Source organism: Bufo gargarizans, chromosome 9 (genome assembly GCF_014858855.1).
Source record: "Bufo gargarizans isolate SCDJY-AF-19 chromosome 9, ASM1485885v1, whole genome shotgun sequence".
NCBI lineage: Eukaryota > Metazoa > Chordata > Amphibia > Anura > Bufonidae > Bufo > Bufo gargarizans.
Window position 1 is genome coordinate 181,653,553 of NC_058088.1, and position 144,179 is coordinate 181,797,731.

At 47.2% G+C, this 144,179-nt stretch overlaps 6 protein-coding genes across 6 annotated transcripts; 4 read left to right on the forward strand and 2 right to left on the reverse strand.

Annotated features, from left to right (window-relative positions):
• Positions 1-12,976: 12,976 nt before the first annotated feature.
• On the reverse strand, positions 12,977-41,534 carry PMPCA (peptidase, mitochondrial processing subunit alpha). Its single transcript, XM_044305633.1, is given in 14 exon segments — positions 12,977-13,691; positions 15,771-15,915; positions 16,377-16,439; positions 27,685-27,775; positions 29,979-30,097; positions 30,181-30,273; positions 32,553-32,816; positions 33,430-33,530; positions 35,638-35,732; positions 36,869-36,951; positions 37,066-37,145; positions 40,086-40,143; positions 40,145-40,289; positions 41,406-41,534. Coding segments are annotated over 14 exon segments (1,554 nt in total). The 5' UTR covers positions 41,453-41,534; the 3' UTR covers positions 12,977-13,521.
• Positions 41,535-41,655: 121 nt separating this feature from the next.
• ENTR1 (endosome associated trafficking regulator 1) lies at positions 41,656-53,200 on the forward strand. The gene is given in 9 exon segments (XM_044305634.1): positions 41,656-41,793; positions 43,754-43,866; positions 44,981-45,158; positions 45,160-45,374; positions 45,620-45,693; positions 48,487-48,598; positions 48,797-48,859; positions 49,260-49,399; positions 49,473-53,200. Coding segments are annotated over 9 exon segments (1,050 nt in total). The 5' UTR covers positions 41,656-41,732; the 3' UTR covers positions 49,567-53,200.
• A 1,922-nt stretch (positions 53,201-55,122) lies between these two features.
• Positions 55,123-91,918, reverse strand: USP20 (ubiquitin specific peptidase 20). Its single transcript, XM_044305672.1, has 25 exons — positions 91,818-91,918; positions 81,140-81,320; positions 80,909-80,962; positions 80,764-80,826; positions 80,542-80,679; positions 80,362-80,458; positions 77,275-77,344; positions 76,080-76,193; positions 74,783-74,861; positions 73,898-74,249; positions 72,822-72,959; positions 70,947-71,059; positions 70,484-70,656; positions 70,109-70,203; positions 69,833-69,866; positions 67,789-67,834; positions 67,531-67,711; positions 65,701-65,827; positions 65,424-65,593; positions 63,206-63,287; positions 62,273-62,381; positions 60,145-60,247; positions 58,330-58,401; positions 57,679-57,850; positions 55,123-56,062 (listed from the first exon to the last, which is right to left on the reverse strand). The coding sequence occupies exons 2-24, from the start codon at positions 81,218-81,220 to the stop codon at positions 57,690-57,692; spliced, it is 2,652 nt and encodes an 883-aa protein (XP_044161607.1). The 5' UTR covers positions 81,221-81,320; positions 91,818-91,918; the 3' UTR covers positions 55,123-56,062; positions 57,679-57,689.
• A 33-nt stretch (positions 91,919-91,951) lies between these two features.
• On the forward strand, positions 91,952-100,942 carry C9H9orf78 (chromosome 9 C9orf78 homolog). Its single transcript, XM_044305671.1, is given in 10 exon segments — positions 91,952-92,123; positions 95,047-95,106; positions 95,530-95,581; positions 97,488-97,558; positions 97,640-97,717; positions 98,493-98,512; positions 98,515-98,689; positions 98,770-98,906; positions 99,347-99,445; positions 100,561-100,942. Coding segments are annotated over 10 exon segments (870 nt in total). The 5' UTR covers positions 91,952-92,037; the 3' UTR covers positions 100,653-100,942.
• Positions 100,943-119,975: 19,033 nt separating this feature from the next.
• LOC122919583 (torsin-1A-like) lies at positions 119,976-131,860 on the forward strand. Its single transcript, XM_044268680.1, has 5 exons — positions 119,976-120,203; positions 121,518-121,771; positions 124,248-124,423; positions 124,935-125,062; positions 131,540-131,860. Exons 1-5 carry the CDS (start codon positions 120,047-120,049, stop codon positions 131,776-131,778), a joined length of 954 nt encoding a protein of 317 aa, XP_044124615.1. The 5' UTR covers positions 119,976-120,046; the 3' UTR covers positions 131,779-131,860.
• Positions 131,861-133,678: 1,818 nt separating this feature from the next.
• On the forward strand, positions 133,679-140,434 carry LOC122919582 (torsin-1A-like). Its single transcript, XM_044268679.1, has 5 exons — positions 133,679-133,928; positions 135,068-135,321; positions 136,789-136,964; positions 137,480-137,607; positions 140,128-140,434. The coding sequence occupies exons 1-5, from the start codon at positions 133,694-133,696 to the stop codon at positions 140,367-140,369; spliced, it is 1,035 nt and encodes a 344-aa protein (XP_044124614.1). The 5' UTR covers positions 133,679-133,693; the 3' UTR covers positions 140,370-140,434.
• Positions 140,435-144,179: the final 3,745 nt, after the last annotated feature.

Here is a 144,179-nt window from a genome sequence, read left to right on the forward strand (position 1 = left end):
GGTATTTCATTGCTGCTGACATTTTAACTTTTTTGGGTATTAATCGAAATTTAACGAAATTTTTGCAAAAAAAAAAATGCAATTTTTCAGTTGTAAATTTTTTTTTAAAAAACGACATCCATATATACATTTTTCTCAAAATTTATTGTTCTACATGTCTTTGATAAAAAAAAATTAAAAAAAGTTTGGGTAAAAGTTATAGCGTTTACAAACTATGGTACAAAAATGTGAATTTCCGCTTTTTGAAGCAGCTCTGACTTTCTGAGCACCTGTCATGTTTCCTGAGGTTCTACAATGCCCAGACAGTAGAAAAACCCCACAAATAACCCCATTTCGGAAAGTAGACACCCTAAGGTATTCGCTGATGGGCATAGTGAGTTCATAGAACTTTTTATTTTTTGTCACAAGTTAGCAGAAAATGAATTTTTTTTATTTTATTTTTTTTCCTTACAAAGTCTCATATTCCACTAACTTGTGACAAAAAATAAAAACTTCCATGAACTCACTATGCCCATCATGAAATACCGTGGGGTAGTTATACTGCCCTGGCATTTTAGGGGCCCAAATGCGTGCAAAGTAGTTTGAAATCAAAATGTTTAAAAAATGGCCTGTGAAATCCGAAAGATGCTCTTTGGAATGTGGGCCCCTTTGCCCACCTAGGCTGCAAAAAAGTGTCACACATCTGGTATCGCCGTACTCAGGAGAAGTTGGGGAATGTGTTTTGGGGTGTCATTTTACATATACCCATGCTGGGTGAGAGAAATATCTTGGTCAAATGCCAACTTTGTATAAAAAAAAATGGGAAAAGTTGTCTTTTGCCGAGATATTTATCTCACCCAGCATGGGTATATGTAAAATGACACCCCAAAACACATTCCCCAACTTCTCCTGAGTACGGCGATACCAGATGTGTGACACTTTTTTGCAGCCTAGGTGGGCAAAGGGGCCCACATTCCAAAGAGCACCTTTCGGATTTCACAGGCCATTTTTTTACAGATTTGGATTTCAAACTACTTTGCACGCATTTAGGCCCCTAAAATGCCAGGGCAGTATAACTACGCCACAAGTGACCCCATTTTGGAAAGAAGACACCCCAAGGTATTTCGTGATGGGCATAGTGAGTTCATGGAAGTTTTTATTTTTTGTCACAAGTTAGTGGAATATGAGACTTTGTAAGAAAAAATAAAATAAAAAATCAATCATCATTTTCCACTAACTTGTGACAAAAATTAGAAAAATTATATGAACTCGCCATGCCCCTCACTGAATACCTTGGGGTGTCTTCTTTCCAAAATGGGGTCACTTGTGGGGTAGTTATACTGCCCTGGCATTTTAGGGGCCCAAATGCGTGCAAAGTAGTTTGAAATCAAAATGTTTAAAAAATGGCCTGTGAAATCCGAAAGATGCTCTTTGGAATGTGGGCCCCTTTGCCCACCTAGGCTGCAAAAAAGTGTCACACATCTGGTATCGCCGTACTCAGGAGAAGTTGGGGAATGTGTTTTGGGGTGTCATTTTACATATACCCATGCTGGGTGAGATAAATATCTCGGCAAAAGACAACTTTTCCCATTTTTTTTTATACAAAGTTGGCATTTGACCAAGATATTTCTCTCACCCAGCATGGGTATATGTAAAATGACACCCCAAAACACATTGCCCAACTTCTCCTGAGTACGGCAATACCACATGTGACACTTTTTTGCAGCCTAGATGCGCAAAGGTGCCCAAATTCCTTTTAGGAGGGCATTTTTAGACATTTGGATCCCAGACTTCTTCTCACGCTTTAGGGCCCCTAAAAAGCCAGGGCAGTATAAATACCCCACATGTGACCTCATTTTGGAAAGAAGACACCCCAAGGTATTCAATGAGGGGCATGGCGAGTTCATAGAATTTTTTTTTTTTTGGCACAAGATAGCGGAAATTTATTATTTATTTATTTTCTCACAAAGTCTCCCTTTCCGCTAACTTGGGACAAAAATTTAAATCTTTCATGGACTCAATATGCCCCTCACGGAATACCTTGGGGTGTCTTCTTTCCGAAATGGGGTCACATGTGGGGTATTTATACTGCCCTGGCATTTTAGGGGCCCTAAAGCGTGAGAAGAAGTCTGGAATATAAATGTCTAAAAATTTTTTACGCATTTGGATTCCGTGAGGGGTATGGCGAGTTCATGTGAGATTTTATTTTTTGACACAAGTTAGTGGAATATGAGACTTAGTAAGAAAAAACAAAAACAAAAAATCAATTTTCACTAACTTGTGCCAAAAAAATGTCTAAATGGCGCCTTACAGGGGGGTAATCACCCCAAATAGACTCCCTGATCACCCCCTGTGATTGATCACCCCCCTGTAAGGCTCCATTCAGAGGTCCGCATGTGTTTCGCGGATCTGATCCATGGATCCGTAAAACACATACGGACGTCTGAATGGCGCCTAACAGGGGGGTGATCAATGACAGGGGGTGATCAGGGAGTCTATATGGGGTGATCACCCCCCTGTTAGGCTCCATTCAGACGTCCGTATGTGTTTTGCGGATCCGATCCGTGGATCCGTAAAACACATACGGACGTCTGAATGGCGCCTAACAGGGGGGTTATCAGGGAGTCTATATGGGGTGATCAGGGGTTAATAAGTGAGGGGGGGGGGGGGGTGTAGTGTAGTGCGGTGCTACTTTACTGAGCTGTCTGTGTCCTCTGGTGGTCGATCCAAGCAAAAGGGACCACCAGAGGACCAGGTAGCAGGTATATTAGACGCTGTTATCAAAACAGCATCTAATATTCCTGTTAGGGGTTAAAAAAATTAAATAAAAAATAAAATAAAATAAATCGCATCTACAGCCTGCCAGTGAATAGTCACCGCTTGCAGGCTGTAGATACACTCTCTTGCCTTCCGATCCTGTGAACGCGCGCGCCAGTGTGCGCGCGTTCACAGGAAGTCTCGCAATATGACGCGTAGATGCGTGACTGTGCCTGGGACAGCCGGATCGCGATCCTGCGTTAGGCGGTCCGGAGGCGGTTAAAGGGCTTCTGTCACCCCACTAAACAGTTTTTTTTTTTTTTGTGTACTTATAATCCCTATACTGCGATTTATCCATACATAATGTGATTCATCATTTTGGTTCAGTAGATTTTGCTAAAAACGTACTTTTATAATATGTAAATTACCTGTCTACCAGCAAGTAGGGCGGCTACTTGCTGGTAGCAGCCGCATCCTCCTATCATAGTGACGCCCCCTCCGCATGTTGATTGACAGGGCCAGGGAACGGGATCGTTCTCTGCTGGCCCTGTTTGATTCAAAATCTCGCGCCTGAGCCGTACCTGTCTTCAATCGGCGCAGGCGCACTGAGAGGCGGCCGCTCCATCCTCAATGCGCCTGCGCCGGGTGTAGATGCTGGTAGACGATCCCGTTCCCTGGCCCTGTCAATGAACATGCGGAGGGGGCGTCATTATGATAGGAGGATGCGGCTGCTACAAGCAAGTAGCCGTCCTACTTGCTGGTAGAGAGGTCATTTACATATTATAAAAGTCAGGTTTTTAGCAAAATCTACTGAACCAAAATGATGAATAACATTATGTATGGATAAATCGCAGTATAGGGATTATAAGTACACAAAAAAAAAAAAAAAAAAACAGTTTAGTGGGGTGACAGAAGCCCTTTAAGGACTTTTGCAACTCTGACCAGTGTCACTTTAAGTGCTGAGAACTTTAAAACGCTTTGACTTATCGAGGCCATTTATAAAAAAAAAAAATACCAAAAATTTGTAAAAAATTGCAAATTTCCAAGTTTCAATTTCTCTACTTCTATAATACATAGTAATACCTCCAAAAATAGTTATTACTTTACATTCCCCATATGTCTACTTCATGTTTGGATCAATTTGGGAATGATATTTTATTTTTGGGGGATGTTACAAGGCTTAGAAGTTTAGAAGAAAATCTTGAAATTTTTCAGAAATTTTCAAAAACCCACTTTTTAGGGACCAGTTCAGGTCTGAAGTCACTTTGTGAGGCTTACATAATAGGAACCACCCAAAAATGACCCCATTCTAGAAACTACACCCCTCAAGGTATTCAAAACTGATTTTACAAACGTTGTTAACCCTTTGGGTGTTGCACAAGAGTTATTGGCTAATTTTCCAGTAACAAAGCAAGGGTTAACAGCCAAACAAAATGCTATATTTATTGCCCCGATTCAGTAGTTTGCAGAAACACCCCAAATGTGGCCGTAAACTACTGTACGGGCACACGGCAGGGCGTAGAGTGAAAGGTGCGCCGTATGGTTTTTGGAAGGCAGATTTTGCTGGACAGTTTTTTTGACACCATGTCCCATTTGAAGCCCCCCTGATGCACCCCTAGAGTAGAAACTCCATAAATGTGACCCCATCTAAGAAACTACACCCCTCAAGGTATTCAAAACTGATTTTACAAACTTTGTTAACCCTTTAGGTGTTGCACAAGATTGTAGAGATACAATTTCAAAATTTCACTTTTTTGGCAGATTTTCCATTTAATATTTTTTTTCTAGTTACAAAGCAAGGGTTAACAGCCAAACAAAACTCATTATTTATGGCCCTGATTCTGTAGTTTACAGAAACACCCCATATGTGGTCGTAAACTGCTGTATGGGCACACGGCAGGGCGCAGAAGGAAAGGAATGCCATACGTTTTTTGGACGGCAGATTTTGCTGGACAGTTTTTTTGACACCATGTCCCATTTGAAGCCCCCCTGATGCACCCCTAGAGTAGAAACTCCAAAAAAGTGACCCCATTTTAGAAACTACGGGATAGGGTGGAAGTTTTGTTGGTACTAGTTTAGGGTACATATGATTTTTGGTTGCTCTATATTACACTTTTTGTGAGGCGAGGTAACAAGAAATAGCTTTTTTGGCACATTTTTTTTTGTTATTTACAACATTCATCTGAAAGGTTAGATCATGTGGTATTTTTATAGAGAAGGTTGTCACGGACGTGGCGATACCTAATAATATGTATACAATTTTATTTAAGTTTTACACAATGATTTCATTTTTGAAACAAAAATCATGTTTTAGTGTTTCCATAGTCTAAGAGCCATAGTTTTTTCAGTTTTTGGGCGATTATCTTGGGTAGGGTATGATTTTTGCAGGATGAGATGACGGTTAGATTGGTGCTATTTTGGCGTACATGCGACTTTTTTGATCAGTTTTATTACCTTTTTTGGGAAGTAAGGTGGGCAAAATTTCAATTTCCTCATAGTTATTTTTTTTTATGGCGTTCACCGTGCGGGGAAAGTAACATGGCCGTTCTATAGATCAGGTCGTTACAGACGCGGCGATACCTAATATGTGTAGAGTATTTTATTTTTTTAATTTGTATTCAGTGATAAATGTTTTTTTTTATCTTGACTTTTTTCTTTTTTTTTTTTTTTGACCCAGACCCACTTGGTTCTTGGAGATCCAGTCTGATGTCTGTATAATACAGTACACTATATAGTGCATTGTACTGTATTTCACTCACACTTAGTCTGAACAGATCTATGCCTTTAGCACAGATCTGTTCAGCACCATGGACAGCAAGAGGCCTGAGAAGGCGTCCTGTTGCCATGGGAACCTTCCCCGTCTGCCACAACTGAGCAGACGGGGAAGGAGGGGGGTTCCCTCCCTCTGTGACCCCCATCCTGTCTGGGGGCTGCAAAGGCACAGCAGCCCGCCGATGGGAGAGGGAGCTCCCCGACTGTTAACCCTTTCCATACAGCGGTCCGAGTGTCAGCAATGTGCTCTGGTATAACCACTGGACACCAATGAATATTCAAGAGGAATTGAATTTATTGGTCCCGCACCGCCTGCAACCCCTCCCCCCCCCCCCCCCCCTGCACCACGCGCTCATTCAGGGGTGCAGGGGGGGGGGTATTTTTTATTTTATTTTGGGCATTTAAAAGTGCCCCCCCGGCGTTGTGACAGGATGCCCGCTAAATGATTTCAGCACGCATCCTGTTCCGATTAACCCCCGCAGCACCGCAATATCATTTTAAACTCATGACCTACCGGTACGTCATGCGTCCCTAAGGGGTTAAGACTCATTTTCAGTAAGGCTAAAACATTTCTGTGCATGCCCTGCCCATAAGCACAAACTATGCCCCAATAAGATGGCCAAAGTGCCCAAATTAATAGGTCCAAAACTGTCAGCCGTAAAAATTATATCTGCTTGGAGCCACCACAAGGGGGAGCTCACTACAGAAAAATGAATACAGGTCATTGAAAACAATGGAAATGCATATGGAGCAGGCGTCCCCTTGTGGCAGCTGCAAGAAGCCATGACAGAATTCCTTTTTGCTCTGCCGTCATGGGTTAGAATCTCACCCAGGGCCACATCTGCATGGAGTTTCTGCCCATACTGCAAAAAACATACCGATAGGTTAATCTGCAATTCAGACTATGAGCCCCAGTGGAGACGGGGACCAATGAGTGATGTACAGTGCTAAGGGATATGTTGGTCCTACATAAAGGGAATAACAATCAGTTTCGGGACCCCCATGATCCGGGAGGTGTACACGATTATATAATATTACGTCTCTTACCGTGTAATTTATATGCTGCATCCTCCACACCGGAGCAAGATGAACGGATACATGGTCAGAAAACTGTCATTGCGGAGATGTTACTTGCAGATTTCCAGTGTGACTGTGAGCTGCCACCCAGGATCCAGCAGCGGGGAGCAGACCGCGACATGACAGGTATGTGCGGGGGAGGGGAGAGCAATGCCCCACATCAAAGACATGTTCTGAGTTTACATACATTTCCGTTAAAGGGGTTGTCCGAGTTATAAAAAAAAATATATAGCACTGAAAATCTGATGGGCAGCAATATATAACTAAGCTAAGCAAGTTTTATGCAAAAAAAAAAAATATTAATATATAGATTTCCTCATTTCCCTGGTTCTTTTCTGGCCCTTTGTTTACATGCAATAAAAACAATCTCTGCCCCTCCCCCTGCTCTGCTAAGGGAGTGAATACAAGAGCTGCCCTGAGTGACATCTCTGCCTGCTGGGAGACTCTGCAGCATGTTGTATGTGTAGGACTACAAGTCCCAGCTGTATAATGACACTGCTAAGGGAGTGGATACAAGAGCTGCCCTAAGTGCTAGGAGAAAACAGCAACTTGTAAATGTAGAACTACAAGTCCCAGCTGCTAATACACACAGTATCTTCCCCTTACCTTCTTGTGCAATGCTCTCTCTAGTCCTTCAGCTCCTGTGCCCAGAATTGTCACTGCTGCAGCTACCCAGTCTGTGCAGCTGAAAGGGTTAAGAATCCTAGGAGAGAGCAGACAGCCCGGTGTTCTGCCAGATCTCTATAGCTTGCTAAAAGTCAATACCGGAAGTGACGCGGCCGCACAGGAATCTGCTGGAGGAGGGTGTGCACGGCGCTGTGCAAGCGCACATCCACTGGCTTACCAAAGAATCATTGCAGCGCTGCGATAGAAGTACTTCGTGCACCGCGCGTGCGCACTTAGAGGTATAGAGATTTTGCAGCGCAAAATGTTGCATCAGATGTCCCTACCCCTGAGTGCGCAGGCGCCCACAAATCATCAGTTGCAGTTCATCCTTACCGCAGAGCTGAGTGCTGGATACCGATATCACCAGTCGCCTGCGCAGTCCGGGGTAGGGAGATCTGATGCAACATTTTTCGCTGCAAAATCTCTATATTTCCTAAGTGCGCACGCGCAGTGCACGAAGTACTTCCATTCACATTGCCGTATGAGGGCCTGTTTTTTGCGGGAAGAGTTGTACTTTCTAATGACACCATTTACTGTTGCATATGATGTAATGGGAAACTGGAAATAAAAATCCAGATGGGGTGGAATTGGGGAAGGGGAGAAATTCCACCAGTTTTATGGGTTTTGTTTTTACGAGGTTCCCTATGCGGTACAGCTGACCTGTGCCCCTAATTCACCAGGTAAGTGCCATTACAGCAATACCACATTTATATAGTTTTTCTTGTGTTTTAATAATAAAACAAACTAGCTGTGTGGGGGTTAATTTTTTTTTGCAAGAAAATCTGTAGTTTTTATTAGTACTATGTTGGAATGTGTATGACTATTACTTTCAATTCCAATTCTTGGGAGGTGAAGCAACAAGAAAAAATAAAGAAAAAAAAGGAGTTATCGGCCATTTTTATATTTTTTGTTATGCCGTTTTGGGATAAATATTTTAAGATTTTAATAGTATGGGTATTTTGGGATGCAGTGATTCCGATGTTTATTTTTTTTTTTATCTCTTAACTTTTATTCTGGAAAGAGGGAGTGAATTGAATTTTTTAAACTTTTTTTTAGGCCCCCTAACGTCCAGGTTTTCAGCTCTCAGATGCCATCCATGGTCATCTATGACCATGGCATCTGAGGGGTTGAATGTCTGTGATCGGCGTTACAACCAATCGCAGACATTAGCCCCAGGTGTCTGCTGCTTAAAACAGTAGAAATCCAACAGCTATGACACCCGTGAGCAGGCGCCATTTTTGAAGACCGGACTAATTATATATATATAGCAGCTCTCTACATACACTTCAATGCGAGCAAAATGGGCCAGCTGTTTCTACAACTGTCATAGTAGTGAAAGGAGAGAGCACGGCCACCCGTGCATTCATTCTTCGCCTGGATTTGGCAGCCAGCAACCCTACCACTAGGCAAGATGGTACAATGAACCCCCATTCTAGAGGTAGGTGCATGAAGCAGAAGCAGCGCCATTTTCATGCATGCATCTGCCATTGCACTTCTGCCGAGCTAAAATGAATGGGTATGAGCTGCAATACCCCACATAGCCCACAGACAAGAGTGGCGCTGTTTCTGGAATAAGATCCAACTTTTTTTTTTTTTTTACAGCATACAACTCCTTTCAGATAAGGATACCGTGTTTACCACTAGTGTGAACATCGCCTTCCCTAATACATCGCTTCCTCTGTAATTACAGCTACGATACTTGTGTCTCCGGTGAAGATGAGAAAAACATGGCTGCTTTCTTTCCCCTTAAACAGCACCACACCTGTCCACAGGTTGTATATGGTATTACAGCTCAACCCCTGGACTGGCGCTGTTTTTAGAAGATAGCAGCCATGTTTTTCTATCCCTGGACACCCCTATTTTGAGAAGTCATAAATACTTAGGACATGTCTTTTCACAGAGGTCTGACTTGTGGTGGTCTTCTGTTACTCCTCCTGCAAAAATGTGTGCATTGACAAGTGCACTTTACTGCTCTCTAGTCCTGTGCGTTGTATGCGGATGTGACTGCCTCTGCGTGTCCTCTAACAGCCCTATGACTATTCCTAGGGGTTGTGGACCCAGCCCGGTATTACAGGTCAGTTGTCTCCATCTTTCTGTGTTTCTAGTTTTTTCCCTTGCTAAAGCTAAAAAGTGGACATTTTGAGTGTTACAGGCAAAGCATGCGTCACAGCATTCATCTATTGGTGACACGTATTGCAAGGTGTTCCAGACAACTTGCAATTCTGTTAAACAGCCACAAGATGTCACCGTCATCCCTCATACACTATGGCATCTACTGATGTAGGCACTGCCACTATATTCCTCTGTATGGGACTGCTGGAAATGTATTTTATTCTGCTCACTTATATAGCAGGGCTTTACAGACACTGTCATCACTTGCTGGAGCTCACAATCAAAGTCCCCCGTCAGTATGGCTGTGGAGTGTAGGAGGAAACCAATGCCAACACAGGGAGACACACAAACGCCATGCAGATGTGGTCTTTAGTCGGATTTAAAACCTGGGACCCCAGCACCAGTGCTAACCACTGAGCCACTCATCCCAATGCTCTTCTTCCAACAGTCATAGAGATGAACTGAGCGGTAGTGTACCTGCTGCTCCATTCACAGGGCCCCCCTTTTGATGATTAATGGATGTCCCAGACGTCTGACTCCCACCGGTCTAATACCCCTTTTATCATGTAGAGAAAGTCAATACAAGGCACTTACTAATGTATTGCGATTGTCCATATTGCTTCCTTTGCTGGGTGGATTCATTTCCAGGGGTCACGACCACCCTGCAATCCAGCAGTGGTGGTCGTGCTTGCAAGAAAAAGTGGCAGCCTCTCTGGTGGCCGGGACCGTGGGAGTGAGCATAGGCTGGCAAGTTTTTCTATAGTGTGCAAGCACGACCACCGATGCTGTATTTCAGGGTGGTCGTAAACCCCTGGAAATGAGCAGTGTATAATGTGATGGAAAAATTAATCCAGCCAGCAAAGGAAGCAATATGGAGAATCACATTACATTAGTAAGAGCCTTGTATTAACTTTCTCTACCTGATGAATGCCATTTGCTGAAGGGAGAGCACCCCTTTAGGCCTCATGCACAGGACCGTGCCGTTTTTTGCGGTCTGCAAAAAACAGAAGCTGCTTGTGTGCCTTCTGCAATTTGCGGCACATTGTAGAAATGCCTATTGTTGTCCGCAAAACGGACAAGAATAGGACATATTTTTTAATTTTTTTTTGCGGGGCCACGGAACGGAGCAACGGAGTGCTGTCCGCATCTTTTGTGGCCCCATTGAAGTGAATAGGTCCGCATCCGAGCCGCCAAAACTGCGACTCTGATGCGGACCTGAACAACGGTCGTGTGCCTGAGGCCTTAAGACTTTATTTAGCCTCCGCAGCAGCTCAGAGGAATACTTTGGGTTACATACAACACAGAGCCGTCCTGTAAGGCGGCAGATAATAATCATGTCTGGGTACACACCAGGTTGGTTCACAAGTAGGTTTTAATTAGAAAATATTAACTGTAGACAGGTTCATTTTAAAAGGGAGTGTGTCACCAGGAAATTCTCCATAACCCGGGCACAATGCCCTGTAGGGCTAGCTCCGCTGCAGGTAGTGATACCTTTCATTTAGCGATTTGTTTCTTCATTCTCGAGAAAAGTGCTGTTCATCCATATGCAAATTAGCCGTTAAGTGCACCGAGCTCCTGGGTGCACCCCCTGCTTCTCACTCTCCTTCCTGATTGACAGGGACATGTTCCTGCATCGTCAGCTCGTCAGGCCCCATCAATCAAAAAGGCTGGGAGGTGGAGCAAGGGTGCACAGGGTAGCGTGGGCCCGCCTTCAGGGCACTTACCTGCTCATTTGCATATGGATTAAAAAGTAGTTTCTTCCAGAATGAAGCAACAGATCTGTAAGGCTACTGTCACACTGGCGTTTTGGCTTTCCGTTAGTGAGATCCGTTCAGGGCTCTCATACGCGGTCCGAAACGGATCAGTTTTGCCCTAATGCATCCTGAATGGAAAAGGATCCGCTCAGAATGCATCCGTTTTCCTCTGTTCCAGTGCAAGCGTTTTGGAGTCCGTCTGACGAAACTGAGCCAAACGGATCCAACCTGGCACACAATGTAAGTCAATGGGGACGGATCCGTTTTCTATGACACAATAGAAAACGGATCCGTCCTCCATTGACTTTCAATGGTGTTCAAGTTGTCTTGGCTATGTTAAAGATAATACAACCATCTGCATCAGTTTGTATTATCTGAACGAATGAGTCTGTGCAGATCCACGACAGATCCGCACCAAACGCGAGTGTGAAAGTAGCTTTACCCTGGGTTCACACCTGAGCGTTTTACAGCGCGTTCCTACGCGCTGTAAAACGCACAACAGGCAAGAACCAAATGATTCCCTATGGGAATGGTTCTCACCTGGGCGTTTTACAGCGCGTACGATCGCGCTGTAAAACACCCGACGCTCAAACAAGTGCTTGAGCTTTTTTTTGGGCGTTTGTCGCGCGTTCCCGCACATAGATATTCGGGAACGCGCGACAATGTGTGCACGCCTGTCTCCGTATGCGCGATTGTAAACACCCGTACAATCGCGCATACAGAGCGCTCGTTTCAGAACGCTCAGGTGTGAACCCCCTGTAAGTGAAATGTATCATGATGTTCAGCAGAGAGCCCTACAAGGCATTCAGAACGGTTTAGCTGTGGATTTCCTGGGGACAGGTTCCCTTTCAGCATGATGCACAACTCCTCAACATCCGCACTACCCACTGACATGTACCATAACGCCAATGCTGGAAACCAGTGTCTCTCCCGCTATTGGGAAACTACAACTCCTAGCATGCAGGAAGATGTTGTTCCCCAGCAGTCGGAGACCCCGGCGGCTGTGGCCGGATGCTGTAATACTGTCCTTGTAATGGCACAATGTGCAGTCTTGTCTCTCCCAGAACAAAACTAACGAGCCTTATATAATGTAACCGGGTAATTGTAACACGTACCTGCAGTCTAGACACGGGAGACCAATCACACGACCCATGAGAAGGCAGCTGATGGGTGTATTAGTTCCTAATGACATCACTGAGCCGTTAGACGTGATGCAGACTGGATGTGAGCACACAAAATATCTGAAAGTTTCACTGCAACGTTATCAAATTTCGTCTTGAAAGTCATGGCGGGGTTAAAGGATCATAAAAACATGGCTTCAAGGGGTCTTCCAAAAACAGCGCTACACCTGTCCCCAGGTTGCATTTGGTATTGCAGCTAAGCCCCATTAACTTTGACACAGCTGATCTGCAATACCAGATACAAACTATGGCCAGGAGCGGAAAGCAGCCATGTTTTTCTAGTCCTGGATGGGACATTCACCCTTTGCTAGAAAGAGGCAGGGCGGCCCCTTTTCAGCTTTTAAAGGGAACCTGTCACCAGGATTTTGTGTATAGAGCTGAGGACATGGGTTGCTAGATGGCCGCTAGCACATCCGCAATACCCAGTCACCATAGCTCTGTGTGCTTTTATTGTGTATAAAAAACGATTTGATACATATGCAAATTACCCTGAGATGAGTCCTGTACGTGAGATGAGTCAGAGCTTGAAAATATGACTTCTCTGGTCACACAAGTAAGATATGACTTATGTTAATTTGCATATGTATCAAATCGTTTTTTTTTCACAATAAAAGCACACAGAGCTATGGGGACTGGGTATTGCGGATGTGCTAGCGGCCATCTAGCAGCCCATGTCCTCAGCTCTATACACAAAATCCTGGTGACGGGTTCCCCTTAAGATGAATATAGATTGGTGAAATTGTATTCCTCAAAGATAAGCGGCGTCATGGTGATCTAGCAGCAGCTTATCTTCTATGCACCAGTAAATATACATTACGGACTTATCCCCTTCCGTCAGGTGGGGTAGGACTTCTCTGCCATTCCTTACAATGCAGCACAGACAAAGAAGTGACCACCCCTGTGATGGCGGCCATATTGGCTAAGGAAAATATTAACCAGGAGAGGAAATGTCAGAATTCTATTCACTGGTGAGTTTGTATTACTGTTAGGAGAGGGCGGCATATACGCAATACAATTTCTGGTAATTTCTTAGCAGAGGACCCCTTTACATTGACAGAAATACCAGCATAAGAGACTGAGGATCCTTCCTGGCTCCGACTCCCCCACTGAAACCTCTCTCAGCCAAATAAGTTACTTCATCGCTGATGAAAAGACGAGACGCGCCGCGGGGTGCAGCACCGTCCCCTCGGACAGTTTCACATTGCTTTTACATAGGGCGTATTCTATCGAAAGAGTCTGTAGGATCGCGGCAGTCGTCCGTCCTTACTGGAAAGTGCAGCCTGAATCTGATCGTAATCCGGTAACTCTGAGAGATCCCCCAGTGCGGCCACTGCAGGCTTACTCCTCAGCATTTTGGTGGCCACTCTCTTTATGTCACTGGCCTTCACCTTGCCTGGAAGAATAAGGAGATAGAAAGAGGGTTTTAAGACACGTCCACGCAAGTCTCCTCCGCCCAGCTCAGCAAGCACAGCGCCGCACATTGTATAGTGGCTGTGCTCGGTATTGCAGCTCAGGCTCCTTCACTGAGCTGCTTCTAGGCCAAGTGATCAATGAATGAGACGTAACATGACCTAGGAAGAGGCCGCAGGGTTCACCAGAGCTCCACAACCCATTCATACAGCTGATCGGCAGGAGCGCCGATCTGATATCGATGGCCTATCTTGAGGAAAATCCTAGAGAACCCCCTTTAGGGCTTGGACTACATAGCGACCTTGGCTGCGAAACCCATCGCACAACCATAAATCCCAAACTGATGGGGTTTTTTTTTTTTTGCAATTTTGGGGCCGCGGCAACTTGTGAGCCACGCTGCCACCCCATTCAGTTCAATGGCTGCCCACTGCCCAGCAATCTTTGGTTGTGTCCTGGGCACTGCGGCCAAGATTGCCATGTAGCCCTAGTCTAAACCTATGAGGGCAACGTCAATCAGTCAGATTTCAACATGCTTGAGCCCTTGTTGCCCCATGACAGGAAGAGCTGCCATTAGTCCTCAAGCATGCTGAAATCCGACTGATCGACGTTGCCCTCAAATGCTTTAGGCTAGGGCTACAGTGCCCATCACACAACCAAAGATTGCTGGGCAGCCAGTGAACTGAATGGTGTGGCAGCACGGCTCACAAGTTGCCGAGGCCCCAAAATTGCAAAAGACCCTAGTTTAGTGGCCAAGATTGCCATGTAGCCTTATCCTAAAGCAGGGATGCTCAACCTGCGGATCTCCAGATGTTGTAAAACTACAACTCCCACCATGCCCTGCTGTAGGCCGATGGCTGTAGCTTGCCGGGGCATGCTAGGAGTTGTAGTTCTGCAACAGCTGGAGGGCGACAGATTGGGCATCCCTGGCCTAAAGCATATGAGGGCAACGTCAATGAGTCAGTTTTCCACATGCTTGAGCCCTTGTTGCCTTATGAGAGAAGGAGCTGCCACTAGTGCACGATAGCTGCTCATCTCATCTTGACTGATCAGAGCCGGTATGTTTATGGGGGAGTCTAGAGATGGTTGTCACATGGGCGTCAACTATCCTAAGTGTATAGGCAGCAAACTCCTCCAGTGTCAGGGATTCCATGTTCTAGAACCCCCACACGTGAAGGTGGCCATACACTCATTCGGCTCACAGCTCTCTCCTGACACACGCCGGTTATCTGAGCGTTCTCTCAGCTTCTCTCTTGATAAAAGGATTGGGCAACTTGAAATTCAATTTTCCCGACCATTTTTTCCCCCATGGCCTCTGCTGAACAAATGTCGGCTGAATATCTAAAGGCCCCTGTACACAAGGTAGCATTCCTTCCTCGTCAGTGTTGGAGAAAGCTGTATTAACATGCAGCGATCTCCTCTACGGTATAATAATGCTAGCATTCATCCCCATACAGAATCGTGGTTTGCCAGCAGCAGAGGCTGTTTAGAAGGAACAATCTACTGACGGCAAATTATGATTTGGGTGACCGCATGAAAGATCCAATTACCCCATGAAAGAGCTTTTCGGGCAAGCCGAGGTACCTTTACACAGGCAGTACGAACTGTCCGTACGTACGCCTATTGGCGATAATCTGCCCGATATTAACACAAGATGGTTGGCTGGTCCTGCTGAATTTAGTCTAATGTATATCTCCAAAAACAGCCCCACAGCTGTAATACCACAAGCTGTGGACAGGTGTGGAGCTGATTTTGGAAGAAAGCAGCCATTTTATTCTAGTCCTGGACAATCCCTTTAAGGGCTCATGCACACGAACGAGTGGTGCATTGGGGACCACAAACTGCGGTCCCCAATGCACGGGCACTGTTTGTGTGGCCTACGGTGCGCACATGGCCGGTGCCCGTATATTGCGGACCCGCTGTTTGCATGAGCCCTAACACTGCAATAGCACTAGAATCTCAAGCAGGTTAGGCCATGCAGGGCTCCCCACACAAATTCTAGTTCTATCTTAATAGGTTCCATTCAATGGGTAAAACTAAACTTCTTCTATTACAGGATACTCACTGATGAGAGAACACAGTTCATGAGGGAGCTTCCTCTTCCCTGTGGCCAGAACTTGTCTCCCTACATCTTCAAAGATGACCGGTCTGGACTCCAGGTTCATCATCAGCATGGACATCAGCTGGGTCTTTGCCCGATCGAGTTCAATCTGAATAAATGGGAACAGATCTCTCAGAGCAGGAAAGGGCTGCATTGCATATAATGACATGAAGAGTCAGGCTAGTTTCACACTAGCGGCTGTGAAGTCCCGCAGGCTGTTGCGGCAGGGTGAACAGCCTGTCGGATACATCCTCCTGCTACTTCACGTGTGTCCCCGGACTGCCGCTCCATCCCCATTGACTATAATGGGGGTGGAGTTCTGGCGGCAGTACTTTTAGTCCAGCTGCCTCTCACCGTGCGCTGCCGCCGGAACTCTGCCCCAATATAGTCTAATGGGGGACAGAGCGGCAGTTTGGGGGCACACGTGAACTAGCAGCAGGGCGGATCCGACAGGCTGTTCACCCGCCGAAACAGCCTGCCGGACTCTCCTGCAACTAGTGTGAATGTACCGTTACTCCACTATATGATGATTTCAGCCACCATCAACAGAATATACAATGTGCTACTGACCTCCCCTACTGATCCAGCCATCAGGGTGAACTCCCGGGTGATGATTTCAACCATTTCTCTCACCTGTAAAGTAAAAGTTTTGGAAATGTTAGAAATCTATGTTAAATAAATAAAAAAGTCAAAGAAGGCACAGCCTCAAGGCAATGGACACCTCTGCTGCAGCGATCTCCGCGCTGCGTCTCCTGCTATCACCTTTAAACCTTTTTTGCTAAGACATTAAATGCGGACATCACTGGAGAAAAGGAGATTTTGTATAACTTACCAGTTAAATCTCTTTCTCGCTCTTCCTTGGGGGACACAGACCTTGGGTATAGCTCAGCTCCCTAGGAGGCGTGACACTAAGTAAAACTGTTAAGCCCCTCCTCCATCAGCTATACCCTCAGCCTGGAGATAGAGGCTACCAGTTGCGTGTCCAAGTAGTGAAAGGATAACAACCAATAACGGAAACAACCAGCCAGCAACCCAACGGGGCGCCAGACCATAACCCTGTAACCAAACACAGAAGGGTGGGTGCTGTGTCCCCCAAGGAAGAGCGAGAAAGAGATTTAACTGGTAAGTTATACAAAAATCTCCTTTTCTCGCCCATTTTCCTTGGGGGACACAGACCTTGGGACGTTCAAGAGCAGTCCAAGAAGGGAGGGACCACAAACCCAAGGCGGAACACCACCAGAGCATCAGGAAACCGCTGCCTGCAAAACCAGGCGGCCCAAAGCAGCATCCGCTGATGCATGCGTATGCACCCTATAGAACTTTGTGAAAGTGTGCAGAGAGGACCAAGTGGCTGCTTTGCACAACTGTTCAGCCGAGGCCCGATGCCTCTGCGCCCAGGAAGCTCCGACTGCTCTGGTGGAATGAGCAGTGACGCCGAAAGGCGGAGGTCTGCCCTTGGCTCGATAAGCCTCAGACACCGCCAGTTTAATGAAACGGGCAATAGCCACCTTGGAGACCGCCAACCCTTTGCGCGAACCCTCCGGAACCACAAACAGGGAGTCCGTGCGCCGAAAGGACCCGGTGACCTCCAAGTAAATCCTCAACGCCCTGACCACATCCAGACGGTGCAGTTCCCGTTCTCTGGGGTGGGAAGGAGAGGGACAGAGCGACGGAAGGACGATGTCCTCATTGATGTGAAAGGCGGAGACCACCTTTGGCAGGAAAGTCGGGACAGGCCGAAGCACAACCTTATCCTGGTGGAAGATCAGGAAAGGTTCGGAGCAAGAAAGAGCCGCTAACTCCGACACCCGTCGGAGAGACGTGACGGCCACAAGAAAGATGACCTTGCAGGACAGAAGGCGAAGGGAGACCTCCCGTAAAGGCTCGAAGGGGGCTGATTGGAGCGACGAGAGCACCACATTCAGGTCCCAGGAAGGAACTGGAGGGCGGTACGGCGGAACAGAGTGAGCCACCCCTTGTAAAAAGGTCTTAATTGGCCCTAGAGGGGCCAGGGGACGCTGGAGAAGAATAGACAGCGCCGAAATCTGACCCTTCAGAGAACTGAGGCACAGCCCCAGGTCCAGACCCGACTGGAGGAAGGACAGGATTGTGGGAAGAGAAAACCGGAGAGGTGGGATGCTCCGGGACTCACAGAACCCCAGATAGGACCTCCAAACCCGATAGTAGATCCTAGAGGATACGGGCTTACGAGCCCGGATCATGGTGCGGACTACGTCCGCGGAGAAACCCCGTCGCGTTAAGACGGCGGTCTCAATAGCCACGCCGTCAAACGTAGCGAGCCTAAATGCTCGTGGAAGATCGGTCCCTGAGAGAGAAGGTCTTCCCTGGAGGGCAGTGGCCACGGTGCGTCTGCCAACAGCAACATTAGGTCGGCGTACCAAGACCGGCGGGGCCAATCCGGGGCGATTAGAATCGCGGGGACGCCCTCTGCCGCGATCCTCCGAAGAACCCGTGGCAGGAGGGGAAAAGGAGGAAAGACGTACAGAAGGGAGAATTCGCGCCACGGAAGGACGAGCGCGTCGGCGCCGTATGCCTTCGGGTCCCGTGCCCTGGCCAGGTATAGGGGGACCTTGTGGTTGAATTTGGAGGCCATGAGGTCCACGTCGGGGCGACCCCAGCGAAGACAAAGGGCTTCGAACACCTCTGGGTGCAGGGACCATTCTCCCGGGTCGATGGTGGACCGGCTGAGGAAATCCGCCGCCCAGTTGTCCACCCCCGGGATGTAAATCGCAGATAAGGCCGGCACGTGCGTCTCCGCCCAGAGGAGAATGAGGGTCACCTCTTGCATCGCTGCAGCGCTGCGAGTGCCTCCCTGATGGTTTATGTATGCCACAGCCGTGGCATTGTCCGATTGGATCCGAACAGGGTGGCCCCTCAGCAGATGGGTCCAGTGTCTGAGGGACAGAAGAATCGCCCTCAGTTCCAGAATATTGATTGGAAGTCTGGACTCCGATAGAGACCAAACGCCCTGGACGGACCGGGGAGGGAAAACCCCCCCCCCCACCCCCGTAAGCTGGCATCTGTGGTAATCACCAGCCAGTTCAGTGGAAGGAAGGACTTCCCCCTTAGAGGGATATGCAACCACCAGCCGAGGGAAGCCCGAGCCAGGGGAGGCAGAAGAAAGGTCCTGTCCAGACTCCTCGGTGATTTGTCCCAGGCCGACAGAATTGCCCTCTGAAAGGTGCGGGATCGGAATTGTGCGAACGGCACCGCTTCGAAACAGGCAACCATCTTTCCCAACAACCGCATGCTGGATCTGAGGGAAGGGCGGTGATGACGGAGGAGACTGCGAACCGACCCGCGAAGGGCCAGACGCTTGTCCGACGGAAGGCGGACCTCCGCCAACTCTGTATCCAGGAGCATCCCCAGGAAGATCAGCCGTCTGGAGGGGGTAAGGGAAGATTTGGGGTGGTTGATAATCCAACCGAACCGCGTCAGGGTCTCCAGAGTGAGTTCCACACTGCGGGATGTCTGAGAGAAGGAGGGTGCCTTGACCAGGATGTCGTCCAAGTATGGGAGAAGAAAAACACTTCTTGAACGTAGAAGGGCCAAGACAGGGGCCAGGACCTTGGTGAACACTCGAGGAGCCGTCGCCAGACCAAAGGGAAGGGCGACGAATTGGAAGTGATCGTCCCCCACCGCGAAGCGCAGGAAGCGGTGATGACATGGAGCAACCGGAACGTGGAGGTATGCATCCTGAATGTCGATTGAGGCCATGAAATCCCCTCTTTCCAGGGAGGCCACTGCGGACCTGAGAGACTCCATCCGGAATCTCTGCAGTCGGAGAAAACGGTTCAGGCGTTTTAGGTCCAAGATCGGACGCACTGAGCCTTCCTTCTTGGGAACCACAAAGAGGTTCGAGTAGAACCCCCTGAACCTTTCCGTCGGAGGCACGGGGGCGACGACACCCTTGTCCATTAGAGAGTGAATGGCCGCGAAGAAGGCGGCCACTCGTACGGGATCTCGCGGAGGACGGGATCGGAAGAAACGGTCTGGCGGAATGGACGCAAATTCGATTTTGTATCCGCAAGATACAATCTCGAGCGCCCATGCGTCTGAGATGTGGGCCCGCCATACGTTCCTGAATAGGAGAAGGCGGCCCCCCACCCGGGTGGGTGGGGGCGCACCTTCAGGCAGAGGGCTGCTGGCCTGTGGGAGCCCGTGCAGGCTGGGACTTGCGCCAGGTAGGTTGCGTCCGAAAAAAACGGCTTCTTGCGTCTATCCTGGGCTGGGCCAGAGGAAGAAGAACTGGCCGCGGGTCTAGACCCGGTGGGCTTGCGAAAGGACCGAAAACGGGACGAACCAGCGCGACCACGGGGGGCGCCCATTGGCCTGGACTGGGGGAGGTGAGTACTCTTCCCACCCGTGGCCTCTGATATAAGTTCGTCCAGACGGGTTCCGAACAGGCGGGAACCCGTGAATGGTAGGCCGGCCAAAGAGCGTTTGGAAGCGGCGTCCGCCGCCCAAACCTTCAGCCAGAGTTCCCTCCTGACAGAAACTGCCAGGGCAGAGGAACGGGCAATGAGGGCACCCGCATCAAGGGAGGCCTCACAGACGAATTTTCCGGCCTGAACAATTAGTTGGGCTAAGGAACGGAGGTCCTGAACAGGGACGTCCGACCCTAACTCCCGTTCCAGTTGCAAACCCCATTCAGAGACCGCTTTGCCAACCCAGGCGGAGGCAAAGACCGGTCTAAGGGCCGAACCAGAGGCAGTAAATATGGCCTTGGAGAGGGATTCCGTACGACGGTCCTCAACAGACTGGAGGGAAGATCCGTCCTGTACAGGAATAGTAGTGCTTTTGGACAGGCGAGCCACGGGAGGATCAACCTTAGGCGGGGATGTCCACGTGGTCACAGAATCCGCTGGAAAGGGATAACAAATGTCCAGCTTTTTGGGTGTAATAAAGCGGACGTTAGGCCGAGTCCAAGCCTTGGATACCACAGAAGAAAAATCAGCGTGTATGGGAAAAACCTTGGAGGCCTGTTTGGGGCGGAGAAAGGACACGCCGGCCTGTTCAGAGCTGGGGGGGTCATCGTGTAGCTGAAAGGTATCACGGATGCTAGTGACAAGATGCCCCACCGCGGACGCCAATTTGGACGGAAGCTCTGAGTCCATGTCCACGTCCGAATCCGCCAGTTCTCCCTCAGAAAGCGTATCCCTTTGAGAGGATAGACTTGACTGAGCTCGCACGCATGGCGGAGAGAGCGAAGCATCTGGAGAAGATGTGCGCTCAACCCTTGAACGTTTCTGAGTATGCCGGGCCCTGGAAGATTCGCTGGGAGGCAGGGAACCAGTGGGGGCGGCAGAAACGGTAGTCCCAGCGGGTGCGACAGGGATTGTGGCAGCCTGCGGGAGAGGCGGTCTATCCACGAGACGGCCCACTACGTGTGTAAGGCTTTCCACCGCCTGAGACAGAGACCTAGCCCAGTCAGGGGGTTCAGAGGCACCGGGGGGCGCAGCGGGAAGCGGGCCCTGCACCGGGGCCTGACATGCAAGGCAATGCGGCTCAGATTGCCCACGCGGAAAAAGTTCCTTACAGGCGGTACAGGCATGGTACCAGGGTTTGGGGGCACCTGTGGGATCTGACATGCTGAAGTGTGGTTGTACTCTAATATAGAGACCACAAAGGGTTATAGCAGCTATGACCAGGAGGGTTAGGAGAGGGTTAACTGTCCTACCAGTGCCTCAGAAGAACGTCAGGAGATGGCCCAGATCAGCAGCAGCAGAGAAGCAGTGAACAGCAGTGAGCAGCAGAGAGCGCCCACAGAAGCCGAGCGATGTACACAGGAGGTTAGAGTCCCCCACCGTGTCCCAGCTTCCTGTCAGGAGTGAGGAAGCGCGGGAAACCTCAGCAGAAAGCACGGGGAACAAGCTCCGCCCCCTCCAGCGCTTGAAATGTCTCCTGTGAAGGAGAACGTAGCTCCGCCCCCAAAATGACGCGCGCGTAAGCCCCGCCCCCTGCCGGGACCGCTAAGCCCCGCCCCCCGTTCTCGGCGGGAAGGGGGAGAGAGAGAAGAGAAAAATGGAGTCAGCCCCGAATGAGGGGGAGGGGGGGGGAGAAAGATAGCAGCGTGGGGGGGAACGGCGTGGGGGTGCTGAGGATGCTGCTGTGCTGCATTGTCCTGCAGATGAGCGCTCAGAATGAGCGACCACGGGTGCCCCCCTTACCCAGAGGGGTAGATGCTGCAGATAGGGACGGGGTATGGGCTGGAATAGCCATCTCACCGTCCGACGTCTTCACCCTCAGTCCTTTCCAGCAGGGTCGCCCCTTCAGCCACTGGCACCGCAGTGGCAGGAAGCTGGAAGAGGGGCTTGGCGTGCGGGCGACCCCCTAGCTGGCGGGATGTAGGGGAGCCATTGCTGCCCAGATCCTCCTATTGCTTCTGTGGGGGAGGCAGCAGTGCAGATAAGTTGGCACTGGCGCAGCTCAACCCCGGGAGAGCAGAGAGGTCTAATGCGTCTCTGGTATCCCTAGGAAAAAATAAAATAACAAAATTAGAAGAAAAAGTAAAAATAACAAGGAGAAAACAGCCCTGCAGTAGCAGGGAGTGTCTTGCCTCCTTGGACACTAAGCTAAAACTGGTAGCCTCTATCTCCAGGCTGAGGGTATAGCTGATGGAGGAGGGGCTTAACAGTTTTACTTAGTGTCACGCCTCCTAGGGAGCTGAGCTATACCCAAGGTCTGTGTCCCCCAAGGAAAATGGGCGAGAAAGTTTTTTTTTTCCACCATCCAAAAACCATCCAACTTTAACCCTGGGTTCACACCTGAGCGTTTTACAGCGCGTTCCTACACGCTGTAAAACGCTCAACAAGGAGAAACCAATGCTTCCCTATGGGAATGGTTCTCACCTGGGCGTTTTACAGCTCGTACGATCGCGCTGTAAAACGCCCGACGCTCAAAAAAGTTCTTGAGCTTCTTTGGGGCGTTTTGTCGCGCGTTCCCGTACATAGACTTTCGGGAACGCGCGACAATGGGCGTTCGCTTGTCTCTGTATGCGCGATTGTAAACTCCGGTATAATCGCGCATACAGAGCGCTCCATCGCGAACGCTCAGGTGTGAACCCAGCGTAAAGGTATTCTAGTAAGACGTTCTCCCCCATCTATGGGATAGAGAATGATTGTTGTTAGATCCGTAGGTCTAACTGTTTGGACCTCCACCAAGAGAATGGGGGTCCCATGTCCCTTGTTTGAATGAAGTGACGGTAAAGCATATGCACCACTGCTCGGTTCAAAGTCCGAGACTGCCGAAGACGGCAAACGTACGGCACTCAGCTACCTTCAGCAGTCCCATAGAGATGAATACAGTGGCAGTGTGTGTACGTGTCCATTCAAATATGGGAAAACAGGACCGCTTCTTCGTGAACAGTGGGATCCTAGTGGTCAGACCCCGTCAATCCACTAGTAGACAGGGGACAACCTGTTATCCCCTCACCCATGCGAGAATAAACTATAAGATAAATAATTTAGATGGGGGGGGGAGACAACAACTTGTAGCACTTTTCTCCCAAAGGCTGCATCTGAGTCAAGATGCAGTCTGCAATGTCTATATATAAAAAAAAAAAAAAAAAAAAAAAAAAAAAAAAAAAAAAAAAAAAAAAAAAAAAAGGGGTACACCGAGAGCTCCATGTAGCAGCTCTGCATACCTGGGCCAGAGAAGCATCCGCCCAAGAGGCCGCCACAGTTCTGGTGGAATGAGCCCTGAACCCCGAAGGAGGAGTCAGGCTAAGGGAAAAATAAGCCAAGGAGATAGAATCCTTCACCCATCTAGCTATAACACTAGTAGAGACTTTGCGACCTCTAGCTCTACCCAAAAACTGAATGAGGAGATTCTCATCTGTTCTCCAAGATGATGTAGTCTAAGTAAAAAACTAAACACCTTCTGACATCCAGGCAATGGAATCTTTCTTCCAACAGATTGGTTGGATTTGGACAGAAGGAGGGTACAATCACATCCGGAGACCACCTTAGGATGGAATCGGTCTAATAATCACCTCGTCCTCTAAAATGGTAGTATACGAAGGGAAGGAAGAGAAAGCCTGAATTTCTGAAACCCGTCTAGCAGAGGTTATAGCTAAAAGAAAGGCCATTTTGAAAGTAAGCATTTTAATAGAAATCTCAGTTAATGGTTCAAACGGCTTTTGTGATAGGGCCAAAAGGACAGTATTCAAATCCCAGGGGGGAGACAAGGGTCTTAAAAAAGGGTGCATTCTTGATGCTGACGACAAGAATCTTTTAATCCATGGATGATCTGCTAATCTGGAATCAAAGAAATAACTTAAAGCAGCTACCTGGACTTTTAATGTAGATGCTTTAAGATTCCTGTCTAGCCCTGCTTGCAAAAACTCTAGGATCTTTGGTATTTCAGGAGACTTAAAAGGGGTCTGGGCTATGTCCTAAGAAGGCTGAAAAAAAAACATTCCAAACTTCGTTATATTTTCTTGAGGTAACCAGCTTCCTACTCTTCAGCATAGTGGAGACTAAATCCCCTTCTAGACCAAACTTCCCTTTCAAAATCCACACCAAAAGATGGAGAGTTTCCAGGCTGGGATGGACTAGCGGACCCTGGTAAAGAAGATCCTCCTTCAACGGAAGGGTCCACGGAGGCTCTACTGCCATCATTAGCAGACTGGAGTACCAGGACCTCTTTGGCCACATTGGAGCTATCAGGATAACAGAGCCCCCCTCTCTTTCCATTTTCTTTAATACCTGGGGAATAAGGCAAAATGGAGGGAAGGCATACCCTAATTCCTGGCTCCAGTCCTGTGCGAACCCGTCTATTGCTAACGGGCCGTCCAAATGGTTGAGGGGGAAGAACCTCTCTAATTTTCTGTTGGCTCTTGAGGCAAAAAGGTCCACTGTGGGAAGACCGTACCTCTGGACTATTGTTTTAAGGAGACTCGACTTAGGAAGTCTACTATGATGTTTTCCTTCCCCTGCTGACAGAAAAAGCCTTCTCTCCTCTGGTATATAAAAGATCTTCTGGCATAGAAGTAAAAGGGAAGGGACTCTCGTTCCCCCTTGACGGTTTATGTAGGCCACTGCTGTAGAATTGTCGGAATAGAAGACAATATTCCAGTGTTTTACCTCTGGTATAGCCAACTTTAGTGCCATCTCTACTGCCTTTATCTCCTTAAAAATTGGAGGATGCTTTCCTCGTGTTCAAGTCCCATCTCCCCTGCCAGCACCTGTTCTCGGCGTGGGCCCCCCAACCCCAAGGGCTGGCGTCTGTGGTAATTATAGTTAGGTCTAGAAAGGTCCATGGAACCCCTGCGGATAGATTGTCCGGAATTGTCCACCACAACAGGGAGAGTCTTCTCTATAAAGAAAGGTGGAAACTCTGATCCAAGGAATAAGGGGAGCCGTCCCATGATTTTAGGATGTTTGCCTAAAGCTCTCTGGAGTGGACCTGTGCATAAGGTACTGCTGCAATAGCTGATGTCATCTGCCCGAGTGCCGCCATTGCTTCCCTGAAAGCACACTGGTCAGAAAGGAAGACTGACCATACTTGTTCCTCGGAGGCGGAAGAAAACTTCTTTGCAGACGGAAGTCCAGCTGAATTCCTAAGAAAATGCAAACTTGAGAAGGAATCGGGTATGATTTTTTTTCCAGTTTCCATCCTAGATTTTTCAAAGTGGAGCAAAAGGAATTTTATATCTTTTTCTAGTTCCTCTTTTGACTGAGAGACTATTAAATAATCGACCAGATAGGGAACTAGCGTAATTCCAGACAGTCTCACAAAAGCCGCTACTTCTGCTACTACTTTGGTAAAGACTCTGGGAGCCTGAGGAACCCCAAAGGGCAGCGCTCTGTATTGGAGATGCAGCAACTCTCCCTGGACCCAGACTGCTGTTCTTAAAAACTTTTGGGAGGAAGCATGGATTGGAACATGGTAATCTGCATCTTCCAGATCCAAGCTTGCCACCCAGCAATCCTGGAAGAGGAGATCTACAGTTGATTTTATCGTCTCCATACAAAATTATTTGTAGACCAGGGATTTGTTTAATTTTTTTAGATTTAAAATCACTGTAAAATGTTCCATTTGGTTTTTTCACCAAAAATAGGAGGGGAATAAAACCCTTTGCCCCTCTCTGTTTTGGGAACCAGGCAAACTACCCCTTTGTCCAAGAGTGAGAAAACGTTTAACTCCAAAGCATTTCTTCTTTCCGGATTTTGGGACACGCTGTCTGGGCAAAAAAATATGGTGGATGAGAAAGGAATTCCAGCCGGAATCAGTTTTCTATAAACACTAAGGGTCCATTCACACGTCCATAATTTGGGTCCGCATTCGTGGACCCATTCACTTTCAAAATTATTTAGGAGGATAAATCTCACCAATAGTAGTCAAGTTTACCCACTCCTCAGGACCAATACCGGGCTTGTGGGCCTGGAGGGCTCCAGGGGGTCGGCGCGTCCTACATCACCTGGTTCCGTCATGCTGGTGGAAACCCAGATCCTGCACAGCACTGTGTGCACACAAGGCTGGCTGCCTTCTCCTGCTGCCAATTTATTAAACGCACCACGGCTCCTTTTAACCCCTAGGCCTAAAAATACCTAATCCAACGCATGAGGATGCCCACACCTCTTCCGGCCCGGCGCCCGGAAATGACATCAATGACTTGGAAAAGGCCATCCCGGCGTGCATGCGCAGAACGCAAGAGAAGAGTGCACCGCCATATTGGAAGCGGGACGCCGGGCACCCTGCTGCAATGGACCGGGAGCCGCCTGAACACGGCCACAGCGGCTCCCCCAATAAAGCTTGGGAGGAGGCAGGAAGAAGAGCAGGTTCGGGCAGCGGCTCCCAAGGAGACGGACGCCGCCAGGGATAGGTCCCTTTACAGTATAGTAGACCCGGACCTCCCCAGCCTCCCGAAGTGAGAACCAAAGCAACGGTAGTAGCTAGAGCTCCTCACGTACCTCCTAAATATTGATGGCTTATCCTGAGGACAGGCCATTAATTTTAAAGCCTACCCTTTTAAAGTGGTGGCCTTAGAATGACGAGTTATCACCTATATGCAGGATAGGTGATTAATGTCCAAACACTGGTCCTCCTGTCTGACTGAAGCCGTAGTCGAGCTTGCATGCTGCTAGTCCATTCAAACTATAGGATTGCTGGAGATAGCCACATGCCAGACACTTACCACCTATCCTATTAGTTATCATTCGTGGACAATCCATTTAAAAGGGTGACAAAACTTTAGTGATGCATCAAATGTTGTGATCGGTGGGGGTCCGAGTGCTGAGACCCCCACCCACTGCTAGAATGAGGAGAGAGAAATGCTTGCTTAAAGAACGCTCTGTCCTTGCTGCAGGAGACAGAAGTGTTATGGGCCCATAGTATTTTTATGAAATCTGTCTCACTTCATCTTCTCTATGAAAGTGCTTCTCTCCTCATTCTAGTGATCTGTGGGGGACTCCGCACTCAGACCCCCCCCCCCCCCCCCCCCCGACCTTTGCTAAGTCACTATGAAAATCAAAGGTTTTGTCAAAGCCCAGTGATCCTGTAAGCGTCTAGGGCAGTGATGGCTAACTTCCGGCACTCCAGCCGTGGTGATACTACGACTCCCAGCATGCTCTACTCATTTCTGTGGAATTCTGAGAACAACCAAGCAAGTGTGCATCTTGGGAGTTGTAGTTTTACCACAGCTGGAGTGCTGGAGGTTAGCCATCACTGATCTAGGGCACAGTCTCAATCTCCTGCAACTGGGAAACCACCATTTCCAGTATGTCCAATAGCACATGCCTGAACAGGGCACACCAGGAACTGTTGTTCCACAGCAGCAGATGTATTGTGGTTGTGAAGACGGTAGACTTGCGACGAGTATAGAGTCCCTTTAAATGCTCTCCCTTGGGCTCACCTGGCGAGGGTCTGCACTGGCATGTATACAGAGAAGTCCAGTGTCTTCATAACTGTGGTGGTAGGAGGTTGCATTATACATCCAGTGGTGCCTGCATAGAAAAAGACATAAGCTGCATCATCTATCTGCATCATATGCCCTTTCAATATCTTATGCAAGGGTTCACATATACAGTCGTGGCCAAAAGTTTTGACAATTACATAAATATTGGAAAAGTTGCTGCTTAAGTTTATATAATAGCAGTTTGCATATACTCCAGAATGTTCTGAAGAGTGATCAGATGAATTGCATAGTCCTTCTTTGCCATGAAAATTAACTTAATCCCCAAAAAACTTTCCACTGCATTTCATTGCTGTCATTAAAGGACCTGCTGAGATCATTTCAGTAATCGTCTTGTTAAGGCTGCTTTCACACTAGCGTTCGGGTTTCCGTTCGTGAGCTCCGTTTGAAGGAGCTCACGAGCGGACCCGAACGCAGCCGTCCAGCCCTGATGCAGTCTGAATGGAGGCGGATCCGCTCAGACTGCATCAGTCTGGCGGCGTTCAGCCTCCGCTCCGCTCGCCTCCGCACGGACAGGCGGACAGCTGAACGCTGCTTGCAGCGTTCGGGTGTCCGCCTGGCCGTGCGGAGGCGTGCGGATCCGTCCAGACTTACAATGTAAGTCAATGGGGACGGATCCGTTTGAAGATGCCACAATGTGGCTCAATCTTCAAGCGGATCCGTCCCCCATTGACTTTACATTGAAAGTCTGGACGGATCCGTCCCAGGCTATTTTCACACTTAGCTTTTTTTAGCTAATATAATGCAGACGGATCCGTTCTGAACGGAGCCTCCGTCTGCATTATTATGGGCGGATCCGTTCAGAACGGATCCGCCCGAACGCTAGTGTGAAAGTAGCCTTACGCAGGTGAGAATGTTGACGAGCACAAGGCTGGAGATCATTATGTCAGGCTGATTGGGTTAAAATGGCAGACTTGACCTGTTAAAAGGAGGGTGATGCTTGAAATCATTGTTCTTCCATTGTTAACCATGGTGACCTGCAAAGAAACGCGTGCAGCCATCATTGCGTTGCATAAAAATGGCTTCACAGGCAAGGATATTGTGGCTACTAAGATTGCACCTCAATCAACAATTTATAGGATCATCAAGAACTTCAAGGAAAGAGGTTCAATTCTTGTTAAGAAGGCTTCAGGGCGTCCAAGAAAGTCCAGCAAGCGCCAGGATCGTCTCCTAAAGAGGATTCAGCTGCGGGATCGGAGTGCCACCAGTGCAGAGCTTGCTCAGGAATGGCAGCAGACAGGTGTAAGCGCATCTGCACGCACAGTGAGGCGAAGACTTTTGGAAGATGGCCTGGTGTCAAGAAGGGCAGCAAAGAAGCCACTTCTCTCCAAAAAAAACATCAGGGGCAGATTGATCTTCTGCAGAAAATATGGTGAATGGACTGCTGAGGACTGGGGCAAAGTCATATTCTCCGATGAAGCCTCTTTCCGATTGGGGCATCAGGAGAAAGGCTTGTCCGGAGAAGAAAAGGTGAGCGCTACCATCAGTCCTGTGTCATGCCAACAGTAAAGCATCCTGAGACCATTCATGTGTGGGGTTGCTTCTCATCCAAGGGAGTGGGCTCACTCACAATTTTGCCCAAAAACACAGCCATGAATAAAGAATGGAACCAAAACACCCTCCAACAGCAACTTCTTCCAACAATCCAACAACAGTTTGGTGAAGAACAATGCATTATGGAGCACCGTGCCATAAGGCAAAAGTTATAACTAAGTGGCTCGGGGACCAAAACGTTGACATTTTGGGTCCATGGCCTGGAAACTCCCCAGATCTTAATCCCATTGAGAACTTGTGGTCAATCCTCAAGAGGCGGGTGGACAAACAAAAACCCACTAATTCTGACAAACTCCAAGAAGTGATTATGAAAGAATGGGTTGTATCAGTCAGGAATTGGCCCAGAAGGTGATTGAGAGCATGCGCAGTGGAATTGCAGAGGTCCTGAAAAAGAAGGGCCAACACTGCAAATACTGACTCTCTGCATAAATGTGTCGATAAAAGCCTTTGAAACGTATGAAGTGCGTGTAATTATATTTCACTACATCACAGAAACAACTGAAACAAAGATCTAAAAGCAGTTTAGCAGCAAACTTTGTGAAAACTAATATTTGTGTCATTCTCAAAACTTTTGGCCACGACTGTACATCAGATCAGGATCTGTTCTCTAGTTGAAATGGCTGCCCCTAGTATATGGCAGGTCTACTGGTATGATGGATGAAAAGATGTTTGGGCCTCACCTGTTGAGCACATTAAGGTATAGTCTGGTGAACATGCCTTTCCCCGGTCCCCCAGCAGAGAAGGAGCCTCCGCCACCCATCATCATGTTCAGTACAGCGAAGGGGATGAAATCATCTTCCTGTCGGAGGACACAGGATGGGATTAGTGATGCCATCTCAGACACTTTACATCACCGATACATAATGAAAGGAGGAAAATTACCAGAAAAGAGCAACTCTCCAGACCGATCATGATGTGCGAGAGCTCAGGGATGGGGGTGGGCCCCAGGCTGACATCAGACATGTCCTTCTCGACCTGTGAAGCAGATGAAGACGATCAGACCCAGATTATAACATTTCACTAATAAAAAAAGAAAATAAAAAAAAGAAAAATCACTATTATTTGCACTGAGTTCTCTGCAATTGCTGCACACATGGTCCAAAAAAAAGCGTTAGGTCTCCATTAGGCTCCATTTACACGTCCGCAACGTGTTTTCCGGATCCACAAAACACAGACAGCGGCAATGTGTTCTCCGCATTTTGTGGACTGCACATTGCCAACACTATAGAATATAGGACATGTTCTATTTTTTTTCAAGAACGGAATTGCGGACCCAGAAGTGCGGGTCCGCAATTCCGTGTCCGGGCAGCCCCATAGGAATGAATAGGTCCGCAATTCCGTTCTGCAAAATGCGGAAAGAAATTGCGGACGTGTGAATGGACCCTAAAGCATGCTATCTCGCCATGGAGCAGCATGCAACTACATTACACTCAACCCGTCAGAGCATATTCACACACGTCTGCCTCATTTATCTGAATGGGACTTGCATAAATCCACTTAGGCCTCGTTCACACTTCAGTGTTTGGTCAGTGATTTCCATCAGTGATTTGTGAGCCAAAACCAGGTGCAGCTCTAAACATAGAACAGGAGCAGATCTTTCCCTTCTACCTAATGTCTATGGAGGCTCCACTTCTGGTTTTGGCTCACAAATCACTGATGGAAATCACTGACCAAACACTGAAGTGTGAACTAGGCCTTACTCTCCACCAAAGAAAAAAAAACATTTAGATGAAGGAGTCCTTTTTGGATTCAGAAATTTCAGCAACAGATCTGCTTGTGTAAATTAACCCTTAGAAGGGCTGTATGAGATTAGAAAAACGGGTCATATAAAGAGAGTCTGTCACTAGGAGATTCAGTTAGACCAGGTACAATGCCTTGTAGGGTTAGCAGGATAAAGGGTGCACAAGACCGTTGGGCCAGCCTTCAGTGCACTTTACGTCTAATTTGCATATTAATAAATCAAGGGATCATTACATTCAGCTGAGCTAGCCCTACAAGGCCTTGTGCGACTCAAAACAAAAAGCAAGGACTGGCGTGGCACCTGTTCCGGAAAATACATGCTTTTTATTCTAGTTTATCCAATCCCTTTGACTTTAGACTCCATTCACACGGCTGCAAATGGGTCCGCATCCATTCCGCAATTTTGCAGAACGGGTGCAGACCCATTCATTCTCTATGGGGACGGAATGGATGCGGACAACACACAGTGTGCTGTCTGCATTTGCGGAGCGCGGCCCGATCTTTGGGTCCGCAGCTCCGCAAAAGATAGAACATGTCCTAATCTTGTCCGCAGCTGCGGACAAGAAAAGGCATTTCTATAGGGGGTGCCGGCCGGGTGTGTTGCGGATCCGCATTTGGCGGGTCCGCAACACACCACGGACGTGTGAATGGAGCCCTAAAGGGGATGTCCAGGATTAGAAAAACAAAGTCTCCTTTCTTCCTAAATTACACATGTCCATAGGTTGTATCTGGTATTGCTGCTCAGCACCACTGAAGTGCATAGGACTGAAAGGCAATACCACAAACATCCTGTGAACGAGTGTGGTCCTGCTTTCGGAAGAAAGGAGGTATGTTTACTTTAAAAAGGTACGATCTGATCAGATCAACCTCTTTTACTAAGAAAATTGACCTGGCGATCGTCAGATATGATCTGAAGAAGTTTCAGTCTGCCATTAGGAATGAGCGAACCCGAACTTGGTTTTCGGGTGGGTTAGGGAACGGAATTCTTAGACGGAATGCAAAACAGAAGCCTTTAAGAGGCATTCCGTTTTGATCCGTCATAACAGAAGTCTATGGCCGAGCATAACAGATCCATCTGGTTTCTGTTATGTAGGACTTTGTTTTGCGTCTTGCATAACGGAAACCAGACGGATCCATTATGCTTGGAATTATTATGATGGATAAAAACAGAATGCCTCTTAAAGGCTTCCATTTTGCATTCCGTCTACGAATTCCGTTATATTCTGTTTTCCTAACCCACCGAAAAACCGAACCGAAGTTCGGGTTCGCTCATCCCTACCTGCTACACATTCGCCAAATAGCAGCCACTACAGGTGAAACTCAGTATTACATGTCCAACATTGGGCGCCATGTAATTCATGAGAACTGAGCCAGCCACAGTAGGAGCCACTTTGTCAGCAGCTCCATGCTCCACCATAATAAGACATACGGACAGGTGTTGCCTTCATGGAACCTATAATGGCTGAATAGCTGCTCCTCCATAGACATAATTTCACCCCATAACTCAATGTTACCTTAACTATCCCTCCTGTGTACTGAGCAATGGACCTGTCGATGCTCCTCGGCTTCCCCGACTCCCACACGGGCTTCACATCCTGCAGGTACTTCTTAGAGCACTCCAGCAGCTGGTCGTGTTCAATCCCCACACCCGCCAGGACCATCCTGTCCGGGGTGTAGTAGTTGTGCATATAAGAGTGTAGTGTATTCTTATCAATCTTATCAATGTTCTCCATGGGGCAGAATCTGGGGAGGCCCACTGTGTTACCCCGGAAAGCGGCCTGAAGACAAATAAAAATAAAAATAATAAGTCAGTCATTCTTCAACTCTTAAAAGGTTGTCCAAAATAAGGAAAAAAATAAATAATGTATATTCCAGAAACAGCGCCACATCTGTCTGCAGTCTGTGTCTGGTATTGCAGCTCATCTGCATTCAGTTGAATCTGGCTGAGCTGCAATACCATAATCGGCCCACGGAGGCACTGGTTCTGGCAAAAAAAAAGCTATTTTTCCAATCCTGGACAAGCCCTTTAGGCCGCATTCAAATCTCCATTTTGGAGATCCGCCTGCCTGATCTGGCACACATGCTGGCAACGGTTTTTGTCCGGCCAAAACCCAGCATTTATGCCGGAAGTTGGCCTGATCACAGCCGGACCTCATTACAGCAAATGGGGGTCCGGTGGTGAAGTAGAGGATGTGCCGAAACGGCCTGTCGGATCTCCCAGAAGAAGATGCGAGTGTGGCTTTAATAGACATCCCTCACCAGTATAGTGTGAATGTCTCAAATAAAGCTCAGGATCTCCTTTCCATTAGGTCCTGTAAATACCCAGAATGAATTGCTGCAAAAGAGGAAGCAGCAACGTAGTATGTGGTATATATCGTCAGTACCACTTACTGCATGGATCATCTCCGTCAGCAACGGCTCCGGATCTGGCCTCATGTTCAGGTCCTCCAATTCAAAGCGGACAGCCATACGGGTCATCTCCAGCTCTTCATCTGCAACAGAGGAACTCTTGTCAGCAGTGTCACATGCTATCGGTTACCCCACTACAACCCCAAGTGTTGCGGCGAGGCGTCCACTTTGATCTGGTCACTTTCCTATAGCATCTTATGAACTCCTAACGACCCATCTGGGAGAGAGAATATTTGATATCTATATCCAGTACTTTACACTGCAGGGGCAATAATGACCTCCGATCGAGCCGGTCATGAGTCGATTAGTGCATTGGCTTTAGGGTATATTCATACGACGGCCATGTGACTAGCCTCAGACTTGGTCACATTGGTTACTGTGAATGAGGCCTTACACTGGCCGATGCATCACTACGATCATTCATCCCTCATACAGCCTGCATATTGTCGGCCATTTACAATATAATGACTTTTCCAGCTGCATAAAAAGACCCGACTGGCCGACAAACTACCCCATCCTTCACTAATGTCCTTGTCAGTGAAAGGGTTAAAGAGCGGCGAATTTTAGACATAACTATTACCAGAATCATTCTCTTTATAAAACTGATCGGAGCGCCACCCATGCCCTGCTCCAAAGTATACAAGAATATTGGAGGGGTCATGAAAACGTTTGCAATCATTTTGTTGCTGCTGCGCAAGATCTTAGTTGAAGTGTATACAGCTCCAATGCAGACCCATGTGTCTCCATGACTACAGATTACAAGAGAGACTCTGTGCAACCGCACATATTACATAGGTACAATTTCTGCATTGAGGACTGGCATCGGGTGTGTATTAGTGGTTGCACCCCTGTCCTGGATCAACCTCTGGGGCAGTATAATATTACATTATAGGGCACTTACAGGGTTTTTCTGGGATAGTTAGAACCTTAGGCCATCAATATCAGACAAGTGGGGTTCCGACACCCGGCATTCTCGCCAACTGCAACGGAGCAGCCAATGTGCGGTGGATGAAATTGGTTGCTGCAACACTAGTCCCATTCACTGTAATGGGAGCTGCAGTAACCGGCTGTGTCCACTACATAATGGCGGTGTAATACTGGTACCAGAGTTACTGCTAAACAGTTGAATGGCGCGATTGTGGGTTGCATAGCGCTTGGGTTGAGTGCTTTGTTGCTTAGATCAGTCGATATACCTGTACAGTCTCCTTAAAAGAGGCAGTGAAGCATGTCCCAGCTTCCTCCTGTTCACCTGAATGGGACGAGCTGCTATACCCTGTACTGTCCTTACTATGCAGGAAGACAGTCCTATGCCCACAACGCCCTTCAAACGGCTGATCGACATGCCGAGAGTTGGACCCCCACACAGATTTGATAACAATGGCGTATCCTGGGGATGGGATATATCACTAATAAACTCACAGAAAACCCTTTTAAGAGGTGCATTTCCCTAACATCCTTGTACATGGACTTACAATCTGGCCAATTATCGGGGATCAGCGTTTATAGAAATGCGCAGTCCTGATAACTGGCCTGTGTAAAAGGTGCCGGCGACCACCCAATGAACAAGCAAACGCTCATTCAGTGGATGATGGTGTCTTTCAGGCTGACACCACAAAACAGTGAGGGACAATTATCAAGACAGGTGTTCCCCTATGCCACTCTTGGTCCCCTGTACGCTGGGGCGACAGATTCCTGCCATGTACTTCAGCTATAACGTCCGCAGTTTCTGGTGCAAGTTATAGTAAAGCTGCTGGGCCATGCAAAGCCCCGTCCCTTCAGAAAAGTGTCAAGAAGCTTGAAGAGTCTCAAATTATGGAGCACACATTACCTGACCTGTGCCATAATTTGCAACGTATTCACGCCAGTGTAAACAGGTTAATAGATGTCTGTCACCGTTTCTGTGGAGCAGACCGGCCTGAGTCAACAGGGATCTGCTGCCCAAAAACAAAGACTGCACGGGGACCAGCAATAGCTGTAGAGAAGAGAAGATCGCTGCATGTCAATGTCTTCTCCGCTGACAACCAGGTAATTATCGGGAACATTCTGTTTGCTTCTGATAATTGCCTGAAACACCGGTCTGTGTTAACGGATTATAAAGGGAGGGTGACAATAGGTGAGAACACCTTACAAAAAAGAATAAGCAGAGCTTTGAAAGGCGCAATGAACTGTAAACAGAAGAAACATTTTTACCTGACAACCGGGGCTGCAGAACCACTTCTGACAACAGGCTGACCACATTGTCCAGGCCTTTAGCATCTGCAGACACGGCATACATTGTGGTGTCCCTGGAACAAGGAGATAATATACACGTCATTTTCCTGCACAAGCACCACTTCTGATCCCCCCCCCCACTTTAAGAGCTAAAGCCTGTATTACACCGCCCGATTTTCGGGCCTGATAATCGCTAACAAGTGTTCACATGAATTCTCGTAGCGATCATCTTGTAATGTAATACTGCCGCCGATTGCCCGATGAATGAGCTCGATCATCAGGCAATCCAAATCTTTTGACATGATAAAAAATTATTGTTTGCAGGCGGCAGATCGTGCTGTCTAATAATGACCTGCCGCTGGCAAATCACTATACAGCATGGGGACGAGTGAAGGCTGCGGAGGAGCTCAGTGCATGTAATAGCAGCGGTCTACACCACTAGCTAGCAGGCGATTGCCGCGAGGGAAGGCTTCCCTCCCCACAATAGTCTGCCACATCAGGCTTTCTAATACAAGCTGCAATATCAGATTAAAGGGCTTCTGTCACCCCCAAAACACAATATTTTTTGGGGGGGGCTTGTTAAAATCCTTATTTAATGACTATTCCCTATATAGGGCTCTTACCTTTGTCTGTTGGTTCATTTCCTTAAAAATCGATCTTTTAAAATATGCAAATCACTTCACTACCAGCAAGTAGGGTGTCTACTTGCTGGTAGCCGCTGCAAAAAACCGCCCCCTCCTCCTGTTGATTGACAGGGCCAGCGATCGCTCTCCTCCTCCGGCTGGCCCTGTCAGCATTTCACCGAAAGAGAAGTCGTCATCGGCACAGGCGCACTGAGGGAGTGCTGAGGAGGCGAGCCTCCTTCTCTCAGAGCACCTGCGCCAAATAAAGACAGGCGCGGGATTTGAAATGCTGACAGGGACAGCCGGAGGAGGCGAGAGATCGCTGGCCCTGTCAATCAACAGGAGGAGGGGGCGTTTTTTTGCAGCGGCTACCAGCAAGTAGACACCCTACTTGCTGGTAGTGAAGTGATTAGCATATTTTAAAAGATCAATTTTTAAGGAAACGAACCAACAGACAAAAGGTAAGAGCCCTATATAGGGAATAGTCATTAAATAAGGATTTTAACAAGCCCAAGGACAAAGCTGGGAACTGCAGCTCTGTCCTAGTCACTTGACTAAATACACCACAGAGGAGACCCTAGCCTTACCTGGAGGTCTGACAATCACAGATCCCGCCGTGTTTTTCTAGCGTCAAGAGAATCTCATCCTTACTGCCATACCGTGCTGTGGACTACAGGGGGAACACAGACAGCGTGTCACACAGCGCACATTTACAAGAAACCCTTGTGCATACCAACTACATGTGCACTCAAATATGAGACCTGACAGTAAAAGTTCTACTTACAGAGAAGGCGAGCTTCTCCAGAAAGTGAGAGATGCCGCTGAGGTATTTGGTTTCATGTCTGGAGCCCGAATTGATGAGGACTGTAAAAAAAATATATGTATACTGGTTACCTACAAGTGAAGCCTTCCCACTCTTGTCACCTACATGTCCGGCTTAAAGCAACATTTTATACATTACACAGAATAAATCTACATAAAAAAGTGGAATTATTTTTTATATACATCACATGTATTATACTCCAGAGCTGCATTCATAATTCTGCAGGCTTCAGAGGTGAAATCTCCCAGGATTGCTTGCTGACAGCATAAAGCTCGCTCTGGTGATCCGCGTTCTACTGAACACTTTATAGTAATCTGATGTAAGAGAAGCTAAAGCTGTCCATACACATTAGATACACGTCTGTCGCACCTGTGGACTCCGACGGGACTGGCCGACCATCTTCTTTGTATGGGGTCCTCCTGACTCTACCCAGACTTCCGGTATCAGGTCAGATAAGGCTGGGCGGCTGGATTTAACCACTCGATCCTTTAGTTATCAGGTTGATAAGAGAAGTCTGGCAATGGCTTCCTCTCCCTACTGAGAACACATGCATACTCGGCCAAGCCAGCATGTCTGTAAAGGTCTCGGGGGTGACCCTGCCAGCCAGCAGCTTTTCTTTTGTGTATGGCCGGCCTCACTCCCCCCCCCCTCTATTACAGGGACAGCTCGACTGTTAGGCCCCTTTCACACGAGCGAGTTTTCCACGCAGGGTGCAATGCGTGACGTGAATCCATAGCACCCGCACCGAATCCTGACCCATTCATTTCAATTTGTCTGTGCACATGAGTGGTTTTTTTCACGCATCAGTTCTGCGTTGCGTGAAAAAAGTGAATGGGGCTTAAGTGAAAAACGCATTGCATCCAAAAGCCAGGAGATGGTTGCTAGGAGATGTTGTTTGTAAACCTTCAGTTTTTTTTATCACGCTCGTGAAAAACACATTAAGGCCTCATGCACACAACCGTTGTTCTGGTCTGCATCGGAGCCGCCGTTTTTGCGGCTCTGGTTCGGACCTATTCACTTCAATGGGGCCGCAAATTGTGGAAGGCACACGGGCAGCTTCCGTGTTTTGCGAATCCGCAATTTGCGTACCGCAAAAAACTGAGGCTGCCCGTGTACATTGAGGCCTAAAACGGATTGCACCCGCGCGGAAAACACTGACTGAAATTGCTTGAAAATAGTGCTCGTTTCACTGAATGCACCCTGAATGCATCCGGACCTAATCCGCATTGTTCGTGTGACAGAGGCCTTAGAGGGGTGTCTGACAACAAGGTTGTTGTCAGCTTCCAGTGGCAACCAGCAGAACTATGTAGGCAGCTCTGGAGTATAATGCGAGACAAAGTTACCCAAACTTTCATGTAGATTATAACTGTGTTTTTAATGAAGATTCAGCTGTTGATTTCCCCCATTGCAATCAGACAAAATCCATAGCAAATGGGGTATGCTGCAAACAGCTACAAACTACAGGCAGAGAGCCGACACTCCATCACGTCTCAGGGATGTGGAGCCTGTGGCCTCCAAACTTCTGTAGAGGCAGGAAAAGGAGCCAATTAAAGGGGCCTTGCAGGAATTTAGTATTGATGACTAGAGGTTAGCGAATTGATTTGTATTAATCGAATTCATCAATCGGCCTCCTTAAGCAGAGCGGAGCTAGCCCTGCTGCTCAACCCCCCTCCCCGCTGATTGACAGGGCCAGATCTCTCGTCTGACCTGTTGATCATGCACTTGCCCTTTTGCTCCCGAGTAGCGGTGCAAGTGCAAAGGATCTGCTGCTGCCACCTAAGCAGCGCAGAAGCCGACTGTGCATGGCGCCGCTTCACTTCCAGTATGAATCAATTTAATCACTAGCGATGACATATCCTAATATCTGACTAGCGTAGGGCTTACTATTGACACCCTCACTGATCAGTTGTTGGAAGGGGTCGTATGACATCACATCCATCTGTCACACGGACTTTGTGCACCTCAGTCCCATTCAAGTGAATAGGATTAAAGGAGTTGTCCACTTTTTTACTATTGATGACTTATCCTCAGGATAGCTCATCAGCATCAGATCGTGGGGGTCTGACACCCGGCACCCCCGCTGATCAACTGTCTGAAGAAAAGGCAGCGCTCGTACTCAGTCCTATCCACTTGAATAGACCGAGACGTCCCATAGAAGTGAATGGGGACGCCATACTTGTAATTACACCTGCTCACCACTGCAATTGCTGCGGGGAGCAGGTAAACAGAGCAGAGAAAGCAGAGCTCGTATGAGAGCTGCCTTCACTTCAAACAGCTGATCGACTACCGCCGATCTAATATTGATGACCTATCATAAGGATAGGTCAACAATCGTTAAAAGTGGACAACTCATTAATTTCTATGGGAGTTCCGGAGATAGCCAAGCGCTGTACTCTGCCATCCCTGAAACTCCCATAGAAATTAGTGGAGCAGTAACGCGTATGCCTGACCGGCCACTCTGTTCATCTCAGGGGGCTCCATGGGGCCCAGCGGTAGGATTCCCACTGATCTAAAAGTTATGCCCTATCTTGTGTACAGTGGATGACTTAAAGGGGTATTCCCATCTTAGACAATGGGGGCATATCGCTAGGACCCACACCTATAATCGAGAATGGAGCGGGGAGCGCTGTGGCTGGAGGACCCCAGATTTCCCGATGTCCGTCCACCACCAAGCGCTAATCCCGCCTCTCCCATAGAACTGAATGTGCGGCCCACGCTCATATAAGACAATGGGGGCATATCCTAGCGATATGCCCCCATTGTCCGAGATGCGAAAACCCCTTTAATATAACCGGAATACCCCCTTAAAAATAAACTCCAGACAAAATTGAGAGTATGTTATACCTAGTGCAGGGCTTGAGAGGGCGGAGTGCGACACATTCTCTCCTTGGCTCTTGTATTCCTGTGTGTTAAGCCCCGCCCCTCCAGGGCCTCCACTAGGGATAACACACAAGTTTAGCCCAGAATGTTGTTCTACTTACGCCCAACTGTACAGAACTGTCCAAATTTGTTCTGAGAAGCCACCCGCAACCCGTTCTCCTAGGGTGGTGACCTTAGTCTCATACTTCTCCTGTCCATCCACTCTTGCAAACACTGGCTTGGGCACCCCGGGTAAGGGAGCGGTAAGTGGTATACTGGGGTAGGTGGTGCCGCTGCTGAACCTCCTGTAGGCAGGCAGCCCGAACCTGGAACACAAAGCAGATAAAACTGAATATAGCGCATGGGTTCAAGGGCAGCATCCTCTACTGTGCTGGCAATTTGCTGCAATGTTTCAGTGCAGGTAAAATGTTTAGCTCAGAAAGAATTGTCTAGACAAGCAGCAAACCCTCAGCTATGAGAATGATCTTAACAAGAAAGTGGCAGCAAGCAGAGATCTTAACACAGTGAGGAACAGAAACACAAAGTATATAGGAAGGTTGCTGAATGCTTCATTAAACGCAAGTTGGTCTTTATGCGCATTAAAGTAGGAACCCACTTTTTAAAGTCTCCTTCAGGAGGTGTACAGTGCATGTGATAGGAGGAGGTGTCGGTGCCCATGGGGTCCCCTATATGTAGAAGCTATAGGTGCCCAGGGCATGCTCCACTCCCCCATCCCAAATCCAGAGTGCTGATCTATACGGCACCGAGTCCTGATTATAGCCAGGGCTTGGTGAAGGGGACCCTATAGTCTTTCTTCCCCATACGAGAAAGCATGATAGGTGGGAGGCCGTGTTACTGATTTTGCATTGGGGCTATAAGTTAAGCTTCTGATCACAGCACCCAATTGCAATAGCTCTGCCGGCTGTCAGCTGATGGAATCGTGGCTCTCGTTTACATCCAGCTATTGAAATCCTGCCCTGATTGAGTCCAATGAATGTGTCGTTACCGCGAGCTGGGTCAGCAGGACTAGATCCAGCCTCTGGATGCAATCAGATATGCTTTCATTCACTGACAGCTAGCACCGATTTTGCAAATGCTGAGAAGTTGGAACATAAAAGGGGATAGTTATTGAACTCCAAGCAGCAGGAGGGGTCCGACAGTGAAGTCCAGGTAGGTGGCCACATTCACCTACAGTCCAGGCATTGGGGGAACAGCTACTCAAGCAATTTTCCTATAAACCGGTCTTGTATAGTTGCAAAACTTCAACTTTCAGCATACTGGGAGTTGTAGTTTTGCAGATGGCCACTGTATGATATAGAAGCTGGGGGGCAGCCCCCTCCACACAGTATCATGTCACCACGTGACTCCAGCCCCCTCCCTCCACGTAGAAGCCACTGTCCGCTTGTCTGTCACGATAAGTGTCCTCTGCGACCCCCACTTACCTCCGTATCCCGACCCACGCTCGACATCTCGTCATATTCGCCGCCATCTTTACACTCTCAGCCCTGACCTCCCCGGGACCTGTCACAGCGGCTCACTTCCTGCTTCCTGTCCTGCCTCAGAGACGTCACTTCCTGGGCGGAGCTTTGCAACGGTCAGCTGAGGCTGGGGCTCCCAGTGTGCGCCCGGTGACTCTCTGCTGCCCCCTGCCGTTGTGTCATCCCCTGCAGCTGCTCCAGCTGTACGGTGCATGCCAGGGCGGGCTGAGGACTATGAGCTGCCCGTGCGGTGCCCTCTGACCGCCGGAGGTGCCAGGGCTACTCTCTGCCATGTCAGGATTCCCCAGGCAACCCCCAGGGAAGAAGGGGAAGACTCTGATCATCCAGGATGGTGAGTGTAGGGTGGTGCTGGGGAGGGGCACACTCTGACATGAGCTGCCCCTGGTGTGCCCACCTTAAAGGGCTACTCCCTCCAACCACTTATTTACCTTTTAAACCTGGCACCACTGGTACTTGGGATCCTCGGGCACGTCGTAGCCTATAGTGCCCACATTGGCGACGTCACAAACGTCAAGACCTCACCCTTGTGGCCAGTGATTGGCGCTGTGGTCACCTGTCCGTAGACGAGCTACCGTCACCTTGCCATGGCAACAGTATTTGGTGGGCACCGCAGTATCGGCGGGGACAGTGCCATATTTCTTGGTAGCAGCTGGGTGCCCACCTCCTACGTCAACCCTGAGGATATGAGTGCCAGTCTATGCTCCTGGCAGTGATCCCTTCACTATGGGAGTTATGGAGTGAGCAGGACCATATATCCAGTGGCTATGACTTAAAAATGATGACTGTTCCTTTAAATTTTAGGCAAATGTGATTAAAAATGGATACATTGTTCACAAGTGTTACAATGTATCAAGTCTGACATCATGTGACTAAGAAGCCCCTTTCCTGTATTATAGAGTAAGTCAGGATGTCTTTGGGGGCCGCCATTAGACATGAAGTAACAAGAAGCTTGTGGGCGCTATGGCAGACCCCCAGCTCTACCCGGTCTGCACTTTAGGCCTCATGCACACAACAGGTGGAAGGGAGAACGTCCGCAGAGCGGTCTCTACATTAAGGTGGGAGGGGGGGGGGGGCTGTCCATAGGGTGGTCTCTACAATAAGGTGGAAGGGAGAACGACCACAGGGTGGTCTCTAAAATAAGGTGGAAGGGGGGGCGGTCTCTACAATAGGGTGGAAGGGAGAACGACCACAGGGTGGTCTCTACAGTAAGGTGGTAGGAAGAATGTCCCTGGGCAGTCTCTACAATAAGGTGGCAGGGAGGACATCCGCAGGACGGTCTCTACATTTAGGTGGGAGGGGGGGTGTCCACAGGGTGGTCTCTACAATAAGGTGGAAGGGGGGGCGGTCTCTACAATAAGGTGGAAGGGGGGGCGGTCTCTACAATAAGGTGGAAGGGAGAACGTCCACAGGGCGGTCTCTACAATAAGGTGGAAGGGAGAACGTCCACAGGGTGGTCTCTACAGTAAGGTGGAAGGGAGAACGTCCACAGGGTGGTCTCTACAGTAAGGTGGAAGGGAGAACGTCAACAGGGTGGTCTCTACAATAAGGTGGCAGGGAGGACATCCACGGGGCAGTCTCTACAGTAAGGTGGGAGGGGGGGTTTCCAAAGGGTGGTCTCTACAATAAGGTGGAAGGGGGGGCGGTCTCTACAATAAGGTGGAAGGTAGAACGTCCACAGGGCGGTCTCTACAGTAAAGTGGTGGGGGGGTGTCCACTGTGTGGTCTCTACAGTAGGGCGGGAGGGGGGGGGTGTCCACAGGGCAGTCTCTACAGTAAGGCGGGAGGGGGGGTCCACAGGGTGGTCTCTACAATAAGGTGGATAGGAGGATGTCCACAGGGCGGTCTCTACAATAAAGTGGAAGGGAGGATGTCCACAGGGTGGTCTCTATAATAAGGAGGACGTCCACATGGCGGTCTCTACAGTAAGGCGGGAGGGGGGGTGTTCACAGGGTGATCTCTACGATAAGGTGGATAGGAGGATGTCCACAGGGCGGTCTCTACAGGAAGGTGGTGGGGGGGTGTCCACAGGGTGGTCTCTACAATAAGGTGGATGGGAGGATGTCCACAGGGTGGTCTCTATAATAAGGAGGACGTCCACAGAGCGGTCTCTACAGTAAGGCGGGAGGGGGGGTGTCCACAGGGTGGTCTCTACAATAAGGTGGAAGGGGGGGGGGGACGTGCATAGGGCTGTCTCTACAGTAAGATAGAAGGGAGGACGTCTGTATCATTGGTCATGTGCTGTGATCTCCGCTGTGGGTCTTCTGTGACACGTCTTCTCCTGTGTTTTGCAGATCCTGATGAAGATGATCCTGATGAAGGGAACCCGTTTTCTTTCAAAGAATTTGTGAAAGGCAAAACCAGTATCTTGCCGACGGGAAGGAACGGAGAAGGGGATTTCTCCATTGTGAGTAACATTAGGCTGGTGAATTGAAAGGGGTTGAGAGATAAGACACCTTTTAAATTGTGGCCCCTGAGGTGACCGGGTCCCGTCCCTACACTTCTGGTAAATAGATGGTATCACTGCAGGGGATGAATAGTCATCCTTGTGTTGCAAGAGTTTATCTGAACAGGAGCTGCTTGTTCGGCTTATAGAGGGGGCCCCGAGCATATGTGCAGGGGTTGAGACCAACCTGTCAAGGGAAACCTCCCCTATCTGATCCGCACAAGATGCAACAGGTTTGTCTTACAACAACCACCAATTTCCAACTACCCTACTAGGATATGGATGCCATAGGACGGGGGAGGGGATCAGTCCCCCTGGTCGGGATCCCTTTCTAAGTCAAAGGCACTCACTAAAGCCTCACTTTATCTGGAGCTCAACAATCGACTGTTGTCCCGTGTCCTTAATGGGGTATTCCCACCTGATACTTTGGTAGACCATCACTAGGATATGCCAAAAGATAGGTGGGGGTCCTACGCCTGAGACCCCCACCGATCACGAGAACAAAAAAAAAAAGAAGCTTTTCTACAGGATTGTCGTGTCCATGTTTCTCCATGGACATCACATGAACCCTGTTGGAGATGCTGTAGTGTGTTTAAAGGGGTTCTGTGATATTATATATATATATTATAATTTTTTTATTTATTTTTTCTTATAACGATGACCTATCTTCTGAATAGGTCTTCAGTATCTGATCTTGGGTGGGGGGGTCCAACAACCCCCACCAATCATCTGTTTGACAAGGCAACGGCACTGCTCTTGCAGCCCTAGGCCAGTGACCTCGCATTCCTAGGCCTAGGCACAGCTCAGTCCCATTCAAGTGAATGGGCCTGAGCTGCAATACCAAGTACAGCCACTATCCAATGGACGGCGCTGTGCTTGGTAAACTGTGAGGAGGCTGCTGCGCTTACGTGGTCTCCTCAAACAGCTGATCAGCAGGGGTCCTGGGTATCATCAGTATAAATAAGTTGGAAAACCCCTTTAATTTTGACTCTCTTTGAGGAGTCATTTACTGACATTTGCACTATGATATCACTTTCAGCACCAAGAACCTTCCATTAATTTCTCTTCTCCTTAGGAGACTAAACATGGTACCACAGTCCTCCCCGAATCCCGGGACAAGTTCTCCTCAAACTCAAAGTACCAGGAAACGTTTTTTAAGGACCCCACTGTGGACAATGATCTCCTGGATGAAGATGACTATGATGAGGAGGAGGAGGACTGGAGCGGAAGCTATCACCCATCGGTGGTAGAGCAGACTCTGCATGTCGGCACATCTCCTGACAGCATATATAACGAGTCTTCCGCATACAGCGACATCTCAGGGGACGATCAGTTTCCGATATGGCGTCTGCCGGGAGGTCCCCCTCCTGCTGCCGATGGTTACACCAATCCAGAGCCGCCCATCACACCGGCGAAGAACCCCGCATGACACCGCGCTCTTCCAGAGCAAGCAGATGAGCTACGAGGAGGTACGAGGCGCATACCGTGACACTTCACATAAATCTGCCTCACTGTGATCACCCGAATAATCAAACCAATTCTTTGTAGCAAACCCCCAGCTGTGGGAAGGATTAGGTCGGCGCAGGTTTTTAGCCAGATATATTTCCATTCACTGACAGTAAGAAGAGATCTTAAAAATGCTGAAAGAATATTAGAAAATTGCAAGACTTCTCCTTCAGAACTATTTTCTTGACGTTTTGTGCTTGTATTTCAGGTCTTGGAAGAAAATAACAGCCTGAGAAGAAAAATCCAAGAAATGCACAAAGTGAACGAGTCCCAGTCGGAAAAGTCAGTATCATTGGTGCAGGTTTGATTGACTTTATTTCCCTCCCACTTTCTGGTGATAATAAAGGGGTCTTCCTACCACGGGAATTTATGTTGGATTTCCCAGATAGTCCATAAAGGATGGGATCCCACTTATTGAAAGCATTTAGTCCCTTGTATCAAACAAAGCGGATGATGGTGCCCGAAAAAGAGACGAGAATATAGAGCGGGCGGCGATACGTCATCACTCTCTGATGGCGGGCTACTGCGACCCCAACAACCCGGAGAATAAAGGGGCCACAGTGCTGCCTTAGGCCCCTTTCAGACGAGCATCAGACTCGCAGCATAGGTATGCGGCAGCTACCGTCCTGACCTCCCAGCACTGACAGGGTCACATAGCATTATATTGACACGCTGCGGCAGCTACCGTCCTGACCTCCCAGCACTGACAGGGTCACATAGCATTATATTGACACGCTGCGGCAGCTACCGTCCTGACCTCCCAGCACCGACAGGGTCACATAGCATTATATTGACACGCTGCGGCAGTTACCATCCTGACCTCCCAGCACCGACAGGGTCACATAGCATTATATTGACACGCTGCGGCAGTTACCATCCTGACCTCCCAGCACCGACAGGGTCACATAGCATTATATTGACACGCTGCGGCAGCTACCGTCCTGACCTCCCAGCACCGACAGGGTCACATAGCATTAAATTGACACGCTGCGGCAGCTACCGTCCTGACCTCCCAGCACCGACAGGGTCACATAGCATTAAATTGACACGCTGCGGCAGCTACCGTCCTGACCTCCCAGCACTGACAGGGTCACATAGCATTATACTGACACGCTGCGGCAGCTACCGTCCTGACCTCCCAGCACTGACAGGGTCACATAGCATTATACTGACACGCTGCGGCAGCTACGGTCCTGACCTCCCAGCACCGACAGGGTCACATAGCATTATATTGACACGCTGCGGCAGCTACCGTCCTGACCTCCCAGCACCGACAGGGTCACATAGCATTAAATTGACACGCTGCGGCAGCTACCGTCCCGACCTCCCAGCACCGACAGGGTCACATAGCATTATATTGACACGCTGCGGCAGCTACCGTCCTGACCTCCCAGCACCGACAGGGTCACATAGCATTAAATTGACACGCTGCGGCAGCTACCGTCCTGACCTCCCAGCACTGACAGGGTCACATAGCATTATACTGACACGCTGCGGCAGCTACCGTCCTGACCTCCCAGCACTGACAGGGTCACATAGCATTATACTGACACGCTGCGGCAGCTACGGTCCTGACCTCCCAGCACTGACAGGGTCACATAGCATTATACTGACACGCTGCGGAAGCTACCGTCCTGACCTCCCAGCACCGACAGGGTCACATAGCATTATACTGACACGCTGCGGCAGCTACCGTCCCGACCTCCCAGCACCGACAGGGTCACATAGCATTATATTGACACGCTGCGGCAGCTACCGTCCTGACCTCCCAGCACTGACAGGGTCACATAGCATTATACTGACACGCTGCGGCAGCTACCGTCCCGACCTCCCAGCACCGACAGGGTCACATAGCATTATATTGACACGCTGCGGCAGCTACCGTCCCGACCTCCCAGCACCGACAGGGTCACATAGCATTATATTGACACGCTGCGGCAGCTACCGTCCTGACCTCCCAGCACTGACAGGGTCACATAGCATTATACTGACACGCTGCGGCAGCTACCGTCCTGACCTCCCAGCACTGACAGGGTCACATAGCATTATATTGACACGCTGCGGCAGCTACCGTCCTGACCTCCCAGCACCGACAGGGTCACATAGCATTATACTGACACGCTGCGGCAGCTACCGTCCCGACCTCCCAGCACTGACAGGGTCACATAGCATTATACTGACACGCTGCGGCAGCTACCGTCCTGACCTCCCAGCACCGACAGGGTCACATAGCATTATACTGACACGCTGCGGCAGCTACCGTCCCGACCTCCCAGCACCGACAGGGTCACATAGCATTATACTGACACGCTGCGGCAGCTACCGTCCCGACCTCCCAGCACCGACAGGGTCACATAGCATTATATTGACACGCTGCGGCAGCTACCGTCCTGACCTCCCAGCACTGACAGGGTCACATAGCATTATACTGACACGCTGCAGCAGCTACCATCCCGACCTCCCAGCACTGACAGGGTCACATAGCATTATACTGACACGCTGCGGCAGCTACCGTCCTGACCTCCCAGCACCGACAGGGTCACATAGCATTATATTGATTCATGAGGCTATGTAACCCTTAGAGGTCTGGAATGTATTGGATAACACTGACAGCAATACATTCAATATAATGCTATGCGACCGCCAGTACTGGGAGGTCAGGACGGGAGCTGCCGCATACTCACGCTGCGAGTCTGATGCGTGGAACTCGCTCGTCTGAAAGGGGCCTTAGCAAGAAGTGAATGGAGCTGTGCTGCAGTTCTCTACACAGTAGGTGGCACCACTGTGCAAGGATAGACTGAAGGACCTTTTCGTTCTCGGGGTCAGTGGGGGTCCCACAGAAACGTTATGGCGTAAGCTGAAATTACACATCCCGGAAGTGGAAGCAAATCTAATTTTCCCATCTCTGACCTGCTGTGTCATTCGAGTGAATGATGTTGCAGCAGGAAATTGCTTAGAATGCAATTCCCTATGTGGATCCATATCAGAGCTGGGGTTGTCCACGATATTACTACTGATGGCTGACCCTCAGAAGATCGGTGGGGTTCTGTATGAACAAGATTCTAATTATTTTAGGGTCAAATATTTCGAGCGAGAACTGGAAAAAAAAATCCTGGAGGAGCAGAAGGAGGCACAAGACCTGGAGTCCATGGTGCAGCAAGTGGAGGCGAACCTGCAGATGATGACGGTCAGTGCCACCCCAGGAGATGTATACGTATAATGGACAGGTGGCCACGTTCTTTATAGGACTGATTGGTAGGGATGCGCTGCCTGACAACCGCCTGTACAGGACTGGTTGTCAGGCGGTGTATTTCTAGCACCCACTCAGAGTTTGATTTAGGAGGATTCTCGTTCTATGTCCTGATTACCGGCTTTTCTGTTGTAGAAAAGAGCTGCCAAAGCCGAGAGCCACGTGACGAAACTCAAGCAGGAGGTGACTCTTCTCCAGGTGCGTAAGAGCCGTAATTCTGCAAATAGTTGTAAGTCGTTTGCTTACGAATCTAATATTTTCCTAGGAAAAGTCATCACTTTGTGATTGTGGAGCGTCCAACGTCTGGGATCCCCACCGATCCCGACAAAGGGAAGGTGGCACTGCCGTAGCACTGTGTACTCTTCTTCTAAGGGTGGGCTTCTAGAAGCATAGACTAGTTGATATGGACAACTTTCCCATCATACACCCTTTGCAAAACTACCACTCTCAATAGGCCTTGACAGCTGTCTGCTGCCAGGGCCTGCTGGGAGTGGTAGTTCTGCACTAGTTAGAGACCACTGCCAGTTATAGTAGTGCAGCCTAGCCTCAGTCACCCCCAGATGTCGGCCATAATGCCAGTCACACTTCTGTCCTTCAGATCCAGCTAAATACCTACAAGGCGGAGAATGAAGCTTTGCGGCGGGGGGAAACGGCTGGGATGAACGCGGTGAAACAGAACGCCAGCTTAGCCCTGGAGAACCTGCACAAGGCTGTGAGCGGAGCGCAGACTTCCATCAAGTAAGCAGGGTTCGGGTAATTGGGGTCCGCGACTCGTTCTGTCCCCATGTAACCTGCCGTGCTTTTACCATAGGCAGCTGGTGTCCGGAGCGGAGGCGCTGACCCTCGTCGCTGAGCTGCTGAGATCCATTGACAAAATAGCAGAAGTTCACGACGATGGATCATAAAGACGACTACTACTTCATAATGGAACTTGCCAAATAGTGGGGGGAAAAAAAGACTCCGCCATGACGGTCGCTTCCATGTGTTGAGGAAAGGAATCTTTTGGTGGGTCTTTTCCCCCTTATACAGCGCCACCCTTATCTAGTAATGCAGCTTCAGGAAAGGAAAAAAGGAGGCTGCAATACCAAACACAGGCTGTGAAGAAGGGTGGCGCTGTTTGGGAAAAATAAAGCCCACTCGTTGCTCTAAAGTTAGACCATAGGGAGGGTGGTCTAACGTATCACCGGGAACTAGTGACGCTACTATGTAGTGAGGTCATCTGTTCCTAGTAAGCATAGGCTTCTGCATCATCAAAAGCAATATCACGCTATTGGCTGCCCCCACTATACACCCTATAGAAAAAACCCGCCAGTCCGACAGACCGTCTTCCAATGAGAGGCCAGTCCATGACTATGGCAGGACCAGCCAACCACCTGATATGTAAGGGGGTGCCCGAATCTCCCCCAATGGCCAATATCAGGGTAAGCCCGATGGTTTGCTCTCACTGGAGAGAAGCAGCCACCAGAGGTGTCTGACAGCTGCTTATTCCCTAATCCCATTAAAGGGCATCTGTCAGCAGATTTGTACCCAAGAAACTGGCTGTTTTAATAAATACAAATGAGCCTGTAGGTGCAATGGGGGCGTTGCCGTTACTCCTAGAGGCTCTGCTCTATCTGCAACTGCCGCGCCCGCTGCACAGACAGTAAAAACATCATCACGCCTGGACCTGTCAATCAAAGTGCAGAGGGCGCAGCAGTTGCAGAGAAAGCTGAGCCTCTAGGTGTAACGGTAACGCCCCCGTTGCTCCTAGAGGCTCATTTGCATATATTAAGACATCATTTTTCTCAGCAGTGCGGGCACATAGGAACATGGGACCAACACAGATGCCTTCAGCTGCCAACAGGTCAGCCAGTTTCATAGGTACAAAACTGCTGACGGCATTCCTGTGTTCTTAAACGGTATCTGTCAGCTGCATGTGTATGACGGGGGGGAGGGGACAGCTCTCTAAGATGTATGGCACGCTTCTACTGATTCCAATATAGCAGGGATGCTCAATCCACCTGCGGCCCTCCAGCTGTTGCAAAACTACAACTCCCAGCATACCCTAGTAGCTGTAGGATGTCCAGGCATACTGGGAGTTGTGGTTTTGGAACAGCTGGAGGGCCGCAGGTTGAGCATCCCTGCTATATAGGCATCTCAATACAGAGACTGATGGATGATTTACTGCCTTATATTTATATACTGTCCCGGGTTAAAGGGGTTGTCCGACCCAAAAGACACTTACCTAGTCCCAACGCCGCTGAGGCTCAGCTGTCACATACCGCGACCAGTGAACGGCCGCAGCGGCGCACATGACCATGAATGGGACGTCACACTTCCGGTCCGTAGGGGGATGGGAGGCTTCATGTTGGAACAGAGTGGCGGTGACTAGGTGTCTTCCCTGGCCCTGATTAGGGGTCAGACAACCCCTTTAATGTTCTTTCTTTGGGATAGGTGGCATTGGTGAAGTCGGAGGAATGAAGGATAGACAGTGCGCTCTCCATGATTATCCTGGTACAGCAGCGCCTTTTGTACATGTGGCTGCATCTGGTACTGCAGTACAACCTACAGCCATGCGGATAAGTATAGGCCATCGATGTATATTCCTGGAAAACCCCTTTAAGGCCTGTAGTCCTATATATAGGTGACCAAATACTGCACTATTCTTGCTGCCACTATCTATGGCGTCTACTCGCCGCACACTTATCCTACTTGCAAGATGTGAAGCACTTTACACTACAACCCCCTGCACCAGCGCGTGAGGCACGATTGTTCTCTCTACACAAGACATCTGCGGCTGTTGGGAAACTACAACTCCCAGCATGCCCTGACAGCCTGCAGAATACTGCTTTACACTATGGGTCTAGCACTGTGAGTTAACATGTAAGATATATTTTTATCTAAATTATATATTTTAGCTTTTTTATCATTTCACTTGTACTAAACATAAAACCAGTTTAATTCCTATTATTTTCTATAAGAATAACCAGCTGAATTAATATATATGATTAATAAGACAATTGTGCTGTGGCGTGGTGAGGCTAAATCAATACAGGGAGCTTTACAACATCACAGCGGAGGGTTTGCTACATTTGTATCCAGTCTGGGCTGTAAATGAGATGTTCCGATTCAATGAAAGCAAGCAGAGATGTAAAGAATGAGCCAGTATTCGCAATAGTATAGTCCGTATAGAAGAAGACATTGCTGTGATCTCCTAGTGCAGCCGACTATAGCTATTGCAAAACCACAACTCCCACCAGGCATGGTGGGAGTTGTAGTTTTCCAACAGCTGGCGAGCTACAGGTTGGAGAACATTGCCCTAGCAGGGGTGGGCTACCTGCAGCACTCCCAACTGTTGTGAAACTACAACTCCCAGCATGCATACTTGCTCTGCTCTTCTTAGAACACTCCTAGAAATAAATGGAGCATGCTGGGTATTGTAGTTTCACAACAGCTGGAGTGCCGCAGGTTGCCCACCCCGTCATGGATGAGACTCTAAAATGGCTGCCTCTTAAAGGGGCTGTCTCGTCTAAGGTATTGGTGGCATATAGCTATGGTACGCCACCAGTGTCGGATAGGTGCAGGTCTCACCTATCTCTAGAAAGGAGCCCCCAAGGTGATCGCATTGACGCGTCCGTCCTCTGTTCATTTCTATAGGAGGCCATTTCCATAAGTTGAATGGAGAGGTGGCCGCCGTTGCACAGTGCGCCTCTCCGCTCATTTCTATGGGACTTCCGAATATAGCCAATCGCATTTGCTCAGCTATTTTCAGAACTCCCACAGTGGTGAATGGAGAGCATCCTACGCATGCGCAGTGTTCTTTCTGTTCACTCGAGGGCGACGGTCAAGAGATAGGTGCCATATCTGACCATGGTGGCATATCCTAGCAATATGCCACCAATGTGTGAGGTGACACATGTCTATATGTGAGCCCTCTGTCATTCTGCTCGGCTGCCTCAGGTTGGTCAGCACCCGCATACTGCTGAGGAATCCGAGAGAGATGGCCAGCCTGTCTTCATCATCACTGCCTCTTTCCATTCACAGTATACAGGGGCTGCCAGGAAGAGCAGTCATAGGGATGTAATCTCTCGATTCCCTGAGTAGCTCCTGTGGATGTCCTATTGTGGTATATGCAGTTCCCTAATCTATTCCCCTATAGGTCTAGCCACTTATTTAAACTATGCAGTGTTATGAAATCCAGCGTTCTCCCGATCCTGCATTTTCTGATCGCCCCAATGATATTCGCATTCTTCGCTCACGATGATAGAAACTATTTGTATTTTCTGAATTGTACTGGGATATTGTAAGCCAAGATCAGTCGTCCTGATGCCAGCCCGCAGCGGTGGAACCACAGGTCCCAGGATATTCTCGGGTAAGCAGCAGGGCTCCTGATCTGCGCTATTTTGTTTTTATACTCCTGAATAAATGATTATTTGACCTTTTATTATTTAAGGTGAGTCGGCAGCGTGTGGTGTGTGTCTTTAAGACCTTTTATATTCCGTGTTAGTTGCAGGTTATAGAGCAGGAGGAGCCGAGTGATTTAGTACTTTCTGCTCGATCTGGGCTCATGAGTCCAGTGGGTGGAGTCGATCACTATTAAGACCGCCCACTGGACTCCTAAATCCAAACGTAGATTCAGATTTAAATTACAAGTTTCACCAAATCTTTTCCCATAAAACTATATCATCGACCTGCTCAGCTCCTCCTGCTCTATACCATGCGGTCCAGGGGGTGATCTGTGCAACAGATTCACTAAGGACTATAATCCAGATGGCTCCTCTTAGGCCTCATGCACGCGGCCGTTGTTTTGGTCTGCATCCAAGCCGCAGTTTTTGCGGCTTGGATGCAGACCCATTTACTTTAATGGGGCCGCAAAAGATGCAGATGCTCCGTTCCGTGGTCTGCAAAAAAAAAATATAACCTGTCCTATATCAATGGCTGTCCGTGCCGTTCCGCAAATTGTGGAATGCACACGGCCGCCATCCAAGTTTTGCAGATCCGCAATACACACAACGGTCGTGTGCATGAGGCCTTATAAGAAAGAAGCCATGGAAAGCATACTCTAAGGGTCCATTCACACGTCCGTTGTTTCTTTCCTGATCTGTTCCGTTTTTTGCGGAACAGATCTGGACCCATTCATTTTCTATGGGTCCTGAAAAAATTCGGACAGCACAATGTCTGATTTTTTTTTTTCAGGACCCATTGAAAATAAATGGGTCCAGATCTGTTCCGCAAAAAACGGAACAGATCAGGAAAGAAACAACGGACGTGTGAATGGACCCTAAACCTCTGCTGTGCAGGTATCGCTGAATGAATGGACCTCTGTGCTCTGACGGGCAGTAGCCTTCATAAGCAGTCCATTCACACAGTACAGGAGGGTTCTCCAGGAATAAGGAGTTTTGAGCAAGTGGGCACAGCTTGCCTCTGGCAGAAGATTCATACTTACCTGCTCCCTGCCACTGCTGTGTCCATGTTATGGTCCCCGCAGTGTTTGCATCCAGTGCAGCATGGTCATGGTCACTTGCACCACTGCGGCCTATGACCGGAATCGGTGGTGACTTACTGCTTGTGGCCGCTTCACCCCTGATGCCAGTCATTGACTGCAGAGGAGCATGTAGCCATAACCCTGCTGCTCGGGATGTCAACCGTGTGGGGAGCGGAACGTGAACCCAGCAGAGGCAGGGAGCAGGTAAGTATGAATCGTCTTCTTAGACAGGCAGGCATTTGCTAAAAGCTCGTTATTCCCGCAGAACCCCTTTAAAGAGCACCTGTCGGCAGGATCAACTCCATGAAACCATTCATACGGGCTGGTGGGGACTGATCCTGCTGATTAAGGGGGGATCTGCCAGCAGTTTTGTACCTATGAAACTGGTTGACCCATTGCATGTTCACTTGGCAGCTGAAGGCATCTGTGTTGGTCCAATGTTCATATGTGTCCGCATTGTGGAGAAAAATAATGTTTTAAGATATGCAAATGAGCCTCTAGGAGCAACGGGGGCGTCATCATTACACCTAGAGGCTCTGCTCTCTCTGCACTTTGATTGACAGGGCCAGACATGATGTTTAGTTTTCACTTCCTGTCATTCAAATTGCAGAGGTCGTAGCAGCTGCAGAGAGAGCAGAGCCTCTAGGTGTAATGGTAACGCCCCTGTTGCATATCTTAAAGCAGGCATGCTCAACCTGCGGCCCTCCAGCTGTTGTAAAACTACAACTCCCACAATGCCCTGCTGTAAGCTAGCTGTAGGCTGTTCGGGCATGCTGGATATTGTAGTTTTACAACAGCTGGCGGGCCGCAGGTTGAGCATGCCTGTCCTTAAAGCAATGCGGGCACATATGAACATGGGACCAACACAGATGCCTTCAGCTGCCAACAGGTCAGCCAGTTCCATAGGTACAAAAGTCTGCTGACAGATGCCCTTTACATTGATGCCTGTCGTGTGAAAGCTGAGGTGCATGGAGGGACATGGCAGCACTGAAAAGCTTTCTGGACTATTAAAATTCCTGTTTGCGGATGTCGAATAATCCATAAAATCACGCAGTCTGCCCCATGCCGTCTGGTGGCGATCATTACGTTGCTGTATGTGTTATACTCGCGTTTCGTCAACCTGAAAAATGAATCCACAGCAGCGATTGATTTTTGTTAGGTTTCCATTTATTATATTTCTCCCGGCCCAAGCTGTGTAATACTGTCTCTGTACAGAAGGTATTACTGGAACACAGCAGCATGCACATCACAGTGTGGAGAGGCAGGAGGCAGATCGGATAAAGCTGCAGGAGGGTAGACTACGTCATCTAGAAGGAATGAGTCAGGGCCTGAAACAAGGCCCCCCGCTGCTTACACACCCATCATCTGCAACTTGTTGGCCGCTGTGAAACTACAATGCCCAGCATGCCCCAGGTTGCAGACCACCGCTGTCCTACATAACAGGTCTGCAAAGTGCACCGTCCTGCAGCTGTGACTGCTGATTGAACCCGTGCTGGCACGGCTGCCCATAGAAACAACGAGTGCGGTGAGAGTGCACATGATGGTTTATTACAGGGCAGCACTAGTAGTGAGACCAGCTGGCCGCGGGGCAAGGCTATGCCTACTCCATCGCCAGGCTACACCCTGCTGTAAACCGCCGCCGTCCCCTCCAGCCTAAGGATCTGCATACATAGCTTATTACATCGGTGAGTGTCGGCTTTTACATTGACCCATAATTTAGTTAACTAACGACCTGGGAAGTTAATATGTTTTAAATAGCTTTTTCATATTTTTTTTATATCATCATAGGCGATTTACTATCTGCAACATACGTTCCCAAGGATGCTAAGGATAAAACACAGTGTCCGTGCACGCGGCTCATCCGAAAGTGCTTCTAGAAGTGCGGTAACCTGGCGTAGTAGTCAACGCCACCACTAGGGGTCGACATTCAAGTGGGCCTGCATGGGGGGAAAAAAATAAGTGTTACGGGGTTTATTTCAAGAGACGCTGCCATGATGATAAATAGGGAGACCAGTGTGGGACCCTGATAGTTATACTGGTGGGGACAATTACACTAGAGACCACCAGCAGGACAGCCCCCCACAGGTGGAGAAGCACCCACCTGCCTCCAGATTGACAGGGATGGAAATTTAACCCTTTATTTTTATTTTTTTCAAGCAGCTAAGTGGCTGAGAGGGATCAGCAGCCTCTGGCACTCCAGCTGTTCTCAAACTTCAACTCCAAGAATGGTTCATTCACTTCCATAGAAGTTAAAAGAACAGCCAAGCATGTTTGCATGCTGGGAGCTGTAGTGCCGAAGGGTGCTGATCCCTGCAATAGAACCAGGTAGTGCTTTCTTTTCATCCCGAGGGAATTGCAGCCACTAGTCTAGCTCTAGAGCAGGGATGGCCAACCTGCGCCTCTCCAGCTGTTGTAAATCTACAACTCCCACCATGCCCAGCTGTAGGGCAGGGATGCTCAACTTGCGGCCCCTCCAGCTGTTGTAAAACTACAACTCCCACCATGCCCAGCTGTAGGCCAGGGATGCTCAACCTGCGGCCCCTCCAGCTGTTGTAAAACTACAACTCCCACCATGCCCTTCTGTAGGCTGCCCGGGAATGCTGGGAGTTGTACTTTTGCAACAGCTGGAGGGCCGCAGGTTGAGCATGCCTGCTGTAGGCAGTCTGGGCATGCTGGGAGTTGTAGTTTTGCAACAGCTGGAGAGCTGCAGGTTGGCCATGCCTGCTCTAGAGCATCACAATGAGGATCTTATTTAATGAGGTTGGTCATAATGAGACCTGCCAACGTGTGGTCACCCAGACATATTATGAAATGGATGACCTACCCTCAGGATAGGCGCCCCCATTGCTCCTAGAGGCTCATTTGCATATAATAAAACATCATTACTCTCAGCGATGCGGGCACATATGAACATGGGACCAACACAGATGTCTTCAGCGGCCGATGGCACATGCAACAGGTCAGCCAGTGTCATAGGGACAAAACTGCTGACAGATGCCCTTAACAGTTGAACCTCCACCAATCTGAAATATATGACCTATCCTGAGGATAAGTCATCAGTTTCATGAAAACTGAATACCCCTTTAATGAGGTCAGTCAGAAAGATACCCTTCGATATTTGATCACCCAGTGACATGCCAACAGTGTCTATCATGAGGCAACCCCTTTAAGAGTTAAGGTATTTACATATAATGTATATTACCAATTATTATTAAAAAGAAAATCCATCCTATACGAGTTAGGCCTCATGCACACGCCCGTTGTTGTGGTCCGCAGCCGAGCCGCATTTCTTGCGGCTTGGGTGAGGACCCATTCACTTCAATGGGGCCGCAAAAGATGCGTACAGCACTCATGTGTGATGCCCGCATCCGTTGCTCCACAAAAAAAATATAGCATGTCCTATTCTTGTCAGTTTTGCGGACAAGAATAGGGCTTTTCTACAATAAGCCCGTTCCGTAAATTGCAGGAAGGCACACTGGGCGGCTTCCGTTTTTTGAGGATCCGCGGAACGGTCGTGTGCATGAGGCCTTAGGCCGAAGCACAGGAGGATTACCTCGGTCACTGCTAGCCCGCTCTAGTTTCCGCTTCTATCTTCTGCTCTCCGTGTAGACCCTCCAGCTCCTGAGGCGGTGCAATGGTTTGCCGAATCGCTATGTCCGGGCCTCCTCCGTATATGCTAAAGAGGTAGTTCCAGGTCTCTTCAGAGATCTGCCCATAATCCGCACCTGTACAGAAGAGGGAATACATGGAGCTATATGAACGCAGCCCTGTCCTCGCTGTATAATCCGAGAGCACACCTAACTGTGACCATGCAACCAATCAGATTGCTGTATCCATTTTAAAGGGGTTTCCACTATGGACAAGATAGGGGTCTGCTAACAATAAAGTAATCACAGGTATCCCACTGATGCTACCCCCATCAATCAACCATTATCTGTGGGGGAGTCCAGGAACCGGGACTGAGATATTGATGACCTACCCTCAAGATAGGTCATCCATATCCGATTGGTCGGGGTCCGACAACCAGCGCCTCCACCAATCAGCAATTTCGGGCAGCCGACTGTGCCAGAAGACCCCTTTAATGGGCTGTTCAGGCAGGGATATGCTGGGTTTTGTACATGCGCTCTGTGATGACTGATATATTGGTAGAGGGGGTCCAATCAAATCAAATACTAGCGTTGGTGTCAAGGATTTCTCTTCATACCCTGTTTTGGCTGCACGTGTCCTCCACTCTTGGTCAGTGCCACCTTACTGTTATCGATTGGTCCTGGGGGGTCTAAAAAAAATAGAGAAATAGACGTACATGAACAAAGACTGCTGCCAAAAGATGTGCACACCATAGGGGTTCACCAAGCCGGTGACTACCCCATCACACAGGGGATAACCGAGGAAAATTATCTAAAGGGAGGACTATTGGTTCAAGGGGTTCAAAAACATGTCTACTCTCTTCCAAAAACAATGCCACACATGTCCATAGGCTGTGTGCGGTACTGCAGCTCGGTCCCCTTCACTGCAATAAGCAGCAATACCGGACACAACCCACAGGACAGATGTGGCGCTTTATCTGCAAGAAGGCAGCCATGTTTTTCTAATTGCTGTACAACCCCTTTAAAGGGTTATTCCCATCTCAGACAATTGGGGCATATCGCTAGGATATGACCCCATTGTCTGATAGGTGCGGGACCTGCACCTACATTGAGAACGGAGGCCCGAAAGTTGTGGAGGGCGCACTGCGCATGCACAGCCTCCCTCCATTCATTTCTATGGGCACTGGTTCAGCTATTTCCTGGGAACGGGAGCGGTGGGCGCACAAGTGCGGTGCGCTCGCATTCAGTACTATGAGGAGAGTGCTTGGTGGTGACCGGACCCGGTAAAACCGGGGGTCCTCCAGCCACCACTTTCCCCGGTCTGTTCTCGGTGTAGGTGCGGGTCCCAGAGGTGGGGGCATATCCTAGCCATATGCCCCCATAGTCTCAGATGAGAATACCCCTTAAACATTCAGTGTGAAGACTAGTAGTCTATATGTGTTCCCAATTAACTTCAAGGGCTTTACAACGCCTGCACCAGCACACCGGGACAGACCATGCCAGCCATACACTTGAAACCCTGTGTCTTCACTGATGGGACTGGAAGGCGCCAGTGCAGGGGGCTTATGGTATATTCAATGGGTTGTCCCACGAAAAATATTTAACATTTTCAAACCAGCACCTGGATCTAAATACTTTTGTAATTGCATGTAACTACAAATTTGGAACAGCCGCTGAGTTATTCGATAAAATGTATCTGTGTAGCGCCACCTGCTGTTTGCTCTTTTTCTAATTTCTCTGTCCTGCTCATTGAGGTGGAAGCACATGCTCAGTTCCATCCTTCAACAGCCACCAGGTGCAGCAGAAAGGACACGCCCACTGAGAATGGGCACGCCCCCGAGGTGCCAGCTTGAAACAAATCGAGCAGAACAATGAGTGGTGAGATCTCTGGATCCATGTGAGGTCCGGGGCTGGTTCCAGCTTTGTTAGAAAGAGATTATCATGTACTAGATTATGTATGGTTTTCATTTTTTAAAGGGCTATCGCATGATTAATGAAAAAAAATGAAAATCAGACATCATATGACACTGAGCATGTGCGGCCTTCTCAGTGAGCAGGACAAAGAAATAAGAAAAAAAGCTAACAGCAGGTGGCGCTGTACAGATACATTTTATTGAATAGCTCAATAATTACATGCAATTGCAAAAGTATTCAGATCCAGGTGCTGGTTTGAAAACTGTAGAATATTTTTCGTGGGACAACCCCCTTTAAGGGTCTCCATCTATGGCTGACAGGGGGTTAAGGGAAGATTCTGCCGCCCAATGGCTAACTTAAATCTTGCCTTGGTTTCTGGATACCAAATATATGCAACTCTTATGAGTATGTCGGATGGACACATAGCATGGAGGCGAGATCACATGCAAGGGGCTTCATGCCCTAAGGCCAGGAAGTTTGCCCTCTTGTGGTCACCGATGAAATGACACGGCACTTACCATTGTCTTTGCCTTTGACAAAGGCTTCCCACTCTCGAAACCACTGCATGCTGATACAGTATATGACGCTGGGAGACTCCTCCGCTTGAAAAGCTTTATTCAGCTAAACAGGAGACAGAAACAACAAAACCTCCATGAATCTTGATAACCGAGAAGTCCTATCCTGGCAGCTCTACTCCCGTTTTTTTTCATTTTTTTTTACATTTTCTGCTATTTTTTTCCTTAAAGGGGTCGTCTCACTTCAGTAAGTGGCATTTATCATGTAGAGAACGTTAATACAAGGCATTTACTAATGTAGTGCGATTGTCCATATTGCCTCCTTTGTTGGTTGGACTTATTTCCCATCACATTATATACTGCCCGTTTCCATGGTTACGACCACCCTGCAATCCATCAGTGGTGGTCGTGCTTGAACAATATAGGAAAAAGTACTAGCCTATGCATGCTCCCACAGTCCCAGCCACCAGACAGGCTGACGCTTTTTCCTATAGTGTGCAAGCACGACCACCGCTGATGGACTTGCAGGGTGGTCTGTAACCAGCAGTGTATAATGTGAAGGAAAACTGAATCCAGCCAGCAAAGGAAGCAATATGGACAATCACAATACATTAGTAAGTGCCTGGTATTAACTTTCTCTACATGTTAAATGCCACTTACTGAAGTGAGAACCCCTTTAATTGTAAGCAAAGTTTAATAAACTTTCCACTAGTTTGGGCAAACAAGGTGATGAGAACAGGAAGAGGAATAGTGAGGGGGAATGGATTCCTCTAGTGCTACCTGATAGTATGAGGCGCACCCCTGACAACCTGTTAGGTTAATTCAGGAATGTTTGGAGCTCTGACAACTAGCAGGTGAAGTAGCTCCTGATTATAGGCCCCTTTCACACGAGCGAGTTCCACGCATCGGACTCGCAGTGTAAGTATGCGGCAGCTCCCGTCCTGACCTCCCAGCACTGACAGGGTTACATATTGATTTATGATGCTATGTAACCCTTAGAGTTCTGGAATGTATTAGATAACACTGACAGCATTATGTCATTGTTATCCAATACATTCCAGAACTGTAAAGGTTACATAGCATCATAAATCAGAATAATGCTGTGTGTCAGTGCTGGGAGGTCAGGACGGCAGCTGCCGCATACTCGCACTGCGAGTCCAATGCGTAGAACGTAATACCCAAACTTCTGCTGTTGGGGAAGCAATGCTTGGGCATGCTAGATTTTTTGACATGCCCAATCCTTTGTTCCGCAGGACATAATTGTCTCTGAAGGTGTCTCCACGGGTGTCCATCTACGTTCCTAGCTGTACAGAGGAAGTATGAGAGGTGACAACATCCTGGCTTATTATTCAGCTCAGTATAGACAGTATGCAGTTAGCTCCCCCTACTGGTTGCTGCAGACAGCCACAATGTTTTGCCACAAAAAGGTGGTTATCTCACAAAAAATATTTATAACCTATAGGGCGCCAGTAAGGTGCAGTAAGGAGCAGCATGAATAGAGTGGTTGTCACAAATCACGAGTATAAGCGCTCAGTGTCTCCGTCGCCCCAAAAGACACTGAATGGAGCAGCAGGGCAAATGCGTGACCACTTATGCATTTTCCACCTATCATAGTTCACAGTGCATCATTGCTTTCTCTTCTTTCCCCATCCCTTCTCTCAATGTTAAAGATAGCAGCAGGGAGGGGCAGGAGGTTGTACACAGCAGATCGCAGAGTGGAGAAGGAAAAAGCATCCATGAAAGGGCAGCTCACACAGGCTGTAGATAGGGAGGAGAGCACACACAAGGGAAGGCAGCAGCATCCTGGACACACAGATCTCATATCCAACATGTGTTACTAAGAGGGACATCCATAAAAGTATGAAGCTAGGAGAATGTTATAACCTCCATATTAGGGGATCTGAAAATAGATAGGAAGGGAAGGAGGGAGAGAAGGCTGCAGCCTGAAACTTTTTTGTAAACTATGTAAAAATTATTTTTTCCATGTCAATGGTGTCCATATGCTTTAACCTGTAGAAGAGAGCACGGACATTGAGGGGGAGCACGTCAATGCCCGGAGAAAGACACATAACGAAATATAATAACGTAGTAAAGAGACTAATGATAATTGGAAAATGTCGCAATATCTTACCTTAATAAAAGTGTCAATCTCGGTTTTCCGGCGTTTTGCCAAAGCCTCAATTTCAACTTGACATATAGAGCAAACATACAGATGGTTGACAGCCGGGCCTCCCCCGAAACTGCAGGGAACACAATGCAAGATGCCGAATAAAACATCTAGATGAAGAATGGACTGGGCCGTATAACCACGCACTTCCAGACTGGCGGTACGCAGGCTATTATCACAGTATACCCAGAATTTTAAGGTCCATTTGATAATATATCTTATCAGAGCTTCCAGGGATTCAGTTTAAGGGAGTCGGTCACCGGCAACCTCCTCATCCCACTGTTTGCATAGACACATTGCTGTGGTTCACCCGGTTCAAACGCTGTTTTTCTTTTGTTGATCCAAGGCTCCATTCTTTAGTTACGATACCTTCTTATTTTGGTGCAATGAGAGCATCACCATTGCTCTTGTTGCACCCAAGATCCACTCCTCTCTGTGGTCAACCCCTCCCTCGCAAACAACTGGCTGGGGACAGATTCCCTTTAAATGCTAACATTTCTCATGCAGCCACCACTAGGGGGAGCTCATGGCATACAGGTCTTCCATTGAACTCAATAAGTTTGTCTTCTGTAAACTCCTAAGCACCCCCTAGTGGTGACTGTAAGCAGTGATCATTTTGTTGTTTAGCTATATGTATTCGTAGAGGAATTTGCATCTTTGACCCCTATTAAGATAAATTGTATAATTAAACTAATTCATGGAAATGATGGTTTTTAGCTAGTGGCACACTTTAACCTAGAGCCTGGCCAAGGATATCCGAAAATAAGCAAAACCACATGTCTGGCTGCCGAATATGATGTGTATTCCAAGACTGCCTGAGAGGGGAACACCCTTTAAGGGTCATTTCCCCGGCACAGTCACATAAGAAATAAAAAGCAAAGTCCTCACAGATCTCACCTGTTGTACAAATACTCCCATACACTCTGAGGCAGGATCACCACCAGGTCATCGATATAATGATACTTGTTAGGGGGAATTCCTGCAAAGAGACGAAAGTCAGCCATTCTCCTGGAAGTCCTAATGGTAGCGGCGCGTGAAGCTGCCATGTTCCCCTGCAGGACATTATGAAATCAGCATATTTTCGAGGGACACCATGGTGGACAACCCCTTTAAAAGGCCCGTATCATCACAAAATGACCCATTGTAAGTTTTTACATTAAGATATTTGAGAAAAAAAATAATTTGTGATTTATTTTTCAGTTTTCCATGTCGCTATCTATAAACAAATACTAAAATCCTGCAGTTTTCACTCTACGCCTCATATCAGGCTGACACTTCCTGTTCTGTCGCGATCAGTTCTCCTCTCATTATCATCACAGGCAGGATTACAATGTATATAGATAACACAGGAGCCAACAGTGATAGTAGGTGACGTCACAGCACGCCTTCTCCCCCTCCCTGTACAATGACCTCTGCACAGGTCATAGAGCATGCTCACAACACTCTCCCATAAGAGGTCAATCCCCGACTAGAGATTCCTATGGTCAATGTGGCAGCTGTAAAGGGTATCTCTGATTGCTGTTATCAGCAGCAAGATGGCCGTCACAGAAAATAAAAACTTAAAAAGCAAACAAAAACATCACTATCTAGATGATACATTCATTTTAAAGGGATTTTCCACGACTTAGATATTTATGATCTACCCCTAGGTCATCAACATGAGACGGGCAGGGATCTGACACCCCACAGCCCCACCAATCAGATGTTTCCGGCTGCTGCTGGTGCCGTAAACTATGGTGGACGGAGGAGGCAGCGGAAGACCCCATTCACTGTGCAGTGATCGTGTTGGGGGGACCGATGATGCGCCACCATGTTGCAGCTATAATCCTTCGCACAGTGCAAAGTGACAATCTGGCCCCTAGGTCAAAAATATTTCGCAGTCTTGTCATAGATGTTCCAATCAGGACTATCAAGCATGAGCTTAAAGGACCTATCTTGTACAGTCTGATAGGTGCAGGTTTCATCTATCTCGCCTATTTCCGTCAACCCTATAGAAGTAAATGGAGCGGTAGCCGCGCTTGCGCAGTGCACTTCACATTCATTTCTATGGGACTTCCTAAAATAGCTGAGTGCTCTTCTTGGCTATTTTCGGCGCTCCCATAGAAATAAATGGAGGGCGGCTGCACATGCGCTGCCCACTCTTGTGGGCTCGTTTCTAGAGATTAGATATTGTGAGCATAGCCTAGCAATAGGCCCCCAATGTATGAAATGGGCAAACCCCTTAAAAGGGGTTGTCCCATAAAAAAATATTCAGCAGTTTGGAAACCAGCACCTGGATCTGAATACTTTTGCAACAGCATGCAATTAAAAATTTAGCATAGCCACTGAGTTATACAATAAAATCTATCTGTACAGCGCCACCTGCTGTTTGTCCTTTTTCCCTATTTCTCTGTCCACCTCGATGAAGTGGACACATATGCTCAGTTCCATCCTTCAGCTGCTTCCTGAGCGGTGATAGATAGAGACTTGCAGTAGAAAGGACACGTCCCCTGAGCTGTGATAGAGACTTGCAGTAGAAAGGACACATCCCCTGAGCGGTGATAGAGACTTGCAGTAGAAAGGACACGTCCCCTGAGCTGTGATAGAGACTTGCAGTAGAAAGGACACGTCCCCTGAGCTGCAAGCTCGATATAAATCTAACAGAACAATTGGAGCAATGAATGGGGAGATCTCTGGATCCATGTGAGGTCCGGGGCTGGTTCTAGCTTTGTTAGTAACAGATTGTCGTGTTCTGTATGATGTCTGATTTGCAAATTTTCAACCCCTTTAGAGAGATATTCTCATCTTTTAAAGTGATAGCATATTGCCAGGATATTTATGATCGGTGGGGGTCTGATCTCTGGGAAGGAAGAGGTTACAGCACTAGTATAGCACTGCGTTCCCTTTCCTGTTTACCCTGCACATATGGCCGCCACAGTCTATGCATGAGATCCCAATGTCTTAGACCTGTGATGGCTAACCTCCGGCACTCCAGCTGTGTGAAAAGTACAACTCCCAAGATGCACACTTGCTTGGCTGTTCTCAGAACTCCATAGAAATGAATGGAGCATGCTGGGAGTCGTATTTTCACCACAGCTGGAGTGACGGAGGTTAGCCACCAATGTCCTAGACCTACCTCCATGACGGCAGAGGAAGCTTTGGTTAGTTATTGGTCCCGGTTCTGCAAAAGTGTTGAACTTGTTGAGCCATTCGCGAGAGATATAGAACTGTAGAAGACCGGATTCCTTCATGGCTGCCAGGGACACCACCTTTTGCCTTTCCCGCTCCGCGTCCTCGCTGCTCTTTCTGTGACCAGGACAGACGGACACATCAAACACAGAGGCACAGAGTGCTGTCAAGCCAACAGATGAGTGACAATAACTCCACTTACCAGTAGTGGGCGCTGCACTCACCTGTAGAAGAGGACGTACGCCTCTGCGTTCTGGACCACAGTCTCGTGCACCTCGGTGACGTACTGGTCATCAAACTCGTACCACTGACCGTTAATCCCGTTCTGGCAGTAGGATATGTAATGGCCACCTGGAACATAGCATCAGCGTCAAAATCTGTCTTGGTTTAAAGGGCATGTCCAGAGTTAAAGGTGTTGCATCATCTCGGACAGTGGGGGCATATCGGTAGCAATGTCCGATAGGTGCGGGTCCCAGAGGTGGGATCCGCACCTATCTTTAGAACGCAGTTCCAAACCGCACACGAGCAGCCGCCCTCCATTCATTTCTATGGGAGTACAGAAAATAGACGATATTTCCATCAGTCCCATAGAAGTGAATGAAGCGGTGGCCACGCTTGCGCAGTGCAGTTTCCCATTAATTTCAATAGAACCGCCGAAAAAATAGCAGTGCGTGACCAATAGGGATGAATGGAGGGTGGCATGTGCGGTGCACCCTACCTCACTTCCCAGCGATAATACAACCCCTTTAAAGGCGACCTTTCTATACTCTCCTGACATGTCCGTTTCACTAAATACTTGTATTTCCCATGTAATAACAATTCTGGAGAATCTGTTCTTATCATTTCCATTGTGCCATTCCTCTGTTATTCCTCCTGGAATAACTCAGGGATACCATTCCTGTTGTCAATGGAGTGTATCTTTATACAGTCTGGCACTGTATGAGAGAAGGCAGGGACCCCCCCCCCCCAACTGGTGTCTTAAAGGGGTTGTCCGGGTTCAGAGCTGAACCCGAACACGCCTTAATTTTTTCACCCCGGCAGCCCCCCTGACTTGAGCATTGGAGCAGTTCATGCTCCGATGTTCTCCTTTGCCGTACCGTGGCTCTACATGGGGCTGCCAGGAAGCCCGGTGACGTCACCGGCACTGATGGGCGGGATTTAGCGCTGCCTTAGCCAGTAAAACGACTAGGGCAGCACTAAAGCCCGCCCATCATAGCCGGTGACGTCACCAAACACACTGCCAGGCGGAAGCTTCCGCCCGGCAGTGTGTTATGATAAACAAAAGAGCCCGTGCCCTGCGTGATCCAGCGCAGGGCAAGGGAGCGCATTGGAGCATGAGATGCGCCGATGCTAGCCTCAGGGGGGCTGCCGGGGTGAAAATAAGGGTATGTCCGGGTTCAGCTCTGAACCCCGACAACCCCTTCAATACTGCATACGTCATATGTGACACCTCTGTCATTGTAAAACAGGCAGACTGAAGCAAAGAGAGGAGGGGAAGCGCTTGAGAAAAGGGACAAGCAGCTTAAAGCAACATCTAGTTACACAATCCTAAAGATACAAAATATAGAATGATATTCACATCTCCATCAGAGGGAAAGGAGGGCATTTACCCTCCGAGGAGTCAGAGAGCAGGAAACACCCCACCGACCATAGGCGGTAATGCAAGGTTTCCTACTTCTTGGGCTATGAGCATTCAATAATTATTGGCAAAGCAAAAAAAAGTTTTCCAGTTTTGTAAAAGCTCTGTAACTTTGAGATTAGATGGCTCACCGTTCTCAAGATTTCTGCTTGCCGTCAGTGAAAGGTAACATCTGTGATTCCCCATCCAGAGGCTAAAAACACGTCCAAGTGACGCAGGTGTAAGGCTCAAAACAAGGACACAGACATGATAAACCGCAACGAGCCATGCAACTGTGCGAGAGCAGTTTTCAGCCATTGCAGGTGAACCATTCACTGACAGATATCAGAAATCTTGAAAAAAGTCAGGAATGGATACAGAAAGTAAAATCAGAAGACTGAATAAACAAGCGGAGGGTCCTGGGAGAAGAACTTACTCCCTGCAGTTCCATGATGGCAGATAACAGCCAGCAGGTCGTAGGTGGTGATATGGGACACGCACTCCTTGGCCAGGAAAGGTCGGAGATTCAGGCCCTCCAAGGGGAAGGAAACATGGCTGCTGATCTTGAAGGAGTACATCACCTCGTGCCGGAAGCGCTTCAAGTGTATACAGAGGACCTGCGGAAACAGGCAAATCAGTGAAGCTGCAATGTGCGGAAATGTCAGAAGATGGGAAAGAAGAAGAAGAAGCTCACCTCCGGCAGCCGCAAAACTTTACAATACTTCACTCCATTTCGTAGCCTGAAACAGAGAAAAATCATAGATAAATAGATAGATAGATATGAGACAGATAGATAGATAGATAGATAGATAGATAGATAATGATAGATAGATGATAGATATGAGATAGATAGATAGATAGATAGATAGATAGGAGATAGATACAGACGTGGACAAAATTGTTGGTACCCTTTGGTCAATGAAAGAAAAAGTCACAATGGTCACAGAAATAACTTTAATCTGACAAAAGTAATAATAAATTAAAATTCTATAAATGTTAACCAATGAAAGTCAGACATTGTTTTTCAACCATGCTTCAACAGAATTATGTAAAAAATAAACTCATGAAACAGGCATGGACAAAAATGATGGTACCCCTAGAAAACACAGAACATAATGTGACCAAAGGGACATGTTAATTCAAGGTGTGTCCACTAATTAGCATCACAGGTGTCTACAACCTTGTAATCAGCCATTGGGCCTATATATATGGCTCCAGGTAATCACTGTGTTGTTTGGTGATATGGTGTGTACCACACTCGACATGGACCAGAGGAAGCAAAGGAAAGAGCTGTCTCAAGAGATCAGAAAGAAAATTATAGACAAGCATGTTAAAGGTAAAGGCTATAAGACCATCTCCAAGCAACTAGATGTTCCTGTGAGTACAGTTGCACATATTATTCATAAGTTTAAGATCCATGGGACTGTAGCCAACCTCCCTGGACGTGGCCGCAGGAGGAAAATTGATGACAAATCTAAGAGACGGATAATCCGAATGGTAACAAAAGAGCCTAGAAAGACTTCTAAAGAGATTCAAGGTGAACTTCATGCTCAAGGAACATCAGTGTCAGATCGCACCATCCGTCGTTGTTTGAGCCAAAGTGGACTACATGGGAGACGACCAAGGAGGACACCATTGTTGAAAACGAATCATAAAAAAGCAAGACTGGAATATGCCAAACTACATGTTGACAAGCCACAAAGCTTCTGGGAGAATGTCCTGTGGACAGATGAGACAAAAATCGAAGTTTTTGCCAAGGCACATCAGCTGTATGTTCACAGACGAAAAAATGAAGCATATCAAGAAAAGAACACTGTCCCTACTGTGAAACATGGAGGAGGCTCTGTTATGTTCTGGGGCTGCTTTGCTGCGTCTGGCACAGGGTGTCTTGAATCTGTGCAGGGTACAATGAAATCTCAAGACTATCAAGGAATTCTAGAGAGAAATGTACTAGCCAGTGTCAGAAAGCTTGGTCTCAGTCGCAGGTCATGGGTCTTGCAACAGGACAATGACCCAAAACACACCGCTAAAAACACCCAAGAATGGCTAAGAGGAAAAAATTGGACTATTCTAAAGTGGCCTTCTATGAGCCCTGACCTCAATCCTATTGAGCATCTTTGGAAGGAGCTGAAACATGCAGTCTGGAAAAGGCACCCTTCAAACCGGACACAACTGGAGCAGTTTGCTCATGAGGAGTGGGCCAAAATACCTGCTGAGAGGTGCAGATGTCTCATTGACAGTTACAGGAAGCGTTTGATTGCAGTGATTGCCTCAAAAGGTTGCGCAACAAAATATTAAGTTAGGGGTACCATCATTTTTGTCCATGCCTGTTTCATGAGTTTATTTTTTTACATAATTCTGTTGAAGCATGGTTGAAAAACAATGTCTGACTTTCATTGGTTAACATTTATAGAATTTTAATTTATTATTACTTTTGTCAGATTAAAGTTATTTCTGTGACCATTGTGACTTTTTCTTTCATTGACCAAAGGGTACCAACAATTTTGTCCACGTCTGTAGATATGAGACAGATAGATAGATAGATAGATAGATAGATAATGATAGATAGATGATAGATATGAGATAGATAGATATGAGATAGATAGATATGAGATAGATAGATAGATAGATAGATAGATATGAGATAGATAGATAGATAGATAGATAGATATATAGATATGAGATAGATAGATATGAGATACAGACAGATAGAATATAGACAGACAGATGGATCTTACTTTTTGCAGCGCTCGCAGCTATACATGTTATCACCTATCAGGAATAAAGGGACATTTAGAACACGGTCCTGACGGATGAGCAGTGGATCAGATCACACGTGGGCAGCTGTATACAGACAGGGGTGAAGATGTGTAACGTGGATCCAGTCGTGTCAGACGTGTTGCAATGTGCGCCACTTTAATGATGGTCCCAGTAATAAAAGACGTACCGGTGGCCAGTTCTGGGCGCACTGGGAGGTGTGGTGGTCTGTCCGTCACCTAATAACACTGCCTTACCTTTTAGCTCATCAGCAGCAAAGAAAGCAGCAAGACAGTCCTCCAGGGTGACCACGGGGCCCCAGAACCAGCTTGGGATGCAGGAGACCACAATCCTGGGGGAGCAGATATATGAAGAATATAAGAATGACGTCTAATGGAAATCTCGGCAGCAGGGAAACCCAAAGGAGATGTACTGCGCATGCGCCGATTACAGAAGCTAAGGCACATGCGCGGCCTCTCGGTGCACTGAAGTCCTAAGTAACATATTAATTAATGCAATGGTATATTTCGGATCTGGGCGACAAAAATACTGTAGTAATCAGCAGGATCAACTCTACCAGACAGTGGTTGATCCTGCTGACAACCCCTCTCACAGAGGACTGGAGCCGATACCTGCGGATGTACTCCATGAGAAAGGCCAGCCACCCCTGGGTGTTGTAGTTTTCTCCACAGGCGCCAGCTTTGACCACAGCACTTTGATGGATGGTAGAGTGAAGCTTCGCCAGGTCCTCCTTTCCTGGGATAGGAAGTGACAAGTCCTGAAAGGTCTCGATGGTGGTGGACACCTGAGTCAACACAGGAAGACGGTCATGTTAAAGGAACAGCCTCGAAATAAGGAACTAGGAATGGTTTGAAAATTAAAGGAACACTCCAGACAACATGAAATATCCAGTGCAGGGCCTGGGGGGGGCGAAGCATGACACAGGGGTTCTCTGAATCCTTGTCATGCACCTCCCCCTTAGGCCCTACTCTAACATAACACATGGTATGAACTTTCCCCGGAGGGTTCCTTTAAATTCCAGAAACATATCATATGGTTGTAGGGTGTTTTACATGCAACGGGCCAAAGACTTACCCTGTCACATGTCAGGCACTGGACCAGGCTCAGAATGGACCCATCGAAGATATCTGAAATGACGCTGCGATATCTGACTTCTGACCGCCGTTTCCCTCCGCTCGCGACTTGCGCTGTAAGAAAAGTGAAATTGACTGAACTTGAGCATCTTCTACAAGCGGGAGTAACAATATCAGGGTGCCCTCCTCAAAAAGGGCGTGTGTACACCTAAAGCCTCATGCACACTACCGTATCCATTTTGCGGTCTACAAATCGCGGATCCGCTAAATACGGAAGCGGTTCACGTGCCGTCCACAATTTTTTGTCAGACCCACTGACTCCAATAGGTTCTTGGTCCGCCTGTTGCAGACATATTCTATCTTTTTGCGGAACAGACGTACGGATGCGGGAAGCACATGGATGACACGCGTGCTTTCCGCATCCATAGGTCTGTTTTCCGGAAAAATAAAATAGAACATGTCCTATACTTGGTGACTAAATGCGGACCACTGAAGTCAACTGGGCTGCAAAAAACGTGAATGCAACACGCACCACTTCCGTACTTTGTGGATCTGCAAAAATACGTACGCTCGTGTGCATGGGGCCTAACAGTGAAGGTGAGTAATGAGAGGTTATAGCTCCTCCTAAGCCCTGAAAGCTATAGCAAGTTACAGTTAAAGTCCATTTCTGTAGAAGCTTCACTTAAAGGGGTGACCTGTCCTCTGGATGGGGTATCAGTATCTGATCGTGGGGGTCCGCTCACAGTAGCACCGCAGCCTTCTCTCAGCTCACCAAGCACAGCGCCGTACATTGTATAGTGGCTGTGCTTGGTATTGCGCTCAGCCCCATTCACTTCTATGGGTCTGAGCTGCACCTAGGCCACAGGACAGGTGTACATGTCATCACGTGGCTTAGGTTATGCTGCGAGAAGGCCGCGGCGCTACAGCAAACACCAGATCGGCGGGGGTCCTGGGTGTCGGACCCCCACTGATCAGATACTGATGACCTATCCAGAGAATATCTCGGAAAACCCCCTTTAATCTAGTTGGGGCTGGTTACAATATGTGCTGCTGTGAGGACTTTACCTTACGCTGGCCAAATATTAGATGCATGTCAGCCAAAATTGCCGATTTCAGCACAACCGGTTGACCATCTAATGACTACAATCAGAGATAGGGGAGATAAGGGTTGGACAGTTGGATATCAACATGCCCAATACCTTTGTTCTCAGGAAGATGAGAGTCTGGCAGGTGCTTCCTCCTTGCTCTCTGTTCAGGACACATGCATGCTTGGCCAAACCAAGCCTCCATGTGTCACGGCAGACAGGACCTCCGCACATAGCCTGAGCAGGGCATGACACCGTGTGAGAAAGGAGTCAGGAGTAATGGCTGTTGGCCAAACGAGCAATCAACCGACAGCTTTAGAGATCACTTTTATTGCACGCGGGTGAAATCACCACTGAAAGGAAATTACTGGAAGTGGCGCATGGTCCTTCCCCATTCAACAGTAGCGGCTAGGACTACATCTGATCCATCCAGGATTGGTCCCCTCTGTAGATCTTAAAGGGGTTGTCCAGGCTTTTAAATATTGATGACCTATCCTCAGGATAGGTCATCAATATTAGATCGGCGGACATCCAACACCCGGCACCCACAGCTGTATGACGGGAAGGCGAAGGCGCTCACAGTGTGCTCGTGCCGTCTCCCGTCTCTCTTCCTGCTCGCTGCTGGTTTGCCATAGACAGCAGCAGCGAGCATGAAAAGAGATGGGAGAAGGCACGTGTGCACTGCGCGCGCTGTCTTCTCATACAGCCCCGCCGATCTGATATTGATGACTTATCCTGAGGATAGGTCATCAATATTAAAAGCCCGGAGAACCCCTTTAATTTGCACTTACCCTTCTTTAAGACATAGGAGTGCGCCGTGCGTAGTGGGCTGGAGCGAGGGGGGCTGCTGGAGAGTTTTGAGTGCGTGTCAGGAGGGTGAGGGCTGCAGGACCGAGAAGAGCAGCGCATGTAGGCTTCGTTGTCAGGCTCTGGGGCGGCCGGAAAAGAAAAAAAATTCAATCAATCAATTGGGGTCATCAGATGATCAAACAGATCGGGTCACCTTATGATACAGGAGGGCGAAATAGGCCAGGCATTTGTTGAATATGGGGGGGGGGGGGAGCGGCAGATTTCAATACAAGCATATGATTTCTGCATGCAGGACTTTTGTCTCTGCTCCAAAATCATCTTCTGAGCGTAAACCTAACGGACCCCATTATAGTCTATGGGGTCCGTAGGCTTCGCTCGGCCTCAGTTATGTGCCCAATCCGTCCTTTCCGTTCTCCTGCTCCTATAACGGAGCAGGAGAACGGAAAGGCCGAACGCTGGTGTGAACTCAGCCTTAGGCGGGAAAGCAAAGGAATTCTTCTTCTGAAGAAACATGAGAAACTACTCGCCATCTAGATGATAGGAAATATTGCAACCCAGGTATATACGTGTATATTCTGCATTATACTGTTTTGTAAGGGTATTTTACATAATTAAGAACGTATTGGTTCTTCCCCTTTAATTATTATGTTACAGTCTATATTCCTTGTAATGTAGTGAGTCAGGAATAGTTAGTTCACATACACAAAGCCATTGTTCTGTGTGTCAGATGACCACCAGACCACCTTCCAGAGAGTGGTAGCCCAGTGATGGGAGCTTCCCCATTGTGTTGCAGGTAGACCTTTACTATTCTGTATGGGATTTGTCTGTTTTACCTTATTTATCACACTTAAATATTTTTATCACTTAGCCTGTGTAAGCCTATTTATTCTCAAATCTTTGAATTCACGTTAAAGCAGATACATAATTCTGAAAATAATATATTCAGTGCCTAAAGAGAACAGATAACCAAGATTTAATTATGTTTCATTAATCTTACTATATCAATGTATTACCGCATGACTAAGTCAAATTAATTGTATGTTTGCATATGTGATACCTGGTATCATTGCCGTGTCCACATCTGCATCCTCATCCGCCTGCTCGGAGCTGGTCCTGCGGTGACAATACGACAACCTTCTCTCTTTCAGCTTTTCCTTCTCAGAGATGGACCTTCCAGCTTCCTCCCTGATCAACAGCTCCATCTCTGACAACGAGCCCACCCCCCCTCCTCCACCTTCCCCATCACCCATCTCCCCGCCAGAATCACAGGACAGAAAGTCATCCTCTGTTGTGCCGCGCTCCATCTCCCGCTGCTCCTCCCTCTCCTCTTCTTCACGTTCTTGGTTATGACAGGCTATGGGTTCCTTAAGTTCTTCGTGTAGTTGGTCCATAAGGCAGCGCAGGAATTCCTTGGGTATCCTGTCAATGTACAGTTTTAATGAATTCTTAAGTCACCATTTAATTTAGGTAAAATATTCGTTAAAACCTATAGGTCCACCATTACAGCTGATATTCAGCTTTCCTAGAGTTCTGAATGGCTATGCAGCAGAAACTGGTCGTTGCATAAGGAGAATTTAAAGGGGTTTTCTCATCAGCTGTTTGAAGGCGCTGCGCCACTTGTGTCAAGCAGTTCACCCTCTTCAATGGTCACAACATTCTGTCTACCTGCGCGCAGTCCAAGTAGGAGTGATGCAGAATATTACGGCTTCCTCCCATTCACTTGAATGAGACGAGTTGCCATACCCTGCCGCCCTGCTTCTGTGCAGGTAGATACCCTATGTAACACAGACCAGGCTGAAGGGCTTGCATAAGCACCAAGACCCCTTCAAACAGCTGATGCGCACGTGCCAACAGTTGGCCCCACACAGATTTGATATTGTTGGCCTATCCTGAGGCTAGGCCATCAATATTCTGACCCAAGAAATCATACAGTGTAACTCACCTGTTGGGCATAGCCTCGAAATAAAGGGTTAACCAATTTGATTCCATGAGAAAGGCTTGAGGGCACTACGTAACTAGGCCTGAGAAGAAAATGGTAGAGTATTAGGCCCCTTGCAGACGAGCGCGAGAAGGTACCCAATTGCAGTCAGTTTTGACTGCGATTGCGGATTGCGTCCCGTTGTTCAGTTTTTATCGCACGGGTGCAATGTGTTTTGCACGAGCGTGATAAAAAACTGAATGTGGTACCCAGACCCGAACTTCTTCACAGAAGTTTAGGTTTGGGTTCAAGGTTGTGTAGATTGTATTATTTCCCCTTATAACATGGTTATAAGGAAAAATAATAGCATTCTGAATACAGAATGCTTAGTACAATAGCGCTGGAGGGGTTAAAAAAAATAAAAAAAATATTTAACTCACCTTAATCCATTTGTTCGCGCAGCCGGCATCTCTTCTGTCTTCTTCTTTGAGGAATAGGACCTTTGATGACGTCACTGCGCTCATCACATGGTCCATCACATGATCTTTTACCATGGTGATGGATCATGTGATGGACCATGTTATGAGCGCAGTTATGTCATCAAGGTCCTATTCCTCACAGATGAAGACAGAAGAGATGCCGGCTGCGTGAACAAATGGATTAAGGTGAGTTAAATTATTATTTATTTATTTTTTAACCCCTCCATCCCTAATTTACTTTGCATTCTGTATTCAGAATGCTATTATTTTCCCTTATAACCACGGATCGTTGGTGATATAGTGGCCATAAATATAATTATTATTGGTAGAACGTTTTTTTAAAAGGGGTTGTAGCTGGGACATATTGATGGCCCATCCTCAGGATAGGTCATCAGTATCTGATCCGTGGGGGTCCGACACCCAGCGCTCCCGCCAATCAGATGTTTGAGGAGGAGGAGGAGAAGGAGGCGGCGCTTGTATGAGCGCTACTTCCTCTTTAAGATTACACTACACGTCATCGCGTGACACAGTGTAATTACAAGTGAATGGAACAAGCACCTAAACTTCCGAGACGACATGCAGTGTAATCTTGAAGAGGAAATAGCGCGTGTACAAGCGGCCCCTCCTCTTCAAAGAGCTGGTCGGAGGAGGTGGCGGGAGTCGGACCCCCACTGATCAGATACTGATGACCTATCCTGAAGATGGGTCATCAATATGTACTAGTTGCACAACCTTTTTAAAGACCCCTCTCCCCCAGAGAATCTTGAAATTAGAAGACACCTTGCACTCTCCTGTATTGACCTCCAGCCACTGAAATCTGATGGAGTATAATGGCCGCTTACCGCTTCTTGTGCCACAGTTCTGAAATGAGTTTCTGATAGCTCTTGCACAGCGCCGGCTTCTTGTCCGTCCGCACCAGACCCCCGCACTCTAAAAAGAACTGCGTCAGTGGGGGGCTGCAAAAAAGGAGCACATCTTAATTGTTGAATATTTCCTACACAGTTTATGCTTAGTGAATGGGAAGAGATGAGAACAGTCAGGGTGGGCCGTCATGTGGGATGAAGTGCCCCCTTCGTGGGTCCTGATCTAAGTAGGCGCAGGGCTAGAACTGTGGGAGGAATATATCCATAAATGAAGAGTCGAGTGGGTGACACCAGACAAGATGGGGTAGTAAGCCAATGCCAAACACCTCTCTATCAAGATGCTGGAGGGGAGGGCCACGGATAGGGGAGCCACTTAGATGCCACGAACAGCACTGCATAGGTCATCAGTATCTGATGACCTGTCGATCAGCTGTTTGAGAAGGCTCCGGAACTCACAGTAGCGTCATGGCCTTCTTTCACCGCACCGAGCACAGCGCCGTACATTGTATAGTGGTTGTGCTCGGTATCACATCTCAGCCTCATTCACTTCAATGGGGCTGAGCTGCACCTAGGTCACGTGAACATGATGTCACATGTCCTAGGCCAAACTGCGAGAAGGCCGTGGCACTACTGGGAGCGCCGCTGCCGTCTCAAACAGCTGATGGGCGGGGGTCCCGGGTGTCGAACCCCCACCGATCAAACTGCGAGAAGGCCGTAGCACTACTGCGAGCGCCACTGCCTTCTCAAACAGCTGATGGGCGGGGGTCCCGGGTGTCGAACCCCGACCGATCAAACTGCGAGAAGGCCGTGGCACTACTGCGAGCGCCGCCGCCTTCTCAAACAGCTGATGGGCAGGGGTCCCGGGTGTCGAACCCCGACCGATCAAACTGTGAGAAGGCCGTGACACTACTGCGAGCGCCGCCGCCTTCTCAAACAGCTGATAAGTGACATTGATGACCTATCCTTAGGATAGATCATCAGTTAGATAATCTTCGAAAAAAACCTTTAACTGCCTTTCAGCCCCCAAGGGTTACAATTTAATAGAACAACCCCACTACAATGGTAGCTCACGGATGGCAGACGTCATCACCAAAATGGTTCTCCTTATTCAGATTACAGGTGACGGCCATACACCACACCACTGGTGGAGAAGATGCATGACCCACAGTCTTACCAGTTGGAAAGCGCCTGCAGTGCCGCATTCATGTAACACGAATTACCAATGTTCTTCATCCCTGTGAGACCTGGAGCCAAAAAGACGACAAACTGAATATCAATGTGAGGGGCTTTTCCACCTTAAAGTCCACGAGTCTAATGGCCACCATCACCTCTCCTAGACAGCTGCTCGGCATATCTGCCCAGCTATGCGGCCTTATCATTGGAAGGAAATGTATCTCCGTGTTACTATGCAGATCCGTAATTCATGATTCTAGGAAAGCTGGGTGACAAACCCTGTACTGGTAGACATATGGCAGATTTACTAATAGTGTCATACTTGCAATGGTCTAAGAATGTGAATCACAGTCTTAATATTGGACAAATTTACTAATCTGGTGCACGGAACTTTGTAAATTACACCAGATTTACGTTAGAATTCTGTCCGTGTGCAAGAATTTTGTCTGTGAACCAAAAAAACTGTCTAGATAAAGTTTACGCCACCTGTAAGTTGGCGTAGTTTTACTCTAGAAATGTGCCAAAGTTTTGGTGCATCTTCGGAAGCACAGGGTCAAATTTAGATCATGCACCTTAACTGGCAAGGCCACGCCCCTTTTGGTGAAGCCATGCCTTCTTTGTCGAGGAAGGTGTAGAAAACATAGAAAAGTGTGTAAAAATGTGGTGCAAAGCGCGTCGGGCAGTTTTCGGTGCAAAATGCGCCCAAAAACTGGCGCATTTTCAATAGAGAATTTGCCTCATTGTCTTTCATCTAAAAACTAGATTTTTGTACTTACCGTAAAATCAGTTTCTCTTCCGTTCATTGGGGGACACAGTCTTGACCTTGGGTATAGCTATTGCCACTAGGAGGCGACACTAAGCAAAAAAAGTGTGAGCTCCTCCTCTCAGCTATATCCCTCCTGCAGACACTGAGCTGATCAGCAGGAGCAGCCAGGAGAAGCCAACAGCAAATAATAAAAAGGAAGAAAACCGGAGATGGGTCATCCTGAAGAACCAGAAGGACCCATCTAGGAGAACCAGTAATGTACATACAGGGTGGGAGCTGTGTCCCCCAATGAACGGAAGAGAAACAGATTTTACGGTAAGTACAAAAATCTAGTTTTCTCATCCGTATCATTGGGGGACACAGTCTTGACCTTAGGACGTTCCAGAGAAGTCCCCACGGTGGGTCATAAATGAAGAAGCCAAGCTGCCAATCCGAGGACCGCTTTCTGCAAAACTCTACGCCCCAGAGAAGTGTCAGAAGATGCAAAGGTGTGCACCCTGTAAAACTCGGAAAAGTGTGCCGCCCTGCACCCCTGAAAGGCCGAAGCCCCATGATGTACTGCCCAACCATTGTCGGAGCAAAATGAGCAGTAACCCGGAAGGTTGGAGCCCGTCCACTGATGCGGTACGCTTCCACCATGGCCAAACAAATCCATCGGGAAATGGAAACTTTGGAGACAGCCAGCCCTCGTCTCGGTGCCACCCGGAATGACGAATGATGAATCCGTCCGTCGGAAAGAGGACGTCTGAAATAGATAGATGCGAATCCCCCAAGGATTCCACAGAAGCCGGTAAGGGGGCGCAGCGTGCGCCATCCCCTGCAGAAAGGTCCGAACCGCAGAAAGGGAAGCCAAATTCTGCTAAAAAGAATGGTGTCTGGATATCAAGGGCCAAAGAACTGCAGATGTGACAAAACTTGCCCCCCATGGGGGAGGAAGTAGGGAAGCCTGAAGGCAGAGGCCCCACACACTATAGCGGACTGCCAGAAGAGAAGAATGTTAAAGAATAAAAATAAAAAAATTCAGCAGACCTGGAAAGCAGGGAGGTCTGCCTCCTACGGACACTAAGCTAAAACTGATTAGCTCAGTGTCTGCAGGAGGGATATAGCTGAGAGGAGGAGCTAACACTTTATTTTGCTTAGTGTCGCCTCCTAGTGGCAATAGCTATACCCAAGGTCAAGACTGTGTCCCCCAATGATATGGATGAGAAAGCAGATATGTGATATCATCAGCTAAATAAGGGGGTTTTCTGAGGATTTGGATACTAATGACCTATTCTCAGGATAGGTCATTAATATCAGATCGGCCGGGGTCCAACTCCTGGCTCCCCCATCAATCAGCTGTTTTGGGCAGCTACCATCCCTAGAAATATAGAGTGGATGGAGCTGAAAGCTGAAGATGTGTAATGTCCGTGCTGGGGGTAGTGTATGCAACCAATGGAAGCGGAGCTGCAGCACACCAGCACCGGAGACTACATAGTGGATGGAGATGATCGGTGGGGGTGCGGGATGTCGAGAGCTTCACTGATCTGATATTGATGACCTATCCTGAGGACATCCAAATCCCAGAAAAAAACCTTTCACTGTTTTTCAATTCATGGCTTCAGCAAATAGAATATCTAGATCCATACGACTGTTCTGCTGGTCAAAAAATCTGTGATCCAGTCATGTAAATGCTCCTTGGTGCCCATATATTGGACTGAGATAGAGACTAGATATGAACGAACCAGGCAAGATTAGGTTTGTTTGAAATTCGCTGAATTTTCTAAAAAAAAAAATTGGTGAGAGAGAGAGAAACCGGTACTCTCTCTCATTACGGAGAGCCCCTAGTATGCAGATTACATATGCACAGTATTGTAGGCCAGGCAATGCCCCTCTGGGTTCCTGGGAAAGATATTCAAATTAGCTTTCCTAAACCTATCTGATGCGAGCAGAGGTAGGACATGATAATTTGCATACATTTTCCCCAGAAATCAAGAGGAGCACTGTCTAGCCTACAGTAGTCATGTATATCAACTGGTCTCCGTAAAAGAAATAGTACCCACCCAGAGGTTCCCCCTAATGCCTTGCAACAAGAAAAGCTTTTCTCATCTGCTTTACTCTGATAAAGGGATTTTGCCCTGAAAGAACTAGTTACAGATGTGAGGCTGGCTTAGCCATTTTTCTAGCTTTGCTCTCTTTCTCGTTGGTTGACTTTGTTTTGCGCAAGTCCGAACATTTTGAGGAAATTGGGACCAAATCACGAACTGGTAGAACGAGTTCGTGATTTGGTCACAAAATAGAGACCATAAGTGACCATGTCTCCTATATGGATAATGCACTAACCTCTGGGCTTCAGGTCATCATCATCGCTCTCTGACTCTCCATCATCAGCCACCGCGATGGGGACCGACTTTAATGGGTGGACAGCAGCAGGTACTTCCTAGAGAGACAACAAAGGAGGCATTACCTAATGATGAGAGGTGGACCTGATCTCCCACCCCTTGCACTGGTATAAAGACGCACCCTGTGGATCAGTTTAGGAGAAGTTGACTGGGAGTGAGGAGGAGAAGGAACCCGAGAGTCCAGGAAAACTTCCTTCTCACAAGCGTAACACCAAACCCGGAAGGTGGTCAGGTTCACCGTCAGATTGTGCTTCTTAGCCTGAAAGACGCAAACATGAGGTGGCAAATTCATTTAAGAAATATAGACCCTGGCCAAATACAAGACATGGGGTGACTGGTTCACCTGGGCATGCAGGGTACTGTGGTCAGCATAGGACTCGCCACATCCCACGTACTGGCACTCATCCTGAAAGCAGAAAGCTGCGGTCAGTCACAATAACAGTGCAATGTCCTCCCCCTGATGTGCTGCTTAGTTATGGACCATTTACCTGCAGACAGGCCCACAGGTTGGGTCCGCCGGCTCCACAAGACTCACATGTTCCCTATGGAGAAAAAAAGAATGGAGGAGATAAAGAGCTATAGGATACCAGCACCCATGGGTGTCCACTCCCATTTTGTGCATACACCTTAGATCAGTGGTGGTCGCCCTACCCTATTTTGCCCCCATTTTATCCAATGTTACAGCTGGTACCGGGCACAGCGCGTGCTAAGTATCTCACCTTGGATTTTAAGATCAGCTCCTCCTTGGTGACTTCTCCTATTGAGTCCAGGTGAGGACAGAAGTCGTCTATTTCACCCATAGTGTTTTTGAAGGACCACAGTGCAGAAAAGAGGGAAACCTCAAGCGTCTCTAAGTGTCCTCACCACCAACCCTTGAAAAGCAGAGATAGGGTGGACGCTCTAGAGAGAGACAACATTGACTTGGTCATAAATTAGCTCAGAAGATTCTTCAGAAGAAGGGTCCATTCACACGTCCGTATGTGTTTTGCGGATCCACAAAACACGGACACCGGCAATGTGCATTGCGCATTTTGCACTCTCATACAAAATGCTTTTTCTTGTCCGCAATTGCGGACAAGAATAGGACATGTTCTATTTTTTTGCAGAACGGAAGTGCGGATCCGCAAATGCGGATGCGGACAGCATATTTCGGCCCCATTGAAAATGAATGGGTCCGCACCTGTTCCGCAAAATTGCGGACCCATTTTGTGGACGTGTGAATGGACCCGAAGACAGAGAGGCGGGACACAGAGACGTCATAGAAACTCTGAAGGATTTCACTGTGAATGGTTTTATGCAGCCTGCTATGCATCGTAATACATATATGCTACGAAGTGTTGAATGAAAACCCATTACAAACATTTTTAGTCGTAAATACGTGCAATATCAATCTAAGGTCCCCAGTTATCAAAAAGAGTGGTAATTAGAGCGTTCTAGTGGTTATAAATAATCAGTTCTCACCTCTCCCGTGTTCTCCCCTGTCCTTATACTATAAACCATGATAAGTAGGGTGTTCTAGTGGTGATAGAGAATCAGTTCTCACCTCTCCTGTGTTCTCTCCTGTGTTCTCAAATGTCCGTATACTATAAACAGTGATAAGCAGGGTGTTCTAGTGGTGATAATCAGTTCTCACCTCTCCTGTGTTCTCTCCTGTCCTCATACTATAAACCGTTATAAGCAGGGTGTTCTAGTGGTGATAGAGAATCAGTTCTCACCTCTCCCGTGTCCTCTCCTGTCCCTATACTATAAACCGTTATAAGTAGGGTGTTCTGGTGGTGATAGAGAATCAGTTCTCACCTCTCCTGTGTTCTCCCTTGTCTTAATACTATAATCTGTGATAAACATGGTGTTCTAGTGGTGATAGAGAATCAGTTCTCACCTCTCCTGTGTTCTCTCCTGTGTTCTCAAATGTCCGTATACTATAAACAGTGATAAGCAGGGTGTTCTAGTGGTGATAATCAGTTCTCACCTCTCCTGTGTTCTCTCCTGTCCTCATACTATAAACCGTTATAAGCAGGGTGTTCTAGTGGTGATAGAGAATCAGTTCTCACCTCTCCCGTGTCCTCTCCTGTCCCTATACTATAAACCGTTATAAGTAGGGTGTTCTGGTGGTGATAGAGAATCAGTTTTCACCTCTCCTGTGTTCTCCCTTGTCTTAATACTATAATCTGTGATAAACATGGTGTTCTAGTGGTGATAGAGAATCAGTTCTCACCTCTCCTGTGTTCTCCCCTGTCCTTATACTATAATCAGTGATAAGCAGGGTATTCTACTGGTGATAATCAGTTCTCATCTCTCCTGTGTTCTCTCCTGTCCTTATGCTATAAACAGTGATAAGCAGGGTGTTCTAGTGATGATATCAAAACAACATTTTTGTACTTACTGTAAAATCTGTTTCTCTTCCGTTCATTGGGGGACACAGGCATTGACCATGGGTATAGCTGTTGCCGCTAGGAGGCGGACACTGAGCACACAAAGTGTGAGCTCCTCACCTTCAGCTATACCCTACCTACAGGGACAAAGCTAAATCAGTTAGTGCTAAAGCAGTAGGAGAAGCAAGACAAAAAAAAATCACACTATGTACAAACCCAGTACCACACAGGCCCGAAAAACAAAAGAATGGGTGGGAGCTGTGTCCCCCAGTGAACGGAAGAGAAACAGATTTTATGGTAAGTACAAAAATCTAGTTTTCTCATCCGTCTTATTGGGGGGACACAGGCTTTGACCATCGGACGTTACAGAGCAGTCCCCAAGGGTGGGCATAACAAGCAATCCTCCCGTCAATCAGAGAACTGCCGTCTGCAAAACTCTACGCCCCAGAGACGCGTCAGCAGACGCATAGGTGTGCACTCTATAAAACTTGGAAAAGGTATGCAAAGACGACCAAGTAGCCGCCTTGCACACCTGAAGGACCGAAGCCACGTGATGCACCGCCCAAGAGGGCAAGGCTCGGTCCTTAACGCGGTACGCTTGCACAATAGCCAAACAGAGCCATCGGGAAATGGAAGTCTTTGACGATCCCAGCCCTCGCCTCGGCCCCTCTGGAATCACGAACAGGGAATCTGTCCACTGGAAAGATGCCGTCTGGGACAGATAGACTCGAACGGCTCGTACCAAATCCAGGGTATGGAGCAACTGCTCCTGAGTATGAGACAGGTCTGGACAAAATGAAGCTAAAACCAGCAGACCTACAGAGCAGGGAGGTCTGCCTCCTACAGACACTAAGCTAAAACTGATTTAGATTAGTCCCTGTAGTAAGGGTATAGCTGAAGAGGGAGGAGCTTACACTGGTCAATGCCTGTGTCCCCCAATGAACGGAAGAGAAATCAGTTATACCCTCTTCTGTCCTTATACTATAGACAGTAATAGATCACTAGCACTCCTGAGAACACAGGAGAGGTAAGAACTGATTATCTATCACCACTAGAACACCCTGCTTATCACTGTTTATAATATAAGGACAGGGAGAACACAGGAGAGGTGAGAACTGATTATCTATCACCACTAGAACACCCTGCTTAGCACTGTTTATAATATAAGGGGCAGGAGAGAACACAGGAAAGGTAAAAACTGATTATCTATCACCACTAGAACACCCTGCTTAGCACTGTTTATAATATAAGGACAGGAGAGGTGAGAACTGATTATCTATCACCACTAGAACACCCTGCTTAGCACTGTTTATAATATAAGGGGCAGGAGAGAACACAGGAGAGGTAAAAAAAACTGATTCTCTATCACCACTAGAACACCCTGCTTATTACTGTTTATAATATAAGGGGCAGGAGAGAACACAGGAGAGGTAAGAACTGATTCTCTATCACCACTAGAACACCCTGCTTAGCACTGTTTATAATATAAGGACAGGGAGAACACAGGAGAGGCGAGAACTGATTATCTATCACCACTAGAACACCCTGATTATAGTATAAGGACAGGGGAGAACACAGGAGAGGCGAGAACTGATTATCTATCACCACTAGAACACCCTGCTTAGCACTGTTTATAATATAAGGACAGGAGAGAACACAGGAGAGGTAAGAACTGATTATCTATCACCACTAGAACACCCTATAATACTCATTATTATTAAGATATTTTTTACGCTGGCGTCCATACATTTCTTTCAACTCCGACTCTACCCAAAACTAGCTTCGACTACGACTCCACAGCTCTGCTGTCATGCACTATACCAGGGGTGCACAACCTGCGGCCCGGGGGCCACATGCGGCCCTCGATATCATTCTGTGCGGCCCCCAACCATCTGTTGACAGACATGTATGACTATGTCTTGTGGCTGCTCACATGCATTTTTCATGTATTCTCCCATTAGAGGTGAATCCTGGAGGTGTAAAGAGACATTTGTAGTATATACTGTATGTACAATATGCAATAAATACAGTATATCAGTTGTTAATACCCCTTTAACTTTTATTTTTCGGCCCTTGGGATTCCTTCAGTCTTACAGTGTGGCCCCCGACCAGAAAAGGTTGTGCACCCTTGCACTATACACATACATGTAACTGTAATCTACACTAGACAACTGGCTCTCAAATAAAAAGATGGTAAATTAGTTCAGTTTTTTACATTTATAACTGTTGACTGGTGTTGCTGTATATGTTTGGATTCCATAATGTATATATATATATATATATATACATACTGTATAAATATTCATCCGTACCCACAGAGAACAAAGTGAGGACATTTCAGCATAATTTTTCACTTGCACTAAAAGAATAAGACCCCCTCATCAAAATGAAGGGTACTATCAGGGCACGAGTTTCAGCGCAGATTCGGTGCAGAAAACTAGGGCGAATCTGTGCCGCGTTTTCAATGGGAGACCGCGGCGCAGTTCAGGGGGCTGAGAGTTTTTGCCTCCCAGTTTTTAGGACCACACCAAGAATGTACAGGTCCCCTCCTGGTGCAGCTCCTGCGTCGACCCCTTTGTAAAGTCACAGCTGGAGCTTCAAGCATTTCTCATCCTGATGAAAGATACTCATCAGCCCAGGAACAAGCTTTTGCTCGGTTATCACCTGATCGATTGCGCAAACCAATTATCGCTCGTTTTAAAAATTTGACCAATTATCATGCAGTATAATAAGGGCTTAGGCTACTTGCACACATTGTGGATTACGCAGGGTTTTTCTGATTATCACGCAGTCCTAATATGCGCTTAGTCTACCTGCACACGTTGCAGATTACGCATGGTTTTTTTTTCTGCGCAAAAACTTCCCAAAGGAGCACAACCCCTTTAACAAAGCAACACGATTTTCCTTTGTATTCTGAAAAATAGCCAGAGATTTCCTCCCTGCGGTAACTGCTTCACCGCCAACCCAAGTTATGGGAGAGCGTGCATAACAGTGGTTTCCAGTTATTGCATCCTAACTTGGCTTACCTTCTATCTAAGCAGCCGGATTACTTACATGATGGAGAGAAAAACCCAATGTCACCTTTTTGCTACAGGAAATGTATTACTAATTATTGGCCATTTATGAAGTTGGAGTTGGCAGCCCTGGGATCAACCCTATAAACCGGGCATACTGCTTGGTAAGGTGTATACCTGCCTTGTGAAAATCAGATGGGCAGTTCCTGAGAAAAAAAAAGATTTAGGGCTTAATTGCACCGATGGGCAGGGCCTATCAAGTGCTGGCCACACCCCTTAAAAAGTCCCAAGACAGGTGTCACTGTAATCAGCAGGATCAACCCTCCCAGGAAGTGATCCTGGTTTAACGGGGTTGATCCCGCTGACAGGTGTTCTTTAAGCGATGTTAGGGGATATGCTATGTAAAGCAACTTTCTGCAATGCACCACCAAAGTGGAAGAACCAGGTTAACTTCTTAAAGATTGTTCTTGTTCTTTTACCATTGCATTCGGGAGCTATGAATCGTCCAATCACAACTTTTAAGGGCACTATGGATGCCACTAGGGTTCATCTGCAGTCCCTTCGGAAAGTCTTGAGACCCTTTAATGTTTTCATATTTTGTTAAGTTTTCCCCCCCATCATTCTGCACTCAGTTCCCCATAATGAGAAAGGGAGAACAGAATGTTAGAAATAAACTAAAATCTGAAATTGGCGTAAGTCGTCAGCCCCTTTACTCGGGACACAAGTCGTCAGCCCCTTTACTCGGGACACAAGTCTTCAGCCCCTTTACTCGGGACACAAGTCTTCAGCCCCTTTACTCGGGACACAAGTCGTCAGCCCCTTTACTCGGGACACAAGTCGTCAGCCCCTTTAATCGGGACACAAGTCTTCAGCCCCTTTACTCGGGACACAAGTCGTCAGCCCCTTTACTCGGGACACAAGTCGTCAGCCCCTTTACTCGGGACACAAGTCGTCAGCCCCTTTACTCGGGACACAAGTCGTCAGCCCCTTTACTCGGGACACAAGTCGTCAGCCCCTTTACTCGGGACACAAGTCGCCCCTTTACTCGGGACACAAGTCTTCAGCCCCTTTACTCGGGACACAAGTCTTCAGCCCCTTTACTCGGGACACAAGTCGTCAGCCCCTTTACTCGGGACACAAGTCGTCAGCCCCTTTACTCGGGACACAAGTCGTCAGCCCCTTTACTCGGGACACAAGTCGTCAGCCCCTTTACTCGGGACACAAGTCGTCAGCCCCTTTACTCGGGACACAAGTCGTCAGCCCCTTTACTCGGGACACAAGTCGTCAGCCCCTTTACTCGGGACACAAGTCGTCAGCCCCTTTACTCGGGACACAAGTCGTCAGCCCCTTTACTCGGGACACAAGTCTTCATCCCCTTTACTCGGGACACAAGTCTTCATCCCCTTTACTCGGGACACAAGTCGTCAGCCCCTTTTACTCGGGACAGAAGTTTTTATCCCCTTTTACTCGGGACAGAAGTCTTCATCCCCTTTTACTCGGGACAGAAGTCTTCATCCCCTTTTACTTGGTCCAGAGCACTTTGGATCAGGTTCTCATTAACCCGCTTTTTTACGGCGGCCCAGTCTAAGCGCTGCACGGGTCCCCCGTGCAGCAGGGGCCTGGCTCTCGCATCGTGGCCCTGCTCTAACAGCCCGGACCGGCAGAAGTGCTGATCCGGGCTGTTTAACACTTTACATGCCATGGGTAATGGCGCCCACCGCATGTAAAGTTCTGACAGAGGGAGCTGACTTCCTCTGTCTCCCATCGGCACAGCGGAAAGGTGATCACGGGGTGCCGGATCTCTGATGTAGGCCCCAGACCAACCTTGAGTAATTTCCAACAGGCTGCGCCTCTGTGGCGCAGCCTGCTGGTCAAGGTCAGAATAGCATTGCCATTAAAATGCAATGCACTTTAGGGATAGCGCATTGCATTTTAAAAGCAATAAAAAAGCTGTCTGTTATAGTCCCCTTGTGGGACTATTAAATGGTTAAAAAAAAAAAAAGTTTAAAGAAAAAATCATTTATTCAATAAAAAAATCCCATAAAAAAAATTGCGCTTTTATTTTCCATTGAAAATCCATTTTTCAATTAAAAAAATTGCAAAAATAAAAATCTTCCTAATATATTTGGTATTGCTATCACGTAAATTATCCCTACAGTAAACGCCGTAAAAAAAAAAAAAAAAAAAAGAATTGCTCATTTATTCATAGTTGCCATCGAAAAAGTGATCAAAAAGCGCCATTTACTCCAAAATGATACCAATGAAAAATACAAGTCGTCCCCCAAAAATCAAGCCCTCACACAAGTCCATATAAAGAAAAATAAAAAAAAGTTATGGGTCTTGGGAAGTGGCAATGCAAAAACATTTTTTTCTTTTAAAATAAAAGGGGTTTTATAGCAAAAAAGTTGTAAAACGTAAAAAAAATATATGTATTTGGTATCACTGTAATTGTACTGACCCAGAGAATAAAGATATTATGTTATTTATACCAAAAAGTGAAAGCTGTAGAATTTATAAAGTAAAAAGTGGCAGAATTGCAGTTTTTCCCATCTCCCTACCAGAAAGAGTTAATAAAAGTTAATCAGAGAGATATGTGTACCCCAAAATGGTGCCATTAAAAACTACAACTTGTCCCGCAAAAAATAAGCCCCCATAAAACCATATAGGAAGAAAAATAAAAAAGTTATTGCTCTTGGAACGCGACGATGAAAAAAGGAAGAAAAATGCTTGGTCAGTAAGGCCCAGAACAGGCTGGTCACTAAGGGGTTAAGAATATCTCTGTACTTTGCTCCATGCAGCTTTGCCTGGACCCTGACCAATCTCCCTGTCCCCCCAGCATGATGCTGCCACCACCATGCTTCGCTGTAGGGATGGTATTGGGCAGGTAAGGAGCGGTGCTTGGTTTCCTCAAGACATGGCCAAAAAGTTCAATCTTGGTTTCATCAGACCAGAGAATCTTATTTCTCAAGGAGTCCTTAAGGTGCTTTTTTTTGCAATCTCTATGTGGCTTTCTGAGGAGAGGCTTCTTTCTGGCCAGATTGGTGGAGGCTGCAGTGATGGTTGACCTTCTAGAAGGTTCTCCCATCTGCACAAAGGATCTTTGGCGCTCAGAGTGACCATTGGGTTCTTGGTCACCTCTCTTACCAAGGCCCTACTCCCCCTGGTGGGGTGGCCAGCTCTAGTAAGAGTCCTTGTTGTTCCACACTCCTTCCATTTAAGAATTATGAAGGCCACTGTGGTCTTGAAAAATTTAAGTCCAGCAGACATTCTTATCCCTTTTTCTAGATCTCCACACAATCCTGTCTCTGAGCTCTACAGGTAGTTCTTTCCTCCTCGTGGCTTGGTTGTTGCTAAGGACCTTATATAGACAGGGCTGTGCCTTTCCAAATCATGTCCAATCCACTAAATTTACTACCGGTGACTCCAATCAAGGTGGAGAACCATCTCAAAGATGATCAGGAGAAATGGGAGGCTCTGGAGCGAAATGTCAAGTGTCACAGTGAAGGGGCTGAATACTTATGTCCAGGAGAAATTTTGTTTTCACTTTCTCATGATGGGGTATTGAGTGTACACTGATGGGGGGGGGGGGGGGGGGCTTGATTTTTTTGTTATTTTGGCACAAGGAGCAAGAGAACAAAATGTGAAAAATGTTGAAGGGTCTGAACGTCTCTTTAACATGCAGCCTCTGTATCGACGAGAATGTATAATCACAGAACTCGGGATCCAGAACCTGCTGAGTCACTGCTGAACCTCATTATAATGCAGGTTATAATCTACGGCTTCACCTCCCGACCTCATACCTCAAGAAGATTCAAAGGATCCTCCGGTTTCTGTAAACCATTGAATAGTAATAGACTTACCAACTTTCTCATATACTTTGCGTCATTTATGGCCACTGTCAAGATCTCTGTTTGCTGTCAAAGAATGGAAACCTCCTTGCTGACATGCAGAGGCTGAAGACCTGGACATGGAACTGTCCAATAAATAAGATTAGATTATATCCAACCAGTGTTCTCTAGTTGTTGAAAATCTAGCAGGGTATGCTGGGAGTTGTAGTTGTACAACAGCTGGAGAGGCCATATCTTTAAGTTTGTGTTTACTCCGCTAAGTGGAAACCGTGAACAAGCAGGCCAGAGAAGGACGGATCTCATTATAACATTATTCCAATCATGACATTTAGATGGTCTTATTACAGTTTTGTATTAAATTTCCAAAGAGTAAGGACACTGGACTGCAGGGAAATCTCTGTCCAACTAAGCTTATCAGATGGACCACAGGACAGGAGGAGTTGTCATGGGGGCCCATGCAAGACTATACTGTCAATCCGCGCACAGGAAAGAAACATTGAAAAAAAGTCTACAGACTGATGTGGCGGCCATTACAGAGTAACGATATTGGACCTCTGAGAAATCTTGATGAATTTCCTTCTCCCACAGGAGTTGTTGTCATGGGGGCCCGTGAAAGACTGTAATGTCAATCAGCGTACAGGAAGTAAACATTGGGAAAATAAAGTCTACAGACTGATGTGGCGGCCATTACAGAGTAATGATATTGGACCTCTGAGAAATCTTGATGAATTTCCTTCTCCCACAGGAGGAGTTGTCATGGGGGCCCGTGAAAGACTGTAATGTCAATCAGCGTACAGGAAGTAAACATTGGGAAAATAAAGTATACAGACCGATGTGGCGGCCATTACAGAGTAACGATATTGGACCTCTGAGAAATCTTGATGAATTTCCTTCTCCCACAGGAGGAGTTGTCATGGGGGCCCGTGAAAGACTGTAATGTCATTCAGCGTACAGGAAGTAAACATTGGGGAAAAAAAAGTCTACAGACTGATGTAGCGGCCATTACAGGGTATTGATATTGGACCTCTGAGAAATCTTGATGAATTTCCTTCTCCCACAGGAGGAGTTGTCATGGGGGCCCACGCAAGACTGTAATGTCAATCAGCGTACAGGAAGTAAACATTGAAAAAAAAGTCTACAGACTGATGTGGCGGCCATTACAGAGTAATGATATTGGACCTCTGAGAAATCTTGATGAATTTCCTTCTCCAACAGGAGGCGTTGTCATGGGGGCCCACGCAAGACTGTAATGTCAATCAGCGTACAGGAAGTAAACATTGAAAAAAAAGTCTACAGACTGATGTGGCGGCCATTACAGAGTAATGATATTGGACCTCTGAGAAATCTTGACGAATTTCCTTCTCCCACAGGAGGAGTTGTCATGGGGGCCCACGCAAGACTGTAATGTCAATCAGCGTACAGGAAGTAAACATTGAAAAATAAGTCTACAGACTGATGTGGGGTGACAACCCATGTGGTGGCCATAACAGCATTACAATGCAATGACACTGGACTGCAGGAAAATCTCACTCCAACTAAGCTGATCTGCCGACCACAGGACAGAAGGAGTTGTCATGGGGGCCCATGCAAGTCTATACTGTCAATCTGCACACAGGAAGGAAACGTTGAAAAATATCTGATGAGGGGGTGACAACCCACACGGCGGCCATAAGAGCGTTACAGAGTAATGACATTGGACTTCAGAGAAATCTGGATGAATGTCCCTCTCCAACAGGAGGAGCTGTCATGGGGGCCCTGAGACAAAGCAGCTGCAAGACTGAACTGGAAAGAAACATTGACAAAAGTCTACAGACCGGTGTGGGGTTACAGCCCAGGTGGGGGCCAATACAGCACCCACAAAGGTTGTCACCCGGCTTTTCCAAAATCCTAGGGAGACAGGATCGGTGGACACGTCAATGAATTATTGTCATTCAGGACTCTAGGAAAGCTGGGTGCCATCACCTGTGGGAGATCTAATGGCGGCCATTAGTTGTCACCCAGCTTTCCAGGGAACTGATAGGAAATACTGACTGACACCTACAACATGTCCTTTACCAGTGGGTTATGCATATATTATATACATAATCATACATATCTGTCATGTCCCTGTGTGTACACCCTGCGGGCACCCACCTGCCTGTGTCCGCTCTGGAGGACACTTACCTCCCCTATGGTCTATGGCACTGCAGTCAGTATACGGGCCCCCATCTTTCTGCAGCTGTTGACGGCTGATTTCTAGCTCCGCCCCCTCACTGCCAGAGCCAGGGCGGAGCCTGCAGGCCTCAGAAGGGCGTGCTTACGTCATCACTCCGCGCCGGAAGTGGAGCCGTGCTTTTAGTGCTGTTTACATATTGCAGACCTGAGGATCGGTGTGGAGAGTAAAATGCCAGCCGGGAAAAACTTCCGCAGACGCAAAGCCTCCAGCTCCGAGGAAGAGGAGGAAGATGAAGAGGTGACCAACGAGGTTAGGTCAGTAAGATCCTTAAAGAAGGGGATAGTAACCAGGCAGATGCCAGCTCTTTTGCAAACTATGGTCGTTTTGCTCCCATTTTGCATGAGCTGAACTCAAAGATCTGAAACATTTTCTACATACACAAAAGCAGGGCTCGACAAATCCCAGACGCCAGGTCACCATGGCGATTAGGAATTTGGTCCTGGCGCTTGGGTATTTGTCAGCCCGTTTTCAAAGGTGCACGGGTACGGAACGCCGGAGGGGGGCCCATTCTGTCCGGAGGCAGCAGGAGTGGAGATGAGCGCCTCCATTGTGGAAGCGCTCGTCTCCATATTCATCTGTATCGCCGTCCTCAGGACAGCGATACAGATGAACGGTGCGGAGGAGCCGGGGAAAGGCGCCTCCCTTGCCCGTTAGGCCTGTAGCCTATCAGAGGCCGGTGCAGGCGGCGCAATGACGTCATCGGGCCGCCTGAACCGTACAGTGCGGGACACAGGCCGGAGGAGGCCTGCATCGCATCACTGACACTATCGCAGCACTATGGGGCCCTATATACTGGCACAATATTGGGGGTGGGCACTATCGAGAAGAGGGGAAGCACTATGGGGGCCTATTAGGGCTGCACGATATGGGAATTTTGTGCGATTGCGATTAGGGCCCTAAAAATTGCGATAACGGTATGCGATGCGATATTTTAAGGGAATTGTGCTAGAGGTCTATTTGCTTGGATTTTCAAGGCAAAAGCACACACAAATTACTGATAATGCTGAAATGTAGTTGTGCTTGAAGAAGAGGACCTTTCACCAGAATAAAACTTCTAAAGTAACTATACAGGCATGTAGAGCGGCGCCCAGGGACCCCCTGCACTTACTGTTATACCTGGGCGCCGCTCCGTTCTCCCGTAATTGCCTCCAGTATCTTTACAGTTAGGCTCCACCCAGGGGACCCCCTGGCGCCTCCTTCTCCCATGCTGCAGCGCTGGCCAATCACAGCGCTCAGCTCATAACCTGAGAGGCTTTTTTCTCTCAGGCTATGAGCTGAGCGCTGTGATTGGCCAGCGCTGCAGCATGGGAGAAGGAGGCGCCGGCAGGGTCCCCTGGGTGGAGCCGAACTATGAAGATACCGGAGGCTATACCGGGAGAACGGAGCGGCGCCCAGGTATAACAGTAAGTGCAGGGGGTCCCTGGGCGCCGCTCTACATGCCTGTATAGTTACTTTAGAAGTTTATTCTGGTGAAAGGTCCTCTTTAACTCAAGAACTGAAATGTACAGCGTTTTTCAAAATAAAACATCTTTTACTAAATTAAATAACATTACTGCAAAAGTACAAAATACAAAAACTTGCCATTTTCTTAATAGCACTGCACAGAACAGATAAAAAAAATAGAATAAATAAAAGAACATTTATTCATTAAAATAACGACTTGCCTCCAGCCCCTGCTCCCTCCCCGCACTGTAACTGATGTATCGCCGGCCGCGCTGTGCAGCATAGCGGCCGGCGATACATCCGTGTCAACCACGTAAAAAGTCATTGCTTTATAATCAAAACCATCGCTTTATAAGGCGCACTTTTGGGGGGGAAAAAGTTTGTCTTATAAAGCGAAAAATATGGTAATATAATTGCAGCATTTTTGGGTCGGCCAATTGGCGATTGCGATATGGCGATTAATTGCTATTGCTTTGGCGATATATTGTGCAGGCCTAGGGCCTATATACTGGCACAATATGGGGGGGCACTATGAAGAGGGTAAGCACTATGGGGGCCCTATATACTGGCACAACATGGGGGGCACTATGGTGGCCCTATATACTGGCACAACATGGGGGGCACTATGGTGGCCCTATATACTGGCACAACATGGGGGGCACTATGGTGGCACTGGCCCTATATACTTGCACAACATGGGGGGCACTATGGTGGCCCTATATACTGGCACAACATGGGGGGCACTATGGTGGCCCTATATACTGGCACAACATGGGGGGCACTATGGTGGCCCTATATACTGGCACAACATGGGGGGCACTATGGTGGCCCTATATACTGGCACAATATGGGGGGCACTATGGAGAAGAGGGGATAGAGCACTATGGGGGCATCTACTGGGGGCCCTATGTACTGGCATGCATTATTGGGGGCTCTATGGAGAAGTGGGGGGGGGGGGCACTATGGTGGCCCTATATACTGGCACAACATGGGGGGCACTATGGGGGCCCTATATACTGGCACAATATGGGGGGCACTATGGAGAAGAGGGGATAGAGCACTATGGGGGCATCTACTGGGGGCCCTATGTACTGGCATGCATTATTGGGGGCTCTTTGGAGAAGTGGGGGGGGGGGCACTATGGGGACATCTACTGGGAGCTTTATGACGCGGCTCCGCCTGGCTCCTAACTTTTTTAGCTGGCACCTAGATTCCAAGGAAATTTGTCAAGCCCTGCACAAAAGACCCATTACTCTCAAATAAATCTGTGTTAGACAAGAAAAAGACAAAAAAGCACAGCGCCACATTCATTGCACGGGCAACAGCTCTGGTAGACATTCCTGCAGTCGGCATGCCAATTGCACGCTCCCTCGAACGTTGCGACATCTGTGGCATTGTGCTGTGTGATCGAACTGCACATTTCAGAGTGGCCTTTTATTGTGGGCAGTCTAAGGCACACCTGTGCAATATTCATGCTGTCTAATCAGCACCTTGATATGCCACACCTGTGAGGTGGGATGGCATTATCTCGGCAAAGGAGAAGTGCTCCCTGACACAGATATAGACAGATTTGTGAACAATATTTGAGAGTAATGGGTCTTTTGTGTATGTAGAAAATGTTTCAGATCTTTGAGTTCAGCTCATGCAAAATGGGAGCAAAACCGAAAGTGTTGTGTTTATATTTATGTTCAGTGTAGAGATATATAATGTATTTTATGTCTTGTGTTCCTGCAGAAAGAAACTTGAACAAGCCAAGGAAGTGCAGAGTCTACGAAAGCGCCCCAATGGTGTAAGGTAAGAGAGATAATTCAGTGCAATCCCCCCTCGTCTAGCACAAAACTAATATTCCTATTGATACACGATGTAGTTTGCCTGTCAGTGAATGGAAACTTTCTCCTTTACATCATCCTGATCTAATACTTCTCACAGCTGAGGTCTTGCTACAGTTGTATCCAATCTAAGCAATCCTCTGTGAGATAAGAAATTTACCTGCGCTGATACATTGTACCAGATTATCAAGACATTGGCTACCTGATTCTAGTAGAAGACAGGGCGGCACTACCTTGGTTTGAGGTGCATGTGTCCGTGGAATGGCGTCCAAACAAACGTTGCAGAGAAGAAGACTGGCACTTAGTGCCGGTCTTCTTCTCTGCAACATTGGCTACCTGATGTCACTGAAGTGTTAATGACTTTTACTTTTCTGGGATTTGTCTGCAGCGCTGTCGCTCTATTGGTTGGAGAAAAAGTTTCAGAAGAAGCGGTGCTGGTGGTAAGTACACGTTGTGTTAAAGAGCCTCTGTCAGCAAGATCATCCTATTAAAACCGGCATACTGCGTGGTAGGGCTCATCATGCTGATTAAAACGATACTTTTCATCTGTCTGTATGCTAAGCAGCTGCAGAGATATATGCAAATGACCATGTTGGAGCACATGGGGGCGGGGCTGAATCTTTGGCGCACTGCTTTGTAACACCCCTGTACTCTGCACACCCCCCTTGATTGACAGGGCTAGACATCATGTACATATCATATACACCACTTACTATAGCCTTGCCATATCGAGAATAGAGGTTTTCTATGCTTAGAAAGCTAACACATATCACTGGTTTATTCACAGGCACAATATATAATTATTTCCCATTAAGTCAGTGGAAAGCTGTTTAGGGTTTAGGATTCACTCCTTAAGCCAGGAATTACACAGATTTGGTATGGCGCCCCAGTGAGATTTCTGACAAATGTATGATTATTATTTTTTTTATAAAAAAACAAAAAGAAGCTCCACCTCACCCGCTTTACCCAATGTCGGAAAAAGTGGAATAGGTGCTTTATAAATATAGAGCGCGTTCTGAATACCATATTTTTCCAATGTATTTGCACCAGATAATTGGCGTAAATCATTGATAAATCTCCCCCCATGCTTCCCTTCATCTAGTACAGGCATGTAAAACTACAACTCCCACCATGCCCTGCTGTAGACTGCTAGCTGTAGGCATGCTGGTAGTTGTAGTTTTGCAACAGCTGGAGAGCCGCAGGTTTGCCATGCCTGATCTAGTACATGATAAAACTGGCTACCTGCAGCCACCACTAAGGGGAGCCGAGTGCATGGTGGGAGTTGTAAAACTACAACTCCCACCATGCCCTGCTGTAGACTGCTAGCTGTAGGCAGTCTGGGCATGCTGGGAGTTGTAGTTTTGCAACAGCTGGAGAGCCTCAGGTTAGCCATCCCTGATCTAGTACATGATAAAACTGGCTACCTGCAGCCACCACTAGAGGGAGCTGAGTGCAGAACAATTTATACAGTTGAAATGGATGGAAGCTATTAAAATCTCTATTGCAATGAGCTCCCCCTGGTGGTGGCCATAGGAACAAGCTGTGGATTTAAGTTGAAAACAGAGGATGGAGTTCAGTGTTTGGTCCCCTCTCACCCAAGCCCCATTCCAGTCACGTGGTCTGTCTCCATGGTGGGTATGCCACTGATTTTAGCTGCCTGCAGAACAAACATGGAGACAAGGCTTTCAATTTACTATTCATTCTGTGTGACACGGATGTATTAGAGGGGTTTTTCTGAGTGTTTAATACTGATTACCTATCCTCAGGATATCTGATCAGTGGGGGTCTGACACCTGGCACCCCTGTTAATCAGTTGTTTGAAGAGGCTGGCGCGCTCCATTGAGCATTCCAAGTACAGCGCCATACATTGCATAGTGGCTGTGCCTGGTATTGCAGCCCATTCACTTGTATGGGGCTGAGCTGTGCCTAGGCCATGTGACCGATGAGTGTGACGTCACTGGTTTAGGAAGAGGCGGCAGCAGCTCTCACTGGAGCGCCTGGCCACTTCTAGCAGCTGATCATCAGGGGTGCCCCTACCGATCATCATTATCAAAATCTCAGGCAACCCCTCTAACTTACAAGTGTTACCCCCAGAATTTATCCATGTCATTATGGAGCACCATGGGTAGAATGGGGGAGGCAGAAAGGAAATTATATACGGAATAATGCCCCCTGCCTGTATATTATAAGAATATTACAAGTCGCTAAGAGGCTGAGTACATTACTACTGCAGGAAGTGATAAGCGGCGCCGCTGTATCGCCTGCTCATCTCTGGATAGTGACTGGTAATACATCAGCTCCAGGACGAACCGTGAGGTTATGTTTCTGACTGTTGTCTCTTCATAGGATGATCCTTTCAAAATCAAAACTGGAGGGATCGTGGATATGAAGAAGCTGAAGGACCGGGGCACGGAAAGGTACAGTTCTGTATAATGTGTAACACCGTGTGTCCGGAGCCGGGGCCCGTCTGATCGAAATCATTCTGTTTCCTTCTATAGACTTGCAGATGATGAAGACCTGAACCTGGGAACCTCGTTCTCTGCAGAAACCAACAGGAGGGATGAAGATGCTGACATGTAGGTGTAGTGCCGGGCGGTGTGATATGTTGTAGGAAGCTGAACCTGGGTGATGTTGGGGGTTGTCCTCCACTTTCTGGCAATAGGTAGTTTTCATGGACGTCAGTGGAAATGTTCTATTATTAATATTGACGTAAACGTCTCATTCTGACGTCGGTAGCTGATGATTGTACAGAGATGAGCCGCACTATCAAGGCGCCGCTTATCTCTTCCTGCCATACCAGTCTGTCACAGAATAATTTTGCAGGAAATTTCGTCTCCCGTGCCGAGCACTGTGGTCCCTCTCTTTAAAAAAAAAAAAGAGGTTCTTCAGCAGCTGCATTGTGTAGATGGGGATTAGGGAGGGAATGGAGGGGCTTACACGCCTCAGCTGCTGCAGAACATCATAATACACGCCTCAGCTGCTGCAGAACCTCATAATACACGCCTCAGCTGCTGCAGAACCTCATAATACACGCCTCAGCTGCTGCAGAACCTCATAATACACGCCTCAGCTGCTGCAGAACCTCACAATACACGCCTCAGCTGCTGCAGAACCTCATAAATGGCTGGCAGAGTTTCATATCAACGATTGGTCTGGAATTTCCCCTTACTCTTCAAAAAGAGGTTCTGCAGTCGCCGAGACATGTATGTGAGCTGTATATACGTGCTCTGCCTGCAGCACAGAACTCCTTGGTGACTTCTGATAATATTATAATTTACATGGGGGGGGGGGGCATATTCGGTGCATTATAATGTCGGGCACAAGTGCTGACCGCGACGTCTCCTATTTCAGGATGAAGTACATCGAAACAGAGCTAAGAAAAAAAAAGGAATCATTGAGAATGAAGAGAAGAAGGTGAAGCCAAAGAGCGCAGAAGATTGCTTGTACGAGCTCCCGGACAGCATCAAGGTGTCGTCCGCCAAGAAGACGGAGGAGATGTTGTCCAACCAGATGCTGAGCGGGATCCCGGAGGTGGACCTGGGCATAGAGTAGGTGGTCGCTTTACTCTGGTTTTGTCTTATGTGGGAAATCTCCGCAGTAATGACAGCCATATCTTCTTAATTTTCAGTGCAAAAATCAAAAACATCATTTCCACGGAAGACGCCAAGGCCCGCTTACTGGCCGAGCAGCAGAATAAGAAGAAGGACAAGCAAACTTCCTTCGTGCCCACCAACATGGCCGTCAACTACGTGCAGCACAATCGATGTAAGGTTCGGGTGGCGGGTGTATGTTGGGCCCCGTCCTGTGTCGTTGTTGTGTGTTTAATTTTTTTTTTGTTTTTTTTTTGCCTTCTGACTTTCAATTTAACCCCTACAGACAAGGTACCCTAACACACAGAACCTGTCACTACCAAATACCCCTGCTTGTGGGGTAAAAAAAATAACCCAAACCTTCTGAGGTGGAACATCTTCTAAAAAGATGGATTCTCCTGAGCCCCTTCAGCACCCATAAGGGCAAAAGCTTGTTCATTTGCACAATGGCTTTCTAGTACAAAGGCTGTGTCAGCGAAACCTACTTACATGGGGTTAAGCTGCAATAACCAGACATAGCCTATGGTCAAAAGTGGCGCTGTTTCTAGAAAAGGGGGCAAGAAATGCTTCACTTATTCAAGTTCTTGAAGACATTTTTTTTCCTTTTCTTCTCAGTCTACCAGGAGGACCTCAACACCCCTATGAGACGTCACAAGGAAGAGCCAAAAGCTCGTCCCCTGCGAGTAGGAGACACCGAGAAGCCAGAACCTGAGAGTGAGTATGAGCCGACATCAGAGGCGCACAAAATGACACTAAATATCCAGGACAGTCAGACATTTTGCAACATGATTGAAAACTGTCTGCTGCAATTCTAGGTCACAATGTCGCTTTAAGGGTCCATTCACACGTCCTTAGAATGGGTCCGCATCCGTTACGCAATTCTGCGGAACGGGTGCGGACCCATTCATTCTCAATGGGGACGTAAAGGATGCGGACCGCACACAGTCTGCTGTCCGCATCCGCATTTCCGGAGCGCGGTCCCCAATCTTCCAGGTCCGTGGCTCCCGAAAAAAAAATTGAATATGTTCTATTCTTGTCCGCAATTGCAGACAAGAATAGGCAGTTCTATGGGGGTGCCGGACGGGTGTATTGCGGATTCGCAATACACTACGGACGTGTGAATGGGCCCTAAAGGGGTTGGCCACCTTTTGTGTTGTTTTTTTGGCAGAGCCCCCATCCTGATCAGACCTGCAAAAGGAAGCATATTTTCTTCCCTAACGCTGAGTCCCGGCTCCTTGGCCCCTCTGTCAACATCCACTTTGACGCCTCTGCAGCCACTGACTGGCTGCAGTGGTGACCTGAGCCCCTTGTGTCAAGTCACCAACTGATATGACACATAGGGGAAGGGGGGGGGGGGAGTCAGGTCACCGCTATGGCCACTCATTGGCTGCAAAGCGGATGTTGACAGTGGGAGACGTGAAGGAGCCAGGACCGTGGCGGAGAGCAGGTAAGTTTGCTTCCCTTGGCAGGTCTGGCCAGGTAAAAATAACAAAAAGTTGCCAATCCCTTTAAGGACGCCAGCTATTCCTCCTCATACACCTGCATCCTTAATTCTGAGGGGCATGCATGTGTTCCCTGTGGGGAGAGAAGACAAAGCCATTGTCAGACTCCTGGCAGTGGCTGATCTCCCATGAGGACATATTGAAATGCCCGGTCCTCAGCAGATGATGAGTTGGCACACACCATACACGTAAGATAACCGGCGAGTCATGTCAAAATCGGTGGCTTTGGCTGACTTTACTCTTCTGTGTATGGGTGGGGGGGCTCGGACGCGAACACGGATGATAAGTTCTATATGTAAAACTGATCTTCTCGCCCTTCCTCTTCAGAATCTCCTCTAAATCGCAAGCGTCCATCCAACGAGAAGGCCACAGACGACTATCACTATGAGAAGTTCAAGAAAATGAACAGACGTTACTGATGCCGCCGTCTGGAAATCTACAATACAGCGTAATAAAGCCCGGACATGGCCGCCAGTTACCCCGGAGCTGAGAACAGAACTCTTTACCTTCTTTTCTGACACCTTGGAGCTAAAGACTTCTATGGGTCAAGGCCGTCAGTGTTATCCATGGACCAATGTATCTGTATTTTAAAGGGTTTTTCCAGGTGTCCTGAGGATAGGTCATCAATACCTGATTGGTGGGGGTCTAACACCCGGGACCCCTGACGATCAGCTTTATGAAGAGGCTGCAGCACTCCAGTGGCCTCCTCACAGCTTACCAAGCACAGCGCCGTCCATTGTATAGTGGAGTGCTTGGTATTGCAGCTCAGCCCCATTCACTTGAATGGGACTGATGGAAGAGGCTGCAGTGCACACCTGCGCGCCCTGGTCTCTTCATACAGCTGGTCGGCAAGGGGTGCCGGTAGTCGGACCCCCACTGATCTGATATGGAAGACCTGCCCTGAGGACAGGCCATCAATATCAAAATCTCAGGCAACCAGTTGTATTGATTCTTACCTGTTGTGTATTTGGAGCAGGGACACAATTAAACAATCTCTTCTCCATCTTGGCTATGACAAATATGTACAAGGTCTTCATGTCAGTGCTGTACCTAAGATAAAGCAGAGGGGGACTTGTCGTCACTGAATCTCTCAGTAGTGCAGCCTCAGGCTTTAGGCCTGTAACTTCAGGAGAGCATATCTAAGCTTAGAAAAAAGCTATTGGGAAACGGGTTTCACATTTGTAATGTAGAAACTGAGTTTTGTCCAGCAACTAAGGGGTGTTCAGACATAATGGTAGCTATTACTGCCGTGCCACATTTTTGTACCAATATATGTGTGAAAGGGCCTAAAAACTGTACATGATGTGGTGTGATCAGTGCCTGCTAGGTCCGGGTTTTACCTCTAGCACCTATCGGGTGAACAGGTGTTGCATCTTATGTATCTGTGACGTGCCATTCCTTTATTATTCCTGCTAGAGGTTTCTTAATGAATTGCTAACAGTTTGCAGTAAAGGTCCATGGTGGATGTTACCAGTTGGGGGGGGGGGGGGGGTCCTGCACAGTCTGGCACTGGCAGCAGTGATTGGGTAGTGTTGGACTAGGCAGGGACACACCCCCATCAGGAACACCCATCTGGACCTTCAATACAAACTGCTAGAGGTTCATCCATAACTGCAAAACAGAGGGGATAAAAACAATAACCAGTGATTTAAAAAAAAAAAACATGCAGTACGAGGGAGCAGCACTAGATGGCGATTTGGAATCTTCAACTTCTCCTTTCCATTTGGTTTCCCATGTATGTTGTCTGCTAATAGTGAAGGGACAGGACGGAGTTAACCCTATTACTCCTTGTGGTACAAGTTAGTTGCAGAAATTTTAGTGACTGAAAAGCTCTTCCATTCATTCATTCATATATAGGGCTGTTTTGGCAGCAAGCGCGTGGATTTCTGCAAATCCCTTTCAAATGAATGGATTCGATATTCAGTCTCGCAAATTTCTGTGACCAAATCTGCTGCGCGTAAAGACGTTCTCATGAGATTAATGTAAAAAAAAGAATTCTAGTGGCTCTCCCGTTTTGGTTTCCGGATATAGGTGCACTGTCATCGGACTGCCCCACAGTCTGTAGGTGTAGTCATATTTCACAGATGTTAACAGGCGCTCAATCACCAGGAACTCTACCGAAAACAGATATTTATTGTATCAAAAATATAAATAAAATAATATAAGCAAAAATATACAGATATTAAAATAAAAAGTTAAAAAAAATGATAAAAAGTACACAAAAGTCAGTTATGCGTTTTCCTGTCTGACGCAGTAAAGGGCAGCGGACTGCTGGTGGCACATAGGACGATAACGGAGGAGGACGGGGACGCATCATGGTCAGTGTGTACAATGTAGTCACATCCAAAGGGAAGGAAGCGCAGGGTGATCCTAACAGGTATTTCATCCAATAATCATGTGAATCCAATAAAAAATAAAAAAAACTTCCTTTTTGTATCCAGAAGAAAATCAATGTTCATTAATTGTAATTAATCTGTATCAAGCTGTGATTGTACCGGGGGTCTCTCTGGATCACTATAGTCGTACCAGACGCGTTTCGGAGCGACAGGCTCCTTCTTCAGTGGCTCCTACAAGTAATCCATATACTGCTGCTATTTATACCCAAAACATGGATGGAGCGCGGGCTTCTCTACCAAGAGGTGGAGTGGACCCTCACATTAAGGCCTCATGCACACGACCGTTGTGTTCCATCCCTCAAAATGGGCTTCCGTTGTTTCCGTGTGTCTTCCTTTATTTTTGGAGGATCACCAGACATGAAGGAAAGTTAAAAAAAAGTCTAAGTCAAGTTTGCCATGCAAATGACAGGAAAAAAACGGACGCGGATGAGAATCTTGTGTGCCTCCGCGTTTTTTCACGGACCTATTGACTTGAATGGGTCCGCTAACCGTTTTCCGTGAAAAAAATAGGACAGGTTTTATTTTTTTTCACGGACTGGAACCACGGACGCGGATGACAAACGGTGCATTAGCCGAGTTTTCAACGGACCCATTGAAAGTCAAGGGGTCCGCAGAAAATCACAAAAAACTGACACGGAATGAAACAACGGTCGTGTGCATGAGGCCTAACATCCATATAATTGTACCTTCAATAAAATATACTGAAAATATATAAAAAAGAGGAACAGCTCATATAATCATTACTCATAGCGGGCCAATTCTGGAAATATTCCTTTAAACATACCAGTCTAGTTCCACTTATTACCGAAAACGCGTACGCGTTTTCTATATATAACGTTGGTGTATTTTATACAAGCGTTTCTTCTAAGGCAGGCATCCTCAAACTGCGGCCCTCCAGCTGTTGCAAAACTACAACTCCCAGCATGCCCGATCAGCCTACAGCAGGGCATTGTGGGAGTTGTAGTTTTACAACAGCTGAGGATGCCTGTTCGAAAGTAAGGAGAATACAAAAGAAAGAAATCTGATAAAAGGAAATAACATCTCCTTGAGACATTGCGGACCTATACATTCTTGCCACAGGGGCCAATAGTTTGACATATTTTAGTTGTTCATTGGCCCTCTGCATAACTTCATTCTTAATAAATGGACTATAGAGACTTCAAGTTATACTTCACCACTAGTTGCCCTTCATCATTGAAATATATATTTAAAAAAAAAAAGGCACTTACGTTTTTTGTAGAAACAGATGGTTTATCTATTATAAACGCTGAGACCATTTCTCACGATGGGAATTCTGCTCTTAAAACATAAAGTGATACCTCATAAAATATTTATTACTTTACATTCCCCATATGTCTACTTTACGTTGGCGACATTTTGTAAATGTCATAGAATTTTTTTAGGATGATAAAAGGCTTTGAATTTTAGAAGCAATTCTTAAAAATTTTAAGAAAATTGCCAAAACCCACTTTTTAAGGACCAGTTCAGGTCTGAAGTCACTTTGTGGGGCTTATATAATAGAAACCACCCATAAATGACCCCATTGTAGAAACTACACCCCCACCCCCCAATTTACTTAAAACTGATTTTGCTAACTTTGTTAACCCTTTAGGTATTCCACAAGAATTAAAGGGAAATGGAGATCAAATTTTAAAATTTCACTTTTTTGGCAGATTTTCCATTTTAATCCATTTTTTTCTTTAACACATTGAGGGTTAACAGCCAAATAAAACTCAATATTTATTACCCTGATTCTGCGGTTTACAGAAACACCCCATATGTGGTCGTAAACTGCTGTATGGCCGCAGGGCGCAGTAGGAAAAGAACGCCATATGGTTTATGGAAGGCAGATTTTGCTGGACTGGTTTTTTGACACCATGTCCCATTTGAAGCCCCCCTGATGCACCCTTACAGTAGAAACTCCCAAAAAGTGACCCCATTTTGGAAACTAGGGGATAAGGTGCCAGTTTTATTGGTATTATTTTGGGGTAAATAATTGCTCTATATTAAGTTTTTTGTGATGCAAGGTAACCAAAAAATGGCTGTTTTGGCAATGTTTTTATATTTTTTTACAGTCATCTGGTAGATCATGTGTTATTTTTATAGAGAAGGTTGTTACGGACGCAGTGATATCAAGTATGTCTACTTTCTTTGTTTCAGTTTTACATAATAAAGCATTTTTGAAAAAAAATGTTTTTGTGTCTCCATTTTCTGAACGCCATATTTTATATTTTTTTCTGCCGACAAGACGTGCAGGGGCTCGTTTTTTGCAGGAAGAGTTGACATTTTTATTGGTACAATTTTTGGGTACATATGATTTTTTGATCATTCATTATAACACTTTATGGGGCAAGGTGACAAAAAAATTGGTGGTTTTAGCACAGTTTTTATTTATTTATTTATTTTTACAGCGTTCACCTGAGGGGTTAGGTCATGTGACATTTTTATAAAGCAGATCATTACGGACGTGGAGATACCTAATATGTCTACACAATAATAGCATTTTTGAAACAAAAAAAAAGAGAGCCATAGCTTTTTAAATTTTTGACCGATTGTCTTAGTTAGGGTGTAATTTTTTGCGGGTTTTGGTGACAGTTTTATTGGTACTGTTATGGGCGCCATATGCCTTTTTGATCGCTAGGTGTTGCACTTTATGTGATGTTAGTGTCATGGAACCATGAACCAGACGTACAACAAGAGATAAGTGGAAATAAGAAGGCTTTATTGAAAATCAAGCTGTAGGCAAAAGTCCAAACGGATGGCTAAACCGAAGCAGGGTCTTGCGTAGACAGAGGTCAGGAACCAGAAGGGTAGTCAGACGAAGCCTGGATCAGGAACCAGCAGGGTAGTCAGACGAAGCCAGGATCAGGAACCAACGGGGTAGTCAGACGAGGCCAGGATCAGGAACCAGAAGCAGCAGCAGTCTTAGAAGCATGTGAACACAGGAGGACCAAGCAAGGAACTGAAGCCACAGACCTCCTATATATGAGCTAGGCATCCAGCTCCTCCCAGTGGGAAGGAGAAGCCGCAGGGTGGGAGGCTACAAGAAACCCAGAAACCAAGATGGCCGCCAGCACATGTCAAACGAAGGAGAACAGTAAGAAGGTAAGACCATGACAGTACCTCCCCCTCAAGGGCCCCTCCTCCGCGGAGTAAGGAACGGTTTCTGAGGGAAGCGTGCGTGGAAGGCTCGGAGCAAAGCAGGAGCATGGACATCTGCGGAGGGAACCCAGGAACGCTCCTCTGGACCATAACCACGCCAATGGACCAAAAACTGCAACCGACCGCGGACCAGGCGTGAGTCCAGGATATTGCTCACCTCATATTCCTCACGATTGCCCACTTGGACCGGACGGGGCCGAGGAACCGAGGAAGTGAAACGATTACACACCAATGGCTTCAACAGGGAGACATGAAACACGTTGGAGATCCGCATGCCAGGAGGAAGCGCAAGGGCATAGGCTACCGGGTTTACCCTGCGAAGCACTCGGAAGGGACCAACAAAGCGAGGCGCCAGCTTGGGAGTGGGCACTCGAAGGTTGAGGTTGCGGGTGGACAACCATACACGGTCTCCGACCTGGTAGGAAGGAGCGGGCGCTCGTCTGCGATCAGCCTGGAGTCTCTGGCGCTGCGCAGAGACCTCAAGGGACCTCTGGATCTGTACCCAAGAAGCACGTAGGACGGAAAGGTGATCCTCCACAGCCGGAATATCCTGGGGAGAGAATACCTCCGGTAACACGGCAGGTTGGAACCCATAATTGGCCATGAAGGGAGACGTCCCAGAGGAAGAGTTCACCGCCGTGTTCCTGGCAAACTCAGCCCAAGGCAGGAGGTCAACCCAATTGTCTTGGTGATCGGAGACATAGCAACGAAGGAATTGCTCCAAGGCCTGATTGGATCGTTCTGCGGCCCCATTGGACTGAGGGTGGTAGGCCGAGGAGAAAGAGAGATGAATCCCCAACTGGGAGCAAAAGGCGCGCCAGAACCTGGACACAAACTGACTCCCCCGATCCGACACAATCTCCTTGGGCAAACCGTGCAACCGGAAGACCTCCCTGGCGAAAATCGTGGCCAACTCTTGTGCAGAGGGTAACTTCTTGAGAGGAACACAGTGGCACATTTTGGAAAACCGATCCACAATCATGAGAATGACCGTATGGCCTCGGGATGCAGGGAGGTCCACAATGAAATCCATCCCCAGGTGTGACCATGGGCGCTCCCCGGTGGCTATGGGTTGCAAAAGGCCCAACGGAAGGTGCCGAGGGGACTTACTCTGGGCACAAACGGAGCATGCCGCTACATATGCGGCGATGTCGGAACGTAGAGAAGGCCACCAGAACAGACGTGAAACAGCCCAGGACAGCTGATTCTTTCCAGGATGCCCCGCGGCCTTGGAGTTATGGTAGGTTCGCAACAACCGAGTGCGCAACTCCTCAGGCACAAAACACCTGCCGTTGGGTCTCCCAGAGGGAGCACCAGATTGAGCCGCCAAAATCTGCTCACCCAGGGGAGAGGTCAGGCTGGTGCGAATGGCGGCCAGGATCTGATTCGGAGGTATGACCGAAGTCGGAATCGACTCCTCCCCGGACAGCTCGGAGTACTGCCGTGATAAGGCATCCGCTCTGATGTTCTTGGAACCGGGTAGGTAGGAGACCACGTAATTAAAACGTGACAAGAACAGAGCCCATCTGGCCTGACGTGGTGTCAATCTCTTGGCCTCAGAAAGGTAGGTCAGATTCTTGTGGTCCGTCAGGATGAGAACCGGAACCACCGAACCCTCGAGCAAGTGCCTCCATTCTTTAAGGGCCTGCACGATGGCCAATAACTCCCTGTCACCAATCTGATAGTTGCACTCCGCGGAAGACAGTTTCCGGGAGTAAAACCCACAAGGAAGCAGAGGACCCTCTGGTGTTCTACGCTGAGACAGAAGGGCGCCTACTCCCGTCTCAGACGCGTCCACCTCGAGGACAAAGGGCAACCCAGGGTTGGGATGCGACAGAATCGGAGCCGACACAAAGGCGGACTTTAGAGCCTCAAAAGCTCGGATGGCCTCGAGCGGCCAGACCTGGAAATTACTGCCCTTCCTGGTCAGATCCGTGAGAGGCTTGGCTAGCATAGAAAAGTCCCTGATGAACTTCCGATAATAATTGGCGAAGCCCAAAAAGCGCTGCAGGGCACGGAGACCACTGGGCTGGGGCCACTGTAAGACAGCCGAAACCTTCTCAGGATCCATGGAGAACCCCTCAGCGGAAATGATGTAACCTAAGAAGGTTACCTGGGATCGGTGAAATTCGCATTTCTCAAGCTTACCGAACAGCCTGTTCTCTCGTAACCGTTGCAACACTCGTCTGACATCCATAATGTGGGCCTCCATGGATTCAGAATATACCAAGATGTCATCCAAATAGACCACCACACACTGCTGCAACAGGTCACGGAAAACATCGTTGATGAATTCCTGGAAGACTGCGGGCGCATTGCACAACCCAAAGGGCATAACCAAGGATTCATAATGACCGGTCCTGGTGTTAAACGCGGTCTTCCACTCATCGCCCGCCTTGATCCTTACCAGGTTATATGCCGCCCTCAGGTCGAGTTTGGTAAAGACCGTGGCCCCTTTGAGGCGATCGAACAGCTCGGAAATCAAGGGTATCGGGTAAGCGTTCTTGATCGTGATGCGATTGAGACCCCTGTAATCGATGCAAGGCCTCAACTCACCGCCCTTCTTTTTCACAAAGAAAAATCCAGCCCCTGCCGGGGACGAGGATTTGCGAATGTGTCCGCGTGAAAGCGCCTCCCTCACGTACTCCTCCATGGCCTCATTCTCCGCTACCGACAGTGGATAGACTTTGCCACGAGGAGGAACGGCACCAGATTGTAACTCTATGGCACAATCGTATGGGCGGTGCGGAGGTAGGGCAACCGCGCGCACCTTATCGAATACATCCCGGTACTCTTCGTATTCAGGAGGCAACAGAGAGTCCGAGGAAGTACACAGCAACTTGACAGGCCCATGGATGCAACTAGCCCCACACTGCGGTGACCACGAGAGGATCTCGGCCGATCTCCAATCGAAAGTCGGATTATGCTTCTGGAGCCAGGGGTACCCCAAGACCACCGAGTAGTGTGGAGACGAAATCACCTGGAGACAGACCGACTCTCTGTGAACGGCACCAATGGCTATCCCCACTGGAAGGGTCTCATGAGTCACGTGTGGCGGCAGAAGGGGTCTGCCGTCTATCGCCTCAAGAGCCAGTGGGGAACCTCGAGGCTGCAGAGGAATGGAATTGGCGGCAGCGAACACACTATCAATGAACAAACCACCAGCACCAGAGTCCACCAACGCCTGGGTCGTCACCGAGCCCCCGACCCAGGAGAGGACAACAGTGATCAGTGGTTTGTCAACACGGGAAACCGGGGACGAGGAGACTCCACCCAAGATCTGCCCCCGACAGGATCTCAGGTGCGAGCGTTTCCCGGACGGTTCGGACATGCCAACCGAAAATGCCCACCGAGACCACAGTACATGCATCGGCCCTCGCGTCTCCGGAGTACCCTCTCCCCCTCGGACAGGCGAGCAAACCCCAGCTGCATGGGTTCACCCCCAGACAAGTCATCCCCAGGAGGCGTGGGAGGAGAGGGAGGCACGGGTGGGACAGCAAACGTAGGCGCCAATCTGTTAGAAGACCTCCGCAGGCTCTCCTTAAAGGAAGGTCCTCTCCCTGAGTCTGGTGTCAATCAAAATCAGGAAAGAAATAAGAGACTCGAGCTCCACTGGTAGGTCCTTAGCTGCAACCTCATCCTTCAAGGCATCCGAGAGACCATGAGAGAAAGCAGCGACCAGAGCCTCATTATTCCAGCCCACCTCTGCTGCCAGGGTACGAAACTCAATGGCGTATTCAGCTACGGATCGTGAACCCTGTCTGATGGACATAAGGAGCTTCGCAGCAGAGGCAGCACGAGCCGGCACATCGAATACCTTCCGAAGAGAAGCAACAAAACCGGAAAACTCGGCAACCACCGGATTGTTGTTCTCCCATAAAGGGCTGGCCCAGGCCAAGGCCTTGTCCGAGAGCAGCGAGATCAAGAAGCCCACCTTTGATCTCTCAGTAGGAAAGGCATGTGGCAGCAACTCGAAATAAATGCCCACCTGGTTAAGGAAACCTCGGCACTGAGTTGGCTCTCCCCCAAAGCGCTGTGGAAGGGGGGCAGAACCGGTCATACCCCGAGACACCGCAGGCGCAGCAACAGGTGTCGGGGTAGACTCTGGCGCAACAACCGGAGCGGCAGTAGGAGCGGGCCCAGGAGCGACAACCGACCCATCGGCAACGGAAGCGAAATGAGCCGTGCGTTCAAGCAGGGTTTGCAACGCCACAGCGAACCGACCCAACAGGTGATCCTGCTGATCAAGTCTGGCAACCAGCGTAGGTAGCGAGGATGGCCCTGTACCGTCAAAATTCATGGCTTGGTCCTAATGTCATGGAACCATGAACCAGACGTACAACAAGAGATAAGTGGAAATAAGAAGGCTTTATTGAAAATCAAGCTGTAAGCAAAAGTCCAAACGGATGGCTAAACCGAAGCAGGGTCTTGCGTAGACAGAGGTCAGGAACCAGAAGGGTAGTCAGACGAAGCCTGGATCAGGAACCAGCAGGGTAGTCAGACGAAGCCAGGATCAGGAACCAACGGGGTAGTCAGACGAGGCCAGGATCAGGAACCAGAAGCAGCAGCAGTCTTAGAAGCATGTGAACACAGGAGGACCAAGCAAGGAACTGAAGCCACAGACCTCCTATATATATAAGCTAGGCATCCAGCTCCTCCCAGTGGGAAGGAGAAGCCGCAGGGTGGGAGGCTACAAGAAACCCAGAAACCAAGATGGCCGCCAGCACATGTCAAACGAAGGAGAACAGTAAGAAGGTAAGACCATGACAGTTAGGTGACAAAAATGTCTTTTTTTGACACAGTTTTTATTTTACGGTGTTCATCCGAAGGGTTAGGTCATGTGATACTTTTATAGAGCTGCTTGTTACGGATGCGCCGATACCTAATATGTATACTTTTTTTTCACTAACACAATAATAGCATTTTTGAAACAAAAAAATTATGTTTTAATGTGTCCATGTTCTGAGAACTCTATATTTTTATTCTTTTTTGCGATTTTCTTATGTTGGGGCTCATTTTTTGCGGGATGAGGTGACGGTTTTATTGGTACTATTTTGTGGGACATATGCCTTTTTGATCACTTGGTGTTGCACTTTTTGTAATGTAAGGTGACAAAAATGGCTTTTTTGATTTTTTTTTTTTAATGGTGTTTATCAGACTGGGTGGATCGTGTGATATATTTATAGAGCCGACCCTCACGGATGCGGCAATACCAAATATGTATTTTATTAATTTTTTTCTATTTTTCAAATTATTTTTTTTATTCCTTACTTGGGGAATTTATTTTTATTTATTTTACATGTGAAACCTTTTTTTTATTTTACACTTTGCGTACCCCATAAGGTCATACAAGACCTCTGGAGGACATTCAGAGCTATAGATCCACCTCCCGGACGTTTATAGTCAACGGGTGGACGGGAGGTGGTTAAGATAGGAGCGTACTTCATAAGGAAGAGGAAGATTGGGGTTGGGTGCCTATCGAGGTGCTGATTTAACTACTGTAGGAAGGCGCAAGGGTCCGTCGTTGACGGAAGGTACGTGTCACCGTGGTTCCTGGCCTCGGCGAGATAAGAATCGGTAATTTTGTGTGTCAGCGGCAGCTAATGCTCGCTGACACTGTTTTACTTAGAGTGGCTGTAAAGCCGATCCGGACCGGTTCTTATTGGGAGCAGCCAAAGAGTAGGGTGGGTGGCTGTTCCCCAAGTCCAGGCCAGGTTTTGGGCTAGGAATATAAACCCAGCCAGCAGTCACAGCTGGGTGTGGATTACCCTGCATTTTCATAGTGGATCTGTGAAGCATTGTGGTTTTTGGGTTCCAACCAGTTGGTAGCGTGCTGGAGAGCCGCCCGCTGAAAATCAGGCGCCCTAAAGCCTGCGGTGGACGGCTGTGGATTGCCCTGGACAAAACAGTCCGCCAGGTGACACGTTTGTGCTGTGGACTTTGTGGTGTGAATTAACACCAGGACTCTGCACGGTGTTATTTTTGCTTTGTTGCTTTTTGTGTGAATAAACACTGAACTTTTGCTTTATTACCGTGTTCTTGCCTCTGTACTGCGTCCGCTTACCCTGCAAATCCCTACACTACATTGTGCATAGTGAAGTAGTAAAGACTAACCACATTTCGTCAAACTCAAAAGTGACAGGTGCCACGCCCCTTTTCAGCCCTGTGACAGCTGTTCAGAGACACGTCGTTGGTGTATGTCTGAAAATAGCCTGGTCAAGTCCTGAAATAGGACCCTGTACGAACAGCTGGTCCCATTCTGTACTTGTATAATTATTAATTCTTTATTTTTCATTATTAAGATAATGCACACGTACTATTAGTAACGTTTTGTAGCATGTGTACGATTTTGTCACGTTATTTAAGAGCGACAGCTGCGGCACCCCAACTTTTTCCGGAGGCGCCAATTTTGACCTCAAGTACCCACTATGGACGACGAGTCCTAGCGGTTTCTGCAATTTTAACTAATCAGGATAGTGTATTTATTGTAAAAGAAAAACAGCAGACATTTTTTATTTAAAAAGTCATTTTATTTAAAACATTATCAGATATCACACAAAAATAAATTTTTATATACAGTCAAAATATCTATGTAACTTTCGATCTATTTATTCTCTCTATCAATTTATCCATCTATGTATCTAGACATGTTATTTATCTATGTAACTTTCTAGCAATTATCTATCAATTATCTATTAAGCCATCTATCTATGTATCTAGTGATCTGTTTTCTATCTATGTAACTTTATATAATCGCTGTCTATCTATATATATTTCTATTTATCGATCTATGTATCTAGACATCTATCTGTTATCTATCCATCTTTCTATCGGCCATTACATTGGCTTCCATTCCGCCATAGCAATTGTGCTTCCTGGATTCTCCCCTAATCAACCGCTGTATTCTAGCCGGGGAAATGCGTCAGGAGTTTTTTGAAGTGGAGACGGGACACCATATGGACTTATCCTCCTTATAGGCTCATTTGCCATTGGGACATTTTCTTCAGGCAGGGATTCTAATTCCAGGGCACAGATATTTACGAGTGAGACAGCCCCCTTTGGGAGCGCTGCTCCGCTTGCAGGCAGGGAGAGTGTAGGTTTATAGGGATAGCCTCCCAAAGTGCCTATAAGCTGATGTGAATTAAATTCATCCTCTTTTTCATCAATACTTCCGGTTTTACTGATGAACACAACTGGTATCCTGACAGATCACCACTCTGGATGTGATATCGTTCACCGGGAGAACCTTCAGTGACCTCATTGGTTATTTGTCATCACCACCGTTATTCCATCAACAGTATCGCGAGTAACCTTTTCCCATGTGCCTAAGTCCAATTTGGTTATATGTCCCCCCCCCCCACCACAATTTTTTTTATCAAATATCTTTATTTGTTTGTATGTTTGTGGGTATACTTTTTAAATGCAATATTAAGGCCCCATTCACACATCAGCAATTTGATTCCGCATTTTGCAGAACGGCATTGCGGACCCATTCATTTCTATAGGGCCTCACTTCTAGAGGTTATTCCAGCAATTAAATCAACTAAAGTACGGTTGCTGCAGGCCAGATTCTTACCCTTTGCAGGATCTATACCAACACACTGCGCCAGGCTGTTTGAATTAGAGTCATTGCAGCCGTATTTGTCATGAGGACTAAAAGACATACCTTTCGACCGTATTTGCAAACAATAACAGTGTGTCCAACTTGGAAAGCATGACACATTGCACCAAATGTTCTCGTTCCAGGGGGTAGAGCTATAATCAACTGGTGGGCCTGATCTGTTTACCATGAGCCAGGGGGGCTCAGCCCATCCTGCAACGGGTAAGGGTACCTCCCTGTTTTTAGTTTGGACTTAACCTGCTTCATGCCTATGAAAAAGATAGTAGAGTTGGCCAATTCAGTAAGTTCAGAAAAACTAAGGGGCACGGCGAAATAGGGCATACTGGCTGAACTCACAGGACTGTGAGTACAGATCCAACAGTCTGTCATTTTTCATTCATTCCTTTAAACAGCACCTAATGGTGCCGTATCAAAGCATTGTCCCATTCATCATTCAGTGGACGAAACACTGCCGACACGCTCAGGGTCAGAGCCACTGTCAGCAGAGGGACCTTCATCCTGTGGTTCCAAGACTTTGTTGCAGTGAGAAGTGTGTATCCAGTTGGGTTTTCCTTCAACCTTTACAGTGGTGTGGGTGGTCAACAGTACTTGAAAAGGACCATCGAATCTTGGAACTAGTCCTTTTCGCACATGCACTTTTATCACCACCAAGTCTCCGGGCTGCAAGTTGTGAGTTCTTCTACTGAGTCAGGATCTGCAAGTGAAGCAAACACCTGTTTATGGTGTATTCTAGCCTTTTTGTGAGGGCCCGTATGTAACTTGTCAGACTGTCATTATTCATCTGCAGCTGCTGGGGAAAGTACAACCCTAACCTGGGGGCATTTCAAAACAGGATCTCAAATGGGGACAACCCTGTCCTCTTTTTTGGGGTTGTCCTTACTGAATATAGAACTAGAGGCAAGCACTCTGTCCAGGGCCTCTGGATCTCCCGCATGGCCTTTTATCCGTTCAAGCGCTCAACTCGGAAAGCTTGGATCACCCCTAATGCTTGCATAACTTCCCTCATCACTTCAACTGCGAAATGAGACCCTCTATCTGACTCAATAACTTCAGGAACACCATACCTGCATATCAGTTCACTGACCAGTTTCTTTGCCGTGTTCTTGGCATATGCTTTAGCTATTGGGAAGGCTTCCGGCCAACCTGAAAAGAGATCAACACACACGAGAAAGAATTCATACACTCCTACCTTTGGTAGTTGTATATAGTCTATCTGCAGTCTCTGAAACGGGTAAAGTGGCCTGGGGGTGTGCTTGCTTGGAGTCTTCACCACTTGACCATGGTTATTCAGTGCACAGAGAAAACCCTGGAGCAATCCACCCTGTATTAACCACACTTACCATGGCACCTTTCGATAGATGAGTGGGCCCGTTGGCCTCCTGGGCCATCATAGGATAGAGGGCTCTGGGTAGGCATATTTTTCCTGACACTTCCCAGAGTCCCTACCCATTTGGCACTGCTCCTCTCTGAGTCCAGGAGGTCTTTTCTCCTTCATCTGCCTGTGCAGACAGTTTAATCAACACGTCTTCAGACATGTGGTGAGGCTCCAGGACACCGACAGGGATTACCTCGGGTTTCCAGGGCTTCACTGCTGCCTCTTTTGCAGCCCCATCTGCCCTGTTGTTGCCCCTAGCCTCACGGGTTTGTTGTCTGGTATGTGCCTTAACCTTGACAAAGGCCTCCTTTGGAAGCAGGAGTGAGTTCATTAGTTCAAACACTGAGTCTTTGTTTTTAATGGGCTGACCTGCAGAGGTTAGAAAGTCTCTAGCCCGCCATATGGGTCCATAGTCATGTGCAATACCAAAACCATACATTGAATCTGTATAGATGTTCACCTTCTTCCCCTCAGCCAATTTACACGCCTCAGTCAGTGCCTTCAGCTCTGCCTCCTGCGCAGACATGTGCGTAGGGAGTGGTTCAGCAATGGCTACCTCATGTTGTGTGACCACAGCATATCCAGTGTGGAACTGGCCATCCTCTCCCACAGGGGCGTAACTAGAAGTGACTGGGCCCCACAGCAAATTTTTGTATGGGCCCCCCCTTCCCCCAGAAAACTACTGATCGTTAAACAAAAACAAGCCCTCACATAGACCGAAATATAGAAAAGTAATTTTTAAAGTAATTAAACCAAATAAAAACCATACAAGTTTAGTATCGTATTGAGCCGCAGAATAAAGACGGCATTTTTAGTGAACGCTGTGATGTGAAAACCTCCAAAATCTTGGCGGAATTGTGTGTGTTTTTTTGTTGTTGTTTTTTTAACCCACAAATATATTTTTTTCCTGCTTTCTGATACAAGACATGGTAAACTAATTGGCGGCATTTAAAAAATGCATCTTGTCCCACACAAAATAAGCCCTCATATAACTGTGAATGGAAAAATAAAAAGGTTATGGCTAATGTACAAATGAAAATGGGGCCGGTCTTTAAGGGGTAAAAGGTATCAAACTACAATGATTTATATTGCTTGCTCTTTTTGAGAGCATCAGGGTTTTTGCGCATTTTACATACACAGCTCTGCTACATGCGCACACACACAGCTCTGGGTGCCACATTATATATCACTGTGTTGCACATTTTACATACACAGCTCTGCTACACACACAGCTCTGGGTGCCACATTATATATCACTGTGTTGCACATTTTACATACACAGCTCCGCTGTGCACATTATACATTCCTCTGTCTCATACAGCTCTGCTACATACACCACACACACTACTGTTCTGGATTCACACTATACACCTATCTTTGCTGCATTATACACATGAAGCACCCTCAGCTCTGCTACATGCACCCCACACACAGCTGCTCTGGGTAGGCAGACATACACCACACACACTACTGTTCTGGATTCACACTATACACCTATCTTTGTCTGCATTATACACATGAAGCACCCTCAGCTCTGCTACATGCACCCCACACACACAGCTGCTCTGGGTAGGCAGACACACACAGCTATGCTACAAGCTCGCTGTACATCTTGTTTGCAGATTTGACTAAATCTGCAATGTGTGAATGAGGCCATACACATCATCCCTGCATTAACCCCTAAGTACCCGGAATTGTAAGTGCTAGGGTGCTAACCTCATGTGTTCAACAGTTCAAGCCAAAGTCAGGAGCAGATGAGGATCATAAAGGCGCTACCAGTCCACAGCCTGGCTCCTCCCACCCACATGACCGGTCACATGGTCATGACATCATCAAAGGTCCTGTAGCTTAGAAGGATCTACATTGAGCTGCAGGGCGCAGAGCCACTATGTCTGGTATACTGGGAAATGGGGGTGCAGAGCTGAGGCATCCCCATATGTTTAGCTCTGCAGGGATAGACAGGGCACGCTGCCGGGGGCCGGGCCCCTTGTCAGCCCGGGCCCCGAAGCAGCCGCTTCCCCTGCTTCCCTGGTAGTTACGCCACTGCTCTCCCATATTCCTGCTTCCATCTACAAAACACTCAAAATCAGGGTTATCAAGAGGTTTTTCATGAGAAAATCCAAAAGTTTCTTGTTGCATCAACTGTATACAATCATGAGGAGCATTTTCATCTAAATCAGACAAAAGGCTACCTGTGCTACCCTTCCCCATTTCTGAATCTGTAATTGGTAACAAAGTAGCAGGATTCAGAGTAGTACATCTTTTGAAAGAAATGAGGAGTGCACATTGGCGTCTGAGTTGTCTAGCCATAGAAATATGTTTTGATTGCACTTGTGTGAGTATGTCCTGTGTGTTTGCACAATTGTATGTTTCCACCCCCCCCCCCCCCTGCACTTCGTGAAACTCAAACTGATTGCTAAAGAGGAAATTGTGGGGAAGGGGGTGGGTGTGGGTGCTATCTATACACAGAAACTGCCATATCTTCACAGCTGCTCATTAATTTCATTGCCTGCACTGCGGCGACTGCCCTGACACAGGAGGGGACGCCGCGGTCAACAGGGTCTAACCTGGCTGACTGTGACCCTGAATTTCAGAACAGACCAAGTTAAATTCCTCATCATATTTTGGAATACTCAGGGCTGGGGCCGAGGTTATGCACAGCTTCATTGTATGACAATTATTCACTGCCTCTTCTGTCATGTGAAATGGGTCAGATAACAGACAATCACACAGAGGCTGCATTAACATGGAGGCATGTCTAATCCAGGGGCGACAGTATGACACCAACCCCAAAAATACCCTTAGGCTTTTTGCTCCTTTGGGCACTTGAATCCTTTCAACAGCCTCCCTTCTATCTGGGGTTTTCAAAATTGTCACCTTGTTAACTTCTCTAGGAACATGAACCATCCTGTAACTGACAGGCGGCCACTTAACTCGGTTTCTTCTTTAGTAACAATTGGGTAACAACCGTACTGTCTTTTATCTTTAGTTTAACTGGCTCAAATTCACGGACAAAAACTGTTTCTCCCATAAATCCCACAGCCGGTACATAACAAAGGGTTAACTGATAAGGCTGCAAGAAACTCTTTCCTACTCTCTCTCTCACTATTTGCCTGGAAGTTTTCCTCTGCTGCTCCCCGGACTTGTTTGGTATGGTCCCCATGGTCTGTCTCAGTCCAATTCCAGGATTTGGGTCTGGCTCACAAGGCACTTTAACACCCCAAATCCTGAATTACATAATTTGCCGGCCGGGCTTCCCCTAGGTCCTCCTCCCTCGGATCATAATCCTTCTAGTACACCTAGTTAAAACGTACCCTAGGTCCTCCTCCCTTAGACAGTCCTTCTGGTTCACCTACTCTAGGTCATCCTCCCTCGGACAGTCCTTCTGATTCACCTAGTCAGGACGTACGCACAGAACACCTTGGGGACCCACCAGGTCTATAATAAGCTAAACACGGGGTGTCCCTTACAAGTACCCAGCTTTCCGTCTCCATATGTTCTCTATCTCAGCAAACAGAGTTCCTATGGGTTCTGCAGCAGTACATTTAACCCAAACACCCCTCACTCTCTGAGAGGGATGGCAGTAACAACCGGACTTGATGAGTCGCAACTTCAAAGAATCAGTACGGGAATTTCCTCTGCTACATTGCAGTTTTTTTGTTTTTTTTTTTCTTCTGAGGGGAGACACAATAAAAAAGTATACACAATAAAGATAAACTTTCAACTTCTTGTTCACCCACTTGAACATTAACAAGACTAAAACAAGCGGCACCTCCTCTTTAACAACAAGCGGGATCACCTCACTGGCAGGCAGGATTTTTCCCCGGCTTTCACGGTTGGCCTGCCGGTCGGACCACCCCCTCTGCTCCCTCGTCTGGCAATTCCTCCAGACTCTTAAAGGCAGAAATCTCTTGTGGTCTCTGTCAGTCCCGTCCCTGCGCTCTATACCGGCACTGAGTTCTGTCACAGGGGCTCTATACCGGAAAATAACTGATCAGGCCTATCCCCATGCATTCTGAATGGAGAGAAATCCGTTCAGGATGCATCAGGATGTCTTCAGTTCAGTCATTTTGACTATTCAGGCAAAAGAGAAAACCGCAGCATGCTACGGTTTTATCTCCGGCCCAAAAAACGGAAGACTTGCCTAAATGCCAGATCCGGCATTTTTTCCCATAGGGAATGTATCAAAATACTGGAATGCCAGATCCGTCCTTCCGTGAAAAAAGTAAATGCTGGATCAGTTTTGCCGGTTGACACCGGAAAGACGGATCCGGCATTTCAATGCATTTTTGGGACTGATCAGGCATTTTTAAGACTAATCAGGATCCTGATCAGTCTTACTAAAGGCTGCTTTCACACCTGCGTTTCGGGGTCCGCTTGTGAGATCTGTTTCAAGGCTCCCACAAGCGGCCCCAAACGGATCAATTCAGCCCCAATGCATTCTAAATGGATAAGGATCTGTTCAGAATGCATCAGTTTGGCTCCGTTCCGCCTCCATTCCACTCTGGAGGCGGACACCAAAACGGTGTCCGCCTGGCCGTGCGGAGCCAAACGGATCCGTCCTGATTTGCAATGTAAGTCAATGGGGACGGATCCGTTTACATTGACACAAATATGGTGCAATTGTAAACGGATCCGTCCCCTATTGACTTTCAATGTAAGTTAGGACGGATCCGTTTGACTTACACTTCGATTTTTTATTTTTTTTTACTAAGTTATGCAGACGGATCCGCACTGAACGGATACCAGAGTTTGCATTTATAGGTGCGGATCCGTCTGTGCAGATACCAGACGGATCCGCACCTAACGCAGGTGTGAAAGTAGCCTAATGCTGTCAGTTGGCATACGTTTTGCCGGATCCGGAAGGCAGTTCTGGCGACGGAACTGCTTGCCGGATCTCTCTGCCACAAGTGTGAAAGTAGCCTTACACTATTTTATTTTAATGTCTATATTTTTGCTTATATTGATTTAATTATATTTTGATACAATAAATATCTGTTTTCGGTACAGTTCCTGGTGATTGAGTTCCTGTTAATATGTTTGAATTAGTCCTCATGATGTCGGGCTGTCTTTATTACACGGGCAGTGATCTGGTATTAGGGGAACTGCTAGCAACTGGTTCAGTGAAACTACAGCTAAAAGCAGATTCGATGGTACAAAAGTAAATGAAAGTGAAAGTGAAATTAGATCTAGATCGCCTCATGCTCTCCCGGGTTGTCACTATATACTTGGATCTTGCAAGAAAAGTTCAGCAGAGCTATGAAGTGGCTACAAGATTTTTACCAAATCCTTGTTGTTGTCGTCTCTTTAATAGATGCCCATATCTGGCTGCCATGTGATCGCCTGGCTTGTTATATGAGTAGAGTGCCCGCGAGCTGTGAGTGCTGTCCTACAGAGGGAGTCATCAACATCACAGGTAACAGTCCCTGCAGGGGAAAGAGGACCCCTACAATCAGTGCATTGGGGTGGGGGTTAGTCCCATTTAAAGGGCTCCTGTCACTCCACTAAACTTATATATATATTTTTTTTGTCTCCTTAAAATCCTTATGCTGCGATTTCTCAATATATAGGGTTATTACTCCGTTTGGTTCAGTAGTTATATAAAAAAAACTGACTTTTATAATATGCAAATTACCTCTCTAGCAGCAGGTAGGGCGGCTACCTTCTGCTAGCAGCCGCATCCTCCATTCATAACGACGCCCCCTCCTCATGTTGATTGACAGGGCCAGCGGACGCGCTCGTTCTCTAACTGGCCCTGTCTGCGTTTTAAATCTCGTGCCGGTGTACAGTTGGCGCAGGCGCACTCAGTGGAGGACACTCGCTCGGCTGCTCCATCCTCAGTGCGCCTGCGCCGGGTGTACATGTGACGTCATCGGCGCAGGCGATGTGTATTATTACATGGCGGTAAGGGCTCATGCAGACGAACGTGTGCCGCCCGTGCATTGTGCGGGACGTCCGTGTGGCTGGCGCAGACAGATGCCGACCCATTCAAGTGATCTGTCCACACTGCATAAAAAATGGAACGAGTTCTATTTTTTTTGTGGTGCGGAGGCATGAACAGAAAACCCATGGAAGCACGCTGTAGTGCTTCTGTGGGTTCCATTCCTTACCGCACTTTCCGGATTGCAGACTCATTCAAGTGATGCGGGGCACAAACGGCTGATGCCTGTATATTGCAGATCCGCAATACGGGCATCGGCCAACAACAGTCGTGTGCATGAGCCCTAATTCAGATGTAATACAAGAATTGCTCATATTTGCCAGAATCGGAGCCGCCCGTACAGAGCAGCTCTTCATTTTGGCTCACAGAGGTGATGGGGGATGGGACTGCGCGCTGTAATATCCAAATGCCTTACGGTTGCCCAGACGGAAGTGAAAGGATCGCTGCCCGTTGTCACAATCGGCCATATTGACCACGGGGTTCACACGAGCCATATACAAGTTCTGAACAGGATCGTTTGGGCGCCAAGCACTTGGATTTCTATAACACAACCTGCTGCGTGTGAATACACCCCGGGATGAGCTTTCCCCAAATCCCACCGTTACAGCAGGAGGGTTGCAGTCAATATTACTTTGCCGCCTGCACTGTAAATGTACATCCTGGTGCAAGAAGGGGGTATTCCCATCTGGGACATTGATAGCATATATCTAGATTATAGCCAAAGGCGTTGTGTTTGCGCCGTGTTGGCACCAGTCTTATCGATATCAACATGATCATCTATTCTTCCAGGTCTGCAGTATGACCTGGACACCGAATTATTTGGGCAGCACCTAGCCAGGGAGGTCATCATCAAATTAATGCAGAATGAAGAACGTCTCAAACCCCTCGTCCTCTCCTTTCACGGGCTGACCGGCAGCGGCAAGACTTACGTCAGTCAGATTCTGGCCAAACACTTTAATCCAAGGGGCGCCAAGAGCAACTTTGTGCATAAGATCGTGGCATCGGCTGCTTATCCTCATACAAGTCAAGTGGAAACATACAAGGTAATGGATCTACTGTAATACCTAAATACTGGCTAGGGGTATGTGCACACGGGACGTAACTTACCGCAAAACAATCTGAGACAGATCTATGCCAGTCACCTGCAGATTTGCTGTGGATTTTTATTTGTAACGTGTTGATGAGATTTCCTAAAATCTCTCATGGTGCAGATCTGTTGCATCTAAATCCGCAGCGTTTTAGTCCTGCGCAGACATCCCCAAAACTAGCTAGTAATTTCTTTACGTAGATTTCCTATTTCTATTTCACAGATCAGTGTAGTGTCTGTGTTCCTGACGACATCACACGGTCCATTGTATTTCATATATGTATTCAGACATCCGTTTTTTCACGTGGACCATTGTTCCATAGGATGTGTGCACTACTGTGATCCGTTTTGCGGTCAAAAAGTTTCTTGCCAAGGTTTCTTATGCATAAAGCCAGCTTTACATTAGACTGGCATGAAAGGCAGGAAACAGTGCAGCCCTGAACATTATCTGCACCTAATTACTATCTAAATGGCGGCCCACAACTTGGCGACGGTCCCTGTCTTGACTAAGTGCAGGGGCCTAAACCTAAGTGGGTAGAGAGTAGAGTATTAAGAGTAGTAAGAAACCAGGAATGGATCAGAATCCAAAAGCTAAATCAAATACACAGCAGAGTAAAACCAGGTGATAACGTCAGGGACAAAGTCAGCAGGCAAAGACAAGGTCCCAAACTAGCAGAGTCTAATACCAGGAGGTCACATCAGTGGCAAAATCAGTATTTAGAGGCAAAGTCAAAGAAACAGGCAAAAGGTCAGAGATTCAGAGTAAGGCCTCCTGCACACAAACGTAGGTGTCCCGTTGCCGTATTGCGGACTGCATATGCGGATCCGCAATACACGGGCACCGTTCCGTGTGCATTCCGCATCACGGATGCGGACCCATTGACTTCAATGGGTCTGCAAATGCGGAAAGGTGCAGAACGGAAGCACTACGGAGTGCTTCTGTGGGGTTCCATTCCGTACTTCCGTTCCACAAAACGATAGAGCAAGTTCTATTTTTTTGCGGAACGGGCGGATCAATGCACGGAACGGAACACATGCGTTTGTGTGCAGGAGGCTTAACAAACACAAAACTAGCTAGTGAGGCAGGAATACCAATCACAGGCAAATGTGGCCAGCAGCCGCCTGTTTAAATAGCTCACCCTCAGGAAGCATGTGAGGCTAGTGCTGAGCCTGATTGTTTCGACGTCTTTGATAGGTTGGCCAGCCCCACTGTCAGCAAGGTTGGTTGCCATAGCAAAAAAGCAACCCTGGCGGCGGTGCCATAGTGAGTCTGGACGCACCGCGGGTGGTCAGATGGGTAAGTATGTGACATAGACTCTGAGATAAGGAGTGGCATCACCAACCCTGCCCTGATAACCCTCCACCGCCTAATTGTGCTTTGTGTTTGCTATGCATTCTCTGCCTTTTGTGAGTTATCTGAGTCAGCACAATAGAACGTTCTGTCATAAGTGCCCAGATAAATAGTCGTGTAGTTAGAGGAATAGGAACTGTCTTGCAGAAGAACATGTCAACTGTGGAAAGGACGGAGTACAAGCAAGACCATAACCAAACTGAGTCACTATAGGAGCCTGGAAGAAGCATGACTCCACATTAAATGGCCTTTAGACAGGGACACACTATCCAGGAGGCAAGTTGACCCTCCTACCTCAGTAAGCAAAAAGGCTAGGTGCACCCCTGCCCTTAGATGCATGGTGCATACAGTAACCAGTCATTTCCAGATGGTGCCCAACTAGTATCCATGAAGCTGCAGATAAACGCAAGTTATCTCCACCTGTATGGATGCTACCACCTCTGCGTCTCTGACTGGGTTTTTGGTCTGTTATAATGCTTGCATCCAGTGATTATTAGGAGGTTGCTGCTGACACACCATTTGTCAGTCCCAGCATCCACATAGTGCCATATGTCCTAACACAGAACCATATACTACCCTCCTCATGCCAAGAAAAGCCCATGTTGAGGCAGTCTTAACAAAAACAGTCATATTGTGGCCCCATAGTGGCGACGTCCAGAGTACCTTAATGCATCCACATTGTGCCCAGAAAAAGCCAATGTCCTGAAAGAACAAAAAGTTGCTCACATGGACTGAAATGGTTTCTAAAGAGCGCCATACTTGGCCAACAAAGTCCAACATTATCCACATGCAAAACGATGCCTCCAATCACCTGCGGTTTTCCTTCTCCCCCCCTCTTTTTTTTTTTTTTCGCGCATCTGATTGGAGGAGTTCCGGTTATTTACAGATCATGATTAAGAACCTTTACGGTTCGAAACATGTCGGTCTGACGGGAGGTGACGACCACTGCTTTGTATACCGATTGCATCTACGATGGAATAAAGATGATGCAGCGTTTTAACCTACTACGTGCTGGACGTTTCTTCTGTTTCAAAACGATACCTACACTTTGCTGAAACCATGGCTTTATCTTTACTGACAGGACCAGTTGCATGCATGGATCAAAGGGAACGTGTTACGTTGTGACCGCTCTATCTTCATATTTGATGAAGTTGACAAAATGCACCCAGAACTCTTACACTCCCTGATGCCTTATCTAGATTATCATGGAGACATTGGTGGCGTGTCCTACAGAAGGAGCGTTTTCATCTTTATGAGGTAACCTAGACATCTAAAAAATTGAACCCTATAGATGGTCAACCTGAACTAGGAAGAGGCTGATACCTGGACAGGAGCAGTGCTGCGTAGAAGAAATGCCACCCTCAGTTGAATACCCTTGTTTTATGTTTTAGCTTATTTTGGGGGCGCAGGTGAAAAACCATCAGTCTGGAAATTCTGGTGGCCAAGAAGCATGGAATCTTCTCTCATGGTGGCTTTATGCTTACCTAGCTGAAGTCTTCGCACTATGCTCTGCACCAGATTTATGTTTTCCATAGAGGGTGATCTCCAACAGCTCCAACGATGGTCGGCCCACCATATACATGGACTCACAGCCCAAGTCATTCCACTCGAATGGGACCATATTGGATGGCTTGACATTTTCATTATCCTCTACATACTCAGATTAGCTACTTGTCTAGACCATGCTCTTAGAATGTTACCAATTTTCTGGATTAGGTCAAATTCCATAGTTTCATCATTCTTTATTCCTTTGTGTTTCATATCTTAGTAATACTGGAGCACAATTTATCTCTGATATGGCTTTGGAGTATCGGAGGCAAGGAAAGAAAAGGGAGGAGATCAAACTCTTCGACATAGAAAATGAATTATCTTCACATTTGCTAACATCGATGAAAAGTAAGTAGGGACAAAATACATTAACCCTTTCAATGGGTTGTGCAAGAATGGGGGAGGGGGGTGTTTTGGCAAACCCCTTTACTTGGCTGGACCTCTAAAGGTAAGCTTACTATCCGGCTTCCTGGATGCAAAGTCCCTATTCCTTCTTCTCCAGGCCTGCCATGGTCCCCTCGATGTCAATATCCGGTTTGACATCCCCGCAGTCAATGACTGGCCGTGACGGTGACCAGTTTCCGATGCCTCATGTGACAATTTCTGTTTAATACTTTTTATTAATTTTAAGAAAAGACATACATTGTTGTCCTTAAGAAGAAAACACAAATGGCTACATAGTTAGCACCATACATAATCACGTTAGCAACACCGGTAGCCAATATACATACCACATTGAAGTACAAAACAACAGAGATGACTAACAGTACATCGTAAAGGAAACATAAAACATAAAAATAAAAAAACAAACACAAAAAAACAAAAAACAAAACAAACATACAGTGCAATCGTTGGGGTATATTTGCACAGGCATAGTTTTATCAAATATACTCCTGTGTACAGGACCTTGACTATACAAATAAAGTATACTTAAGTATATCAAACAGGGGATGGTGCAGCGAGCGGTGAAGCTCTCCATATGCTCCATTCCCTCTCGAACCTCACGGCCGCGTCGTCAGCTCCCGCCAACACACGCTCATATATATAAGTAGAATTTAGCCTTCGGATAACCTCCGTCAGGCAAGGAACATACTGTGATTTCCAATTTTTGACTATGGCCAATTTGGTTGAAAGAAAAAGGTGTCCCAGTACCACCCTCCCCTCGCATGGTATCCCAGCCAGGTCAATCCATAAAAGAGCCAGTGAGGGGGATGGCGGAAGCTGGGAACCCAATAAATCCGAGGCAAGAGAGAATGTAGCCCTCCAAATATCTTGCAGCCTCGGACAAGACCATAAAATCTGATACAATGTGCCCCTATTGCCACATCCCCGCCAACATAAACACGAAAGGTCCGGAAATATATGACTCAGGCGATCTGGTGTATAGTACCACCTTAGTGTGGTCTTCATCAAGGACTCATAGTGCGAAGCACATCCTATATTTTTTTTTTATACAGGAAAAGGCTGCCGACCACTGTTCATCCGTGAACACCAACCCCAAATCCCTTTCCCATGTAAGCAGCGGGGTCGTTTTAACAAATAATCCCTTATCCCCCATCATCATATACAAAGGCCACAGTCGTGTGCACTGTGGCGGAGCCAATGACCACAGACTAAACACCTCCCGATTGCACACCAGATTAAACGGACGATTAGCTGTAAAAAAATGTCTAATACACAAATATTTATAAAAATCTGTGTGTGGAATCAGGAACTGCTCATGAAGGTATTCAAAGGGGCAGAGGGTGTCCGAAATAATTAATTTGGAGAGAAGGTCCAATCCGCCCCGCGCCCAGGACGACACCGAAATATTCGGGATAAGAAAATTAAGAATAGTTACTGGGGCGCTGGGCGGAAAGGATCCAGACTCCAAAGTACACAATCTATGGAATCGGACCCAACTTTCCAAAGCCATGAGTACTAACGTCGGGAGAGGTGGCCAATTAAATGTCGGGTGAAGAGCTGCGAGCAAAAGAGTTTTTAAATTATTACCAGGGGATAATATTGTTTCTATATGTACCCACTGTTTCGCATAATTACCTACCCACCATTCCCTTAACTGTGATACCTGCGAGGCCAGAAAGTACTCATGGATATTCCGAAGACCCAATCCCCCCCGAAGTTTAGGTCTCTGCATTATTGCAGTTGCTATTCTCGGTTTATGTCGTTTCCAAATTAAAGCATTAATCAGTTTGGAGCACTTCTGAAAAAAACTGCTTTGGGGGATAATAGGTAATGTCTTAAATATATACAGGAGTTTTGGGAGGGTAAACATCTGAAATGATGCAATACGACCTACCCAAGACACCTCATATTTAGCCAGATTATCGAGCTCCTTCTCTAAAAGCCTCAATAATGGGACATAATTTACTACGAATAACTTCTTGAATGATGCTGTAAGCTTTATCCCCAGATAATCAATTTGGTTGTTTTGCCAATCTAAATCAAAGGTATCCTTCAACTTCTTCATCTGTACAGAAGGGATATTTATTGGGAGAGCCTGAGATTTAAGAGCATTCAATTTATAGAACGAGACATCTCCGAATCGGGTTATGACATCAATGGCAGTTATTAAAGAGATTTGAGGATTTGACAACGTCAAAATAATGTCGTCTGCATATAGACTGATTTTATGTTTCGTACCCCCTATATCAACTCCCTTCACATCAGGGCACTGGCGAAGGGCCTGAGCCAGAGGCTCTATAGTCAGAACAAATATCAGGGGGGACAGGGGGCAACCCTGGCGGGTACCATTACTAATATTAAAGGGGTCAGAGAGTGCCCCATTGACCCACACTCTGGCACTTGGTTGAGTATAAAGTGCCCTGATAGCCGCCAGGATTGCCCCTGTAAATCCCATCTTCCCCAGCACCGAGAAGGCGAACCGCCAGTTAATGCAGTCAAACGCCTTCTCAGCGTCTAGGGTAACCAAAAGCGTTGGAATTTTCTCTTTCTGGACGTAGTCCAGAATATTTAATGTCCGCCTGGTATTATCCTGCAACTGCCTACCTTTTACGAATCCAACCTGGTCCGTATGGACAAGAGTAGTAATACAAGGAGCCAGACGACTTGCCAACACTTTTGCATAAATTTTTGCATCTGTATTTAACAATGATATCGGACGATAGCCCCTTACATCATCCGAAAGAAGGTCAGTTTTTGGAATGGTGACTATCCTCGCCTCCAGCATCTCTTTTGGAGAACGACCGGTACTCACCATTTCCCCAAAAATCTGACATAGATAGGGGGAAAGTTCTTTTTGGAATAACTTATAATATGTGTTTGAAAAGCCGTCTGGCCCTGGTGCTTTATTATTCGGTAATGTCGTGATAATGTCTAGAATTTCCTGCTCTGTCACTGGGGAGTTTAATTTCCCTAACTGGGCCTCAGTAAGACTCGGAAGGTCAATGGAGTCTAGAAACTGATCTATGGCCACCGAATTTACAGAAGACATATCCGGAAGGGATTCTAAATTATAGAGGGTTTTATAAAAACTCTGAAAGGAATTCGCTATACCTTGTGGATCAATGATCTTTTTATTCGTAATTTTTGACGTTATATATGGGATCTTGTTTTTAATAGTTCTCTCCTTCAATCTATGTGCTAATAATTTCCCTGATTTATTATCCTGTGCATAGTATAGTGCACGGGTCTTTTTTAGATCGTTCTCATATCTATAAAGTAAATGCTCCTTCAATTGGAGGCGTAAATTCTGCAACCTAGTTCCTATAATGGCGGTGGGATTCATTTTGTTACTAGACTCCAGGGACCTAATCTGTAGAGTCAAAGCGGTTGTCCGTTCCTCTCTCTCCTTCTTTGCTATACATCCAATTTTAATATGCAGACCTCTCATATAGGCCTTGTGGGCATTCCATAGAGAAAAAGGATTAGACACTGATCCCTCATTAATGCGAAAAAATTCCTTTAAACCCTCCTGCAGTGTTGATCTATGTTTAGGGTGCTCCAGTAAATGGATATTATCACGCCAAAGAAAGCATGGGGGTCTATTAGAGTCCTCGCCAATTGTCAAAGTAACAGGCGCATGGTCAGACCATGTAATCATCCCTATGGATGAACACACTGCTATGTTTAACAAGTGGCGATCTACCAGGAAAAAGTCAATCCTAGAATATGTTTGGTGGACATTTGAAAAAAAAGAAAAATCCTTTTCTCCCTCATGATGAAACCTCCAGACATCATAAAGATCCTCTCTCAGTAAGAGGGAGTTGAGACCCCAGATGGACCCACCAACCCCTGTTGACAATTTTTCATAATGTAAAGGGGGCCTGTCACTGGATTGGCTGCAGAGATGTCAAACAGGAAGTTGACAGCAAGGGAGCCAAACAGAGCATCGCTGGCCTAGGGGAGAAGGAGCGGAGAGCCAGGTAAAAGTAAGCTTGCCTTTACAGGTCCAGCCAAGTGATGAGGTTTGCCCCCCCCCCCCCCCACACACATTTAAGTAGAAGCATGCAATGGTGATTTCCTCATCTCAAACAATTTACTGAAACAAAAGCCAACACCATTGGTGGGTATACCATCACAAAAATGTCACTGTCTCAATAACTTGTCCTGTTGCCTTGAGCATCAATTACAGCTTGACAACGACATCTCATGCTACAAGGAGACTCATGTCTGCTGAGGCATGGTATCCCACTGTTCTTGAAGGGCAGCCCTCAGGTAATTGAGGTTCTGGGGTACAGAGCTACAAGGCTCTACACAGCGACATAGGTTTTCAATGGGATTCAGGTAAAGTGCAGGCCACTCCATTTGAGGTTCCCCAGTCTCCAGCAGCCATTCCCTAATGATGCAACCTCAATGAGCTGGCGCATTGTCGTCCATGAAGATGAAATTAGGCCTGTGTTGTTCATGCAGAGGTACAATTACTGGATTAATGATGGTCTTCAAGTAATATGGGCTTGTCGCTGTACCATTCACAAACTGTAGGGCAGATTTCTATTGACTAGACACACCTGCCCCCACCACCACCACCAAACGCTCGTCTGGTGACAACAGTGGCTGATGATGCATAGCGCTCTCCTTGACGCCTCCAACATCGCTGGCGGTCATAATTTCTGCTAAGCGTGAATCAACTTTCATCAGTAAACATCACTAAGTCCCACTGGTCCCTCATCCAGCGTAGATGCTCCCTGGTCCATGCAAGATGATGACACCTGGTGGTGCGGTCAGGTACCCTTGCAGGTAGTCTAGCACACAGAACATGCTGATGTAAATGGTTTTGAATAGTCTGACGTGACACTTGGTTGTCTCTCACCTCCCTTAAATGTGCCTGGAGTTGTGTGGCATTCATCATCCGGTTCCGCAGGGCATTGTTCACAATAAAGCAGTCATCAGTGTGGGAAGTGGCCAAAGGACGTTACTGTGACTCTTCTAGTCCCTCTGTATCTCTGAGAACGTCTGAGAACATCCTGCTTGAAAGCTCGCAATGGCGAGGTACTGTTGATCAATTGTTAGGTGTCGTCTTGGTCTCATGATGTCAAAATGTGAACAGCATGATGAGGAGGACTGTTTAAATAACAATTTTAATTGAACCAGGAAATTTATTGGGTGATTCATGGATCAAACACCTGTTGTGAATTTTGCCGTTAAAGGGAGTCTTTCACCTAAAATCACCATTATAGAACACTAATATCAGGATCTCCATTACATTCCCCATATTAGAATACTACCTTCCATATTGCCGTCCATCGCCGATTTTCTCAGAAAATACTTATATTCAATATGTTAATTAGCTTCTGAAGGTGCCCACGGGCGGAGTTCATCCAGCCGTTGCCCAGGCCCCTCATCGCTTTTCATACGAAACCCCTCTCCTTTCACCCCTCTGGCCCACCCTAGGTTCTTCTGATTACGTCCTCCTCTTAGTCCTCCTTAAGCTCCCTGTTAGAGAACAGCAAGTTGTGCAAAAAGTACTGAAACACTGAACAGTTGGACATGTGCATTTAAAGGTTTAGAGAAAGTCACATTAAGTTCACCTGTAAAGGTTAGAGGGCATTTTAGGTTCATCCAGAAATTTGACCCACAAGCCAAATATCCCTGACTTTTAGTGAGTAGTGTATATGTTCATTCTGTACTAGTGTCATATGAAAGTTATATTTACATATGTCTGCTTTACTTTGACAGCAATTTTTTTATTTATTTCAAAGACTTACAATTTTAAATGAAATTTTGAAAATGTTGATCATTTTTGTTTTGCTGGACCAAGCAAGGTTTGAAAAGGCACAAGCCTTCCAGAGGGTAATTTTAAAAAATTGCACCCTTCAAGGTATTTATATTATGGTGTAGTGAGTAGTGTGAGCCCATGCATTTTTTTTTTCAGGAATTGATGCAAAATAGGTGTGAAAAATGTAAATTCTGTGGTCCTGATTTGTCATTTTCGAAAAACTCTGTGTGAGGCATACGGGTTTGACATATGACTGGCCCATACACTTGAATGGAAGTAAGCTGCAAATAAACCATATGACAGATGAACGTGATGTCACTGGCCTAGCAAAAGGTTGTGGCGCTCTTCAAACAATTGATAGTCAGGGTTGCCTGATGTCGGACCTCCATTGATTCCATACTGATGACCTATCCTGAGCCTAGAACATCAATACATACCTCCCAGAAAACCCCTTTAAATGACCCCTGCCCATATGGTGACCCACCATTCCCTGACCATACATAGTTTGCTCAACAGCTATTTCTCTTGAGATTTCCGTGCACACTTAGCCGACAGTCAGAGGAACATGCTCAGCGTTCTCTTCTTATATATGGAGGTGATGTATGGGGTATATTAATGTGATTTTGATGACATGTTTCCATCCACAGGTGAATTTTATGACTGCGACCTTATTAAAAGAAAAGTTATTGACGTCATTGTGCCCTTCCTGCCTATGGAACTGGAGCATGTGGAGATGTGTGCGAGGGCAGAACTGAAGCGAAGAGGAAGAACAGTAGATGAAGAGGTTGTTTCTAGAATTGCCAAGGGCATGCTATATTACCCCAAGGGGGAGAACATTTTTTCTGACAATGGCTGCAAAAATGTGCATATACGAGTGAATTTTTAATGAACTAGAGACATTTATTCCACTCTTCTGCCCCAAAATGCATTATTTTTGGACTTTTCAATAAAGATATCCTTCTATTTGACCATTCAGGTGCAAGTGGCTGGTGCTTTCCACGTTTAACATTGCACCATAGGTTTATATGCCCTAAGTGACCCGAAAGGCTTGTGGAGGCGACTAGGATACTGGAGCTGCTTAGTTCTGTATTCGGGATCCGTGTGGTGCAGATTCCAAATATGCTTGAGCGCGAGCATGCGCAGAGATCTTCAGTGCGATGGATGGGTCTGCTATGAAGCTCTATGTGCTAGGCCACAGTCCTACGTTGAGGGATTACTGCACGGAGCATTTGTACGGTCAAACCCACATGACCTGAGAAAATTATCCGTTTTAAAGCTCTGATGGCTACACGGCGATCACGAAAACAGAGGTCACGGAGTAGTGGAGCTCGTGTGGCCACTGCTCCATGGTGCCTAATGGGGTTTTCCCACTAACAATACTTATTCCCTCCACCTCAGGGGATACGTGTATGCAGGGCTGCACCTAGCCTTTCTGCTGCCTGAGGCGAAAACTGAAACGGCCCCCCACCATGCCAATTTCGTAACCTAACCCTTTGCCACAATGAAAGCGCTCATTGCCCATGGCCCTTCCGCTACCCCCCTCTTGCCCCTACCTGATCGCCTCACCTGACATCATTGGTGGTGTACCCCCTGAGTGTATGATCGTGGGGGGGTGGGGGTTTATCCGCTGGAATCACCCAGTAATCATGAGAACAAGATCCCGGAGTCCCCTATGAGAAAGGAGCACATGTGTGACCACCACTCCATGGGACTGCTGACGACAGCACTCAACTCTATTTCCAGCAGTCCCATGGTCACACGTGTGCTCCTTTCTCATAGGGGACTCCAGGACCCCTGTTCTCATGATCACTGGGTGATTCCAGCGCATAGACCCCCCACGATCATACACTTATCCCCTCAAATGTAGAGGGGATAAGTATTATAAATGGGAAAACCCTATTAGGCGCCAGCCTATTGTATTTTGGGGTTTATAAATCTTTTTTATTTTTTGGTGGGGAATTTATTTTATTATTTATTTTCTGCACTTATATAGCGCTACTATATTTCACAGCGCTTTATAGATATTAGCACCAAGCAGTCCCCAATGGGGCTCACAATCTAAGTTCCCTATCAGTATGTCTTTGGGTGGTGGGAGGAAACCGGAGAACCTGGAGGAAACCCACGCAAACATGGGGAGAACATACAAACTCCATGCAGATGTTGTCCTTTGTCGGATTCAAACCTAGAGACCCAGCGCTGCAAGGCACCAGTGCTGACCACTGGCACTGGCAGCAGTGTTGGACTATGCAGGGACACACCCCCAACAGGAACTCCCATCTGGACCTTCAATACAAACTGCTAGAGGTTCATCCATAACTGCAAAACAGAGGGGATAAAAACAATAACAAGTGATTTTAAAAAAACACGCAGTACCAGTGAGCAGCACTAGATGGCGACGTGGAATCGTCACCTTTTATTTTCCTTTCCATTTTGGTTTCCCCTGTATGTTGTCTGCTAATAGTGAAGGTACAGGTATGCTGAAGGGGGCAGGACGGAGTTAACCCTATTACCTCTTGTGGTACAAGTTAGTTGCAGAATGTTTATCTTTCATCGATTCATATATGGGGCTGTTTTGGCAGCAAGTGCGTGGATTTCTGCAAATCCCTTTCAAATGAATGGATCCGATATTCAGTTTCGCAAATGTCTGCGACCAAATCCGCTGCATGTGAAGGCGTCCTCATGACTCATGATATCGTGCTGTCTTTATTTCACGGGCAGTGATCTGGCTTCAGGAATCAGGTGGGGCGACTGCTAGGGACACACCTGATCGGACCGGTTTAGTGACATTACAGCAAAAGTAAATGAAAGTGAAAACAAGAATAGATCCAGATCATCTCCCGGGTCGTCACTATATACTTGGATCTTGCAAGTTCAGCAGAGCTATGAAGTGGCTACAAGATTTATACCAAATCTTTGCGGTCGTCTCTTTAATAGATGCCCATATCTGGCTGTCATGTGATCACCTGGCTTGTTATACGAGTGGAGTGCCCGCGAGCTGTGAGTGCTGTCCTAGAGAGGGAGTCATCAACATCACAGGTAACAGACCCTGCAGGGGGAAAGAGGACCCCTACAATCAGTGCATTGGGGTGGGGTTAGTCCCCTTAAAGGGTTTGGCCCATCTGGGACACTGATGGCATGTCAGTAGCAATGGAGATAGGACAGAGAACAGCACGCATGCGCAGGCACCCTACATTTACCTACTATGGGAATTTCAAAAATAGTCAAATGCTCAGCTGTTTTTGGAAGTCCTGCAGTGGTGCGGTGGAAGCACGGACACGTCTCCATTCGCCCTGCTATAGGACTGCCAAGCCGGAGCTCAGTGATTTATCAGAACTCCCATAGAAGTGACTGGAGAACACGCTGTGCTCTCCTGTTCACTTCAAGGGGGCCCGACACTGAGGGCATAATGTAGATGTATACTATCAATGTCCCAGATGGGAATACCCCTTTAGGTCAACCCCCTTCTTGCACCAGGATGTACATTTACAGTGCAGGCGGCAAAGTAAGATTGCTACAACGGTGGGATTTGGGGAAAGCCGTGGGTGTATTCACAGTCACACGCAGCAGGTTGTGTTATAGGAATCCAAGTGCTTGGCGTCCAAACGATCCTGTTCAGAACTTGTATATGGCTCGTGTGTACCCTGTGGTCAATATGGCCGATTGTGACAATGGGCAGCGATCCTTTCACTTGATTGAGTCTGCAATCCGGAAGGTGCGGTAAGGAACGGAGGCCCGGAACCCCACGGAAGCACGCTGTAGTTTTCTGTTCATGCCTCCGCTCCACAAAAAAAAGAACTTGTTCTATTTTTTTGCAGTGCGGACAGATCACTTGAATGGGTCGGCATCTGTCTGCGCCAGCCACACGGACGTTCCGCACAATATTCGTCTGCATGAGCCCTTACCGCCATGTAATAATACACATCCCCTGTTGTAACCTCAGCTCCCGCTAGCAGAATCACCCTAGGGTGTCAGGAGCGAGAAGGCAAAATGTATCAGCCCCACGTCCTTTGTGTTTCACTTCACTATTTTCAAGTTCGCGCTGTCAGTGAATGGAGCCATTGATGATTATAGCCAAAGGCTGTACGTGTGCCAGGCCACACCGCTAGCCAGCGTAGTGTTTGCGCCCCGGTTGGCACCAGTCTTATCGATATCAACATGATCATCTATTCTTCCAGGTCTGCAGTATGACCTGGACACCGAATTATTTGGGCAGCACCTAGCCAAGAAGGTCATCATCAAAGTAATGCAGAACGAAGAACGTCTCAAACCCCTCGTCCTCTCCTTTCACGGGCTGACCGGCAGCGGCAAGACTTACGTCAGTCAGATTCTGGCCAAACACTTTAATCCAAGGGGCACCAAGAGCAACTTTGTGCATAACATCGTGGCACCGGTTGCTTTTCCTCACGAAAGTCAAGTGGAAACATACAAGGTAATGGATCTACTGTATTACCTAAATACTGGCTAGGGGTATGTGCACATGGGACGTAACTTACGGCAAAACAATCTGAGACAGATCTATGCCAGTCACCTGCAGATTTGCAGCGTGTTGGTGAGATTTCATAAAATCTCTCATGGTGCAGATCTGTTGCATCTAAATCCGCAGCGTTTTAGTCCTGCGCAGACATCCCCAAAACTAGCTACCGGCCTTGGTAAATTTCTTTACGTAGATTTCCTATTTCTTTTTCACAGATCAGTGATTCACATCAGTGTACTGCCTGTGTTCCTGACGACATCACACGGTCCATTGTATTTCATATATGTATTCAGCCATCCGTTTTTTTCCGTGGACCATTGTTCCATAGGATGTGTGCACTACTGTGCGGACAGCATGTCCTCATTCTGTTCAATGGGACTGTAAAAACTGAGAACAGTGGACAGATAATATTTCTGTTTGATCAATTTTTTACAGATCCATACAATTTTTTTTTTAAATGCATTATTTTGCAGATGCCAAAAAAATGGATCGACTAAAGGGAGGAGGCACATTCTGGGTAGTTGTGTCCACAAAACGGACAGAGACGTGTGAATAAGGCCTTAGGTATGAATTAGAGGCAGGGTTTTAAAGGCTGTTACGCTAATGTGTATGAGGTCCTGCTGTATGGATCTCAACATGCCAACATGGTGGTCAAAAAGTTTCTTGCCAAGGTTTCTTATGCATAAAGCCAGCTGTGTAGTTAGAGGACTAGGAACTGTCTTGCAGAAGAACATATCAACTGTGGAAAGGACGGAGTACAAGCAAGACCATAACCAAACGGAGTCACTATAGGAGCCTGGAAGAAGCATGACTCCACATTAAATGGCCTTTAGACAGGGACACACTATCCAGGAGGCAAGTTGACCCTCCTGCCTCAGTAAGCAAAAAGGCTAGGTGCACCCCCGCCCTTAGATGCATGGTCCATACAGTAACCAGTCATTTCCAGACGGTGACCAACTAGTATCCATGAAGCTGTAGATAAACGCAAGTTATCTCCACCTGTATGGATGCTACCACCTCTGCGTCTCTGACTGGATTTTTGGTCTGTTATAATGCTTGCAGTCCAGTGATTATTAGGAGGTTGCTGCTGACACACCATTTGTCAGTCCCCAGCATCCACATAGTGCCATATGTCCTAACACAGAACCATATACTACCCTCCTCATGCCAAGAAAAGCCCATGTTGAGGCAGTCTTTACAAAAACAGTCATATTGTGGCCCCATAGTGGCAATGTCCAGAGTACCTTAGTGCATCCACATTGTGCCCAGAAAAAGCCAATGTCCTGAAAGAACAAAAAGTTGCTCACATGGACCGAAATGGTTTCTAAAGAGCGCCATACTTGGCAGAAAAAGTCCATCATATTCCACATGCAAAACGATACCTACACTTTGCTGAAACTATGGCTTTATCTTTACTGACAGGACCAGTTGCATGCATGGATCCAAGGGAACGTGTCACGTTGTGACCGCTCTATCTTCATATTTGATGACGCTGACAAAATGCACCCAGAACTCTTACACTCCCTGATGCCTTATCTAGATTATCATGACAACATTGGTGGCGTGTCCTACAGAAGGAGCGTTTTCATCTTTGTGAGGTAACCTAGACATCTAAGAAGTTGAACCCTACAGATGGTCAATCTGAACTAGGAAGAGGCTGATACCTGGACAGGAGCAGTGCTGCGTAGAAGAAATGCCACCCTCAGTGGAATACCCTTGTTTTATGTTTTAGCTTATTTTGGGGGTCCAGGTTAAAAACCATCAGTCTGGAAATTCTGGTGACCAAGAAGCACAGAGTCTTCTCTCATGGTGGCTTTATGCTTACCTAGCTAAAGTCTTTGCACTATGCTCTGCACCAGATTTATGTTCTCCATAGAGGGTGATGGTCTCCAACAGCTCCAATGATGATCGGCCCACCATACACATGGACTTACAGCCCAAGTCATGCCACTCGAATGGGACCATATTGAATGGCTTGACATTTACACTATCCTCTACATAGTCAGATTAGCTACTTGTCTAGACCATGCTCTTAGAATGTTACCAGATTTTCTGGATTAGGTAAAATTCCATAGTTTCATCATTCTTTATTCCTTTGTGCTTCATATCTTAGTAATACTGGAGCAGACGTTATCTCTGATTTGACTTTGGAGTATCGGAGGCAAGGAAAGAAAAGGGAGGAGATCAAACTCTGCGACATAGAAAATGAATTATCTTCACATTTGCTAAAATCGATGAAAAGTAAGTATGGACAAAATACATTAACCCTTTCAATGGGTTGTGCAAGAATGGGGGTGTTTTTGCAAACCCCTTCACTTGGCTGGACCTCTAAAGGAAAGCTTACTTACCTGCTTCCTGGATGCTGAGTCCCTGTTCCTCTTTCTCCAGGCCTGCCACGGTCCCCTCGCTGTCAATATCCGGTTTGACATCCCCGCAGCCAATCACTGGCTGTGACAGTGACCAGTTTCCCATGCCTCGTGTGACCATTTTTCATAATGTAAGGGGAGCCTGTCATTGCTGCAGCCATGGATTGTCTGCAGAGATGTCAAACAGGATGTTCACAGCAAGGGAGCCCAGCAGAGCATCGCAGGCCTAGGGGAGAAGGAGCAGAGAGCCAGTTAAAAGTAAGCTTGCCTTTACATGTCCAGCCAAGTGCCAAGTGATGAGGTTTGTCAGCCCCCCCCCCCCCCGCCCCCATTTAAGTAGAAGCATGCAATGGTGATTTCCTAATCTCAAACAATTCATTGAAACAAAAGCAAAAACCAGTGGTGGGTATACCATCACAAAAATTTCACTGTCTCAATAACTTGTCATGTTGCCTTGAGCATCAATTACAGCTTGACAACGACATCTCATGCTACAAGGAGACTCATGTCTGCTGAGGCATGGTATCCCACTGTTCTTGAAGGGCGGCCCTCAGGTAATTGAGTTTCTGGGGTACAGAGCTACGAGGCTCTACACAGCGACTCAGCTGATCACATAGGTTTTCAATGGGATTCAGGTCTGGAGAAAGGGCAGGCCACTCCATTTGAGGTTCCCCAGTCTCCAGCAGCCATTCCCTAATGATGCGACCTCGATGAGCTGGCGCATTGTCGTCCATGAAGATTAATTAGGCCTGTGTTGTTCATGCAGAGGTACAATGACTGGATTAATGATGGTCTTCAAGTAATATGGGCTTGTCACTGTACCATTCACAAACTGTAGTGCAGATCTGTATTGACAAGACACACCTGCCCCCACCACCACCACCAAACGCTCGTCTAGTGACAACAGTGGCTGATCATGCATAGCGCTGTCCTTGACGCCTCCAATATAGCTGGCGGTCATAATTTCTGCTAAGTGTGAATAAACTTTCATAAGTAAACAGCACTGAGTCCCACTGGTCCCTCATCCAGCGTAGATGCTCCCTGGCCCATGAAAGATGATGACACCTGTGCCTGGTGGTGCGGTCAGGTACCCTTGCTGGTTGTCTAGCACACAGAACATGCCTATGTAAATGGTTTTGAATGGTCTGATGTGACACTTGGTTGCCTCTCACTTCCCTTAAATGTGCCTGGAGTTGTGTGGCATTCATCATCTGGTTCCGCAAGGCATTGTTCACAATGATGCGGTCATCAGTGTGGGAAGTAGACAAAGGACGTTTCTGTGACTCTTCCAGTCTCGCTGTATCTCTGAGAACGTCTGAGAACATCCTGCTTGAAGCCTCGCAATGGTAAGGTACAGTTGATCAATTGTTAGGTGTCGACTTGGTCTCATGATGTCGAAATGTGAACAGCATGATGAGGAGGATTGTTGAATTGAACCAGGAAATTTTTTGCGCGATTCATGGATCAAACACCTGTTGTGAATTTTGCCGTTAAGCTCCTTGTTAGAGAACAGCAAGTTGTACAAAAAGTACTGAAACATTGAACAGTTGGACATGTGCATTCAAAGGTTTAGAGAAGGTCACATTAAGTTCACCTGTAAAGGTTAGAGGGCATTTTAGATTCATCCTGAAATTTTACCCACAAGCCAAATATCCCTAACTTTTTGTGAGTAGTGTATATGTTCATTCTGTACTAGTGTCATATATAAGTTATATTTACATATGTCTGCTTTACTTTGACAGCCATATTTATTTTATTTCAAATGCTTACAATTTTAAATTAAATTTTGATCAATTTTTGTTTTGCTGGACTCAGCAAGATTTGAAAAGGCACAAGCCTTCCAGAGCGTAATTTTTGAAAATTGCACCCTTCAAGGTATTCATATTATGGTGTAGTGAGTAGTGTGAGCCCATGCATTTTTTTTTCAGGAATTGATGCAAAATAGGTGTAAAAAATGTAGATTCTGTGGTCCTGATTTGTCATTTTCGAAAAACTCTGTGTGAGGCATACAGGTTTGACATATGACTGGCCCATACACTTGAATGGAAGTAATAAGCCATATGACCGATGAACGTGATGTCACAATTGATCGTCGGGGTTGCCTGATGTCGGACCTCCACCGTTCCCATACTGATGCCCTATCCTGAGCCTAGAACATCAATACATACCTCCCAGAAAACCCCTTTTAAATGACTCAGGCTGAAAGGTCCCCCTGCCCATATGGTGACCCACCATTCCCTGACCATACATAGTTTGCTCAACAGCTATTTCTCTTGAGATTTCCGTGCACACTTAGCCGACGGTCAGAGAAACATGGTCAGCGCTCTCTTCTTAAATATGGAGGTGATGTATGGGGTATATTAATGTGATTTTGATGACATGTTTCTATCCACAGGTGAATTTTATGACTGCGACCTTATTAAAAGAAAAGTTATTGACATCATTGTGCCCTTCCTGCCTTTGGAACTGGAGCATGTGGAGATGTGTGTGAGGGCAGAACTGAAGCGAAGAGGAAGAACAGTAGATGAAGAGGTTGTTTCTAGAATTGCCAAGGGCGTGCGATATTACCCCAAGGGGGAGAACATTTTTTCTGACAATGGCTGCAAAAATGTGCATGTACGAGTGACTATTGAATGAACTAGAGACATTTATTCCACTCTTCTGCCCCAAAATGCATTATTTATGGACTTTTCAATAAAGATATCCTTCTATTTGACCATTCAGGTGCAAGTGGCTGGTGCTTTCCACGTTTAACTTTGCACCATTGGTTTATATGCCCTAAGTGACCCCGAAAGGCTTGTGGAGGCGACTAGGATACTGGAGCTGCTTAGTTCTGTATTCAGGATCCGTGTGGTGCAGATTCCAAATATGCTTGAGCGCGAGCATGCGCAGAGATCTTCAGTGCGATGGATGGGTCTGCTATGAAGCTCCATGTGCTTGGCCACATCCTACGTCAAGGGATTGCTGCACGGATCATTTGTACTGTCAAACCCAAATGACCTGAGAAAATTATTTGTTTTAAAGCTCTGATGGCTACACGGCGATCACGAAAACAGAGGTCACGGAGTTGTGGAGCTTGTGTGGCCACTGCTCCATGGTGCCTAATGGGGTTTTCCCACTAACAATACTTATTCCCTCCACCTCAGGGGATACGTGTATGCAGGGCTGCTGCCTGAGGCGAAAACTGAAACGCGCCCCCACCATGCCAATTTTGTAACCTAACCCTTTGCCACAATAAAAGCGCTCATTGCTCATGGCCCTTCTGCTGCCCCCCCCCCCTCTTGCCCCTACCTGATCGCCTCACCTGACATCATTGGTGGTGTACCCCCTGAGTGTATGATCGTGGGGGGGTGGGGGTTTATCCGCTGGAATCACCCAGTGATCATGAGAACAAGATCCCGGAGTCCCCTATGAGAAAGGAGCACATGTGTGACCACCACTCCATGGGACTGCTGACGACAGCACTCAACTCTATTTACAGCAGTCCCATGGTCACACATGTGCTCCTTTCTCATAGGGGACTCCAGGACCCCTGTTCTCATGATCACTGGGTGATTCCAGCGGATAGACCCCCCACGATCATACACTTATCTCCTCATATGTAGAGGGGATAAGTATTATAAATGGGAAAACCCCATTAGGCGCCAGCCTATTGTATTTTGGGGTACATAAATCTTTTATATTTTTTGGTGGGGAATTTATTTTTTTATTTATTTTCTGCACTTATATAGCGCTACTATATTCCACAGTGCTTTATAGATATTAGCATCAAGCTGTCCTCAATGGGGCTCACAATCTAAGTTCCCTATCAGTATGTCTTTGGGTGGTGGGAGGAAACCGGAGAACCCGGAGGAAACCCACGCAAACATGGGGAGAACATACAAACTCCATGCAGATGTTGTCCTTGGTCGTATTCAAACCTAGAGACCCAGCGCTGCAAGAAAACAGTAATTCCGACATTATTTTTTGCATATATACCCAACCAAAGGCTCAGACGTTTCCCACTGTATAGACATACAGTGGCATTTGTGGACCTTAGAGTACTCAACGTGACCATTATCCACCACTCATTTTAGGGTGGGCAGCTGACTTTGTTGGTGCTCAGTTTTATTCAAGGAAATTTGACGGGGGGAAGGGGCATGGATACTAGCGGCTTGGAATCTGATTGCAGGGTGGAAGGCATGGGTGCCCAGTAGCATTCAATTTGATTGTTGGGAAGGCTTTTTTTTTTAAGGATGCATCCATTACATACTTTTCCCCCTGTCAACCTATTTCAGTGCCACTAGGCCTCAATTCAATGCCCTCAATTAGCAGTTTGAAAAGCCCCCACCTCCTCCACCATTCAATTAGGAAGTCAAAAGCAGCAACAAAACCAGATTTTTATAGGGGACTTCTTATAACATCATTTTCCCATTATGAACATGGGACCTGCAACACGCCAGACCTGCAGGGTATGACGAAGTGAGGTCACAGTTATGGGCAATCGAGGGTACTCACTATATTTGCGGAACCCTGGGCAGGCGCGTGGCAGTGAAGGAGAGGTAGACACAGTTCCTCTGGGGCACGCTCTGTAGATAGGGACCAGGCCTGATGGTAGTTGAGGTGCCCTGGATGTTACAGGTATTTTGTGTGCCTGGGGCAAGGTCCCTGTGGTATATTCGTGACGCCAGTGCCTTTGGACGGTGGCACGCCGGTTGGTGGTTGGAATGACGAAGGTACACAAGTATGCAGTGAACCAAACGTAAACTTTACTGGACAATCCAACTTTGTACAGCAGGTGTAGCACAGTCTCTGTATTACAGTTCCACAAAAGGGGCTTATTCACAATACGGCAGGCAATAGTCATGCAAGTTACACTGAGGGTAAATTCCACAAGCACTCAGCAGCAGGTTGTACCTTTCCCAGAATCACTGTACAATGTCCTTTCTAGAACTCCTGCTTTGGCTTTATATCTCCCAAGGCCCGGATGCCTAAAAGGGTGGCTTATATCCTTGGTTACTTCCTTCCTCAGGTATTATACTGCTTGCAATCGTTCCTAGTTCTTCTGCCTATCAGGGGCACTTGGCTTACCCTGGGACGCCTCCTCCTTTCAGGTGGATACTGTCGGTTACTCCCAGGAGGTTGGATCCTACAACTGGGGTGTCTCTTCAGAGCTAACTTAGGCTCTCTTGTTCTTCAGGCAAGCTGGAGCTTCTCAACAGCCTCCTGGACATCACTAGCAGCCAGGGCTATCCAGCTGCATGTCAGGAGCAGGCTTCTTAACCTGTGTCTTCTCAGACTCCTGACTCTGCACACCCTCCCCCTGTCTGGGCCTGGACATTTATACTAGGGGCTCCCTATCTCCCTCTAGTGTCTGGGATGTCTAACTACACCCAACTAGGCCTGCTGCTGCATTAGACAGGGGTACATTGCATATAACAACACATTAAAACATACATTAAATGCAGAATTAAATATGACATTTCTGTTCCTTGTGAGTAAGAGTAACGTGCACACCAATTGACCCTTGTGTAGTGCCCACCCATACCTAGTGGGACACTACATACCCCCATGCTATAACGTTGCCCGTCCTCGGCGCAACATGGAGGGTCCCTGCACAGCTGGATACTGCACCTGTAATGAGGACAATAAAGCAAAGCAGGAAAACACATCTACATTTGCAAAATATACATTATATGTATACATATATTAGGCAGTTCCACTGGAATAGGAGCAAGTAATGGTGAAAAGGGGCGTCGTTCTCTTCTCTCAGGATAAAACAATGGGAACAGGGGCGCTGACCTGGCACAGCGTAACCAATAAACCAGGATAGTCCATAAGTGCAAATTGTCCATGAAAAATGTAAAACATTAAATAACAATTCTTGGAGGCTCAAAGCATTTAAAATGAGTCCGTACCCAGTTTCTTTTCTTTTCGTTCATTCCACAGCTAAGTAGAGATATAAGACCTTTAGGAATCATAGCAAGCATCACAGAGGCTCGCACGGGGTGGAGTCCATCTCTGGGCACAATACTTTAAAACAGTAGCAAAATCTCAGAGGCTCATGTGCATTTGAGTCTATCCCTGGGCCCAATTCTTTTAAATTTCAGTTGCATAATAAAATGACAGCACATAAAATAGTCCACATTATTTAAATGGCATACACATAGAAATAAGTGCTGTAATACCCTTAATCAACCTGAAAAGGGGGTTAAAGGGTTAAGAGGTGCAACATGAAAACAGGCACAACTGGGTTTTCACTCTGAGAAAGCAGGCAGGAGGTCCTGTAAACAAGATGGCCTTGCTGCACGTGGTATTTTCAGTGGCTCACCGCCTCCACTGAGCCGTGGGTAACTGGCAGCAGCAACAGAGGGCCAAAACAACGAAGGACTCCTGTCCTGGAAGGGTTAACTCTTCTTTAGGATCCCTTGGCAAATAAAGCAAAACATCAAGGGCCTAGCAGGCCAA

Coding starts and splice junctions, on each gene's coding strand:
- LOC122919582 (XM_044268679.1), top strand. CDS start 133,694: ATGAAAGTGAAAACAAGAATAGATCCAGATCATCTCCCGGGTCGTCAC. Junction 133,929..135,067: donor GGGAGTCATCAACATCACAG/GTAACAGACCCT, acceptor CTATTCTTCCAG/GTCTGCAGTATGACCTGGAC. Junction 137,608..140,127: donor TTTGCTAAAATCGATGAAAA/GTAAGTATGGAC, acceptor TTCTATCCACAG/GTGAATTTTATGACTGCGAC.
- LOC122919583 (XM_044268680.1), top strand. CDS start 120,047: ATGAAGTGGCTACAAGATTTTTACCAAATCCTTGTTGTTGTCGTCTCT. Junction 120,204..121,517: donor GGGAGTCATCAACATCACAG/GTAACAGTCCCT, acceptor CTATTCTTCCAG/GTCTGCAGTATGACCTGGAC. Junction 121,772..124,247: donor GTCAAGTGGAAACATACAAG/GTAATGGATCTA, acceptor CTTTACTGACAG/GACCAGTTGCATGCATGGAT.
- USP20 (XM_044305672.1), bottom strand. CDS start 81,220: ATGGGTGAAATAGACGACTTCTGTCCTCACCTGGACTCAATAGGAGAA. Junction 80,827..80,908: donor ACCTGTGGGCCTGTCTGCAG/GTAAATGGTCCA, acceptor TTCTGCTTTCAG/GATGAGTGCCAGTACGTGGG. Junction 65,828..67,530: donor CCATCATGGAACTGCAGGGA/GTAAGTTCTTCT, acceptor GCTATGTTCCAG/GTGGCCATTACATATCCTAC.